General features: G+C 40.2%; 6 protein-coding genes and 1 long non-coding RNA gene across 7 annotated transcripts in view; 5 read left to right on the plus strand and 2 right to left on the minus strand.

The window, feature by feature from the left end:
- LOC105918781 overlaps positions 1–800 on the plus strand; it is a 4,736-nt gene extending 3,936 nt beyond the window's left edge. Inside the window, exon 9 of the mRNA XM_036128163.1 lies at positions 1–800. This exon is cut by the window's left edge and continues 203 nt beyond it. The gene's annotated coding sequence lies outside the window, so the exon portion shown is untranslated.
- A 23,714-nt stretch (positions 801–24,514) lies between these two features.
- On the plus strand, positions 24,515–27,422 carry LOC118557766. The gene is made up of 3 exons (XR_004927983.1): positions 24,515–24,635; positions 25,612–26,044; positions 27,063–27,422. It is a non-coding gene; the product is annotated as an uncharacterized LOC118557766 (long non-coding RNA).
- Positions 27,423–29,892: 2,470 nt separating this feature from the next.
- Positions 29,893–86,090, plus strand: LOC118557953. Its single transcript, XM_036128480.1, has 9 exons — positions 29,893–29,906; positions 31,909–32,172; positions 83,186–83,440; positions 83,515–83,760; positions 83,864–84,121; positions 84,204–84,503; positions 84,580–84,849; positions 85,024–85,107; positions 85,816–86,090. The coding sequence occupies exons 1-9, from the start codon at positions 29,893–29,895 to the stop codon at positions 85,880–85,882; spliced, it is 1,758 nt and encodes a 585-aa protein (XP_035984373.1). The 3' UTR covers positions 85,883–86,090.
- Positions 58,127–60,802, plus strand: LOC118557764. The gene is made up of 2 exons (XM_036128064.1): positions 58,127–58,971; positions 60,232–60,802. Exons 1-2 carry the CDS (start codon positions 58,135–58,137, stop codon positions 60,556–60,558), a joined length of 1,164 nt encoding a protein of 387 aa, XP_035983957.1. The 5' UTR covers positions 58,127–58,134; the 3' UTR covers positions 60,559–60,802.
- LOC118557763 lies at positions 61,715–66,312 on the minus strand. The gene is made up of 4 exons (XM_036128063.1): positions 66,153–66,312; positions 63,646–64,584; positions 63,281–63,394; positions 61,715–62,895 (listed from the first exon to the last, which is right to left on the minus strand). The coding sequence occupies exons 1-4, from the start codon at positions 66,228–66,230 to the stop codon at positions 61,810–61,812; spliced, it is 2,217 nt and encodes a 738-aa protein (XP_035983956.1). The 5' UTR covers positions 66,231–66,312; the 3' UTR covers positions 61,715–61,809.
- A 36,208-nt stretch (positions 86,091–122,298) lies between the features above and the next one.
- LOC118557765 (F-box only protein 3-like) lies at positions 122,299–129,892 on the plus strand. Its single transcript, XM_036128065.1, has 8 exons — positions 122,299–122,448; positions 123,970–124,059; positions 124,146–124,309; positions 126,525–126,639; positions 126,727–126,907; positions 129,065–129,133; positions 129,425–129,496; positions 129,676–129,892. The coding sequence occupies exons 1-7, from the start codon at positions 122,357–122,359 to the stop codon at positions 129,494–129,496; spliced, it is 783 nt and encodes a 260-aa protein (XP_035983958.1). The 5' UTR covers positions 122,299–122,356; the 3' UTR covers positions 129,676–129,892.
- A 13,499-nt stretch (positions 129,893–143,391) lies between these two features.
- LOC118557954 overlaps positions 143,392–144,179 on the minus strand; it is a 3,602-nt gene continuing 2,814 nt past the window's right edge. Inside the window, exons 2-4 of the mRNA XM_036128481.1 lie at positions 143,778–143,893; positions 143,690–143,708; positions 143,392–143,616 (exon numbers count right to left, since the gene is read on the minus strand). Coding sequence (XP_035984374.1) covers positions 143,392–143,616; positions 143,690–143,708; positions 143,778–143,893 — 360 coding nt within the window. The remainder of the gene's footprint in view (positions 143,617–143,689; positions 143,709–143,777; positions 143,894–144,179) is intronic.

Below are 144,179 nucleotides of genomic sequence, written 5' to 3' on the forward strand. Positions count from 1 at the left end.
TTTTTCTTCTGGTTTCAATATTTCAGTCCAGAAATCTCAGAGGAACCATGCAGTAACTGAAGGATCAGGAAGAAAACTAGTTTGGTACTTTAACTGGGCCTAACTGTGTGGAAATGGAAACATGGGAATCATTTTAGTTCAGATTTAATGTCATGAAAGAGGTGGTGGCCATTTTCTCTGCTGCTTCTTTAGTTTAGATTAAGATTTCTGAAATGATACACAAATAAAATTATGCTTTACTGTAAACTGCAGAGAAACTTCATTTTCCATCACATCCAGTTTAAAGGCTTTGTTTTAACCAGTTGACATGTTCCACTAAACTCTGATCTCAGAGCAGTTTTCTGTAACATCCATCCTTGTATCTGGAGGTAAAGAGCTGTTTTACACATCTCTCTCTCTCTCTCTCTCTCTCTCTCTTTCTCTCTCTCTCTCTGTTTATTTACTGAAGAAATAAATTTGGATTTTGTTTATTGTAAAGAAATTTAAATTCAGCTCTAAATCCCTAAATATTTCTTTTCATCATAGTTAATATTTTTTCCTGATTATTTTAGTGGGGTACTTGACACCATGTTTTATGTTCTAACTTTATCCTTCTTTTGAATTTAAAGTAATGTATTTGGACTTTGGGAGCTATATCAAGGTTCTGTACTGTGGGGCTTTTTTGGAATTCAGACCTCAAAGAAACAACAGGGTAATTAAGATGTACCTGATTGGTTAAGTTTGGTTAAGTTTTTTTTCATATTTAATACAATTTTAGGTTTTTGGGTGCTTAATGAGCCAATAAAGTTTTTAATAAGGCTGTTGTTTTGTATTTATTCAACTGTATTCAGATATTGTAAATAGCCCTACACCTTTATTTTAATACTCTATGAAGGTTAGTTTATTGTTTTCAGATTAACAAAAAAAATTGGTCTGGAACAGCTTCTATTTAATTTTTTATGCTTTCAGAAAAATAATACTGACAATTATTAAGCTTAAACAACATTTTATTTTAAATAGAAACATCCAGTTTGTCAGGGTTCAGTCTTTACCTGTCTCACCTTGGACAGTTCCAGCGCTTTTCCATCTCATGCAGCCCAGGTCTCATCAGTTCCACCTGCCGTTCCTAATCAGGCCCAGACTCAGTTCACCTGCCATCCTCCCTACTTAAGCTCCCTTCAGTCTGCTCTCTGCTGCTGGATCGTCTTCATCTAAACCATGTCCTGCCAAGTGCTACCTACATCTGCCAGTCAGAACGTCCATGTCTTAGTTTTATATTCAATTAAAATGTAAAGTGATGGGGTTATGGGTTTTTATGACAAAAGCAAAATTTTCTTTTTTCTTTTTTTTTTGTTAAATACACAAGTCATTTAAATAACTACTGTAGCTAACAATATTGTTTGTAATGGTTTTTCTTACATTTTTTTGGACTAATTAACACTGCAATGAAGATGGAAAGATGGCCAATGTTTTAAATTGGATAATATATCATAATAGCTTGATTTTGCAAAGATACTTGGCCATTTTTCTGCCTCCTCCATGGAGAATATGTTAAAGGGAGCAGTTTGCTAAAGAGACAAAGGACAGATAATGAGTTTACGACAACTGCTCTTCATTAGAAGCATGGACACGTGGGTGGTGAAAGAGCAACAATTAACATCAGGGAGGAATTCCACTCCCTGCTATAAAAAATGAGTCCAGCACAACACACCTCAGTGGTCATTCCAGATTTCTTATTAGGAAAATATTAAAAAGGGGGGAAGACAGTTTAGAAAATGTAAACCTTTAAGGACGAAGAAGACGAAATCTTTTTCTGTCATTGCAAACATATATTTCAGCAAGGTTTGTCTTCTGTATTTCACACATGCCTTGGGAGCAGTCGACAGCTATTACGCTGCCTGGGGAGTGATCTGGGGCTAGGGGTCTTGCTCAGGTAATAGATCTGTATGATTTTGTCCAAAACTGCGATGTATTTCAACCATAATTGTGATTGGGATTTATATGTGACTTTTCTCTACATTAACAACAAGCAACAAAATGGACAGTGGATAAAGAAGTTTGTAAACAGGGACTATTTAAAACAAGAAACTTGACTGTTTTTATTAATAAGATTATTATTCTAGAGAATTTCTTTGTGAGTTGGACATTAATCGTTGTTGAAAATATAGTGTCAGGTGCAACCAACAAACACGTTTACATATTAAACAGTTTGACCAGTACTTAATGCCGTGCTGAAATTCCTGCAAGTTTATGGTCCAAATGCATTGATTATATAAACTCTAAAACAAATAATAAAACTAGATTATCTCACTGCTGCAAATCTCTTCCCTTCCATTTGGAGGCAAACCCCTTTAAACATATTACTGGTACCTAAATTGTAACCATTAATTGTTACATAAGCAGGGTTTCCTGGCTCAGTTTGGCTGAGAGCAGTTTCCCAGAGCCTGTAATGTTTTTATTACTTTTTTAGAAAAGTGATGTTTTCTCTCATTGCAGAAGGTTCAACCTGCCTTTAATGTCTCCTAGTGTGACTATTGATTGATAACATTGGATGGATGGTTTATCTATGAAGCAAAGTTGCACGTAGGAGGCCTTCGTGTGGTTTGTGAGAGTAGGTGAATTTGACTTTAATTAATATGTAGGCTTAGATTACCTAATGTAATGTACATTAAAATAATGTGTGTAGGAATCTAAAACAGTCGTTACTTAATTAGTTGAACCAAAAGTTGTAGATAAAGGCTGAAACTGTGATCTTGTTTGATGAGACTGATTCATGAAGCTTTCATGACTTAAATTTTATGTTACTATTAGGTTTAAAAATGTTCTTTTATTTGTGTGATTATTCCACAATCAAAGGGCGGACTATGATGGAAAATTTTCTAGTTTACTTTCATATTTAAACCTTGTCAAAAACATGTTGTTACCTTTAATAGAATGGTGTGTATAGTCTACAGTCTGTGTTTGGGGAGATGTAAGACTAATCAAAGTTCAGTTTCTCAATGTGTGCTTATGTAAAGCATTCTTAGAACTTTATTGCTCCTTTTTGTGTGTCAAAGTGTTGTGGGTGAGGATAATTTAGAGTGGGAGAGTGGGTTAGAGTACATACAACAAAAAACATGCAATAAACAATGTGTACATATTTTTTGCACATTTCATGCAAACATAAAGAAGATAAAAAAGGTTTGTGTCAGAGTTTGAGGGCTTTGATATCAGTCCCTTTGCAAGTGTTGCATAGAATAGTCGACATTCATGAATCAAAGTAATGAGGTACTTTTGTGCAATGAGGCCTTGAGGCTTAATTAACAGAAACGTGCAATATTATATTCCTGAGAGAAGTGTGTAAATAGACAATAGAAGTACGGTGATTGTAACATGATGGAATTTAACATATTCCACATATGAAGGACATTAACATATGATAGTAACGTGTTGAACAAATTGATGGACAACCACTCAGCAGGGGCGTCTTTCGCCCTCTGCTGAGAGACCCCGACAATAACAGTGGACTGATTAAAAAATTATAGTGGAAAAAAAATTATATTATTTATTATTCTATAATCAAAGGGCAGACTATGATGGAAAATGTTCTACTCTACTTCTAAATTTAAACCTTATGCAAAACTAGGGCTGGGCAACGATTAAAATATTTAATCGCGATTAATCGCCCTGATTAATCGCGATTAATCGCGATTAATCGCATTGTATTTACAAACTCCAAGAATGAATTCAAAAGTTGTGTAAAGAGCACTTTTATTTTAATGTTCTGCTGCCATATGAACAAAAGTGTTGTAACATTTGTAGCACTTATCAGTAACACATATTTAGTGTAAAGCTCAACTTAAACATGTAAAACAAAAAATAGCAATAATAATAAATTAAAGCTTATTGCCACTGACAGGGAATTCTCTTTATGGGGAAAAAATCTACCAAAAACAGGCAATTTCTGAGGTAACAGCAGGGAGCAGCATTACCATTTTATGTTCAATACCAAAGTTTAACTTGGCAGTGGTTACAACTAACTTGTTTCTGTCATATTCGATGCTGGAAGAACTTTAAACTGAAATGCTTGCTAACTCGATATGCTTGCGTTGCTTGCGTTTATTTGACGTTGAAACGCGGTTTTTTATTGTTGCTTTTTCGCGTGCATATAGTGAATGGCAGGGAAAAACAGGCAAAAAAACACATGGATACTTTGAAGAGAGAAGCGACTTCACCGACGGCGTCGATGCAGACCCCGCTCCGTTCCGCACAAAACTTGTTCCGGCCGCCAACTCACCGCCTCGCCTGCGGGAAACACCGCCTTCCGCATGTCGGCTTTGTTTTTTTCTGGCCAGCACCTTTCTTACTCTGAATCCGAGGTTTGGCTGACAGCGAGGTTATTGGCGCATTATCGCCACCTACTGTTCTGATTCAAACCCCTACACCGCAGCAACAGACCTTCACAAAATAAAAGCATGTGAGCAACATGCGTTAACGCGCGTCAAAGAAAATATCGACGTTAATAGTCTAATGAGTTAACGCGAAATTAACGCGTTAACTTGCCCAGCCCTATGCAAAACGTATCACATTTAACAGAATAGCATGTATAGTCTACAGCATGTGTTTGCAGAGATGTAAGGTTAATCAGAGTTCAATTTCTCAGTGTGCGCTTACATGGTCATAGAGCATTCTTAGAACTTTATTATCTTGTGTGTGTCAAAGTGTGGGCGATGGTGGTAATATAGAGTGGGAGAGGGCAGCTGGGTCTTCCCCAGGTTGCAGGAGAGGTTAAAGGTCAGGAGCCAAGATGGAGCTGTAATACATCAAATCAGGCTCTTTGTGTCATAGTTTGGGTTTTGTTTAGTTTTAGTTTCTGACTTTTCTTCATTTAGCCTGTCACCCCTCTGTCACCAGCCACTACCCAATCAGTTGAGTCCACTTCCAGCCACCACTCTCCTCTAGATCAGCTCTACTTGTTGCAGTTAATTAGTTTTCAACTCCAGTCACCTTTTCATCCCCTTACTTATACCCGCCTTTGTCTACTCTCCTCTGCCAGATCATTACAAACCTCCGGTGAGTCATATCTAGCGTTTTCTGTCTTCCTCCCTGTGATCCAATCCGTTTTCTGTCTCCTGTTTTTCTGAGCTTGCCTTGCCCTTGTCGGATCTGATTGCCTACCGGTTAACGGACCTGTTTCTGCGCTGTGACTCTGCACCCGGATTCTTCTCTGGACAATCCCTGCACTTCTCATCTCCTGGCTTGACTTTGGACTGTTTTTTGACTACAGACTCTGATTACCCTTTCTGCCATTCTGCTTGTCATTCCAGTTCCGACCCTTTACCTGTCTTGAGAATAAACTGCCTTTAAACGTCACCTACTCGTCTGGCTGAGTTCTGGGTCCTTCATTTCTGTTTCATGACACTTTGTTCATCACAGAGGCTCCTCCTGTTTGTGTACATTTGTTCCCTATAAAGACACAGGGTTTATCTTACTAGGTGTGCATTTGGGGAAGAATGCACCTTGAACGCTGTTTGCCTTAAATAAAAAGTGTCTTGTTACTTGATCATTTTTTCCATGACACGAATGATAGACCACAGTCTCTCAGCAGGGGAAATTAATATATGGAAATTATTATTCATCATATTTAGATTTAATGCTTATAATAATAAAGGGAAGAGGTCACTTGGTGCAGCTGCAGGACAAGAAGCTGACGGTGCTCCTCTGGCTGGGGGAGTTGTTCAGTCTCCCTGTTCTTTGGAGAGTTGAAGTGTGTAAAAAAGCTACTTAAGGTGTCAGGGAGAGCCAGATCGTTGCTGAGTCAATGGACAAAAAAATGCAAAAACAATTGATATGATTTCAAGAGGAGAAGCACAGGAATGTAGCTGGTAATACAGTAAGACTGTTGGTGTTCACTGAAGCGAACACTAAACCTGCCAATTGCTCAGATGTGACCACAGAGTTGATTGATGTGAGTGCTTGGTCTTTGAACACTCAGATTTTCTGCTTTACTGTAAGGCTTTTCAGAGGGTCAGACTTGGTCCAAAAGTATTTAATACTGATTTATTAATTCAGCAAACTGGCATTTTGATAGTTCTGCAATGCTCCCGGTAGATGGCGCCACATCTGTTTCTGCTCATCATGCCCGGTGCTGCAGTAGGTTCTAACTAGCCCCAAAACGACACAATCAAGATAGCTTGGTGTATATGATTTTATTTTATCATTATCAAATGTTTTTTTGGTGGTTTTTATAAGCATATACCATAGCTATTAACTTTTATGGTCCCAAAAACATTTACAGCGTAAGTAAGTTTGGTGTTTTGCCTGCAGTGCACATCACCTGTAACTTTACAATAAATACTTTCATAAAAGCAATCTCTGTCCACTCAGTGTGCCAATCACAAAGTCAACAAGTGTTATCAACAGCAAAATGATGTCTGAGGAAGTCTTTGGAAGGAGAAACACCTGAGAAAACATTGAAGTGGAGCTTCTTAGCTTTTGGTGGAATGGGAAGTTTGAAATAATTTGGTATGATATTTTTCAGGAAGGCATAGCTAAGCCCCCAAAACAGAAGGTTGTGACTGGCATTTGAGAGGTTTAAAGTATCCGTTGTTATATTCAAAGGAACAGTTCTCCTTTGAATATAACATAAACGCTACTGATTTGTTACCAGAGGCATACCAAGCTCGAATTATAGTTTAAAGCACATCGATTGCCTTGAGCAGTTGTAAAAGCTTCAACCAAAGCAACATTTTATGGCAAATCTTTTGGAAACACTGTAAAATGTTTGTGACTATTTTACTTTAATTTTGTTTGGACTCATCGACACTACACAGATAAAAGGATGGACAATATTTATATTAGAAAATGTGATATGGCGAAGACTTACTTTGGCAAAGATGCTGATAGATCGCATTCTGCTTTCAGAGACAAGAACTGAAAGCCGAATGTTTCCTCTCCACTGTCGCTTCATGCATGCTCAGTATGAGTGATTGCTGCAAAGCCATCAACAATGCAGACGGCTGTCCACTGTGGCTCTACGCTCTTTCAGGAGGAGTGAATGCTGCTTGGAGAGACTTGATGCAACCTGCTGGGTTTCCTTAGAGAGGAAACTTTCTGACCAACCTGGAGGATCTGATGGAATCTGACTTTGGAAAGAGCCTTGAGATGATATGTGCTCTATAAATAAAATTGAATTGAATTAATTGAGTGATCACAATTGCAACTATAAATGAAGGTTATTAACATTTTCATTTTGTGGGTATAATTTGCTTTGGGCAATGGAAATATTTTGGGAGGACTTGCAGTCAGTTCAGCGGTTTTTGAGTTAAACTATTGATGTCGTCATTTCATCACTAATCATTGGTTCATAGCAGTTATTGAGGCAATTTGACACAATCATGTACTGACCATTTAACACACGCATTTTCCTGACTGCACATGTACACTTGGCATTCTTCACACAAAAAACTAACAAAGCCAATATGGTTGGCGGATGATCCGTTCACAGCACTGTCCATTCAGAGGTCAGTCTAAACCCCGCCGTCTGCGAAGCTTTTTCAGCTTCTTTCTAAGCTCAGTAAGTCCTGCTGCAGTTCATGTTAACAGATCATATGCACAATGAATTTCAATTTGTTGTCAAACACAGTTCCCAAGTATTTGTAGTCCTTGATGATTTGCACTTTTTCACAATTTATTGCACTGGCTTTATGCTGGTTACCTAAAGTCTACAGCAAGTCTATTTAGGTATTAATTCAAAATAATCTAGTCTGGAAATTAGTTGTTTGTCGCATGAATTTGGAGGAGTGAACATAATATTGTAAACAATAAAAAGTTTACATAAAAGCTCTGGTTTACTGAAGTCACCTTTTTGACTTTCAAAAAACACATCCTTATTTGTTCAACTGATTTTCAGTTCTTCAAAGAAAAAAAATTGTCATAACAGCTAAAAATATTCTTGTACAACAATCCCAAAGCAGACCACTTACAATTTATTCATGATCTATGCAGAAAATACACATGGGGTCTATTTCTATTTGAAAATGGTTTAAGTGGAAGGCAATTACAAATATTTTAAACCACATTTCTAATAATTATTTATCAGGTATTGTTGGAGTTAGACATTTTCCAGTTCCTATTATAAAAAAAACGTTGAACAACAAAATGGTGAAAAGAACATTTCTAATGAAGAGCAGCAGGAACAGGTAGACACAGACTGCAGCAGGACAGTTGGTGCGATTACTTTCCATCTATGTGATCTCTGCTCTGTTTCTCAATAAAAGTGCTGGAACTTCATCACTCCACCGTTTCCTTATTCAATAACTCTCAGAAGTCAGTTATTGTTTAAAATTCCTTCCACACCTTTAACATAGGACTCTACCAGCTCCTCATCAGACTCATACTTGGCTTGGCTCAATGGGTTTGTGTCGCTCACTCTGCCTCAAACAGCACAACCAACCTCATCTATAAGTGTTCAGTCGGGTTAAAGTCAGAAGACCAGGCCTCTCCTGTCCCAGGATCTGAAGGCAGTCTGTGAACTAAAACCAGAGATTTATGAGTGCATCCGCTCACAGAGCTCATCTTTATCTCTCTCGTCGTTGAGGCTTTTCCTGCAGTCATGACCAAACCTGTTTTTATTGCTGGCAGAAAGCTGGCTGGCTTTAGCTCAGAGGATTCAGCAGGTTTCTCTGCAGCCCACATCCTAGGCTCTGCTGCTCTGCCCACAAATGCATTTCTTCTTCCAAACGTGGCAAAATGAGATGTGCTGCCAAGAAGCACTGTTGCTCCATTAAACAGAGGTTTTTTTGTGGTTATTATATTTGGGTTAGTTAATAAATTAGGATAATCCTGTCAAAAACAGGCAGATTTCATGCAAATACATCAGGTTCATTTTTCAGTCTATAGCTCGCTGGCCACACCCCTCCATCACATCCAGAGCACAGGCCATTTTAGAACAGGGCCGGTGACGAAACCAATGATTTATAAATGTAATTCTTATAAATTCTCCAGTCATTTGTTTTTTCTAATGTTTTTTTTTTCTAATTTCTAAAACATCCTGTCTTCTATTCACCTCTTATGTCCTGGACGTCTAAGAACCCGAATCATGGAAATCCAAATGAAAGGTCGGACGATGCAGCTGTGAGGCACACGGTCGCGCCGGTAAGATTTTAAAAAGATTTTAATCTCTATGATTATTATGTTCTTTTCTTTCTACAAGTCACAAAGAAGTAGAAAAAGTTTAACGTAGATTACCGAGAACAAGGAAAATCGTTCAGGATGAAGGAGCGCAGCTTGAAATTAGATGGGTTGTTATTTGATTACTCAGCTGGTTTGTATGATCGCATTTTAATCAGCAGGAGTTTCCCAAAGTGGAGGTCTGGACCCACCTATGGGTTCACAAAATAAAAAAAATAAAAAAATGCATATCATTATTTTACTCTGTTTATTTCATGGCTCCCATGCTGCAGTGTTATCATGACAATGACATTTTTATATTTGATTTCATAATTTAAAAGGTTTATTTAATCATGTCATGGGACATTTTCGGCAGATTACCAGGTAAATGAATCTGTCCACAAGAATATCCACAGCTGTCCAAGGCTGCAATTGAGGTCGCTAATCATGCCTTTTGTTAGCACATACCTGTGAAAAAATACTGACATACATTAAAAACAACATTTAACTATTATTATTATTACATTAAAAACAACCAAAGAGGATGATCTCCAACGGCCCATCTGCAAAGTTAAACCATGAAAAACACGGCCGTGCCCAACTCATATTTCTCATCCGCCTTAATAGGATGGAGAGATTAACGCTGAAATAATAAATGTACCACCATAACAGTGCTGATATGTGATGCAGTGGTTAAGTAAGATATTGTCACGCGGATATGGAATTGAAATGGTCTTATAGGTTTAATTTAATGTGTTCAGTTGCATTCAGATTGTTTTAACTGCTCTGTTTTCTGTCAGTATTCCCAGGGCTTTCATTATTTCTTGTAACTCCCTGCTCCCCCGGTTCAGAAAGCTCAGTTAGTGGATATCCAGTGTAATGTCTGGGCTAAATTCCTGCATAACCTGGCTTTTCCATTCCAGAAAGCCCAGAAGCCTGAGTCACATTATTACAATTACTCTGTGAAACAACCTTGCTCAGTAGCAGAGTTGTTTGGGCAAACTCTGAGGTTTTCCTACTTTTTAGCCGAGATCTGCGCAAGGAAGTGTTTGAAAAGGCCTGTCCTGTTCTGGAGGAGCCTGTAGAAGCTGGAGCCCAAATACTCTATAACATCTCTGTCAGAAGAGGCTGATCATACCACGATTAATTGTCTTATCCTTTCTGGATTCATATATTTTCAAGCATCATCTTTCGCTGCTGTCAATGATTTATCTTGATATTTTCAGCCCACACATCGCTTTTATAACACAGCGAGGGGACTCTGAGTTCTGAACACTTTCGTTGTACTGCTCTTTGTTTTTATGCAAACGGAAGCAAAAAATCTTTCAAAGCCGCTGTATGTCTCGTTCTCAGAAATGTTAGTGTTGCACTGCTCCGTAGACCCACAAGATTAATAAAATAACTACCAATGCAATAATTTATTCTCTATCAAATTTTGAGTCTTCCAGCTCTAATGTTGCTTTCATATATTTTAGGTTTAATTTGCTGCAAGGCACTCACATTCCTTCCTTTGCATGTTTTTAAGGATTTACCCCAAACACTGTCAGGGCCACGCCCTTTCTTTAAATAACGGCACCTTTAACTTAAAATCTAAATTTAGCATACATATATGATATAGTTAAAATAAAGTGAGGTTGGCACAAATTATACCCCTACAAGAAAATCAGTGTCAGGTAGTTTTTTTAGGATGGGTGAAGCCAATCACTCACACCATCCCATCATTAAATCCAAATGTTGACTATATCCAACAATGCTTTAGTTGGTTAAGGTTAAACATAAGAATAACTTATTGTTTAGAAGTAATTGTTTAGGGCTAATCATGGCCAGCAAACAAGATGGTGTATCAGGATACAGGAAGGATGACACGAGGCTTCTACTTTGTGAACGGATGAGGTCATTCAGTTTAATATAAATGTAATGCTCAGTGTTCCCAGCATAAACAAATAAATCTAATTATAAGTTACATCTAAACATCAGAGCCGGTGGCATGGGCATCAGGGGCTGTACCCGCCCTGGACTGGAAGTTGGGTTTTGTTTATTACCTGGAGAGGCAACTTTTCATTATTCATATCTTTGATTTTTCCATCATACAATTAAACCAATCACATCAACAACTGAAGGCAATATGCCAACCAATCACAATTAGACAGGGGCGGCTCACTGAGTCATACATTCGTAGTCTACAGGAGCGCCTGTCCTCGCCGTCACTAGTGCAGCGTTTTATAGTGTCCTGTCTGCCATTAACAATTGTCTTAATGCCAAAAACAGCACAACAGATTTTGCTTTCACAAGTAGAGCCGTACCGCTTTCGCCATATTGCTCCGCTTTATTTATACATGTAAATGGCTTTATTCTAATCTATGCAGGGAGTATTTCATGTTATATGGACACTACAATAAGAAAGTAGAAGAGAGAAAGGAAAGGTGAAAGACTTTGTCATGGTTCCTAGTCTTTTGACCCACATGCAGAATACACAGCAAGCAGAAGGACGGTATATAAAGTTTATTAAATTAAACAGAAAACGATCGCGGGAGATCCTTTGGACCCGGCGAACAGGCAGGGACACACTGAGGTTCTGGAACAGAGGGAGAAAGAATTAATTGTGGAAGACGAACCGCCGGGAAGAGTGAGCGGACACTGCGGGGCTCTGGGGCCGGAGGCTGCTGGTGAGAGCAGCGGGGCAGGCGGCTGTTGCTCCTGAGACTGCTGACAGGTGGAGGGCTGGCAGGGTTCCGGTGATCGGACTGCGGATCGGTGCAGACGGCTGGCTGCTGGACACCGCGCCGGTTAGATGCAGGCGGCGGCGAGATCTTTGGTTTACCTTTCGGCAGGAGAGCGGATCTGGACGAGGGGATGTCGGCTCGATTTCAGGACTGGACAGTTCCCTGTGAAACGTGATTCGGAGCTGTCCACCTGAGACACAAAACACTCGCTTTAGTCGAGAGACTTGACGTTAGAAAAACGCTGGCCGTGAGTTCCTACCACAAATGGGTAATACTCTGGCGAAGAGGTGCAGTCAGCCGCTTCCTTTTAAAGCCGTCTCCGCAGTCGCGCTGATGTTGAACACCTGCGCTCAGCACCGCCCAGTCGTCAGCCGCCTGTGAGAGGGAGAGAGCCGCCGCAGCAACCTGACAGACTTTTAACAGAAGTTGGTAGCAGAATTCGTATTAGCTGGAAATCTGCCATTCTCCTGAGTTTCCTCCAACATTTTGTGAAACGTTGGTGCCAGAATATTCCAGAACTCTTTATAAAACTGAGCAGGGAATCCATCTGGACCTGGAGCCTTTTTATTGGGCATGTTTTTTGGAGCTTCCTGAATTTAAGCGGTTGTCAGCCTTGAATCCAGGGTCATTGTTTGACTATCTGATCATTTAGGAAGTGTTATTTTATCCAGAAACTGCTTGATGTCATTATCTGATGGATCTAATTGTTTTTATTCAACATGTGTGATTAATGATGGTATGGTGTGAGTTATTGAAATAACTGATATGTTCATCTTTATTGCCAGCATTGTTCACCCATCCTTCTAAAAAAATAATAGTTGACACTGCATAAAAATGTAGAGCAGCAGAGAGAAATTGTTCTGAACTGAGAGCGTTCTTTCATGTTACAAAAGTGATGTGAGAGCTCAGAATATTGAAATAAATCATCCGACGACTCCAACTTTCAGTCTAAAGTCTCAGACATCATTGAGTGCATTGCTCCAGTTAAAGATAAAGTTTTTTCCTGGGAAGAAAAAATCTCCTTGGAGAAATGCTCCAGCAGTTAGAGGTGAAAGAAGGGAGAGTCGAAAAGCTGAACGCAGGTGGAGAAAGAACAGACTGCAGGTTCACTATGACATCTATAAAGAGAGACTTTACAGATATAACTTTCAACTGAAAAATGCAAGAGAATCTCTCTTCTCTGAGATCATCAAGAAAAACATTAATAATGCTCGTGTCTTATTTGCCACAGTCGACAGGTTAACAAATCCTCCTGTGTCAGTGGCTTCAGAACTCCACTCCACCAGGGCCTGCAATGAATTTGCTAACTTCTTTACTAAGAAAATCCTAAAAATTAGAGGATCAGTTTGTACATCCACACCAAGTCCAGAACCAAAGCGGTACTCAGCTGGAACTTATCCTGACAAAATGTCCCAATTCAGCCAAATAAACCACAAAAGCTTAGAGCAGATCATTCAGCAGCTAAGTTCCTCTTCATGCTGTCTTGATGTTCTCCCCACAGCTTTCTTTAAAAAAGTTTTACCTGTCATAGCGTCTGATTTGACTCAGATAATAAACGCGTCCCTTCTGTCAGGTGTTTTCCCCCAGTCCCTAAAAACAGCAATTATCAAACCACTGCTGAAAAAGAACAATTTAGACAAACTTCTACTCCAGAACTACAGGCCCATCTCAAACCTCCCCTTTATCAGTAAGATTATTGAAAAAGTTGTGTTTCAGCAATTAAACACCTTCTTAACAACGACCAGCCGATTTGATGTTTTCCAGTCAGGTTTCCGTGCTCACCACAGTACAGAGACCGCCCTTATCAAGGTGTTTAATGACATCCATATAAATACAGACTGTTGAAGAACCACCGTGCTGGTTCTATTGGATCTCAGTGCAGCATTTGATACCATCGATCACTCCATTCTGTTAGAACGCCTGGAGAACTGGGTCGGCCTCTCTGGTACAGCTCTCCACTGGTTTAAATCCTACTTAAAGGACAGGGAGTTTTTTGTATCAGTAGGTATAACTTTATAAATATAGAGTTGTGATTAATATAAATGGTAGTTTGATCAAAGCATGGAGCAGAGGGTCCTGACTTTGAGGTAGAAATGTCAGAAGTTTCAAAGCACCACAGAGAATTGCATCATAAACCAACAGCGTATTATTTGGTTGGACCAGGAAACTGAAAAAGTGACAAAAGTGTTTGATAAGAAATTACCTTTGGATTTAACAACTGATTAGATATATTCCCTATTCAAACCATTTTCTGTTAAAATGTGTCTTTTTTTCAATTTTATTCAATTTATTCAAAGGAAATAAGAAGCCTGGAAGTGGCATTTCCCGCTAGTGAAAATACAAATCTTTAATGAAGGCATATGGAGAATATTAACGATAAGAAACGATGCTGTTGCTGTGGAAAAAAAGGGAGTTGGCGGCAGAGAATAACTGAAAAAGTCAATGCATAAGTGATATGAGAGTTATTTGACAGAGAATTAAACCTGTTTTCTCACACTTCACTCATTCAACGTGGTCCAATGGTTCCCAGCAGGAGCGTCTCCACCAGCTCTTCTTCCTGGAGGCCGTCTAGACTCACTGCTCATTAGTCCGGCTTCATGTTCTCTCATCGGCTTCATGAGGCCTGCTAGCATCATCGCTTGGTTCTGGTGTCAGTTCTGTGCTTTCAGTGGACGTTAACATGTAATTACTCGGTTTTCAGCCTAAATCCTGCATCTTTGAAATTAACTAGTCATAAATTTCTGAGAAGTCTGGATCATTTTAACAATGTTCTGTTATCTGATGTTCTGGAGATAATTTGGGAGAATCTAATAAATATCTATTGTTTCAACATGTACCCCATCTTCACCGTTTTGATAACTTCTGGGTAAAGAAACAAACATTAATCTGTTGTTCTATTTGTTCTAAAATATTTATTTTAATATATATATTATTTATTATTAATATTTAACAGTGATCAGAGAAACAAAGAGTAGAAAATATGTTATCCTGCTATAACATCAGGACAGGAACAAAATACAGAAAGCTGCTCTCAGATCAGTTAGATGCCAAACTTTCCACCTGCTGGGTCCAACAATCAGACTTTTTGTTCAGGCTGATGACGTCACTCCTGTTGACGCTTTCCTGCCAAACTCTGGGACTGGATGGATCAGAGCGCGCAGAGAGCCAGGGCCAGGCCTACCTGCAGCAAGTGGCCCCTGTCAGCGTAGCCTTTGACAAAGAGCCAGTACAGAGTGGTGGACCAGCTGGGCCCCGGCAGATCAGCGACGCTCTTCAGCTTCCCCGCCTGCTCACCGGCCGCCTGCACCTTCAGGTTCCTCCTGGTCCAGAGCGCAGCGGAGGCTCCGGGCCGGAGCGCTGCCAGTGTCCGGGTGGAGAGCGCAGGGAGGCGGAGAGGCCAGGCTGCAGCTGCCCGGCAGCCCATAGCGCAGGCCGGCAGGAGCGACTGTGTCTGGAGGACTGAGTTACCGGCTGATGGTGCAGCGCTTTAATACAGATGGAGCTTTATGTGGCGCCCCCTGCAGGCCGCAACCCTGGCTGCGCCACACAATGCAGGTTCTGTACAGATGAATGAAACCTTTTCACCACAATGTGTTGCAAAACTTTAGACAGCGACTTTATGATGCGATCAGATCCTGCTGGTGGATCATCGCATTAATGAAGCTGTAGACATCATAAGGAGATTCACATCATTCAGACAAGATATTTCTGGAAACTATAAAAGTCTCTCTGCCTGGACGGAAAATACAAGAATAAAATGCTGAAATCTTTTGATATTTTTTTCCTTCTGATCTTGGTAATAAATACAAGAATAGATAAATAAAGACAAAGCATCAAAGTGTTCCTATGTGACCTTTGACATTGATATTACATGTGAATTAATGTTTGGTCTGTTGTATAATTTAAACTGCATGTAGATCGATATCTGCGTCACATGTAGATTCTTCATTTAGGATTATAAGTGGAAATGAAAGGTTAAAAAACAAAACAAAACCTGCTAAAAACCAGGTTTGGTGACATAAAAAATAGATTATACGTAATTTTAAATCTTTCACTTGTGTGACTGATAACATAACAACAACAACAATACTTAGACGTTTTTTACATATTAAAAAATAACTAACTAAATAAATGTTATAAATAATTGTACAACCTCATTGAACAACCGATTGAAACGTTTTAATGTGAAAAAAAAATCCAGATTAAATCAAAAACAAAACTGGATTAACAGGAACCATTTTGCTGTGGTCTGTTTATAAAGGAGTAGCCTAACACAGTCACAGTTCATCTCATTTAATTGCAGGTATTCAGCTCGTTACAGGTGCGTTTTTCCTGCGTGAGTCAATCAATCAAGCATAGGCCTACTATTGGGTCTGTCTGTGGGGTTTCTTGTGCAATGCCGCCATCTAGTGGATACTACAGGGATCACATGGAAAATAATACATGTACAGGCGGAGTTTCAGCATTCCGATGAGGAAATGTCGGACCGAACGACAAAGCTGTGAGACACGAGGTCATACAGGTAGGATTTAAGAAGATTTTAATGATTATTTTCAGGTAAAATGTTTCTATCTCTTCTGAAAAAGAAACACAATAGACTTGTTCTTTTGTTTCTACAAGTCACAAAGACGTAGGCAGACTTTAAAGTAAACTACCCAGAACGAGGGTCGATATCCCGGTTGAAAAAGGATAAGTGCTCCTAGAATTCAGGAAGGCATAGTTGTTATAAAAAAAAAAAAAAAAACTGGATGGTTTTCATTGTTTAGAGATCCTGCAACAGGAGAAACATTGAACCTTAAAGAGAAAATAAAGGAGACAAATGGGAATCTTTGGATGGACACGGAAACAGAAAGTAACGGACTTTGAATTAGTCATCCGGAAACAAATATGGGGTTCCGTTAGTGCTTAGAATTTGTTTATGTGCCTATATAATGTAACTTGTCTAAGTGTATATGAGCGTATCACAATTATGGGAGGGTGTGGTGATTTGTAATTTTATTCATTTATTTAAAAAGGGACACGCTTATTAATGAACACAATATAAATATGCAACCTTGTAGTCAGTGCTAATTTATGTCAGTGGGGAAATCGTGCTACTCCCTGTTCTAGATAACTGCAGAAGAAATTGGTCATTTGACGACACATTTAAAAGGTATATGGCCACGTTATGCTTATAAAAGAGACCACAAAATGTTTATCATGATAAAAGAAAATTATATACACCAAGCCTCCATCCTGATGATGTTTTGAATAAATATAGCCCCAATGCTGGGCTCGATGACCAGATATAAACAGACATGGCACCATCTACCGGCAGTATCGCACAACTATCATAATGCAGGGTTGCTAAATTAAAAAACAGTATTTAACTTGATTTCGAGTTCGGATCAAGCAGACAGGTGCGTATTTAGAGCTATTTTTAGATATGGGTGAAACACGGTGATGTTTTTTTTCTCCCACATGCCTTTCTAAAACATATTGCAAAATTATTTTTTCACAAATACTATTTCTACAGTAGTGTAAACAAACAAAATGAGATTCAAATGTCTACCTGTCTACCTGCCAAATGTCTGCCATGACTGGCTGTCGGATTCTGCAGGAAATATGCAAAAGCACGCAGCCGTTTTTTCTCCCGCATCCTCATGGCTGTTTTTGTTGGAAACTAGAGGCTCTTACCTTTCCATCAGGGGGGTCGTGGGTTATTGTCTGATCATTTCTGGTGACGCAATTTTCGTGCATAATACAGGCATGCTCTGTGCGTAAAATCTGTAGAATGGATGCATTGAACTCATATTGTTTACGCGCGGCCCCAACACTGATCTGTATTTATTCACTGGATTGCTAATTGGCCGTCGGTAGTACACGTCGCTGTGAGGCCACCAGCCGCCATATTGGTACTCCCTATTTTCCTCCAGTAACTAGGGAATGTGTGCACTACAGCATCGAACAATGATGATTTTTTTTATTCAGGGGGGGCTTAAGACTTTTAAAATCTCAAATGCCATATACTTTTACGCTGTGTCTGTGCATTAGCCTTAACAGCTGACATAGATTTACAATAGAGCTAAATTAATGATTCAATTTAAACACTCCACAGAGCTTCAGTTTCTACACTTGGAAAATCACATAAATTAGCAAAATACACACTAAAGTGTACATGTATATCTATACATTACATACACAGCGTGTGTATGCACACACCCATTTCTGCATTATAATAATAATATTAATAATAATAACAATATTGAAAGTAAACAAATTACCAACAAATATCTTCAATGATGTAATATATACATATTTGCTGTTCTAGTTGAGAATTTGCATATACTATACATACAAATATGTATGCACCCATTGCACACTTCTCACATTCTGCACCCATTGTTTCATCCATACAGCATCACTATAATCAATATACATGTGTGTATATTGATTTATGTTTATTGAGATATATTTACAGGGGTTGGACAATGAAACTGAAACACCTAGTTTTAGACCACAATAATTTATTAGTATGGTGTAGGGCCTCCTTTTGCGGCCAATACAGCATCAATTTGTCTTGGGAATGACATATACAAGTCCTGCACAGTGGTCAGAGGGATTTTAAGCCATTCTTCTTGCAGGATAGTGGCCAGGTCACGACGTGATGCTGGTGGAGGAAAATGTTTCCTGACTCGCTCCTCCAAAACACTAACCTGACGCCGCCAGATAGATTTGCTTCGCATATCCATCTGGAAACCTTCCGTTGAAGTAATTTTGGGAAGGGGCGAAAATACTGGTTAGCTGATTGGCCTATGTTGGTGATAGACGGGCCAAATAAACCAATCAGATCAACGAAGCATATGACGTACTCGTCAACATGCTTCGTTGATCTGATGCACGAGCGACGACGAAAACACAACCACAAGCCAAGCTACTCTTGCTGCTGCAGGTAAACCTCGTTAGCTCAGCAAAGAAATACTCTGTAATTCCGATAAAACTTGCTCGATAGCCAGGCTAACGCTAGTTTCATCGGCTGAAGCCGCCATGTTCTTTAGACTGAACTGTTGCGCTTATCGTTGCGTCACACCTCAACCCGCCTCAAAGCCAACGCTGATTCGACGTTCGTTTGGTGAACGGCTCCAAATTTTCTTTAACGGAGAGTAGCCAGACTGATCTGCGAGTGAAACCTTGAAAGCTCGCGAGATCAGGATGGTCTCACGAGGCTACCAAAACACCCCAAAGTGGCTCAATAATATTTAGATCTGGTGACTGTGCAGGCCATGGGAGATGTTCAACTTCACTTTCATGTTCATCAAACCAATCTTTCAACAGTCTTGCTGTATGTATTGGTGCAATGTCATCCTGATACACAGCACCTCCTTCAGGATACAATGTTTGAACCATTGGATGCACATGGTCCTCCAGAATGGTTCGGTAGTCCTTGGCAGTGACGCGCCCATCTAGCACAAGTATGGGGCCAAGGGAATGCCATGATATGGCAGCCCAAACCATCTCTGATCCACCCCCATGCTTCACTCTGGGCATGCAACAGTCTGGGTGGTACGCTTCTTTGGGGCTTCTCCACACGGTAACTCTCCCAGATGTGGGGAAAACAGTAAAGGTGGACTCATCAGAGAACAATACATGTTTTTGTCCACAGCCCAAGATTTGCGCTCCTTGCACCATTGAAACCGACGTTTGTCATTGGCACGAGTGACCAAAGGTTTGGCCATAGCAGCCCTACCGTGGATATTGACCCTGTGGAGCTCCCGAAGGACAGTTTTGGTGGAAACAGGAGAGTTGAGGTGCACATTTAATTCTGCCGTGATTTGGGGAGCCGTGGTTTTATGATTTTTGGATACAATCCGGGTTAGCACGCGAACATGAAACCTCCCACACTAAAATTTCAGTTTCATTGTCCAACCCCTGTGTGTGTGTGTGTGTGTGTGTGTGTGTGTGTGTGTGTGTGTGTGTGTGTGTGTGTGTGTGTGTGTGTGTGTGTGTATATATATATATATATATATATATATATATATATATATATATATATATATATATATATATATATATATATATATATTAGGGCTGGGCAACGATTAAAATATTTAATCGCGATTAATCGCCCTGATTAATCGCGATTAATCGCATTGTATTTACAAACTCCAAGAATGAATTCAAAAGTAGTGTAAAGAGCACTTTTATTTTAATGTTCTGCTGCCATATGAACAAAAGTGTTGTAACATTTGTAGCACTTATTTTATACTGGATATTTTCAACCCATCTATTGAATTTAGTGCACTAGCTGATCTTTTCTTCATAAGAGAACAGCAAGCACTGCAGCCAAAATATGGCCTTTTTTGACCTGCTGTATATTAGCCAGTCCCTAAGCTTGATGTATCATGAAACTGTTGACCTTTTGGGTTTTGTGGTTTTTATTTTATTATTACAATTAAATAATAATAATAATAACAATAATGTTATGTTCAGTGTTTTTTTCGCTAATCCACCTCTTATATATTTCAATCCTTATGTAATTTTGTCTGTGTTGTGTGCACCTGCCTGTTGCTTTATTCCTATAAATTTCCCCGTCGTGGGATAAAAAAAGGATTAGCTAATGTTATCTTATCTTAAATAACACTTTTTAATATATGTACTGGGTTCTTTCAAGGTCTTAATTACATGTTATGTGTGGGCTCCAGTAACATCCATCCATCCATCCATCCATCCATCCATCCATCCATCCATCCATCCATCCATCCATCCACTGATCTACCTGGATGTTCCCTGGAGGACTGAAACGCCTCAGTCAGAGACGTCTGTGGGTCTGTCGGGGCAATGAGAGAAGTTTCGTCTCCTCTCTCCGTTTCTGGGGCTCGACGTTTTCATGTTTTTTCACGTGCTTAGATAAATTTGTTGTGTTTCCACTGAAATGAACCGGCTTTTTACAAAACATACAGCTTGATTTCATTTACGGTATTAAAATAAAGCCAAACGGTGCTACTTCCCCTGTTCATGTTTTTTCGCTGCTGCAGTCTCTCTCAGCTGTTTATGTATTAAGTTTGTGTGAGAGCTGAGTGGGCGGGCCAGGCTGAGCCTGCGTGCTGATTGGCTGGCGCCGCTGAGCCATGTACGAGAGGGGAGGGGGAGCGGGAGAGTGCTGCCGTGACAGACCGTTAATAGTCTAATGAATTAACGCGAAATTAACGCGTTAACTTGCCCAGCCCTAATATATATATATATATATATATACACTCACCGGCCACTTTATTAGGTACACCTGTCCAACTGCTCGTTAACACTTAATTTCTAAGCAGCCAATCACATGGCGGCAACTCAGTGCATTTAGGCATGTAGACATGGTCAAGAGAATCTCCTGCAGTTCAAACCGAGCATCAGTATGGGGAAGAAAGGTGATTTGAGTGACTTTGAACGTGGCATGATTGTTGGTGCCAGAAGGGCTGGTTCTGAGTATTTCAGAAACTGCTAATCTACTGGGATTTTCACGCACAACCATCTCTAGGGTTTACAGAGAATGGTCCGAAAAAGAAAAAACATCCAGTGAGCGGCAGTTCTGTGGGCGGAAATGCCTTGTTGATGCCAGAGGTCAGAGGAGAATGGCCAGACTGGTTCGAGCTGATAGAAGGGCAACAGTGACTCAAATAACCACCCGTTACAACCAAGGTGGGCAGAAGAGCATCTCTGAACGCACAGTACGTCGAACTTTGAGGCAGATGGGCCACAGCAGCAGAAGACCACATCGGGTGCCACTCCTTTCAGCTAAGAACAGGAAATTGAGGCTACAATTTGCACAAGCTCATCGAAATTGGACAATAGAAGATTGGAAAAACGTTGCCTGGTCTGATGAGTCTTAATTTCTGCTGCGACAGTCGGATGGTAGGGTCAGAATTTGGCGTCTACAACATGAAAGCATGGATCAATCCTGCCTTGTATCAACGGTTCAGGCTGGTGGTGGTGGTGTCATGGTGTGGGAAATATTTTCTTGGCACTCTTTGGGCCCCTTGGTACCAATTGAGCATCGTTGCAATGCCACAGCCTACCTGAGTATTGTTGCTGACCATGTCCATCCCTTTATGACCACAATGTACCCAACTTCTGATGGCTACTTTCAGCAGGATAATGCGCCATGTCATAAAGCTGGAATCATCTCAGACTGGTTTCTTGAACATGACAATGAGTTCGCTGTACTCAAATGGCCTCCACAGTCACCTGATCTCAATCCAATAGAGCATTTTTGGGATGTGGTGGAACGGGAGATTCGCATCATGGATGTGCAGCCGACAAATCTGCGGCAACTGTGTGATGCCATCATGTCAATATGGACCAAACTCCCTGAGGAATGCTTCCAGCACCTTGTTGAATCTATGCCACGAAGAATTGAGGCAGTTCTGAAGGCAAAAGGGGGTCCAACCCGTTACTAGCATGGGGTACCTAATAAAGTGGCCGGTGAGTGTATATGTATTAGGGCTGGGCAAGTTAACGCGTTAATTTCGCGTTAATTCATTAGACTATTAACGGCGATATTTATTTTATCGTGCATTAACGCATGTTGCTCACATGCTTTCAGTCAGTGTCAGTCAGCACGCGCGCTGCCTGCAGCGCGCTGTCACGGCAGCACTCTGGTGCTCCCCCTCCCCTCTGATACATGGCTCAGCGGCGCCAGCCAATCAGCACGCAGGCTCAGCCTGGCCCGCCCACTCAGCTCTCACACAAACTTAACACACAAACAGCTGACAGAGACCGCAGCAGCGGAAAAACATGAACAGGGGAAGTAGCACCGTTTGGCTTTATTTTAATACCGTAAATGAAATCAAGCTGTATGTTTTGTAAAAAGCCGGTTCATTTCAGTGGAAACACAACAAATTTATCTAAGCACGTGAAAAAACATGAAAACGTCGAGCCACAGAAATGGAGAGAGGAGACGAAACTTCTGTCATTGCCCCGACAGACCCACAGACGTCTCTGACTGAGGCGTTTCAGTCCTCTATGGAACATCCAGGTAGATCAGTGGTCATCTTCAGCAGCAGTTCATGTTAACTTTCAAAGTAGATATTATCTATCATATGTTAGTGGAGCCCACACAGAAAATGTAATTAAGACCTTGAAAGAACCCAGTACATATATTAAAAAGTGTTATTTAAGATAAGATAACATTAGCTAATCCTTTTTTTATCCCACGACGGGGAAATTTATAGGATTAAAGCAACAGGCAGGTGCACACAACACAGACAAAATTACATAAGGATTGAAATATATAAGAGGTGGATTAGCGAAAAAACACTGAACATAACATTATTGTTATTATTATTATTATTTAATTGTAATAATAAAATAAAAACCACAAAACCCAAAAGGTCAACAGTTTCATGATACATCAAGCTTAGGGACTGGCTAATATACAGCAGGTCAAAAAAGGCCATATTTTGGCTGCAGTGCTTGCTGTTCTCTTATGAAGAAAAGATCAACTAGTGCACTAAATTCAATAGATGGGTTGAAAATATCCAGTATAAAATAAGACAAGTGCTACAAATGTTACAACACTTTTGTTCATATGGCAGCAGAACATTAAAATAAAAGTGCTCTTTACACTACTTTTGAATTCATTCTTGGAGTTTGCGCATACAATGCGATTAATCATGATTAATCGGGGCAAATTATGCGATTAACTGGATTAAAAATTTTAATCGTTGCCCAGCCCTAATGTGTATATATATATATATATATATATATATATATATATATATATATATGTGTATATATATATATATATATATATATATATATATATATATATATATATATATATATATATATATATATATATATATGTACTCTGTATCTATATGTATAATCTATATGTATAATTATGTGTCTATATATATATATATATCTGTATGTGTATATATATATATATATGTATATGTATGTGTTACTATATATATGTATTATGTATGTGTATTATATATATATTATGTATCTATCTTTTATGTATGTATATATATCTAATATATGTATATGTATGTGCATTATATATATATATATATATATATATATATATATATATAAAAATATGCAAAATATTTCAGCACACCTGACACCTGCCACCCTAGGGGAAGTGGTGGCCCCAGTGGTTAGAGCAGTTGCAGCCTTGCGCTCTTGAGAAGGTCTGCAAGTTACACGGTTCGCTCCCACAGCCTGCACTCTGGGATCCCTGAGCAAGACCCTAACCCCAGATTGCTCCCCAGGCGCCCCACAGTGGCAGCCCACCGCTCCCCAAGGGGATGGGTTAAGATGCAGAAGTGAATTTCTCCATAGTGAGATTAAAAACGTTTTATTACCTTATTAATATTATTACTTTCTCAGTACTTGATACTGTTAGTACATCCACTCACTGTAAAATTACATGTGAAACGTTTTCCCACAGCCAGAAAGCTGCTTGTTGTTGCAACCAAATCCTATGGGGTTCTGTGAAAGTAGGGAGTAGCAAGATGGCGGCCAGTGACTTCATTTTTTCGGGCCAATCAGCACTCCAGTGAATAAATAGAGATCAGTGGGCCCCAAGCGCAGATTGCTACATTTGGTTGAGAATCTTTTTGGTGTTGTTTCTTTTCTCTTATAATCATCAAATATAATAATGGCACAGAAGAAGAAAATAACTATTTGGGAAGCTTTGGAGGAAATTTGGCGGACAAGTGATGGAGAAGTCGAAGAATCTTCAGACAGCAGCTTGGATTTGGAAGTTGAAGAAGATGAAGAAGTGCCTCTGAGAGACCCAGTTCACGAGTAAGTTGCACTGTAACTTTATTTCCAGCATCTTAACATTACGCGTGTGCTATTGCAGAAAGAGGCCACATGATACAGTAGGAAATACTGCTGATCTTGTAATCAGAAAATCTTAAAATGCATTCCCGCATATACCGGGGGTATAATGCAAATACCGGGGGTATATTCCTCACCGGTATATGGTTTTTATTCATGGTGAGAGCAGAAAACCCTTATTTACATAGGTAAGTGTAGGTGAAGGGGATCAGGACTCTCATGGCATTGGCGAACACATGGGGAAATTTGCTCCTGACACTCAACCAGAATCGCGTAATAGGCATTTGCACCAGTCTCTGTTTTAAGTCCACATCTTACTATAATTATACAGACAACCCACAGTTCTATATCACAATGTCACCAGAAGACTATGAACCCATTTAAGCGCTGGGTAAATGCATAGAAGAAATTAATGCATGAATCACCTTATGTCTGTTACCTTACAGCCTGTGTTAATTACCTTGCGTTTGCAATATGTAACCTTTTTAAGGGCAGGTGTCCAAGTGTCTTTTATACAGGTAACACGTTCAAACAGGTGTCATTAATACAGGTAGCGGGTGGGAGGGGGAAGAGCTTCTTAAAGAAGAGGTTACAGGTCTCTGAACCTCAGAGAAACAGCCACTGTCCTTGAAATAAGATTTAAAGTCCATCACAGGGCACATTTTTCAAAATAATGTCTGAAACTTTTATGACACTGCTGCTCTGTTGGGCTCTTCACCTTTTCAAAGACTTGCTGTGACTGAAGTTATCCATGATCTCAGAAGATAAGAAATGTTGCTTTTACTTGGTGGGATGTACCATAAGAAGGGTTCACTCAGTTGTTCTTGTAGCATTCAAAGGTGCACAAGTCTATAACGACATTCAGTCTTCAATATATTGGCCTGTGTTCATGTGTGTTGTCTTCCAAAACTACTCTTTAAACTGTTGTTTTGTCTTTCAGATCAGTGAATCGGGGTTTGTCTGAAAACAGACATCTGAAGTCATGGCTTGTACATCACAATCTTCCTTGGAGTATCTGAGGAATGCCAGAGTTCAGCTTGTTGGAGGATTAAGGAATCTCTCCATAATTCTTGAGAACTTGTATAAGCAAGGAGTCCTCCATGATGAAGAGGTCAGCAAAATAAAGGTAGAGAAAGATGACTATGATAGAACCAGAGCAATGCTGCGTTCAGTAACTAGAAAAGGTGAAGCAGCCTGCTATCAGTTACTGAAGATTATTTACCAAACGAGGAAAAGAACCTTGGAGAGGCCCGATCCTGTCTTCAAGAACAGTCATGAAGCTTCAGCTGAGACTAAAAAGTTTGACCTGAACCACTGGATCAGCTGCTTTTCTTTCACAGAAGATGTAGAAATGGATGCAAATTACATGCAAGGTATTTATATGTAAACTTTTTTGAAAATATATATAGCCCTAATTATATTTATTAGGGTGGTAAAAAAATCAAAAACTGTATAGACCTTTGTCAGCAGGCAAGGTAATGAACAGGATAAATCTGATGCATAGTTGTGTTGAACTGCACTGTCTGTTTATGCAGTTAGTGAACATGCCAGCAGGGGTTACTGCAGTTTTAGACATTGTTTGAAATAGTGATTTTTCGCAGCTCTAGTGGCTCGCTTTTTTGACAGTAGACTGACAGGAAGGGGGGTGGAAGAGGGGGAGAGACATGCGGCATAGGACCGCGGGTCGGGTTCGAACCCAGGTTGGCCACGTCGAGGACTAAGGCCTCCGTACATGGGTCGCACTACCCAAATGGCGCTGATATTAATTTATTCATGTGTTTATGGTCATTTAGTATCACTGGCTGGTGTTAGCATTAAAATGGATCCATAGGTTAAGGTCTGAGGTTTTGTCATTAATGCAATGAAAAAAGAAAGACCCAGTGGTTGTGTTCAGAGGGATAAATTGAGGTTTACCCAATTTCAGTTTTTATATATTTTGGGAGGATTTATTTTTAAAAGTAAGGTTTGGTTTGGCAAAACTGAATCTAATTTGTGTTAAGTGAATATGATACAACCTGTTTATTATTCTGGAAAAGATTGGAGAAAATACAATTTTTTAAATTTTATCCTTGTAATAAATGAGGGAGTGTTGTTATCTGTTTTATAATTTGGACTCACATGCTGCTGTTAAATTGAGTTTTGAATGTTTAAGCATTAGAAAACTAAGGTAAGAATCTACTAAGGGAAGTTATATGATATAGTTGAACTGAAGGCACGATCATGGTTGGAAAGATTATTGGAAGCACTACATATATTTTTATGAGGTATAATCTTGAACTTTCCTTTATGTTCGTATTTTAGTGTGTTTATGTCAAAAATATTTATTCTGAGAGCTACAACACAAATGTTAGTTTATTTTGATAAATGTACCTTTTGTTACTTCCATCTTAGGGCCAAGACCGTGCCACAGATATCAATCAAAGTTGAAATCAAAAGGAAAAAAAATATCAAAGGAGTTTTGGAGGGCCAGCAGGAATCTATTTATGGATAATAAGAGTCCTGATCTATCGTACACTTCACTTGTGTTGGACACACAAGAGAAAAGCTCTCCATCCAAAATAAAGAAATTAAAAAGCAGGAAAAGCAAACTGAGTCGCCCTAAAAAGTTCAGGACTTACCTTCCAGAGGACAAACCAAAACTATCCCCCATTGATCTTCTGAAAACAGATAAAAATATTCTCCTGGTTGGGAAACCTGGAATTGGAAAGACAGCACTGAGCCATGAAATATTGAGACTGTGGACAGAAAGAGACAACACGGATCTGGATTACATGTTTTACTTTGACATGAGGGAAATAACCAGAATCCCACCAACCATGGGGCTAGAGGATCTTCTTTTTAATGGGTACAGTGAACCAGATGAGGACAAGGATGAGGTCTTACAGGATATGAAGAGCCACTCTGATAAAGTTACAGTGATTTTTGACCGAGTCACTGAACTTTCTTCATTGGTGGTACAGAAATTTGTGAAGAAAGATCTGCTACCTGATGCAAAAATCATCATTACCTGCAGACCAGATGATGAGGAAGACCTCTGTCCTGAAGACTGGCTCAGAGTGGAGGTGAAAGGGTTCAGTGAGGAGACAATAAAAACATATTTGTCTACAACTGTGGGTGAAGATCACAGGGAGGTTCTGAGTAACGTGGAGCTGATGACTCTTTGTCATGTTCCAATGTATGCACTGATGGTGGCTGCCAGCTTTTCATCAGGAGACTCTCTGCAGCCCAGAACTGTAACTGAAATATGCATCAATATTGTTCGGATTTGTCTGAAGATGAACAGCAACAAAACCAGGATCAAGAATCTCAATCAGTTCATCAAAACCAAGGCAAATGAAATCCTGTCTCTGGCTGAAGCTGCTTTTTATGCAACTCAAAGAAAAACTGTGAACCTGGAAGAACTTTCCTGTGACGACAGCTGCGTCCTTTCCTTCCTGAAACAACTTGATATAAAAGTGGCTCCCACTGAAACCAAAACTGTCTATGCTTTTCTCCATTACACCATGCAGGAGTTTTTTGCAGCTCTGTGGCTGTTGAAGAATCCTGATAAGATCAGGGAGGTTTTCCAGCAGTGCCTCACCGAGGAGATGAAACACATGAAGCATCTGATCCCTTTCATGTGTCGTTTGTTGATTGAGAAGAGTCCATGTTTGATGAGCTGTCTGACTCCAGCTGAGGAGCTCCAGGAAACACGTAATTGGTTCATGGAAGAGATGATTGACACATTTTTCCCCAAAGCTGATAACAACGAGCTTTATGTTGACACGTTGTTCCTTTGCCAGTGTTTGTATGAGTCCCAGAGCTCTGAAGTCTGTCTTTACTTTCTGAACAAACTGGACTTCTATCTGGACCTGAGTGGAGAGGATCTGGACCCTCTTTCTTGCTGTGCTGTGGCCTATGTGGTCACTCAGTCAAAGGAAAGGAAAATAAATCTGAACCTTGAAGATGTGACTGTATCTGAACAAGGAATGAAACGGTTCTTTGGATGCCTTCAAAATGTTGAATGGTATGACCTAACATGTTTTGTTTTATATTCACTCCCTATAATTAAGAATTTACTCAAAATGAAATTAGTTTTTTTAATACAATGGTAAAATTATATTATTTCCTATAGTTACTTTTTTCATTTTTATTACAGGTATGACAGTCTGCCTCTGCAGTTGTGGATGGTTGTCCTTCTCAGTGAAGTGGAGAAAGAACATATTGTAACATTACTGCATCTGTGTAAAAACCACCTGCATCTTCCAGTTGTCGGTAAAAAACAGCTTTTTGAAAGAGCTGTGAAAGTCACACAGAGGGCAGCAAAGGTCAATGTCTGTGTCTACTGGGCTCAAGGAGGTACGGTCTGCAGCAGTCTGTATGAATTCCTGTTCCAGGCACTGCCAAACCTCAGTAATCTCAGGTAAGAGAAACATTTCTCTGTATTTTTATCTGTCAAAACCTGTGGATCCAAGTGCAGGAATGTGGAATGAGTACAGTGATGTTTTCTAAAAAAATAAAATAAAAATTAAATGAAGTAAATCACAGGATGAAAACCAGCAGTGCATGGAAGCATGAAGGAAAGTAACAGGTACATAGAAGTTGAATTGAAGGATCTGACAGTAAATTGAAAACAAGAACCTAAATAGCAGGTAAAACATGACTGATATTTGTGTGATAGGAAGATAAAGGTGGGCTGAATGACTTCAAATATAGTAATCATAAATGACTATAGGAAATAGGAAAATAGAAGGAGAGACACTAACATGAAGTTGAACACAGATATACAAAAAAAAACAACAACTTAGAGATCAAGAGAGAACCCACCCCCATCCACCAAAGGTCCGATACCAAACGGCCTCAAAGAGACCACAAAAAACAAAAGAACAACTCCAACTGGGTGGGATGCGGCAGAGCTCAGAAGAAAGGCAAGGACCTGAAAAACCAAACTACATCAGAGTTAAGACAACGTAGAGGTCGTCCTGAGGTGCGCAGAGTTAAGGTGGACGTTGGATCCAAAAAAAAGAATGTTTGAGACCTTTGCTTGAGGGTGTGGCTGTAGGTAGAGGAGCCCTGTAAGGTAGGAACCTTGAACACCTAGAACCTTGAAGACCTGCATTGGTAAAGGAGGTCTGAAGGCAAGCCAGGGTACTGAGAGAATGTACAAAGAACCCTGCCTCGAGGTTCAGCTGGGACCACGGAGTACCAAAGGACAACCTCAGCAGGGGGCCTGGCAGGAGACATGCACGGACCATGGTGAGGCTCTGAATACTGGTCCATCTGACATTGGGTTCCACAAAGTAGCTAAAAAGAAAAAAATGTTGGAAATGAGGCATTTTGCACCTGGTCTATGTAGAGACCAGGTGCAAAATGCCCAGAAAAATAATATAATTTGTAAGTTCCATGGATCTTGTAGTTCAAGCTTTTTCCAGAAATTTGTTAAGCATCACAAGTCTTGAAAAAAAATCTCAGCTCCACAAAAAATTAGCATGAGAGGTCTGTTGAAAAACGTTAAGATCTTAAACTATATTTAGCAGACAAATCTAATCCTCCTTTAATACTGATTTTCGCTTGACATCACCCAAGGCTTCTGTGTGTATTTTAAGATTTTCCACAGTCCTTTGCACTTTCATGATATCGAGAAGTTTCTCAGAGGTATGAGACACCAGGTTATTCATAAATCATCACTTCTGTGTTCTTCTTGTTACAGAAGTATTTAATCCCCTTTACAGCTGCATTGCATAATAATAACATTTGTGGACTTGTGGCTCATCGCACGTCATTGTTGTTTCCCTTTCTCTGGGAAAGTGGGGGGCACTTCTCTGTAATATCAACCAGTTCTCTTTATCTAGTTGTGGAATTCTTTCTTGATCGTTTGACAGCTATTTTTTGCATAAGCTTGTCAAAGTTTTCTGAGGTGAAGGGAGGCATCTTGTGCTGATTAGCTGATATTTGCTGGTCAAAGGGGAAAAAATAAAAATAAAACAGGTACATCTTTGAGTCACTAATTTAAAGTAGTTTGTCCAAAATGTCTGTATTTGTGGCTAGAGAATAAAAAGATAAAGCAAGAAAAAATGCAAGTAAACAAGCAAGGAGCACAAGAAAAAAGCATCCATGTACATGGAGAACAGAAGTCCCTTTGTGCTGGTCTTTCACATATGACTCCAATAAAATAGCTATGTTTATGGTTGTAATGTTACAAAATATGGAAAAGTCCAACGAGTATAAATACTTTTGCAACCCACCTATGTGGACAACAAGACAGGATCGGAAACTTCAACATGAAAACATTTAAACAGAATTAACCCAGCTCAGATGTCGAACCAAGAAACTAACGTGGAAACTGAAAGATTTCTCCCTTGATACGATGAAAACACAATAAAACTAACAAGCAGTGTTTGTTTTCATTGATTTGGACTCAAAGTCATGTAAAATAAATGAAATACAAAAAGCCATAATTTCTCCCAAATTGGCATAGAAAATGATTAACAGCAGGATGTCCAGGTAGCTGTCTTGTGGCTTCATGCAGACGGGCCAATGTCTGGATGTTCAATGATGAAATGGCTGACTAATCATTTCTATGTTTCATTAGGTCTCATGTAAACAAGATCATTTTCTTTCCATTAAAAGAAGCTGAAATAGAGGCTACAGGCTGGTTTTATTAGTATAAGAAGCAATATGTGGTTGCTTTTATGCAGCTCAGACCAAATCATCACTAAATGTTTCCTTCTTGTTGTTCTAGGTTTTATCCTCAGAGATCAGGTCTTCCTGAACAAACCAGGTTCTTAGTGAATCTGTTCTGTGCAGCAGCAGAGAGACAACAGCAGACAGGAGAGAAGATGCTGCAGCTGTTAGCATCAGTCTGCAGATATGAACCATTCCTTTTAGATTCTAGTAGAAAATATCGTCTTGACTTCCTGCTGGATCTGTACTCCCAGATGAAGGACCGTGAGACTAAAACAGGTCTGAGTCTCCTTCCATCATTACAGTCAGTTTTCCAGTCAGCTCCTGCAGACTGGACCATAAACCTCTCAGAGAGAAAGACCTCCATCCTCCTGGAAGTGCTGAGACTCCAACCAGAGAAGAAACCAGTGATGCTGACAGGCTGCTCACAGGAAGAGAGTGAAGTGAGGAGATTCCTACAGTGTCTGCCTTATATCTCACAGCTCTGGTACAGTATTGTTTTATTTAACATTATTATTTAATACAGTTTTTTTTTACATATGTGTGATATGTCATTTGTTTCTCTGTCTCTCAGCTGTGCTCCAGGGTTCTTCCAGAGTGTCTGTTCCTCCATATCAGTGAGATCCAGAGAGGAGGTCCACCAGCTGGTGTCTCTGCTGCAGCTCCTGGACTTCAACCTGCTGCTAACAGGAGAGTTACGCAGGAAAACCTGCAGATCTGTGAGCAGAGTTCTCCGACTGTGTGGATCTAAAGTGATTCTGGTCCTCAAAGCCAACAAGATGTCTGCCAGAGGAGCGTCGGTCCTCTTTGGCTCTACAACACACCTCCACAGTCTCAGGCAGGAACCTCCTTTTCACCACTAATCTGCAGTCGTGTTGAACCATCAGTTCTTGATCGTATTAAGATTCTGTGTCTGTTTCCTATTCCATTTCACCACGGCCCGTCTCACCCGCTCCGAGGATTTGGTCGCAAAGGAAGAAACAATTTTCAAACACTAAACACTTATAACATACTTATAACATGTATATTTATTTCATTTTGGAATTCCAAAAAGGGAGACAGCACTTACGAACTTTACCATCGACCTCATGTAGCCTATTACCCCCCGAAGTGTCCTTTGCACGGTTTTAAGTAGTGATGGGTCCAGCAACACCGATGCGTCGGCGCATGCGTCGAGCTCGTAGAGCAAAACCCGTGTCAATGTCTATGGCGCGTATTGCTATGGGAAAGTCATGTGACTGATACAGGAACTGTTTTGAACTGACTGACGCGCCAAACTGTTTCTGTTCCCTCTAAACTTCGCGCGTGTGCATTTGCGCACAGCATCTGGATTCAGCGCACACAGCAAAGCTCTGCTGCGCAGAAAATAATATCCAAGCTGAACTGTAAACAAAATAATAATAAACCAAATTTTTTTTAACCATTTTGCAACTCTGGTGTGATGGTGTACAACGGCCCCGCTCAGTGAGCGCAAGGTGCTGATCGGAGCGCACCACTGATGGATGGGTTCTGCAACGCCTTTATGGTTGGGCGGGTTGCTCTGTGCGTCTTTGTTCTGAGCGTCGTTTCAAACGGCTGATCTACACTGAGTAGAAAGCTGCTACTCTGAGCAGTTCTTCCTCCCTTTGTCATACTCAGCATATCCGATTTCAGAACAGATATTAGTCAGGTAACTAAACACAGCGCCTGATCAACCATTGAACGTGAGCATGAGCATGAAAAAAAGCCCGATCACTGGAACTCAAAAAACGTGATTCACCATGGCAATGACAGGAAATAAGCTTGGAAGTGCAAATGTCCTGCGAGTAGAATTAGAAATATTTAAAGGGGGGCCCCGCCCCCGTCGCGGGGGCGGGGCGCCCCTGAGGCCTCTGGCCCTCAGGGCCCATGGCCGGGACCACTTCAGCGGGGCTAGCTGCCGGCGGAGCCCACGGGCTCGTCCCCGCGGCTCTTGAGGGCGTCGGCATTGCGGTGGCTGGGGGATTTCCTCGGGGTCGTCTCTGCTCCTTCCCTGGGGGGGGGGGGTTGCAGATATCCTGTGTCGGCCCCTCCTGGGCGACCTGCTTTAGGGACCCCTTTGGGAGTCCGGGGTTACGGGTCCCCTGACGCCTGCCTCTGTGCTCGGGGAAGGTGGGTCTTCGGTTCTCCACAATCACTATCAAGCTATTTCTGGATAATCTTCACCTAAACTAGTGCACTCTCACATCTCCCACAGGTGCTGGGTCCCAGGTATTAAGTGTTCACTTATATACAGTAATCTTATAATTTATTTATTTATTTATTAGGCACCCGCCTATGCATTGAAAATGCATGGCGGAGGCCTTATGTTATGCACCCAATAAGGATTTCTTTATTAGGCGCCCGCCTATGCATTGAAAATGCATGGCGGAGGCCTTATGTTATGCACCCAATAAGGATTTCTTTATTATTATTAGGCGCCCGCCTATGCATTGAAAATGCATGGCGGAGGCCTTATGCTATGCACCTAATAAGGGTTTCTTTATTATTAGGCGCCCGCCTATGCATTGAAAATGCATGGCGGAGGCCTTATGCTATGCACCTAATAAGGGTTTCTTTATTATTATTAGGCGCCCGCCTATGCATTGAAAATGCATGGCGGAGGCCTTATGTTATGCACCTAATAAGGATTTCTTTATTATTAGGCGCCCGCCTATGCATTGAAAATGCATGGCGGAGGCCTTATGCTATGCACCTAATAAGAGTTTCTTTATTATTATTATTATTAGGCGCCCGCCTATGCATTGAAAATGCATGGCGGAGGCCTTATGCTATGCACCTAATAAGGATTTCTTTATTATTAGGCGCCCGCCTATGCATTGAAAATGCATGGCGGAGGCCTTATGTTATGCACCTAATAAGGATTTCTTTATTATTATTGTTTATTAATATTCCGTCACCGTTAATACAGCCCGAACCGTAGGCTGTACCCCCACAAACTATATATCAAAACGTGCGTCTCGACGCCGCGATCAGGGCTTTTTGTACTTGACGCCGTTTCGACTTACAGTTGGAACAGAATTCGCAAAAAACACTTCTTAACACAATTGACCTCTCAATAATGCTCGGCTGAGCACGACACTGGTGTTTTGGTCGAGTGGGTTAGGTGTCGGGCTGCGAAGCAGAAGATTGAAAGTTCGAATCCAAGATGTGCCAATTTTAGAGAATTACATTTTCACCCAATATTTCATTTCCCTTTGGCTTTAAAAAACGATTTTTCAATTTAAATCAATACAGTTCACCTCATGCCTTTAACTTCTTTATTCACATATTTTATTTTTTCATGCTACATGCTACATTGAAGTATTTAATCATGTTTTAATAACACCAATTTTCCATGCTGCTTCGATGCAGACCTTCTCCTGTTGGCTGTTGGCTCATTAGCAGCCTCATTTGTTGTGGTCTGTTGTCATTCACACAGAACAATAAACCGTGCCAGCCGACACGAGTTTTACAAACAGCAAAGCTTTGTCTTAAGCAGAAACGTGCCTCTACTCCGCGCTGCGTTCTCAGACCAGTGTGATGCATTCCCGAGCGTCAGAAAGCTATGGTGCATTCAGGAACATGGGACATTTCTAATTTACAATAATGTTTTTTTTACAAGTAACAATTAAATAACTTGAACAACTGGTATAAATGAATGATGATAAAGGAATTTATTTAACATGTTTTGGGACAGTTTGTATTCAGACGTTTTAAGAAAACATTAAAGTATTTTATGTATTGTTTAATAATGTATTTTATTAATACTTAATCTCCTCCTTTTCCTGTCAAATCCTTCCTTCAAGCATTTCGCTGACTCTCCCTATTATTGTAAACTTTGTAATGTAACGAGAGTTCGGGGACATCCTACAATCAGGCTTAGGCTACTGGAGGACATCAGGGCCAGTTTTTCTCACTCTACTGATTTCTACTGTTCTACAGTTTTGCATTGCATTGCATTGAAATGAAAGTCACATTTCCTGCCACAGTTGTTTGCTGCTTCTCCACCGAAGCCAGGCCTGCAAGCTCTCCACCATCAGCCATCACTTATCAGTTACCCTCCTTCACTGCCTCGAATTTTAGTCATACTCAAAAACTTCTAGCTGAAAGAATAATTAATTTCATTATTATTCTGTTTAAATATCCAGTCATATTCACTGAATTAGAACATCTTTTTAGAATGTTTTTTAGTCTGAAAATGACTAGTACCTTTTGAAATTAACCTTAATGCAGGTACCAAACTTGTCCTTAAACCACAATAATTGTATTTATTTTACTACTATAATGTACTATTTTAATCTTAAATCTTATTTTCATTAGTTGGGATGGCTGCCAGCACAACACTGCATTATGTCCTCGTGACAGAAATCATCGCTAGAAAAATGCATTATCATCATTCAACAATGATTACTGAAAAAGACGTACTTCGTTCCTGCAGTTCCTATACTGTCCACGAGTGGCGCTGTGTGAGCAGACAACATGCAGTACTCTTTGAGTTCCGGGTCAGAGGTGAACTCCTCCGTCTTGTGGCTGCTATTGCTTGCTGTGCTGTGCTGTGCTGCCGTTTTTCCTAAATTACTGAAGGATATTGTTGAATCAAGTCCAATTTACCCAGACGAAGGGTGTTCCATTGGGTGTTTTCCTTGCAACTACGTGACGGTGAGTCGTTTATTTAATGTCGGTTTTATATTATGGTAGAAATGCGGTGGCAAGGCTACACGGCACTGAGGGATGGAAGAGCTGCGTGAAGCTGACACCCCACCCACAGAAAAAACTCCGTTAAATAGACGGAATGGTTAGTGCTTCGCTTGTGCAGGTTTGTGCCGTTAAAATTACCGTTTGTGCTGTTTTGGTTTTGAAGATATTAAAGAATATTTGTTAAGGTCATCCAGAATTCACCATCTCCCCATTTTGCTTCGAATCCGATCAAACTGGGCTACTTTTTTAGTGCTTCGTTTGTGCAGGTTTGTGCCGTTAAAATTATTGTTTGTGCTGCTTTGGTTTCGGAGATATTATGAATTTTAATTTCAACCGATGACGTCATCCCAGCCCGCCGCTTCAAAATAAAGTGCTACGGTAAATCATATGTTATTGCCATCACTGGAAAAAACGTAAGTCTTTTTAATATATTTCTACTGATAAATCAGTAACATTACTATGAAGTTGTGTCATCTACCAAGCCCCCCCCCCCTACAGCATTCTTATAAAATGATTTATATATTCCTGCTTATTGGCAAAGATCTCTTGGGACACATGTTTTTGTTTGTTTTTTTAGTTTCCTGACTGAGGGGAGAGGCTGGAACAGTCTCTGTGCAGGATGGCTGGCGTCCTTAATGATGTTCTTCATTTGTGTAAAAAGATGTGGTCAGATCTACCGTTTGGTCTCAACACTTTTCTCAAGAAAGCAGTTATTAATTTTATATTTTTCTTTTATCATGCAAGTTGTTTTAGCTGCTATTGTAAAATGTGTGTTATATTGTTTTGTACTTTATTCCTGAATAAATATTGCGATTTATTTTGTCTCATTTAAAGAACTTTACTTTAGATAGCAATGTCAAGTGACATTGCCAAAAAAGGCATTTCATTTATTAGAATGTTCAACTGTTTTCATAAAGTCTATTTTTCCTAATCAGAAGTGTTTATTCTTCTTCGAGAGTATAATGTTTATAACATTTTCAAACAATAACTTGGTTATAGTTGATCTTAGTAGTCATAGTTCATTACTCCTCTGAATTAATTAGAATAGCAAACCTTTATTGCTCTACAATAGGGAGATTTGGGGGTGTCTGCACCTAACAAAAGGGCAATTAAAGTATACAGGCTTATATAACGCAGAAAACATACCCAAACTAAAATCAATAACAGAAAAACTGCAAAAAATAAATCACACTGGTCAGCCTATAAAGTATAACAACATTAAAATTCATAATATCTCCGAAACCATAGTAGCACAAACGTTAATTTTAACGGCACAAAGATGCACAAACACAGCACTAAAGAAGTTGACCACTCTGGTTTGCTTTGGCTCCAGCTCAGCACCAGCAAAGGAATAACAATGTAGCGCTTTATTTTGCAGCGGCGACCTGTGGTGACGTCACCGGCCGGAATTAAAACTTATATTATCTGCGAAACCAAAGCAGCATAAACGCTAATTTTAACGCCACAAACCTGCACAAACGAAGCACTAAAGAAGTTGACCAGCTTGGTTGGATTCAAAGCAAAATGATGGGATGGTGAACTCTAGATGAACTTAACAAATATTCTTTAATATCTTCAAAACCAAAACAGCACAAACGCTAATTTTAACGGCACAAATGTGCACAAACCAAGCACTAACCATTCCGTCTATTTAACTGAGTTTTTTCTGTGAGTGGGGTGTCAGCATCTGACACATGGCCTTTGGTGAGCTTTGGTGACATTAAGTATTGGCACCCTTTTTGAGGAACTTCCCAGTACAGGATTTGGACCAAACTAACAGAGTACAATCACCCGGTGATACTGGACACAACCATAGACATATATAAAGAGTAGACCCCGCATCGACCGCTCTCGCCTATAGGCGCTGACGAGATTTAGGGGCGCCATCTTGGGGCGGTCGACAACTCCGCTCAGTCTAATGTGTTAACCAGGTGCAGAATCAATTTTAATCAACTATAACTCGTTTAATGTTGAACTAATTTTCACATTTGTTTAGCTTAAAACTTTAAAACTATAGCTATTATAACAAATGGTCCAGTGCGTTTAAATAATCTTAGTGGGGTTAAAAGTAATAGAATATTCTGACATGATGTATGTATGTTTCAAAACACAGCCACGCACACATTGTTTATAATTTTTTTATTGCTATATAAACAAACACATTTGTACATGTACATATGTACATATACTTCCCAAAAAGAACCCGTGATGGGCGAAATCTGTAAAGTAGTAACCTTTATTTTTTTACAATTATTATATACAATTAAATACACTATAGCAGGGGTCACTAATTAAAAATCAGCGGGGTCCGAATAACAAAAATCAACAACCAGTAAAGGTCCGGACACATTTTTAATTACAATCCGTTACTTCAAACAGTATTTAACACTAAAATAAAATGTTTATGCATCCACCTTGTACATTGACTTTTTAAACAAAAAAAAACCAACATAAAAATAGAACGTTTTTCTATTTTAAAATCCAAAGTGCTTTTTGATTTAGCTTTTTTTTTCCTAAAAAGTAGCCAGCAGCAACAACCCTAACTGACAAAGCTCTTTGGCTAATTTGTATCACGTGCATCCTGGTGCTTGACGCTCAGGAGGGCTTTGCCATATTAACAAGAGAAGCGCGCAAGTGAAGTTAGCACAGGGGTTGAAACAAAAATAATGTTTGACTGAAAGATTTTTCTCGCCAACCCATATATTCCCGGGGCCGTGGACCTCATGCTGCATTAGTTGGCTCACTTGCTTAGTGTGCAAAGTCAACCAAATCTGGTACTTTTAAAATATCCATTGAAAATTCCTGTATCTCTGCCACCTTTCAGCTTTAGAGCCTTTGTGTCATCCTGGACAGCCTCTCCATCACTTTCCACATCCACATCATCATCTGGGTTACTTTCATCTATGCAGCATCAAGTTCTTCCTTCACACTTTTGACAAACTGGTCCACGGTCCACTTTACAATCCCAGCTCCCTTTCCTCCCTGTCTTCCGGAAAACCTCCATAAACTGCAACTGGTTCAGTGGACAGCAGCTTCATCATTACATCATCTCCTTAACACCTGTACATCAACTCCACTGGCTCCCTGTCACATTCAATATATAAACCAATATTATGATCATACAAGGCCAAACACAGCCTTAGAAATGCAGGACACATCATCAACACTATCATGATACAATACATTTTAATTTGACACAGATTGCAGTGGACAATAATAAGTCTCTGCTTTGCCCGTTATGCTCACCAATTAATCATTACAGTTTATAAAAAGGCATGATTTAACTTTTTTGAAGTTTAATAAAATGGTTATATTTTAGCCCAGTGACTGGAGACCTGTCCAGGATGAACCCTGTGTCCGCGCTCCACTTTAACTTCATAACAAAAACTCTCTGAGAATCGCCTTTCTCTGGCCTCACCCAGTTAGAACCCGTTCTCCAGTCCATGTTGTAGCTGCAGTTTATTTGTTTTATCTTTTTGATGTAGTTTTCTTAACAATTCTGTAAGCACCAAAATCCTTGTCACTTTATTTAGTGTTCTGGAGCGCAGCTGCTCCTCAGGTGATCACTGCTGCATACTGACAGCAGATGCAGCTCTGCCTTCTTTGTTTCTGAACAGCGCAGGGTTTTTTTTTTCTTCTTTTACTTTTTCCGAATCAAACCCAGTCAAATGCGGGACATTGTTTCACTTTCCGACTCTTCTTCTTCAAGGGTCATGCTAAATTAGCCTGAGCTAGCGCGTTACTCTTCTTTGTGTTTTAAATAAAACATAATAGCGAATCACGAGGAGATGCCTGGTTGGTCGCCGCGTTTATCAGCGAGGGAATAAACGCTGACAGGCGACGTGGCCACAGGTGGAAATAACTCATTGATTGACTGCAGGAGCAGCGACAGAAACACTTACCGAGGGAAGTTGTTGTCAGCTGCTGAACTTTCTGACCTGCTGGTCAGAAAGTTGCATTAATCCAAAGAAAACCTTTGACCACCGCTACTCTCATTCATACCATCTGTGGCCAGTTTAAAACGCTCTCCCAAAAGTTAAAATGATTGAACACCGATAAACCTCAGACTGGCAATGTTCGCTTTGCAAAGACCCGCCCTACTCTCTTTCTGATTGGCTAATGTCCCGGCTCTGCCAGGTTTAATTGGTTGATAGCAGCTTCAGATTAAAACCTTGAATAAAAAGTCTAGACGGGACTTTTTGCGCTCAATTTCCAAATGACGGAAATCCGTCGCAGCGACGGAGAACTTATACCCCTGAGTTAGACACTGTCGTTGGACATGCAGTAATATATAAATGTTTTAAATCAGGTTGGGTCCGGATTAGCCAGCAGGTGGGTCCGGATCCGGACCCCGGTCCGCTAATCCGTGACCTCTGCACTATAGTATATTGAAACCATAGAACAAAACCTTTTTACCGGCCCAAGCATTTGTTTAACAAATGAAAGTACTATATAAACGTTTTTTTTATTATTATTTACAAATAAGCTGTAAAATAATAATTTTAATCAATACGAACTGAAGGCTTCAAATTGCGGAGATCAGCGTGGCCCACCGCGACCCGAGTCATTGGATTAGAACGGGAGAAAATTAAAAATTATTATAAAAAAAATACAAAGTACAGTAGGACAAATAGTGACTCGTGTGTATTTCACTGCTCTTTTGACTGAGGCGCTGCATCCGTGACTCCGCTCTGTAGCGTTTTTTTCTTCTAAAGCCCGCGGTGCAGGTGAGTTGTTTTTTTTTTTGGGAGAAGAACACATTTTTATTGGTAGTTGTCACTCTTTTTTTCAAAAAAGATTCTTATAAACCGACACGCCACCTGATGAGAACTGTAATGAACGGCTCATCAATGCAAATCCGTGAAGCAGCGAGACCGTGAAAGGTGAACCGCAATATAGCGAGGGTTCACTATATATATATATATATATATATATATATATATATATATATATATATATATATATATATATATATATGGTGTTTATTCACTAATGTCTAACAACAACTTTGTATCTCCTAGTATTAGAAAACTTACATTCTGATCAAAAATATAAACAATGTCTTTTCATCTTGCTTGTGAAAAGTTATCCCTCGAGCCCTGACATAAATAATCCATCGATTTAAACAAAAATGAGCCGCACAGTGCTGAGGCATCATTAGTGTGTCAGCTTGTATCAGCAGGATTAGGTATCAAGTCGACCGCCCCAAGGTGGCGCCCGTAATTCCTGCGCAGCGACAGTCAATGCGGGGTCTACTCTTATATTATGTCTATGGACACAACCATGTTAGCGGCTAACGCTTAGCATGTTGCTTACCGGAAGTAGCTCTAGGAAGGTCTCACCAACTTCTGCTTCACAGAGTTTGTACTTCCTTTAGTAGTTTGTAATGCCTTTAACATTTTTATTCACATATTTCATTTTTTCATGTTACTTTGAAGTATTTAATCATGTTTTAATAACACCAATTTTCCATGCTGCTTGGATGCAGACCTTCTCCTGTCGACTGTTTTTTTTGGGGAGGCTTAGTTGCTAAAGGAGGCCGATCTGACACATGGCCTTTGGTGAGCTTTGGTGACATTAAGTATTGGCACCCTTTTTGAGGAACTTCCCAGTACAGGATTTGGACCAAACTAACAGAGTACAATCACCCGGTGATACTGGACACAACCATGTTAGCAGCTAACGCTTAACATGTTGCTAACCGGAAGTAGCTCTAGGAAGGTCTCACCAACTTCTGCTTCACAGAGTTTGTACTTCCTTTAGTAGTTTGTAATGCCTTTATCATTTTTATTCACATATTTCATTTTTTCATGCTACATTGAAGTATTTAATCATGTTTTAATAACACCAATTTTCCATGCTGCTTGGATGCAGACCTTCTCCTGTCGGCTGGTTTTGACGAAGACAAATCCTTTTCACACTCAGAAGATTTGATTTAAAATCCCCAAGTGATAAAAGCCTACGACCAAGGAACTCGGAAGCTTTGCCTTTGACGGTTACGCGCACCACCAGGCGGGCGCCTTCTTCAACTTCTTCAGAAGTTGAACGTTTCTAGTTATTATTATTATTATTAGGCGCCCGCCTATGCATTGAAAATGCATGGCGGAGGCCTTATGCTATGCACCTAATAAGGGTTTCTTTATTATTATTATTAGGCGCCCGCCTATGCATTGAAAATGCATGGCGGAGGCCTTATGTTATGCACCCAATAAGGATTTCTTTATTATTAGGCGCCCGCCTATGCATTGAAAATGCATGGCGGAGGCCTTATGTTATGCACCTAATAAGGGTTTCTTTATTATTATTATTATTATTATTAGGCGCCCGCCTATGCATTGAAAATGCATGGCGGAGGCCTTATGTTATGCACCTAATAAGGGTTTCTTTATTATTATTATTATTATTATTATAGTACCGTTAATACAGCCCGAACCGTAGGGTCTACCCCCACAAACTATATATCAAAACGTGCGTCTCGACGCCGCGATCAGGGCTTTTTGTACTTGATGCCGTTTCGACTTGCAGTTGGAACAAAATTCGCAAAAAACACTTCTTAACACAATTGACCTCTCAATAATGCTCGGCTGAGCACGACACTGGTGTTTTGGTCGAGTGGGTTAGGTGTCGGGCTGCAAAGCAGAAGATCGAAAGTTCAAATCCAAGCTGTGCCAATTTTAGAGAATTACATTTTCACCCAATATTTCATTTCCCTTTGGCTTTAAAAAACGATTTTTCAATTTAAATCAATACAGTTCACCTCATGCCTTTAACTTTTTTATTCACATATTTTATTTTTTCATGCTACATTGAAGTATTTAATCATGTTTTAATAACACCAATTTTCCATGCTGCTTCGATGCAGACCTTCTCTTGTTGGCTGTTGGCTCATTAGCAGCCTCATTTGTTGTGGTCTGTTGTCATTCACAGAACAATAAACCGTGCCAGCCGACATGAGTTTTACAAACGGCAAAGCTTTGTCTTAAGCAGAAACGTGCCTCTACTCCGCGCTGCGTTCTCAGACCAGTGTGATGCGTTCGCGAGCGTCAGAAAGCTATGTTGCATTCAGGAGCATGGGACATTTCTAATTTACAATATTTTTTTTTTTTTACAAGTAACACTTAAATAACTTGAACAACTGGTATAAATGAATGATGATAAAGGAATTTATTTAACATGTTTTGGGACAATTTGTATTCAGACGTTTTAAGAAAACATTAAAGTATTTTATGTATTGTTTATTAATTAATTTCATATTAATACTTAATCTCCTCCTTTTCCTGTCAAATCCTGCCTCAAGCATTTCGCTGTCTCTCCTTATTATTGTAAACTTTGTAATGTAACGAGAGTTCAGTGACATCCTACAATCAGGCTTAGGCTACTGGAGGATATCAGTGCCAGTTTTTCTCACTCTACTGATTTCTACTGTTGTCCAGTTTGAATTAGAACATCTTTTTAGAATGTTTTTTAGTCTGAAAATGACAAGTACCTTTTGAAATTAACCCTAATGCAGGAACCAAACTTGTCCTTAAACCACAATAATTGTATTTATTTTACTACTATAATGTACTATTTTAATCTTAAATCTTATTTTTATTAGTTGGGATGGCTGCCAGCACAACACTGCATTATGTCCTCGTGACAGAAATCATCGCTAGAAAAATGCATTATCATCATTCAACAATGATTACTGAAAAACACTTACTTCGTTCCTGCAGTTCCTATACTGTCCACGAGTGGCGCTGTGTGAGACAACAAGCAGTACTCTTTGAGTTCCGGGTCAGAGGTGAACTCCTCCGTCTTGTGGCTGCTATTGCTTGCTGTGCTGCCGTTTTTCCTAAATTACTGAAGGATATTGTTGAATCAAGTCCAATTTACCCAGACGAAGGGTGTTCCATTGGGTGTTTTCCTTGCAACTACGTGATGGTGAGTCGTTTATTTAATGTCGGTTTTATATTTTGGTAGAAATGCGGTGGCTAGGCTACGCCACTGAGCTATATGCTACACGTATTGGCATCTTAAAAATGGTCTTATAAGCTTAAAAGATCATTCTACTATTGTTGACTTTGTGGCCGAATACAAGATATGTTCTCAAAGCGTTAAATAAGCCCTTTGATTTTTCAACATTTTGTCTTTTAGGATAATTTTAAGTTACTTTTCATTAAATTTGTCAATGGCCTATGGAAGTCTGGAGGGATGGCAGTAAAAGCCTAACAGCAGCGCGATCTCTCCTCGGCTGTAGCGCCGGTAAAGAGCTGCGTGAAGCTGACACCCCACCCACAGAAAAAACTCAGTTAAATAGACGGAATGGTTAGTGCTTCGTTTGTGCCGTTAAAATTAGCGTTTCTGCTGTTTTGGTTTTGAAGATATTAAAGAATATTTGTTAAGGTCATCCAGAGTTCACCATCTCCCCATTTTGCTTCGAATCCGATTAAACTGGGCTACTTTTTTAGTGCTTCGTTTGTGCCGTTAAAATTAACATTTGTGCTACTTTGGTTTCGGAGATATTATGAATTTTAATTTCAGCCGATGACGTCATTTCAGACCGCCGCTTCAAAATGTGCTACGTTTTTCTTTCTTTGCTGGTGCTGAGCTGGATCCGAAGCAAACCACAGTGGACTACTTTTTCAACACGCAGTGACCATTTCGAAGAAGAATGTTTTGAACATGACATGAGAGTGAGGATTTTCGGTAAGTTGATTTCTCCTCCGCTGCAGCGCCGGTGTAGGTACCAGATTGACTCGGGGCGGGGTCTGCGCTTCTCGAAGACGTCAATATATGGCAACTCATCTCAAACACACTACATTGCGCCCGCAGTCTCCATTTACAAATCAATTTTATTTTGTTAATTTATGGTTATTTATTTTCCCGTAAATTAGTCAAGGCATAAAAACTTTTAACATCATTTTGCAAGGTAATTTTGCAGGATCAAAGTTACAACCTTAGAGAGATTTCATTCCTCCAATTTTTTTTAAGTTGTGAATGGAAACTAAACCATAAACTCATTTCATTTTTAATAAAAGTCAGCAGCCAAATTAAATTTTATCACGGCATTCATCACTTTAAAATCAAAACGTTCATTCCTCCTTTTTGTACTGATGTTGTTCTTTCTGATCACGTTTTTTTTTTATTATTCCAGATGAGATTGTGATGAATTTGATTATTTTTTTTATTGTGGTATTTGGTACATTGTTCAAGCTTTTGAGAAAAAAGAAACCGCTAAATTAACTTAACAAAATTGATTCGTTACAAATGCAGACCGCGGGCTCAATGTAGTTTGTTTGAGTGGCGTTGCCATAAGGTGACGTCATCGGGAGGCGCAAGGCCCACGGAGAATCTGGTGACGTCATCGGCAGGCGCATGGACAATGGCGAATTTCTTCGTAAAATTGTCCATTTACAAACGCAATCCCGCTCTCGAATAAAACCTACACCCCGCTATAATTACTTTAGTAAGTTGTCCAGACCAATTTCAATATTTTGCGCAATTGAGCAAACGTTAAACCAACTATGTATAGTGACGTCATCAGAAGGGGCAGGACCCGAGTCAATCTGGTAGCCCGAGTCAATCTGGTACCTACACCGGTAAAGCCGTGCTGCAGCGGAGCGCGCGCACACACACATACGCACACACACACACACACACACACACGCGCGTATACATATAAACTGTAGGACCCGACAGAGTTTGCCCTGGAAATAAGTACGGCTGGATTCCGTCAAAAGTCCGGTTTCTGTCAAGAAACTCTTCTAAAAAAATCCATATCGCTATCAGATGATGATAGCTCCACGCAAGGACGTGAAGAGACTGTTGGAGGGGCAGGTGCTCAAAGTTAAAAGAGGGAACATGGGGCACGGATTTAAAACACGATACAGAAACATACCTTGCTATACAACCGGCTAAACTGTACCAACCCTTACTATAAAGAATGTAACATGGAATCAAGGGCGTAGGTTTGATTTGAACTTTGGTAGGGACACTATTGGTCCAAAGCTTCATTGGTCCTACACAATATGCATGCTCCTATTTTTTGATGCTTGATTTGAGCATTAGGATGCGTTTTGCCTGTCTAAAAAGAAAAGGCAGCATTATTTGCTACATTTATACAAATTTTATAAGCACGACACGCACTATATGCTGTTTGTTTATCTTTAAAGCATCACAGGATCTGATCAATGTCGAATTGGGACTTTTTCCCACTTTGAAAAAGTTTGCTTTGAACTTACCAGCAACAGAGACAGATGGTAAATACGTGCCTATTAAACCAAATATATTCAAAATATGTCTGTTGTCTAGATATATCCTGTATTTTATTTTGAAGATATAGAAATGTGCAGAGATAAACCCCACCCTTATTCTTCTTTTAAATCTAAGAAACTCTGTCAGCATCATAAAACACAGCAAAATTATACATTCAAGGGACTGCAAATAAATGTATTGTATTTACTTTGCACTGGAAGTAGAAGTGTCACTGACACTGACAGCATTTCAAATTTTAAATTCAAACTTCAACAAATGTACAACTGCACTGTAGTTACTCTTTTTAGCCCATTTCATGTAATTTATCTTAACATTCCAAACACATTTCTTACATCATATATCTGAAGTGTAGATAACAGCTTCTCCTTACCTACATCCTCTCAGACAACTAATTATTTCCCTAACAATAGTGAGATTTCAATGTTTAAATGTGCAGTAAATCTTAATACATAAGGAGCATGGAGGACCCAATACTGTACTTTAAGTAAGATTAGTGACACCAAGACTGAGTTGTCACATGAGTGGTTGTCCATTTCATTATTGAAATGAGAACATATTAATATACTATTGGGATATACTAGTAAGACTATTAAAGAACAGCAGATTAATCTTTAAGATATGTAAAGGCCTATATTAAATTAATTTTGCAACCACATCAATAGATTAAATAATTTTTTCTTTTTGTCTTATTAAAATTGGTGGGGGTGTCGGCGACGTTGCAGCGTAAACAGGGGCGTAATGCAGCCGCTGTCGGGTGAACATTATTGCACACTGATAGCGCAAAGAAAACTCAAATGATGCGGCGTGCTGCTGCTGCAGCACATTGACTCTGCTTCTCCCGGCACCGTCTAGCGATCACCACCTCCCCTCCGCCGCTATTTAAGTAGAACAATGACCAGTGCAAAATTAAGTTCTATTTACCGAAGATGAAGTGTAGACTGCACATTCTGTAGTATGATGGCTCCCACAGTCCATTGAGATTGTCTGCCTGCATCCTTTTCATGGATATTATTAATTTCTTTCTTCTTTCCTCGTCCTTTGGTAAATGACAGAAACGTACATCCGACGATTTGGAATGCCTCTGTGTGCAACCGGGAGCACAACAAGTCGTAGACATTGTTTAGATTCCAAAAATAAACTAACTAAAAGTACGCTCTAAACACCGGTTTTAGTAGACGGGAACAGTTCTGCTTTTGCCTACCCGCGGGACCCGGATGTAGCGCGGACGTCACGCATGACGTCACACGTGAACTGGTCTATAGTGCATCGTGACAAACAGAGCGTTGGGACTTGCTCAACAGCGGGTCCGCTGAGTGACATCACAAAATGGGAGGTGACGTTCCAGAATAGTACTAAGATGGGTTCCTCCACATAAACATGATTAAAAGAAAATTATTCTTAACTAAAAAAAACATATAATTTATTGCACAGTATGTAGTAGTTTTATATTTAAAGTACTTTCAGCAGTTTGATTTCTGATTTTGACCGGACTTCTCCTTTAAGCAGAAACGTGCCTCTCATCAGCGCTGGTTCTCAGACCAGTGTGATGCGTTCGCGAGCGTCAGAAAGCTATGGTGCATTCAGGAGAATAAGACATTTCTAATTTACAAGGAAAGGCACATAAAACCAAACACAGCCCGAACCGTAGGGTCTACCCCCACAAACTATATATCAAAACGTGCGTCTCGATGCCGTGAAGTGTGCTATTTGTACTTCACTCCATTTCCAGTTACCATGGCAACGAAATTAGCGAAAAACCACTATTGCCTGTTTAAAGTTTGTTCTGTTTTTTTCAGTTAATAAATATGTTTATGTCAATGTCAGAAGTGCCTTTTTGGGGCTAAAGACAAAATAACCAAAGCTGTTGATCTGTGATCGACAGTACTCCATTGCAAAAAGTTATATATTACAATATACATGCTAAATTATGGGAAAACCACAAGGAAAGCAACTTAAAAAATCCAAATAAACAACAAATGTAACAAAACAGAAAAAGCAGTGCAAGCCTCTAAGTAAACTAGGAGTTTATTTCACAAGTGCACAATGATAGAAAAAGGCTTCTTTTAAAAATGTTGCCAACTTTGGAACAGTGCTTGTAATGGTTTCATTCTAGGGCCCCACAATTCCTAGCAATGCAAGGGAGAACCACCCATGCAGATAAAGACAGCAAACATTGAAAATGGAAACATAAGCTTGTTGTTGCTAAGTATCTGGTTGCTACAACTTCCAGAAGGTGTAGGTTTTGTTTGTGTCACATTAACATATTTAAATATTATGTTGAGCACACCTTTTTGTTATGTTACCCATAAACACATTGAATCTGGTACAGAAATGTCCAGTGCTGAAATGGCTGCAGACTTTCCGGGCTGGGCTCTATAGTCACCACAGGTGCTGTCCAGTGCCTAATCCAATGAGACTCTGAGTGCTAATGGAGGTAAGGCCCTGTCTTAAGTTTTGACCCGTGGCAAAAGGTTAAATACTAAAATATTGGAAAATCTTGGGGTATTTGTCTTACCTTCCACAGTGTCAGCACACTGATTCAATTGGTTTTAGTGTCTTCCCTGTGTTGTTTTCTGATGTTTCTTTAATGACAACAGTTTACATAGAAGACAGACATTTTGCCTTCCTGCACACAAATCTTTTTTCAAACACTTGTATCAAACCTCTGCTTAAGAAGAACCTCTAAAAACATTTGATTTAAAATCCCCAAGCAATAAAAGCCTACAACCAAGGATAATTTTTAAACAACCAAAGATATTTGAAATAAGCAGCATCCGATCTGAACAGCTTACAATTTCCTTTCCACCACATACAGAGAGAGGCACATTTATAATTCTTACAAGCTCTTAACAGATATACCTTACACCCTACAAAAGCTCAGCCTAACCAACACTCAGAAGCTTTGCCTTTAACGGTTACGCACACCACCAGGCGGGCGCCTTCTTCAACTTCTTCAGAAGTTGAACGTTTCTAGTTATTATTATTATTATTATAGTACCGTTAATACAGCCCGAACCGTAGGCTGTACCCCCACAAACTATATATCAAAACGTGCGTCTCGACGCCGCGATCAGGGCTTTTTGTACTTGACGCCGTTTTGACTTACAGTTGGAACAGAATTTGCAAAAAACACTTCTTAACACAATTGACCTCTCAATAATGCTCGGCTGAGCACGACACTGGTGTTTTGGTCGAGTGGGTTAGGTGTCGGGCTGCAAAGCAGAAGATCGTAGGTTCGACTCCAAGCTGTGCCAATTTCAGAGAATTACATTTTCACCCAATATTTCATTTCCCTTTGGCTTTAAAAAACAATTTTTTCATTTAAATCATTAGCCAGATTAATTTATTCAGCATATATCTTAAATATACCAAATACAATATTTAATTTCCCTTTGGCTTTAAAAAACGATTTTTTCATTTAAATCAATAGCCAGATTAATTTAACCAGCATATATCTTAAATATACCAAATACAATATTTCATTTCCCTTTGGCTTTAAAAAACGATTTTTTTCATTTAAATCAATAGCCAGATTAATTTATCCAGCATATATCTTAAATATACCAAATAGTACAATAAAACAATCAAATTCATCACAATCTCTTTAATCTTACATATGAAAAGTTATCCCTCGAGCCCTGACGTCAATAGTCCGTCGATTTAAACAAAAATACGCCGCACAGTGCTGGGGTATCGTTAGTGTGTTCAGCTTGAATCAGCAGGTTAGGGTAGCAGGTCGACCGCCCCAAGATGGCGGCCGTATTCAAATTCATCACAATCTCTTTAATCTTACATATGAAAAGTTATCCCTCGAGCCCTGACGTCAATAGTCCGTCGATTTAAACAAAAATACGCCGCACAGTGCTGGGGTATCGTTAGTGTGTTCAGCTTGAATCAGCAGGTTAGGGTAGCAGGTCGACCGCCCCAAGATGGCGGCCGTATTCAAATTCATCACAATCTCTTTAATCTTACATATGAAAAGTTATCCCTCGAGCCCTGACGTCAATAGTCCGTCGATTTAAACAAAAATACGCCGCACAGTGCCGGGGTATGGTTAGTGTGTTCAGCTTGAATCAGCAGGTTAGGGTAGCAGGTGGACCGCCCCAAGATGGCGGCCGTAATTCGAGGGGCGCTGTGTATTATTCAGAGCAGACAAGCAGTACTCTTTGAGTTCCGGGTCAGAGGTGAACTCCTCCATCTTGTGGCTTGCTGTGCTGTGCTGTGCTGTGCTGCCGTTTTTCCTAAATTACTGAAGGATATTGTTGAATGAAGTCCAATTTACCCAGACGAAGGGTGTTCCATTGGGTGTTTTCCTTGCAACTACGTGACGGTGAGTCGTTTATTTAATGTCGGTTTTATATTATGGTAGAAATGCGGTGGCTAGGCTACACGGCACTGAGGGATGGAAGAGCTGCATGAAGCTGACACCCCACCCACAGAAAAAACTCCGTTAAATAGACGGAATGGTTAGTGCTTCGCTTGTGCAGGTTTGTGCTGTTTTGGTTTTGAAGATATTAAAGAATATTTGTTAAGGTCATCCAGAATTCACCATCTCCCCATTTTGCTTCGAATCCGATCAAACTGGGCTACTTTTTTTAGTGCTTCGTTTGTGCAGGTTTGTGCCGTTAAAATTATCGTTTGTGCTGCTTTGGTTTCGGAGATATTATGAATTTTAATTTCAACCGATGACGTCATCCCAGCCCGCCGCTTCAAAATAAAGTGCTACGGTAAATCATATGTTATTGCCGTCACTGGAAAAAACGTAAGTCTTTTTAATATATTTCTACTGATAAATCAGTAACATTACTATGAAGTTGTGTCATCTACCGAGCCTCCCCCCCCCCCGCCCCCCTACAGCATTCTTATACAATGATTTATATATTCCTGCTTATTGGCAAAAATCTCTTGGGACACATATTTTTGTTTGTTTTTTTTAGTTTCCTGACTGAGGGGAGAGGCTGGAACAGTCTCTGTGCAGGATGGCTGGCGTCCTTAATGATGTTCCTCATTTGTGTAAAAAGATGTGGTCAGATCTACCGTTTGGTCTCAACACTTTTCTCAAGAAAGCAGTTATTAATTTTATATTTTTCTTTTATCATGCAAGTTGTTTTAGCTGCTATTGTAAAATGAGTGTTATATTGTTTTGTACTTTATTCCTGAATAAATATTGCGATTTATTTTGTCTCATTTAAAGAACTTTACTTTAGATAGCAATGTCAAGTGACATTGCCAAAAAAGGCATTTCATTTATTAGAATGTTCAACTGTTTTCATAAAGTCTATTTTTCCTAATCAGAAGGGTTTATTCTTCTTCGAGAGTATAATGTTTATAACATTTTCAAACAATAACTTGGTTATAGTTGATCTTCATTACTCCTCTGAATTAATTAGAATAGCAAACCTTTATTGCTCTACAATAGGGAGATTTGGGGGTGTCTGCACCTAACAAAAGGGCAATTAAAGTATACAGGCTTATATAACGCAGAAAACATACCCAAACTAAAATCAATAACAGAAAAACTGCAAAAAATAAATCACACTGGTCAGCCTATAAAGTATAACAACACTGTAAGGAACGATCTCCTAAAACGTTCCTTTGTCCACCTAAGCTAAACCTTTAATTAGGCTGAAGGACCATTCCACTTTTTATTGGCTTTATGCATGAAGTGGGAAATATTGTTCAACTATGAATATATTGACTGAGATCAGCGTGGCCCACCGCGACCCGAGTCATTGGATTAGAACGGGAGAAAATTAAAAATTATTATAAAAAAAATACAAAGTACAGTAGGACAAATAGTGACTCGTGTGTATTTCACTGCTCTTTTGACTGAGGCGCTGCATCCGTGACTCCGCTCTGTAGCATTTTTTTCTTCTAAAGCCCGCGGTGCAGGTGAGTTTTTTTTTTCGGGAGAAGAACACATTTTTATCGGTAGTTGTCACTCTTTTTTTCCAAAAAGATTCTTATAAACCGACACGCCACCTGATGAGAACTGTAATGAACGGCTCATCAATGCAAATCCGTGAAGCAGCGAGACCGTGAAAGGTGAACCGCAATATAGCGAGGGTTCACTATATATATATATATATATATATATATATATATATATATATATATATATATATATATATATATATATATATATATATATATATATATGGTGTTTATTCACTAATGTCTAACAACAACTTTGTATCTCCTAGTATTAGAAAACTTACATTCTGATCAAAAATATAAACAATGTCTTTTCATCTTGCTTGTGAAAAGTTATCCCTCGAGCCCTGACATAAATAATCCCTCGATTTAAACAAAAATGAGCCGCACAGTGCTGAGGCATCATTAGTGTGTCAGCTTGAATCAGCAGGATTAGGTATCAAGTCGACCGCCCCAAGGTGGCGCCCGTAATTCCTGCGCAGCGACAGTCAATGCGGGGTCTACTCTTATATTATGTCTATAGACACAACCATGTTAGCGGCTAACGCTTAGCATGTTGCTAACCGGAAGTAGCTCTAGGAAGGTCTCACCAACTTCTGCTTCACAGAGTTTGTACTTCCTTTAGTAGTTTGTAATGCCTTTAACATTTTTATTCACATATTTCATTTTTTCATGTTACATTGAAGTATTTAATCATGTTTTTATAACACCAATTTTCCATGCTGCTTGGATGCAGACCTTCTCCTGTCGACTGTTTTTTTTGGGGAGGCTTAGTTGCTAAAGGAGGCCGATCTGACACATGGCCTTTGGTGAGCTTTGGTGACATTAAGTATTGGCACCCTTTTTGAGGAACTTCCCAGTACAGGATTTGGACCAAACTAACAGAGTACAATCACCCGGTGATACTGGACACAACCATGTTAGCAGCTAACGCTTAGCATGTTGCTAACCGGAAGTAGCTCTAGGAAGGTCTCACCAACTTCTGCTTCACAGAGTTTGTACTTCCTTTAGTAGTTTGTAATGCCTTTAACATTTTTATTCACATATTTCATTTTTTCATGTTACATTGAAGTATTTAATCATGTTTTAATAACACCAATTTTCCATGCTGCTTGGATGCAGACCTTCTCCTGTCGGCTGGTTTCTTTGGTGAGGCTTAGTTACTAAAGGAGGCCGATCTGACACATGGCCTTTGGTGAGCTTTGGTGACATTAAGTATTGGCACCCTTTTTTTAGGAACTTCACAGTACAGGATTTGGACCAAACTAACAGAGTACAATCACCCGGTAATACTGGACACAACCATGTTAGCGGCTAACACTTAGCATGTTGCTCACCGGAAGTAGCTCTAGGAAGGTCTCACCAACTTCTGCTTCACAGAGTTTGTACTTCCTTTAGTAGTTTGTAATGCCTTTAACATTTTTATTCACATATTTAATTTTTTAATGCTACATTGAAGTATTTAATCATGTTTTAATAACACCAATTTTCCATGCTGCTTGGATGCAGACCTTCTCCTGTTGGCTGTTGGCTCATTAGCAGCCTCATTTGTTGACAAGACAAATCCTTTTCACACTCAGAAGATTTGATTTAAAATCCCCAAGTGATAAAAGCCTACGACCAAGGAACTCGGAAGCGTTGCCTTTGACGGTATCGCGCACCACCAGGCGGGCGCCTTCTTCAACTTCTTCAGAAGTTGAACGTTTCTAGTTAGGCGCCCGCCTATGCATTGAAAATGCATGGCGGAGGCCTTATGTTATGCACCTAATAAGGGTTTCTTTATTATTATTATTAGGCGCCCGCCTATGCATTGAAAATGCATGGCGGAGGCCTTATGTTATGCACCTAATAAGGGTTTCTTTATTATTATTATTATTATTATTATAGTACCGTTAATACAGCCCAAACCGTAGGCTGTACCCCCACAAACCATATATCAAAACGTGCGTCTCGACGCCGCGATCAGGGCTTTTTGTACTTGACGCCGTTTTGACTTACAGTTGGAAGAGAATTCGCAAAAAACACTTCTTAACACAATTGACCTCTCAATAATGCTCGGCTGAGCACGACACTGGTGTTTTGGTCGAGTGGGTTAGGTGTCGGGCTGCAAATCAGAAGATCGTAGGTTCGACTCCAAGCTGTGCCAATTTCAGAGAATTACATTTTCACCCAATATTTCATTTCCCTTTGGCTTTAAAAAACGATTTTTTCATTTAAATCATTAGCCAGATTAATTTATTCAGCATATATCTTAAATATACCAAATACAATATTTCATTTCCCTTTGGCTTTAAAAAACGATTTTTTCATTTAAATCATTAGCCAGATTCATTTATCCAGCATATATCTTAAATATACCAAATACAATATTTCATTTCCCTTTGGCTTTAAAAAACGATTTTTTTCATTTAAATCAATAGCCAGATTAATTTATCCAGCATATATCTTAAATATACCAAATAGTACAATAAAACAATCAAATTCATCACAATCTCTTTAATCTTACATATGAAAAGTTATCCCTCGAGCCCTGACGTCAAAAATACGCCGCACAGTGCTGGGGTATCGTTAGTGTGTTCAGCTTGAATCAGCAGGTTAGGGTAGCAGGTCGACCGCCCCAAGATGGCGGCCGTATTCAAATTCATCACAATCTCTTTAATCTTACATATGAAAAGTTATCCCTCGAGCCCTGACGTCAATAGTCCGTCGATTTAAACAAAAATACGCCGCACAGTGCCGGGGTATGGTTAGTGTGCTCAGTTTGAATCAGCAGGTTAGGGTAGCAGGTGGACCGCCCCAAGATGGCGGCCGTAATTCGAGGGGCGCTGTGTATTATTCAGAGCAGACAAGCAGTACTCTTTGAGTTCCGGGTCAGAGGTGAACTCCTCCATCTTGTGGCTTGCTGTGCTGTGCTGTGCTGTGCTGCCGTTTTTCCTAAATTACTGAAGGATATTGTTGAATGAAGTCCAATTTACCCAGACGAAGGGTGTTCCATTGGGTGTTTTCCTTGCAACTACGTGACGGTGAGTCGTTTATTTAATGTCGGTTTTATATTATGGTAGAAATGCGGTGGCTAGGCTACACGGCACTGAGGGATGGAAGAGCTGCATGAAGCTGACACCCCACCCACAGAAAAAACTCCGTTAAATAGACGGAATGGTTAGTGCTTCGCTTGTGCAGGTTTGTGCCGTTAAAATTAGCGTTTGTGCTGTTTTGGTTTTGAAGATATTAAAGAATATTTGTTAAGGTCATCCAGAATTCACCATCTCCCCATATTGCTTCGAATCCGATCAAACTGGGCTACTTTTTTTAGTGCTTCGTTTGTGCAGGTTTGTGCCGTTAAAATTATCGTTTGTGCTGCTTTTGGTTTCGGAGATATTATGAATTTTAATTTCAACCGATAACGTCATCCCAGCCCGCCGCTTCAAAATAAAGTGCTACGGTAAATCATATGTTATTGCCGTCACTGGAAAAAACGTAAGTCTTTTTAATATATTTCTACTGATAAATCAGTAACATTACTATGAAGTTGTGTCATCTACCGAGCCCCCCCCCACAGCATTCTTATAAAATGATTTATATATTCCTGCTTATTGGCAAAGATCTCTGGGGACACATGTTTTTGTTTGTTTTTTTAGTTTCCTGACTGAGGGGAGAGGCTGGAACAGTCTCTGTGCAGGATGGCTGGCGTCCTTAATGATGTTCCTCATTTGTGTAAAAAGATGTGGTCAGATCTACCGTTTGGTCTCAACACTTAACACTCAAGAAAGCAGTTATTAATTTTATATTTTTCTTTTATCATGCAAGTTGTTTTAGCTGCTATTGTAAAATGTGTGTTATATTGTTTTGTACTTTATTCCTGAATAAATATTGCGATTTATTTTGTCTCATTTAAAGAACTTTACTTTAGATAGCAATGTCAAGTGACATTGCCAAAAAAGGCATTTCATTTATTAGAATGTTCAACTGTTTTCATAAAGTCTATTTTTCCTAATCAGAAGGGTTTATTCTTCTTCGAGAGTATAATGTTTATAACATTTTCAAACAATAACTTGGTTATAGTTGATCTTAGTAGTCATAGTTCATTACTCCTCTGAATTAATTAGAATAGCAAACCTTTATTGCTTTACAATAGGGAGATTTGGGGGTGTCTGCACCTAACAAAAGGGCAATTAAAGTATACAGGCTTATATAACGCAGAAAACATACCCAAACTAAAATCAATAACAGAAAAACTGCAAAAAATAAATCACACTGGTCAGCCTATAAAGTATAACAACATTAAAATTCATAATATCTCCGAAACCATAGTAGCACAAACGTTAATTTTAACGGCACAAAGATGCACAAACACAGCACTAAAGAAGTTGACCACTCTGGTTTGCTTTGGCTCCAGCTCAGCACCAGCAAAGGATTAACAATGTAGCGCTTTATTTTGCAGCGGCGACCTGTGGTGACGTCACCGGCCGGAATTAAAACTTATATTATCTGCGAAACCAAAGCAGCATAAACGCTAATTTTAACGGCACAAATTTGCACAAACGAAGCACTAAAGAAGTTGACCAGCTTGGTTGGATTCAAAGCAAAATGATGGGATGGTGAACTCTAGATGAACTTAACAAATATTCTTTAATATCTTCAAAACCAAAACAGCACAAACGCTAATTTTAACGGCACAAATGTGCACAAACCAAGCACTAACCATTCCGTCTATTTAACTGAGTTTTTTTCTGTGAGTGGGGTGTCAGCATCTGACACATGGCCTCTGGTGAGCTTTGGTGACATTAAGTATTGGCACCCTTTTTGAGGAACTTCCCAGTACAGGATTTGGACCAAACTAACAGAGTACAATCACCCGGTGATACTGGACACAACCATAGACATATATAAAGAGTAGACCCCGCATCGACCGCTCTCGCCTATAGGCGCTGACGAGATTTAGGGGCGCCATCTTGGGGCGGTCGACAACTCCGCTCAGTCTAATGTGTTAACCAGGTGCAGAATCAATTTTAATCAACTATAACTCGTTTAATGTTGAACTAATTTTCACATTTGTTTAGCTTAAAACTTTAAAACTATAGCTATTATAACAAATGGTCCAGTGCGTTTAAATAATCTTAGTGGGGTTAAAAGTAATAGAATATTCTGACATGATGTATGTATGTTTCAAAACACAGCCACGCACACATTTTTTATAATTTTTTTATTGCTATATAAACAAACACATTTGTACATGTTACGGAGCCCCTAAGGGGACATGGAGAAAAAAATAAAAGGAAAGAAATCCCTACTTATTATCGCGAGATCCCGAGAAACTAAGTCGAGATCTCGAGATCCCGACTTATTATCGCGAGATCCCGACTTATTATCGCGAGATCCCGACTTATTATCGCGAGATCCCGACTTATTATCTCGAGATCCCGACTTATTATCGCGAGATCCCGACTTATTATCGCGAGATCCCGACTTATTATCGCGAGATCCCGACATATTATCGCGAGATCCCGACATCAGTACATAACGACCTTTTTTTTTTTTTTTTTTTTTTAGAACATAATGACCTAATCACAGTGATGGAGGACACCCACCCAAAAAAAAATAAAAAAAATAAAAGGAAAGAAATCCCGACTTATTATCGCGAGATCCCGAGAAACTAAGTCGAGATCTCGAGATCCCGACTTATTATCGCGAGATCCCGACTTATTATCGCGAGATCCCGACTTATTATCGCGAGATCCCGACTTATTATCTCGAGATCCCGACTTATTATCGCGAGATCCCGACTTATTATCGCGAGATCCCGACTTATTATCGCGAGATCCCGACATATTATCGCGAGATCCCGACATCAGTACATAACGACCTTTTTTTTTTTTTTTTTTTTTTAGAACATAATGACCTAATCACAGTGATGGAGGACACCCACCCATGGGGTAGATATATAGATTTTTATTTCGAGCTTGGGCTTGAGTATAAACACATTAAATCAGTGCTTGACAGCAGACATGGATTTAGTATTAGTGAGAGACATCTGAAGAGAGTTTTCAGAGCGCGGGGACTCATTCGGCGCAAGTCCTTTTCCGACTTGGCAGTTTTGGTAGAATTCATTAATAACCAGCTACAGTCCTCTGGACAGCTTCACGGTTACCGATGGATGTACGCTAAATGCAGAGAGCATGGACTTCGTGTGAGAAAAGAAGATGTGCGCTTTGTGTTGAAGGAATTGGATCCCCAAGGGGTGGCACTGAGGCAGGCAAGACGTCTCAGACGGAGAAATTACTTTTCAAAGGGACCAAACTTCATCTGGCACATGGACTCCTACGACAAACTTAAACCATATGGAATATGCATCAACGCAAGTATTGATGGGTTTTCAAGAAAAATAATCTGGCTTAATGCTTACACAACAAGTAGTAATCCAAAGGTGATCGGGGGGTATTACATCGAAGCGGTGCAGCGTTTAAATGGCTGCCCTAGAGTTGTACGTGGTGATCTTGGAACCGAAAATGGCCATGTGAGAAGTTTCCAGCGTTTCCTTGTACCAACGGAACCAAACGAGACCCTTGACAGTTACCTGGAAGGAGCAAGTACAGCTAATCAAAGAATTGAATATTGGTGGCGTTTCCTTCGTAACCAGTGTGTGGAGTTCTGGTTGTCCCTTTTTGGAGACATCAGAGACAACGGTTACTTTGATGGTGGATTTTTAGACAAAAACCTTCTTCAGTTTTGCTGCATGGGGATCATACAGGTGAGTTAATCTTAATAATTTATTTATGTTTGGATAATAATAGCAAACTGAGATCCTAGAGGGATTACTTGTTTTTAAACACAGCGGATGCTGCGCAACTTAACTGCAGCAAGAGCCGGTGGCCGGTGCTCGCACACGCATCCGCTGTGTTTCCAAACAAATAGTCCCAACGTAGTTCATTTGACATTCAGATCAAATAATAAAGTCATACCAGAACTCTGGAGAACTCAACAGAATAGCGAGATCAGTCTACTTTGGACCGAGGACACATTATGGGTTCCAAAGTGTGGTTATATTCTACAAAAAAAGACTAGGACCCAAACAAAGCTTGAATCACAATAAAGGGAACAAATCCTTCCAACGTCCCAAATTAACACACATCATGAAAATGACTATTGAATGTAAAGTGTTTGACATGTTGCTTAGCCGTGATCCTCAGGGAGGTCTGAGGGTCCCTGGGGGAGGAATGGACTCTGGCTCTTCTGCCAGGCAAGTTTAGATGCTTCCATATCAAGGTTATTGTTTTAATATCAGCTCTGTACTGTATGAATAGTCTCAATCTCAGTTATATGTACAGTCATATTCAATAAATTAGAATTTGGGATGAGTACTGTCAAATTAAAAGCACTTTAAAATAACCTTAAAGCAGGAGTTTAGTGTTTTTATTGGTGTGATGTAATATTCTAATCTAAAATGTTATATTTTCCTTAGCTGTAAGCAAGACATCATTTTCATTAACACATAAATGCTATGTGTTAAGTCCACTAGTTTAAGCAGTGGACTAAATAAATCAGTATGACCATGATTTGATCTTGCATACTTGAATTTGCTTAGCTTTCTCAGATGTTTAAATAACAATACACATATAATAATGCGTTTAACCATAGCTGGAGACACTGTAAGTCTTGAAAGATTTTTCCTGAGATGTGAAACATGCAAAATTGTGTTCGCAAACATTGTTGATGTGCAAAAAGTTGAATTTCATGTTAAAATTGTAGTCTAACTGCAGGATTCTTCTTTTTTAAGCCACTTTCAGTTTTGTTTGAATTGAATACAACATGGTGCAAATTTTAAATTAAGGACTTTATTCTCTAACTCATTGAGAATTGATGAAAATAAAATCAATAATTAATAATCATAATGAAATTGGTATTGCAAAGTTTTTAGGAATTCCTATCCCTATTTATGACTCTTATAATTTACTAATTTTAAAACAGATGAGTGTGTATGATTCTCATATTCATGTGTTCTTTGTGACAGGATGAGCTGGATGATACTGCCCAGGTTTGGAATGCACACTCCATCAGGCCATCAAACAACAGAAATGTCCCCAGTGGTCGACCCAATGTGATGTATGCATTACCTGAGCTCTACAGGACAAGAGACTTTCTTTGCCTTGTTGAAGAGGAACATGTTGAAGTATGCAAAAATGAGTGCATTTCTCGACTGACCAAACCATGTGATCCAGATGTCTTTGACCTCTGCAACATCCTTATGGCAGAGTCCCATCTGACCTTACCCACAGACGCTTACCAGGCTTTGAACTTGTATATGCATCTAAGAGAGGCAATCATTGCATCACTTTAAAATGTGCTGACTGCAAGCAAGAACATTTTTCAGCACCTTTACAAGCCCACTTAGAATGGCATGCAGATGTAAACAAACTGTTTCTTTTCTTTCAAAAGTATTTCATTATGTTCTCTAGAAGGGACAATGAAGAAATGTATTGTTCATTTGAGTTTCATGAACTGCCAGTTTATTCAACTGCTTCTAACCATTTTGTAAATATGCAATATCTGTTTCAGATCAAAATAAACTCTGTGAAAGCAAATACTTACTTGTCAAACAAAGATAAACATAAAAGGAAAATAAGGGTATTTAGTATAAATAATATTTATCTGAAAATGTAATTCTGTGATCAAAACAAAATGCTTCTTTTAAGTGATAAACTCTGTCCTGCCATTCTATTTTTAAAATAAATGTTGCATTAATTAACTTTTTAAAATTTGAAATGCTATAAAGAAAGGAAAAGTATTTGAAACAATCAAGATGATACAAAGCAAAATGCATATTTCTTGCCTCTGAAGTTAAGGGTTGTAAACACAATTATGAACTTTTTAAAAAATCTGTAAAAACATCTAAAAGCTTAAACAGTAAACCTTACTGAAAGAACAAACTCTGCTTAAAGCAACATTGCACAGAGGCTACATCAACAGATCTGTCTTGTAGTACAGCATCTTGAAAGAAATGAGAACACATTTCTGTTTAATTACAAAAAAAGGGGTTAGAATATGATAAAATCAAAGGAGCACTTCTTCATACATTGAAAAACAAAATCTTAACAAGTAATTCTGGTCTAGTTTCTAGTGAAAATATCCTATTACACTTAAAATAACACAAATTAACTTAAAAGTAACTTTTCAGCAACACATAGCGTTTTAAGTAAGTAATTCTTTAATATTGATGAGAAAGTACTTGCTCTATTGGCAGATAAATTAACTTATAGGAAAAATATCTTGTTATAAGTTAAATAATCTTCCAATATAAACAGTACTTTTTAATCAATATTAAGGAATTATTTACTTAAAACAAGATCTTAAAATCTTGCGGAAAAGTAATTTTTACATTAATTTGTATTATTCACAAGGTATCTTTGAAAATAAATACAATTGAAATGTAAAGTAACAAAAACATACAGCCAAACCATGAAAACATAAAATCAATTGCTATATGACTGAATGCATTAAATATTTAAATATGAAATTTAGAAGAAAAAAAAAACTGCATTCAAAATTTCCAACCAAAACAAAAAGGTGCTGTAAATACCTCCCATCAACTTCAAATTATGTCCATTTCAAAGTAATTACTGGAGAGGATGTTGTCGAACTCTGTGCGAAAGTCTGGGTAAGAACTATAAGTGCAAGGAAGTTCTAGGGTAGCTCCACAGGTGTGAGCAACAGGCCTTCTATTAAGCCCAGTTTCAGTGTTGAAACAAATGAGAATTTTGTCAACACAGATTACAGAAGAGCCGGTGCAGAAACGCAGTATTTTTTCAGCCTTGTCTTCATCAGCATTTTTTACAAAACGTTGAAGGTGGTTAAAGGTTGTCTGTTCTCTCTGGGACAGCGTCACATTTGCTGATTCAAACAGCTGTAACAGTCTTTTACCTGAGGCCTTCTTTTTTTCATACAAAGACAACAGACTTTTCTTGTCAGCAAGTTCCACTTGTACACATGCCATGGATGTGGAGAAGCAATCCAATATATACTTTGGCTCTTGAAGAATTGCCTTGTGAGCCATGGTTTCAATGGCCTGCTGAATGTTCTCATTGGGAGGCAGGAAGTGGGACCCCATCCTTGTGAAGAGGTCTAGCAAGTCCTCTTCATCACCTTGATCCATGGTGCCCTGTAGAGCCTTCTCAACAGCTGATCTCTCTACTAGAGGGAGGTAGTTGAGAAATGATGGGATCAATACATCATCATCCACTGATTCAATTCCATGGACACAAGCTAAAATGAAAGCTTTCGATAGCCTCACTGGAATGACTCCATGGTCTAGAAATCCTTTGACCCAAATGTGTCCAATGGCTTGCCATTCAGACTCACAAAAGTCAGGCCTCAACCTGGGAACTCGCTCTGTTTCACCCTCACACTGTTCCAAAAACTGCTCCCAAAATGCAGTGTAAACCTCCCTTGATACCCCAGCATCATCGATTGCTCTTTCATTCACAAACTCCATTTTTAAAGTCTGATTCCAAAGGTTGTTTTCCATAAACACAGCCAAAAGATCTTCCACAACCTTGATCCTGCGAATTGACACATGTAGATGGTTTGCTAGATTTTCTGAGTTACCAGCTGAAACAGATTGGGGCAGTAGACCGCTTGAACTTGGGTGAGAATCTTCGGGTGGAATCAAGCCAGAGTCCTGGGTAAAAGATAAAGCAATAACCATTATTAACAACACAGATACAAATATGAGATTTCTACAAACAGATTGGACATTTGTTTGTTAATATTCTCTTCATTACTATGTTATGATTACCAAGCTAATTTGTAGAACTTTGGAAGATCTGGTGGAACACTAACCCTTCTGCTTAATCCATACTTTAATACTTTCATATGATTTTTTTTAATTAAATAGAAAATACCAATTCAATTAAATGAAAAATATATATTCAATTCAATAAAAAAATATGTATTCAATTCAAAAGATGTAATAATTGCATGACCTTTAAAAAAAAGGTGGTACTGAGTTGTTCATTACAGAGGAGAAAATGAGCTCTGGGTTGTATTGACTGTGTCCATTTCACCTGGCCAGTTTGTCCTGCCTCCATATTACTGGTTTGCATTTGTGATGAGAAGAGACTCCTGGCTGAAGGCAACAGTATCGGGGAACCGTGTCCAAAGGGACTGCTGAGATCGTCCTGAATGACAAAGTTGTACAGTATTGTAATATATAAAGTTATGTTTGATTACAGCACACAACACAAGTGTTAAACTATTCATACCTTTGCCTTAAGATAGATATTTATTTCACAGTTGATTAAAAATACATCACAAAAAAACTATGTAAATTCTACCAATTAATATGTTACTATTTTACCTCAATTCAAATGTCACATATCACTTCTATAAGTATCTAAATCGTATCACGCCAAAGTGTTTCTGATCTTACCTGTACAACTTCTTCAGTGTTGTCATAATTTAGTGTTACAACGACTATGTCACTGTCATCATCCAATCCAATTAGGTCCTCTTCAGGATTCCATACAACCGTGTCTCCCTCATCCATGTGTGGAACAGATCCAGAATTTTCAGAGCTGAAGGGCTGGGGCTGCCGAGGTGTGGATCCAGAATGAGGTGGATCTGTAAAATCAACAACTCCAGAATGGTTGTAGGAAGAGTCTAGGTGATTCAAAGTTTGATCATCACAATCCTCCATTTCACCAAAAGATCCTTTTCTAGCTGTTGGGGTTGAGTCCATGTCATTTGGTTGTTCAGGACTTTGACAATCTTCTTCAGATGAAAACTGAACTGTTTCTTCTTTCTTTGTGCACATGTAAAACCGTAGAAGCTTCAGCTTGGTTTTTTCATAAAGACTTCCGACTGTTTCATCTAAAGAAATCCGATTTTTTTGGAAGTCACAAACTTCAAAAAGAAAGTCTTCAATTACCCCTTTGGTGGAGGTCCCATCTGGAAAAAAAAGCTCCTTTCCCATTTCAAGAATTTGAGAAACAGTTGTAGTTTTATCCACTGTTGCATGCCTCGTTCCTCCACCATTTCTTGTTCTCACTTGTTGGTATTCATCAATGTGAAAATGAAGCCACCCAATTTCAATTTTTCTCGAACTCCTCCCTGCTGCCTTACTTCTTCCTCTTGCCATCTCCACCCCTTGCATTTGGAACAAACCAGATGTGCTACAAACAGCTCTTTTGGTCCTAGATCTCATTTTCCGTGCTCCAATTTTATCTCTTAAGTTCTGGAGAAGAGTATCTTTTTCTGCAATAAGTGTACTTTGCTGACAAAAAGACAGAACTGCTATTCTGTCACCATATGAAGTGATGTAATTGGTCATCTGTTCATCTGTCATTATAGACAGCACAGCCTTGTCCACCTGGAGACATAAAAAATAAAAAAATAATTAGAATAAAGACATCCACATCTTTTTATATATATATATATATATATATATATATATATATATATATATATATATATATATATATATATATATAGTAATAGTTGTATTTCAGAAAGCCATGCGAAGACTTCTTGTGTAGCACTATCGCTGCTAGTTATGGGTCGCATAATTTGTTGTGCCGTTGCCATAGTAACCCCCTTTTTTGAAGACAAATTGTAGAATGTGTGGTCAAACTTTAACAGATAAAACAAGTTTTTCTTGATAAAATACAAAGCGGTTCTTACCTAAGGCCAGACCTCTCAACTTTTATCAAAAGTTAGGAGGGAGATTATGCTAATTTGGGGGCGGGGCTTGTTTGGGGGCGGGGCTAACCGGACCCTGGAAGAGCCGGTGGAGTCAACTCCATCTCATTTTTATCCCACCAGACAATGAAGTAGACATGTATTACTTGTGTTAAAAAGAGAAAGAGACATATTAATACTTAATAATAATAATACTTAATTGTTCAGTTAATGGATTAAAACATAAATAATACACAATTGTTCAAATAATACTGAATAAAATTAAGTAGATTTTAATTATTAACCGATTTATTATACTGTTACACATTCATCTATGGGTTGTTTATCATTGTAAATCTATAACCTGATTGGTGAATCAGGCTGAGTTTCATCAAGCCTTTATGATCCCCTCAGCAGCAACACTGAAGCACACAGAGGTTCCCGCTGCGTCTTTACGCACGATCCAGCTGCTGATGTCTCCCTCTTTTCAGCTCAATGCACTTCTAGACTGTTACAGTTTATAACCATTATCACCTTTCACAGCGACAGGTTTCTCAGTCAGTCGCCGCGCTGACCAGACAAATCTCTATTGCTCTCGTCAGTGCTTTCTGGGCGCACTGACGCCCAGAAAGCACCTGCTCCGAGGGAAAGGAGGGGGGAGAGGAGCAAGCGCGGAGGCACAGAAATACGGTGCATGTAGTTACAAAATGCAGAATTAATAAAAACGAAACTTATAAACTGACCAAGTGGCGTTTTAAACTGCATCTGGTTAGCAGAACTGTTTTTATGATCAGCGTGCAGCCATGACTGGTTCTGAATGAACCGGTCATCTTGCAGCAGCTCCACCCCCCCCCCCCCCCCCTCCCCTCCTGTGTACGCGGTACAGGACCTTACCGGCTCACTTTCACCACTGTTAAGACTAAAATTATTCATAACTCTGATCACTCTTCCTGCTGCTCTGTTAACATGAACTGCAGCAGGAATTACTGATGGCCACAAGCTGTGAAAGAAGCTGAAACATCTCAGCAGAAGGCGGAGTTTTTATCGTCCGCTGCCCAGATGGGCTTTGTGATTTTTATGCGTGAGAAATGCCATGTTTGCGTGTGAAATGTCATGTGTTGCGTGTGAGCGTGTGAAGTTAGTGAAATGCGTGTGTCACACGGTCAATGCGTGAGAGCTGAGAGCTATGCTAAGGCTATCAAACGTAGTTTTTCACTGAGCGGATATTTATCAAACAATGTTTTATGCGATTATATTTACCTTGTCTCTTTGCATGTGCATGATATCCTCCTCTGGGACATCTCTGGACCGCAGAAAATGATATAAGTCGTCCTCCATAATCAATGTAGACACACTCCCCCACGTTTACCGCATAAAAACATGCCTTTCCCCCCCAAAAAAGTAACTCGCGATTTTTCAGAAATGTCACGGGATCTCGCGATAATAAGTCGGGATCTCGCGATAATAAGTCGGGATCTCGCGATAATAAGTTGGGATCTCGAGATAATAAGTCGGGATCTCGCGATAATAAGTCGGGATCTCGCGATAATAAGTCGGGATCTCGCGATAATAAGTCGGGATCTCGCGATAATAAGTTGGGATCTCGAGATAATAAGTCGGGATCTCGCGATAATAAGTCGGGATTTCTTTCCTTTTTTTTTTTTCTCCATGTCCCCTTAGGGGCTCCGTAACATGTACATATGTACATATACTTCCCAAAAAGAACCCGTGATGGGCGAAATCTGTAAAGTAGTAACCTTTATTTTTTTTACAATTATTATATACAATTAAATACACTATAGTATATTGAAACCATAGAACAAAACCTTTTTACCGGCCCAAGCATTTGTTTAACAAATGAAAGTACTATATAAACGTTTTTTTTATTATTATTTACAAATAAGCTGTAAACTAATAATTTTAATCAATACGAACTGAAGGCTTCAAATTGCGGAGATCAGCGTGGCCCACCGCGACCCGAGTCATTGGATTAGAACGGGAGAAAATTAAAAATTATTATAAAAAAAAATACAAAGTACAGTAGGACAAATAGTGACTCGTGTGTATTTCACTGCTCTTTTGACTGAGGCGCTGCATCCGTGACTCCGGTCTGTAGCGTTTTTTTCTTCTAAAGCCCGCGGTGCAGGTGAGTTTTTTTTTTTCGAGAAAAGAACACATTTTTATCGGTAGTTGTCACTCTTTTTTTCAAAAAAGATTCTTATAAACCGACACGCCACCTGATGAGAACTGTAATGAACGGCTCATCAATGCAAATCCGTGAAGCAGCGAGACCGTGAAAGGTGAACCGCAATATAGCGAGGGTTCACTATATATATATATATATATATATATATATATATATATATATATATATATATATATATATATATATATATATATGCTGTTTATTCACTAATGTCTAACAACAACTTTGTATCTCCTAGTATTAGAAAACTTACATTCTGATCAAAAATATAAACAATGTCTTTTCATCTTGCTTGTGAAAAGTTATCCCTCGAGCCCTGACATAAATAATCCCTCGATTTAAACAAAAATGAGCCGCACAGTGCTGAGGCATCATTAGTGTGAGCTTGAATCAGCAGGATTAGGTATCAAGTCGACCGCCCCAAGGTGGCGCCCGTAATTCCTGCGCAGCGACAGTCAATGCGGGGTCTACTCTTATATTATGTCTATGGACACAACCATGTTAGCGGCTAACGCTTAGCATGTTGCTAACCGGAAGTAGCTCTAGGAAGGTCTCACCAACTTCTGCTTCACAGAGTTTGTACTTCCTTTAGTAGTTTGTAATGCCTTTAACATTTTTATTCACATATTTCATTTTTTCATGTTACATTGAAGTATTTAATCATGTTTTAATAACACCAATTTTCCATGCTGCTTGGATGCAGACCCCCTGTCGACTGTTTTTTTATGGGGAGGCTTAGTTGCTAAAGGAGGCCGATCTGACACATGGCCTTTGGTGAGCTTTGGTGACATTAAGTATTGCCACCCTTTTTGAGGAACTTCCCAGTACAGGATTTGGACCAAACTAACAGAGTACAATCACCCGGTGATACTGGACACAACCATGTTAGCAGCTAACGCTTAACATGTTGCTAACCGGAAGTAGCTCTAGGAAGGTCTCACCAACTTCTGCTTCACAGAGTTTGTACTTCCTTTAGTAGTTTGTAATGCCTTTATCATTTTTATTCACATATTTCATTTTTTCATGCTACATTGAAGTATTTAATCATGTTTTAATAACACCAATTTTCCATGCTGCTTGGATGCAGACCTTCTCCTGTCGGCTGGTTTTGACGAAGACAAATCCTTTTCACACTCAGAAGATTTGATTTAAAATCCCCAAGTGATAAAAGCCTACGACCAAGGAACTCGGAAGCTTTGCCTTTGACGGTTACGCGCACCACCAGGCGGGCGCCTTCTTCAACTTCTTCAGAAGTTGAACGTTTCTAGTTAGGCGCCCGCCTATGCATTGAAAATGCATGGCGGAGGCCTTATGCTATGCACCTAATAAGGGTTTCTTTATTATTATTATTATAGTACCGTTAATACAGCCCGAACCGTAGGGTCTACCCCCACATACCATATATCGAAACGTTGGTCTTGACGCCGTGATCAGGGCTTTTTGTACTTGACGCCGTTTCGACTTACATTTGGAACAAAATTCGCAAAAAACACTTCTTAACACAATTGACCTCTCAATAAAGCTCGGCTGAGCACGACACTGGTGTTTTGGTCGAGTGGGTTAGGTGTCGGGCTGCAAAGCAGAAGATCGAAAGTTCGAATCCAAGCTGTGCCAATTTTAGCGAATTACATTTTCACCCAATATTTCATTTCCCTTTGGCTTTAAAAAACGATTTTTCAATTTAAATCAATACAGTTCACCTCATGCCTTTAACTTTTTTATTCACATATTTTATTTTTTCATGCTACATTGAAGTATTTAATCATGTTTTAATAACACCAATTTTCCATGCTGCTTCGATGCAGACCTTCTCCTGTTGGCTGTTGGCTCATTAGCAGCCTCATTTGTTGTGGTCTCTTGTCATTCACACAGAACAATAAACCGTGCCAGCCGACATGAGTTTTACAAACGGCAAAGCTTTGTCTTAAGCAGTAACGTGCCTCGACTACGCGCTGCGTTCTCAGACCAGTGTGATGCGTTCCCGAGCGTCTGAAAGCTGCATTCAGGAGCATGGGACATTTCTAATTTACAATAATATATTTTTTTTTTACAAGTAACAATTAAATAACTTGAACAATTGGTATAAATGAATGATGATAAAGGAATTTATTTAACATGTTTTGGGACAGTTTGTATTCAGACGTTTTAAGAAAACATTAAAGTATTTTATGTATTGTTTATTAATTTATTTTATATTATACTTAATCTCCTCCTTTTCCTGTATAATCCTGCCTCAAGCATTTCGCTGGCTCTCCTTATTATTGTAAACTTTGTAATGTAACGAGAGTTCAGGGACATCCTACAATCAGGCTTAGGCTACTGGAGGACATCAGGGCCAGTTTTTCTCACTCTACTGATTTCTACTGTTCTCCAGTTTTGCATTGCATTGCATTGAAATGAAAGTCACATTTCCTGCCACAGTTGTTTGCTGCTTCTCCACCGAAGCCAGGCCTGCAAGCTCTCCACCATCAGCCATCACTTATCAGTTACCCTCCTTCACTGCCTTGAATTTTAGTCATACTCAAAAACTGCTAGTTGAAAGAATAGTTAATTTCATTATTATTTTCTGTTTAAATATCCAGTCATATTCACTGAATTAGAACATCTTTTTAGAATGTTTTTTAGTCTGAAAATGACAAGTACCTTTTGAAATTAACCTTAATGCAGGTACCAAACTTGTCCTTAAACCACAATAATTGTATTTATTTTACTACTATAATGTACTATTTTAATCTTAAATCTTATTTTTATTAGTTGGGATGGCTGCCAGCACAACACTGCATTATGTCCTCGTGACAGAAATCATCGCTAGAAAAATGCATTATCATCATTCAACAATGATTACTGAAAAAGACGTACTTCGTTCCTGCAGTTCCTATACTGTCCACGAGTGGCGCTGTGTGAGCAGACAACAAGCAGTACTCTTTGAGTTCCGGGTCAGAGGTTAACTCCTCCGTCTTGTGGCTGCTATTGCTTGCTGTGCTGTGCTGTGCTGCCGTTTTTCCTAAATTACTGAAGGATATTGTTGAATCAAGTCCAATTTACCCAGACGAAGGGTGTTCCATTGGGTGTTTTCCTTGCAACTACGTGACGGTGAGTCGTTTATTTAATGTCGGTTTTATATTATGGTAGAAATGCGGTGGCAAGGCTACATGGCACTGAGGGATGGAAGAGCTGCATGAAGCTAACATCCCACCCACAGAAAAAACTCTGTTAAATAGACGGAATGGTTAGTGCTTCGCTTGTGCAGGTTTGTGCCGTTAAAATTAGCGTTTGTGCTGTTTTGGTTTTGAAGATATTAAAGAATATTTGTTAAGGTCATCCAGAATTCACCATCTCCCCATTTTGCTTCGAATCCGATCAAACTGGGCTACTTTTTTTAGTGCTTCGTTTGTGCAGGTTTGTGCCGTTAAAATTATCGTTTGTGCTGCTTTGGTTTCGGAGATATTATGAATTTTAATTTCAACCGATGACGTCATCCCAGCCCGCCGCTTCAAAATAAAGTGCTACGGTAAATCATATGTTATTGCCGTCACTGGAAAAAACGTAAGTCTTTTTAATATATTTCTACTGATAAATCAGTAACATTACTATGAAGTTGTGTCATCTACCGAGCCTCCCCCCCCCGCCCCCCTACAGCATTCTTATACAATGATTTATATATTCCTGCTTATTGGCAAAAATCTCTTGGGACACATATTTTTGTTTGTTTTTTTTAGTTTCCTGACTGAGGGGAGAGGCTGGAACAGTCTCTGTGCAGGATGGCTGGCGTCCTTAATGATGTTCCTCATTTGTGTAAAAAGATGTGGTCAGATCTACCGTTTGGTCTCAACACTTTTCTCAAGAAAGCAGTTATTAATTTTATATTTTTCTTTTATCATGCAAGTTGTTTTAGCTGCTATTGTAAAATGAGTGTTATATTGTTTTGTACTTTATTCCTGAATAAATATTGCGATTTATTTTGTCTCATTTAAAGAACTTTACTTTAGATAGCAATGTCAAGTGACATTGCCAAAAAAGGCATTTCATTTATTAGAATGTTCAACTGTTTTCATAAAGTCTATTTTTCCTAATCAGAAGGGTTTATTCTTCTTCGAGAGTATAATGTTTATAACATTTTCAAACAATAACTTGGTTATAGTTGATCTTAGTAGTCATAGTTCATTACTCCTCTGAATTAATTAGAATAGCAAACCTTTATTGCTCTACAATAGGGAGATTTGGGGGTGTCTGCACCTAACAAAAGGGCAATTAAAGTATACAGGCTTATATAACGCAGAAAACATACCCAAACTAAAATCAATAACAGAAAAACTGCAAAAAATAAATCACACTGGTCAGCCTATAAAGTATAACAATATTAAAATTCATAATATCTCCGAAACCATAGTAGCACAAACGTTAATTTTAACGGCACAAAGATGCACAAACACAGCACTAAAGAAGTTGACCACTCTGGTTTGCTTTGGCTCCAGCTCAGCACCAGCAAAGGAATAACAATGTAGCGCTTTATTTTGCAGCGGCGACCTGTGGTGACGTCACCGGCCGGAATTAAAACTTATATTATCTGCGAAACCAAAGCAGCATAAACGCTAATTTTAACGGCACAAATTTGCACAAACGAAGCACTAAAGAAGTTGACCAGCTTGGTTGGATTCAAAGCAAAATGATGGGATGGTGAACTCTAGATGAACTTAACAAATATTCTTTAATATCTTCAAAACCAAAACAGCACAAACGCTAATTTTAACGGCACAAATGTGCACAAACCAAGCACTAACCATTCCGTCTATTTAACTGAGTTTTTTCTGTGAGTGGGGTGTCAGCATCTGACACATGGCCTTTGGTGAGCTTTGGTGACATTAAGTATTGGCACCCTTTTTGAGGAACTTCCCAGTACAGGATTTGGACCAAACTAACAGAGTACAATCACCCGGTGATACTGGACACAACCATAGACATATATAAAGAGTAGACCCCGCATCGACCGCTCTCGCCTATAGGCGCTGACGAGATTTAGGGGCGCCATCTTGGGGCGGTCGACAACTCCGCTCAGTCTAATATGTTAACCAGGTGCAGAATCAATTTTAATCAACTATAACTCGTTTAATGTTGAACTAATTTTCACATTTGTTTAGCTTAAAACTTTAAAACTATAGCTATTATAACAAATGGTCCAGTGCGTTTAAATAATCTTAGTGGGGTTAAAAGTAATAGAATATTCTGACATGATGTATGTATGTTTCAAAACACAGCCACGCACACATTTTTTATAATTTTTTTATTGCTATATAAACAAACACATTTGTACATGTACATATGTACATATACTTCCCAAAAAGAACCCGTGATGGGCGAAATCTGTAAAGTAGTAACCTTTATTTTTTTTACAATTATTATATACAATTAAATACACTATAGTATATTGAAACCATAGAACAAAACCTTTTTACCGGCCCAAGCATTTGTTTAACAAATGAAAGTACTATATAAACTTTTTTTTTTTATTATTATTTACAAATAAGCTGTAAAATAATAATTTTAATCAATACGAACTGAAGACTTCAAATTGCGGAGATCAGCGTGGCCCACCGCGACCCGAGTCATTGGATTAGAACGGGAGAAAATTAAAAATTATTATAAAAAAAATACAAAGTACAGTAGGACAAATAGTGACTCGTGTGTATTTCACTGCTCTTTTGACTGAGGCGCTGCATCCGTGACTCCGGTCTGTAGCGTTTTTTTCTTCTAAAGCCCGCGGTGCAGGTGAGTTTTTTTTTTCGGGAGAAGAACACATTTTTATCGGTAGTTGTCACTCTTTTTTTCAAAAAGATTCTTATAAACCGACACGCCACCTGATGAGAACTGTAATGAACGGCTCATCAATGCAAATCCGTGAAGCAGCGAGACCGTGAAAGGTGAACCGCAATATAGCGAGGGTTCACTATATATATATATATATATATATATATATATATATATATATATATATATATATATATATATATATATGCTGTTTATTCACTAATGTCTAACAACAACTTTGTATCTCCTAGTATTAGAAAACTTACATTCTGATCAAAAATATAAACAATGTCTTTTCATCTTGCTTGTGAAAAGTTATCCCTCGAGCCCTGACATAAATAATCCCTCGATTTAAACAAAAATGAGCCGCACAGTGCTGAGGCATCATTAGTGTGTCAGCTTGAATCAGCAGGATTAGGTATCAAGTCGACCGCCCCAAGGTGGCGCCCGTAATTCCTGCGCAGCGACAGTCAATGCGGGGTCTACTCTTATATTATGTCTATGGACACAACCATGTTAGCGGCTAACGCTTAGCATGTTGCTAACCGGAAGTAGCTCTAGGAAGGTCTCACCAACTTCTGCTTCACAGAGTTTGTACTTCCTTTAGTAGTTTGTAATGCCTTTAACATTTTTATTCACATATTTCATTTTTTCATGTTACATTGAAGTATTTAATCATGTTTTAATAACACCAATTTTCCATGCTGCTTGGATGCAGACCTTCTCCTGTCGACTGTTTTTTTTGAGGAGGCTTAGTTGCTAAAGGAGGCCGATCTGACACATGGCCTTTGGTGAGCTTTGGTGACATTAAGTATTGGCACCCTTTTTGAGGAACTTCCCAGTACAGGATTTGGACCAAACTAACAGAGTACAATCACCCGGTGATACTGGACACAACCATGTTAGCAGCTAACGCTTAACATGTTGCTAACCGGAAGTAGCTCTAGGAAGGTCTCACCAACTTCTGCTTCACAGAGTTTGTACTTCCTTTAGTAGTTTGTAATGCCTTTAACATTTTTATTCACATATTTCATTTTTTCATGCTACATTGAAGTATTTAATCATGTTTTAATAACACCAATTTTCCATGCTGCTTGGATGCAGACCATCTCCTATCGGCTGGTTTTGACAAAGACAAATCCTTTTCACACTCAGAAGATTTCATTTAAAATCCCCAAGTGATAAAAGCCTACGACCAAGGAACTCGGAAGCTTTGCCTTTGACGGTTACGCGCACCACCAGGCGGGCGCCTTCTTCAACTTCTTCAGAAGTTGAACGTTTCTAGTTATTGTTTATTAATCTTCCGTCACCGCTAATACAGCCCGAACCGTAGCGTCTACCCCCACATACTATATATCGAAACGTTCGTCTCGACGCCGCGATCAGGGCTTTTTGTACTTGATGCCATTTCGACTTACGGTTGGAACAAAATTCGCAAAAAACCACCGAAAAATGGTCATTTTCAACACTCTTCTGTGTCGTCATGCTTTCACCTACGAACATCGTTTAACTTCCAGTTTGTAGATATATCTTTGAACTATTCAGAAGTTAAAACGGAATGTGCATATCTTTTATCGTTTTCTCATCACGCCATTTTCAGTTACCATGGTGACAAAATTCTCCAAAAAACACCGAACTACTCGCTCAATTTTCACTCTACGTGCACAAATTATACATCAACACGTAGGTATTTCTGTCTGGATTCAGGAAATGAAACCCTCATTGGTGTAGGTCTTTTAGATTTCTTGCAAATCACCTCAGACTGGCAACAACCCCAAAGTGAAACTTATGCGAAAAAGACCGAACAACTTCAGCCTACTCGCTCAATTTTCACTCTACGTAGACAAATTATACATCAAAACGTAGGTCTTTTTGTCTGGATTCAGAAAATGTAAACCTCATTGGTGTAGGACTTATAGATTTTTTTCATCACGCCATTTTAACCTACCCTGGTGACAAAATTGTCTAAAAAACAACAAACAACTTTAGCCTACTCGCTCAATTTTCAATCTACGTGCACAAATTATACATCAAAACGTAGGTATTTCTGTCTGGATTCAGGAAATGTAACCCTCATTGGTGTACGACTTATAGATTTTTCGCAAATCACCTCAGACCGGCAACAACCCCAAAGTCAAAGTTATGTAAAAAAGACCGAACAACTTCAGCCTACTCGCTCAATTTTCACTCTACGTAGACAAAGTATACATCAAAATGTAGGTCTTTTTGTCTGGATTCAGGAAATGTAACCCTCATTGGTGTGCGATTTATAGATTTTTCGCAAATCACCTCAGACCGGCAACAACCCCAAACCCTCCCCAAATTGAGCTGTAGTTGTTGGGATTTTTCCATGCAGCAGAGAGCCAGCCAGGGCCGGTCAAAGCCATAGGCGTACTAAGGGGCCGCTTGGGCCCTCTGGTGCAATGGGGGGGGGCCCTCAAATTTTCCTTTTTTTTTTAACAAGTAACAATTAAATAACTTGAACAATTGATATAAATGAATGATGATAAAGGAATTTGTTTAATTTATTTTGTATTCAGAAGTTTTAAGAAAAAATTTAATTGTTTCATGTGTTGTTTATTAATTTATTTTATATTAATTACTCTATTTATATGTATGTATGTATTCATGTATGTATGTATTCATGTATGTATGTATATATATATATATATATATATATATATATATATATATATATATATATATATATATATATATATATATATATATATGTGTAACAGTAAATATCTATACATATATGGAAGAGTAAATATGTTTCACCTCACTAGACAGATTAAAAAAGAAACAGCGGATCCATCCCTCTGGAAACGTGGATTTGGTCGACAACTAAGAAGACAGTTTCCTGTTAATATTTTTGCATGTGGTGTTTGTTGCTTCTGCTGTTTATAAAAAAGCTTCTGTGTTTGTTATAGGGCATTCTTGGATTTAATGCTGGGAGGATTATTGATGTCATGTCCCTGGTCTCTGTGTGCATATTGTCACTGCTTTTTCCAGATAGGGGACATATACTGGAAGCCATGGCTCTGTAAGCCACCGTGGCTCTTGATACATCACAAAGACTTGCTGTCTTGGTCACAGATGCGCCAGCAAGACGTGCACCAACAATTTGTCCTCTTTTGAACTGTGGTATGTCACCCATAATGTTGTGTGCATTGCAATATTTTGAGCAAAACTGTGCTCTTACCCTGCTAATTGGACCTTCACACTCTGCTCTTACTAGTTCAATGTGCAATTAATGAAGATTGGCCACCAGCCTGCTCCAATTTAGCCATGAAACCTCCCACACTAAAATGAGAGGTGTTTCAGTTTCATTGTCCAACCCCTGTATATAGTGTATTTCACTTACTGAATTGAGTTACTGAAATAATTGTCTATACTTTTATTTATTAAGATTTAATTCTAGTGTTTATGTAAGGCAGAGGTGAACTGGGGTGATGTGCTCTACTTTCTTGGTATTAGTGAGGACGCAGGCAGCAGCGTTCTGGATCAGCTGCAGCTGTCTGATCCACTTTTTAGGCAGACCTGTGAAAACACCGTTGCAGTAATCAATTCTACTAAAAATAAACGCATGGATTAGTCTTTCCAGATCCTTTTGAGACATTAGTCCTTTAATCCTGGAAATGTTCCTCAGGTGATAGAAAGCCGACCTTGTAACTGTCTTTAAATGCTTTTGGAGGTTCAGGTCTGAGTCCATCACTACACCAAGGTTTCGAGCCTGATCAGTGGTTTCTAGCTGAAGCGACTGAAGCTGTGTGCTAACTTTTGATCTCTCCTCTATTGGTCCAAATATTATTACTTCAGTTTTGTTTTTATTCAATTGAAGAAAGTTTTGACACATCCAGCAATAGCATTGATACCCAGTGTGGCACTATGAAAGAGTGAAATACATTAAAATGGTAGCCCCCAATTTTATTTTAAGGTCTAAGGACAACTTATACAGTGTTAGTGAAAAGTTTGATATAAGTGTCGCCAGCAGAGGGCGCTCGGTGCCGCTTGTACCAGTAGCGCACGCTCTGACCAGCAGAAGAAGTTGGCCAGCGCAAGAGAAGACAGAGGACGCACTGAGCAGCTCTGTAACCTGCGGTATTTCTCTGTTTTGCAGGTAAGCTGGGTGGGAAATATATGGACTTAAAATAACAGTCATACCATAAGTGTTTTGGTAAGAAGATTAATAGTTAAAGAAGGAAAACTCGGGCGAAAAGTGTCGTGCTGTAGCATTCCTAATGTTGCTGCTGGTTGCGTGAGACAGTCACAGGGCTGAGCTGCAGACCCCCTTTACATGAGGGTTATAAGCTAAAGAACAAGCTTAGAGAGGCGAGTACTACCAGTAAAACACGAGGTGGTGATTGTAACCTGCATTAAGTGAATATGTAATATGAGCTTGTGAAGGATAAAACTGGAGAGCTACATGGGCAGCTAAAGTTAGCATCGGGCTATGATAGCCCGTGATTCCAGCTGGCATCCCCAACGTTGGTATTTTGAGTTATAGCTGTAATGTATCTGCCCTGTATGTTTTCTGAGTGAAAGAAGTTATGAAATATATGTTCTTTGGATTTCATTAAACTGAGATGATAGGAATATGTTAAAAGATATTTGTGTAAAATGGATTGCAGTTAAAATACAATTGATAAGTGACTTAAAAAGGGTTCAGAACTTTCAAAAGTACTATAAAGGAGTAATCAGTACTCATGACGGTACTAGTTTATGTAATAAGATACCTTTTGGATAAACTGAGTTATTGAGAATGATATATGTGATATAAAGTTACATAAATGTATGGATTGCAAGTTGAGTTGTGGTGCCAAGAACTGTTTCACGATTGTGAATTTCATGGTAAAGTTGTATTGTATGGCTGCAACTGAGCAGAAGAAGTTGGCCAGCGCAAGAGAAAACTGTTTAGAGAACGCACTGAGCAGGGGTCTGTATACTTTGTATTCGTAGTATTTTTTTTGTAATATTACAAGTTTATTTTCGTATCCCTTTAGCTTCATTCTCCTGAAGTTATTCTCCTAAAGAATAAAAATATTTAAAATAATCTAACCTGGTCCTATTACTCCAGGAGTAAAATAATTCTGCAAACTTTGATTATTATGGAAATGTTCCCCCTTAATTCTCATAATATGATGTTTTTATCATAACATTATCACTTTTGTGTTTGTTTGTTTATTTTTACTTTATTGACCTAGGACTTTTTTTCTCATATTAACAATTTTACCTCTTTAATACTCCCCCCAAAAGTCTGTTCCTAAAGGTTCACATGTGAACCTGCGCCCTATGACGCGTCTGCGTATATATGTCTGTGTCGATGGCTACTGTAAACATTACCGGAGAGAAACGCGCTGCTTTGGCAATATGTGCAATTTTGTGTGCAGAAAGCCCTAAAAAGAAAAGGCGACGACGTATTTGGAGAAAGACATGGCTGAGGAAACATGACTACTACGGTCTGTCAGTTTTACAAAAAGAACTTGAGGTAAGCTGGCGACCGTGCACATTTAACACCCCAGCCTTTTGCTCTTTGTTTATCAACAACAGGATATGTCGATTTTAAAAACAGAACAATGTATTAGGAGTTTAAAAAAATCTATTTCATTTTATTAGAATGTGATGTTTAAAAATAGTTAGACTTCACAAAGCTGGAGGTTAAAAGTTTTATTGATTTCAAACACTCTCCTGATGCAGGGGATACAAATTCTGCCGGGGATAAGTCGTTTGGCTGTGCTATCCTAGCGCAGCAGGTCTTGGTGATATCACAGCAAAATGAGCAAAAGTCTGGGCTATTTCTGCCCTGTGATGGACTGCCGACCTGTCTAGGGTCTACCCCGCCTCTCGCCCATTGACAGCTGGAGATCGGCACCGGTCCGAACCCAGCAGTGATAAACGTGTTGGAAAATGGATGATGGATGGTCTGGGCTATTTCTTTTTCCTTGCCATCAAGATCTTTGCCAACTGGCGCCAGAAAATGCTATTATTGGGCTTTCTTCGTCTGGAAACAAATGTTTACAACACCTTACACATTGAACGCACTCAGCTGACAATACAGCGATCTGATTGGCTGAGCAGCAAAAATCGAATCACGTGACCTCTCGGCCCAGAGCGCAACAGTTTAGATTTTTTATCAGCAATAACTTATTAATGTGCAAGTGAAAACGTGGGAACATTGGTGTTTTGAGATCACTGCTATGTGTAGCAACTTTTCCCGGTGCAAGAAAGTTGCCGTCTGACAGTTCATACGAAACTTCTTAAGGAGACATCCCACAGATTCTGGCCCACGGACTAAGACTCGTTTTGAGGAAACTACGGTTGTAGCTCAGGGTCTGCCTTGCGGTGGTTGCGGAGGGGTGTCTGTTTTGTAGAATAAATCATCCACCGATGAGTTATTGATCTGGAAAGCCGAATCTGAAACCACCGAAAAACATTTCAGATCCCAAATGTACAGCGTTCTAATTCTTCCAGTCTATTAGCAGCTTCCCGTAAGAGGTCGGACACTGAACGTCTGACTGCTGAGTTTGACATTATTAAACAATGCTTCATGTCGGGGAAAAGCCATGCAGATTCACCGATGCAGTAAAAATGCTAACCAACCAATTGGAAGAAGTTGAGCCCTTAAGACACAGCCCCTCCTCATTTGCATAATGAGGCAGAAATGCATACAGAAATGTAAAAAGGAGAGACAGAAATGTAAAAACGAGAAACAGAAATGTAAAAAGGACAAACAGAAATGTAAAAAGGACAGGCAGAAATAAATAGCATCGGAGAAATAAATAGGGCAAAAAAATAGAAAGAAAGAATAAAAAACAGACAAAAATATTATAACATGCACATAAATAAATACTTAAAAAAATAAGTAATTAACAAATAAAGTGGCTAATTAAGGGAAATATATACATTTTGTCTCACTGTATAATTCATTTTCTATCTACATTTATTTGTGCATTGTATTTTTGGTGGCACATAATTGTATGCATATTTATTTATTGAGCATTTATTTATTTCTGTATTTATTTTTAAATATGGAAGACTTGGTCCTCCATACTCCAGGGCTCAACAAGAGTTCATCTAAAGATGTTTTAGAACTGATTGGTGACCTATAGTTTATATTTCAGAAAGTTAGTTATAAGTAGAGTTATGTGGTTTTATGTTTTATGGATACAATCCAGGTTAGCACCTGAACATCCCTTTCAGACAGCTTCCTCGTGCGTCCACAGTTAATGCTGTTGGATGTGGTTCGTCCACATTACCCTGGACACCGTGGCTCTTGATACATCCAGTGTTTCCCGCAGGAATTTGCTTATGCGAGGCGGGGGGGGGGGGGGGGGACGGACCGACTCGCGGAGCGGGGGGGGGGGGGGGGGCGGGCGGGGTGGACGACACGTTTTCCGCGGACAGACTCGCGGAGCGGGGGGGGGGATGGACGACACGTTTTCCGCGGTATCCATGTGTTTTTTCCATGCCATTCACGCACGCGCGAAAGCGCGTGTTAACGTCACTTTTTTTTTTTTTTTTTTTTTTTTTTTTTTTGTTGGAATGTTGGCGTGGCGGTAGCGTGACTTTGACACGCCAACATAGCGCTGCGGGAAACACTGCCATCACAAACACTTGCTGTCTTGGTCACAGATGCAAGGCAAGGCAAGGGAAATTTATTTATATAGCACAATTCAGTACAGAGACAATACAAAGTGCTTTACATGATTAAAATATAGCAAAATAAACGCAAGTAGGAATAAAATGTAGATAGAAAATAGAATAAAAGCAAGTAGAGATAGAATGTAGAAACAAAGAAGAACATTAAAAACAGTAAAACAGTTTAACTAGAACAGTCAAAGGCAATTTTAAACAAATGTGTTTTTAATCTTGATTTAAAGGAACTCAGGCTTTCTGCACTTTTACAGTTTTCTGGAAGTTTGTTCCAGATAAGTGGAGCATAGGAACTAAATGCTGCTTCTCCTTGTTTAGTTCTGGTTCTAGGTATGCAGGCTGGAGCCAGAAGACCTTAGTGGTCTGGAAGGTTGATACACTGATAACAAGTCTGTGATGTATTTGGGTGCTAAGCCATTTAGTGATTTATAAACTAACAGAAGTCTATTCTCTGAGATACAGGGAGCCAGTGTAAGGACTTTAGAACTGGGGTTATGTGCTCTACTTTCTTAGTCTTAGTGAGGACGCGGGCAGCAGCGTTCTGGATCAGCTGCAGCTGTCTGATCCACTTTTTAGGCAGACCTGTGAAAACACCGTTGCAGTAATCAATTCTACTAAATATAAACACATGGATTAGTTTTTCCTGATCCTGCTGAGACATTAGTCCTTTAATCCTGGAAATGTTCCTCAGGTGATAGAAAGCCGACCTTGTCACTGTCTGTAAATGCTTTTGGAGGTTCAGGTCTGAGTCCATCACTACAACCAGATTTCGGACTTGATCAGTGGTTTCTAGCTGAAGCGACTGAAGCTGTGTACTAACTTTTGATTTCTCCTCTATTGGTCCAAATATTATTACTTCAGTTTTGTTTTTATTCAATTGAAGAAAGTTTTGACACATCCAGCAAGATGTGCACCAACAATTTGTCCTCTTTTGAACTCTGTTATATCACCCATAATGTTGTGTGCATTGCAATATTTTGAGCAAAACTGTGCTCTTACCCTGCTAATTGGACCTTCACACTCTGCTCTTATTGGTTCAATGTGCAATTAATGAAGATTGGCCACCAGGCTGGTCCAATTTAGCCATGAAACCTCCCACATCAAAATGAGAGGTGTTTCAGTTTCATTATCCAACTCCTGTATATATTGTATTTCACTTACTGAATTGAGTTACTGAAATAATTGTCTATACTTTTATTTATTAAGATTTAATTCTAGTGTTTATGTAAGGCAGAGGTTACAAATGTAAACATTACGACCTTTTGTTTGGACCGTTTTTGCCTTTTCTTCTTTCTATTAAAAACGGCTCTACGAAAAGAAGTGGAAACGACGCCCCCAAAATGACGCTTGTGGCCAAAAAGTGTATTATGTCAGTAGTGGTTTAGGACTACCGTAGCAAATGAATGGGAAACGTTGACTGTCGGCTGTCGCCAATTAGCTCATTAGCTGCGTCTCAGATCGAAATACGCAGTTTGCAGCTCTGCAGACGCAAAGTTTTCCCGGTCGGCAGGTTTTGATGAAGACAAATCCTTTTCACTCAGAAGGTTTGATTTAAAATCCCCAAGCGATGAGAGCCTACGACCAAGGAACTCGGAAGCTTTGCCTTTGACGGTCATGCCCACCACCAGGCGGGCGCCTTCTTCAACTTCTCCAGAAGTTGAACGATTCTAGTTTATTTATGTTCTTTCACTTTCTTTTTTCAAATATCACATTACACATGTCAGCTTACATAATAATATATATGATTTAGCAATGGCATCTAGGTGTTATTCGAGTATATCTGTTGCTTTATGTCTGTTGGTTGTGCTGTTCTTTTTGTGTCTCTTTCCAGGTGATGGAACACCTCTCCCTTTTATCTCCTCTTTCTTTCACCTCTACCCTTTTTTTTCTTTCACTTTTTGTTCTTCCTTTACTCTCCCATTGTCATGTCCATATAATTTGAAATTCTCTTTGCAGGAATCATAATAAAGCTATTTACAAGCATAAATCAAGTGGAGCACTATGGCGAAAGCTGTTCGCTCCACTTGTAAAAGCAAAATCTGTCGAGCTCTATCTGGCATTGAGACATCAATTCCTATTGCCATATTGCTAGTCAGGACACTGGGAAAAAAAAAAAAAAAAAAAAAGAAATATTTAAAGAACGCAAATGGACAATATTAAACCATAAGAAACAATGCCGTTGCTGCTGAAAACCGCAAGAGAAAATTGTTGAAAAAGTCAATGCATGCTCAATATGAAAGTTATGTGATGGAGAATTAAAGCTGTTTTCTCATACGTCAATCATTCAACACAAAAGGGGGAGTGTGTGTGGGTGGGGGGTGGGGGGGGGGCATTGAAAGGACATGGCAGCAAAAAATTTGTAAAAAAAAATAAAGAACCGTGAGAAAGATTTCAAACTATTCTGCAAAATCCCTCATAAATAACTCTCATACTGGTCTGGACCTGGAGCCTTACTGGAGCTTGAATGAAGTCATTGTTTTTCAAATAGTCTGCAAAACTCTCCATCCCAAGTCACTGTTTAATGATCAAAAGTCGGGTAACTTTAAAAATACAGTACACTATTATCATAAAAACGACTATATATTCTACATAACAATCTCCGTCATGTCTGTTTCTCTGATTTCAGACTTTCCAGCAGCGTGGCCTTGTTCCTGTCTCTGTGGGTGAGAAGAGGCAGGGTGGCCTCTCCTCTGGTTGTTGAAGAGCTTTTTGTGGTCTCCACAGAGGCTCGACCTTCACAGAGAGTCTTTCTGAAGCTCTGCAGCAGTTTGGCGTCTCTGCTGAGGTTCTGGACCGTCAGACGGTTGGACCTGACTGAGTCCTGCCTCCCTGCTCAGAGTCTCTTCAGTCTGCTGCTTCATGATGCTCCTCTCACTGTCAGGTAAAGGTCTCTCCTCTCCTCCATCAGCTGAACTCATTTATCTTCATTAAAGATTTAATTTGTGAACTCCTCAGACTGGGTGAGGAGAGTCTCCAGCAGCTGGTGGTCCTCCTCCATGAGGTCCAGGACCAGGAGTTGACGTTGTCCTCCCTCAATAAGCTTGGTGGAGACCTGAGCTCCTGCAGGCTGAGCTGGGAGGTCCTTCACTATCTGCTGCAGCAGCCGTCAGCTCAGACCATCACTGTGAACCTGAAGAAGAACCGCTTTCAGAACAGAGCTGCACAGCTGCTGCCCTTCCTGCACAGGCTGCTGCTTCAGAGGTGCAGGTTTAGTCTTTTTCTCATAAATAATTGGTCTGATCTTCCATCTGCAGCCTCTGGTTCCTGTAACTAAACAAAGTGTCTCTCCTCTGCCTGCCTTCAGGCCCAGCCCCAGCTTTGTGAGGACGTCCATCAGAGAGATCTACAGAGGTCGCAGCAGTCACGTGATCCCCGGTCTGCTGAGGTCACTGGGTCATGTGATCAACCTGAGCTGCACGGAGCTGAACTCAGAGGACGCTGCTGCTCTGCTCTTCGTCCTCAGGCACGGTGATGGAGTGAAGCTGAAGCTGCTGTGGAGCTCCATCCCTGCAGAGGGAACACAGTCCATCCTCAGGATGCTGCGCACAGTTTCTGATCTCAGGTCAGATATTAGAGCTCCTTCCCCTGATAAAACGTTCCCTCCTGTTCATTAACTGGTTGGTTCTCCTCTCTGTCCCCACCAGCATGGACAGGAAGCAGCTGCTGAGCTTCATCCGCTGCTGCGCTGCCTCTGACAGCCAGCAGGAGGCGTCAGACCTGCTGAGGACTCTGCAGCACTGCTTGGACCTGTCCCTCTCCTCCTGCGTGGAGGTACCAGAGGAGGCTAAGCCTGAGCCTCTGAGGGTGACGGCTGCCGACTGCAGGGACGTCTCCAGCATCCTGAGACGCAGCAGCAAGGACACACAGCTCCACCTGAGGGACTGCGAGGTGGAGGACAGCGGGCTGGACCTGCTGTTTCCTGTCCTGGACAGGGTCCGTCTCAGGTGAGGAAGAGCGCCGCTGAAGATGAAGCAGAAGCTTCTTCACCTTGATGATCTTTGCTCTGTTCCTCCTGTTCAGAGTCAGTAAGACGGTCCTGGTCCAGCTGCTGTCCCTGCTTCCTGTGGACAGTGAGAGGGAGACAGTGAGACGGGCCGTGTCCCTGTGCAGAGCCCTGGGAGGAGAGCTGGACCTGAGTCACGTCCCGCTGGATCAGAGGCTCTGTGGATCTCTGGTCCTGATGCTGGACCACTCTGAAGGTCTAACAGAGCTGGACCTCAGTCACTGCCAGCTGACAGACCAGCTGCTGCTCCAACTCATCGCACATCTGCACAAAGTCCAGGTCCTGGAGTAAGTGTCCCAGACCGTCCCCTCTGTGGGAGACAAACACAAACACTTCCTCAGTTCTGATCCAAAGTGAAGCAGCTGGTCATCTGGAGCCTGCTGCTCTTCTCTGTGGTTCTGAATGCTTGCTTGTTCCCAGCAGAACTGGACATAATGCAGAATGTTGTGTTTGTGTTCCAGTCTGAGTCACAATCAGCTCACCGATGCTTCCATTGCTCCGTTATTCCAGCTGGTTTCCATCAACCCCTCCAGCGGTCTTGTGAGGTGAGCAAACATTCATTAGTTCATCTTGAAATATTTAGTTGGCCAAGGTTTAAATTTTTTTCAAAATTGAAACCTTGGCTAATAGGCCACGCCCACCTAGAGCATTTATCACCACACTGAGCCACTAACGACTGTTTTTGATGGACCCACACTAAGGTTTCTGTGCAACATAAACCTCTCATTATAGCTCTCCTGACGTTGGGTGTTTTGAAACAATTAAAATTTCAACTGGGTTATTCTTACCATAGAGACCCCGAGTCAATGTTTTAGCTAGCAAGCAGTAAAAGCTAAACACCCATGTGATGTAAAATCATCCAAATTGTATCTGTAACCAAGGACTCACTAGTTATTACCCAAAAATGTGCTGTATCTGATTACACACCCACCCTATAGGCAGACACAGATAATAGTTTATTAATTATAATAAATATTTAGGCTGTTGTACCATTCTGTAAAAAAAACTTCTTAAACTCTGCAGTTTCAGTTTTACTTTCAGTTGTTCAGAGACAGGTTCGAGTTTTTTTTTTCTGATCCAAAGACGATGTTTGGAGATCTAAAGCATCCTGGAACAACAGTCTGCTGAAGATGAACTCTGGTACCTGATCTCCATCATCTCTCTCAGAGGAATCCTGGCTGACCTCCCAGCAGCTCAAGCAATGTTGTCATGTCCGAATGAGTCACATCTGCTCTGATTTGTTCTGTTTCTAGACTCTTCAGCAACAACATCTTCAACAAAACTCCTTACAAGGTCAACAGGACGTTTGAAGTCTGGTGAAGCAGCTTTCAGTCAGCTGGTCATTTGACCAACAGGAAGTGCCTGTCTCCTGGTTTATCAAGAACGTCTCCTCAGGATCATCAAATAGTTGTATTGGTTGAAAACACTGTGAGGTGGTCAGCAGTCTATTTGATCTGTTTTTCTTCTGGTTTCAATATTTCAGTCCAGAAATCTCAGAGGAACCATGCAGTAACTGAAGGATCGGGAACAAAACCAGTTTGGTACTTTAACTGGGCCTAACTGTGTGGAAATGGAAACATGGGAATCATTTTAGTTCAGATTTAATGTCATGAAAGAGGTGGTGGCCATTTTCTCTGCTGCTTCCTCCTTAAGTTTAAATTACATTTTCTGAAATGTTACACAAATAAAATTATGCTTTACTGTAAACTGCAGAGAAACTTAATTTTCCATTGCCTCCATTAGAGGCTTTGTTTAAACCAGTTGACAGCTGGATGTTCCACTAAACCTCAGTTCTCACAGCAGTTTTCTGTAACATCCATCCTTGTATCTGGAGGTAAAGAGCTGTTTAACATATTTCTCTTTCTCTCTCTCTCTCTCTCTCTCTCTCTCTCTCTCTCTCTCTCTCTTTCTCTCTCTCTCTCTCTTTCTCTCTCTCTCTTAGTTTATTTTCTGAAGAAATACATTTGGATTTTGTTTGTTCTAAAGAAATTTAAATTCAGCCCTAAATCTCAACAAAAAATGTTCACCATTAATATTTTTTCTGCTTATTTTAGTGGGGTACTTAACACCATATTTTATGTTCTAACTTTAAGCTTCCTTTGAATTTAAAGTACTTTATTGGGACTTCCTTCCTGTTAATGGGGAATTTTTTTTCCCACTGTCGCTTTATGCATGCTCAGTATGAGGGATTGCTGCAAAGTCATGGACAATGCAGACGACTCTCCCTGTGGCTCTACGCTTCTCCAGGAGTGAATGCTGCTTGTCAGGACTTTGATGCAATCAACTGGATCCCTTATATAGGAAATTATTTTGACCAATCTGTATAATCGGATGGATTTTGACTTTGTAAAGTGCATTGAGATGACATGTTTCATGAATTGGTGCTATATAAATAAAATTGAATTGAATTGAATTTACTTGGGGAGGTATATCAAGGTTCTGTACTGTGGGGCTTTTTTTAAATTCAGTCCTCAAAGAAACAACAGGGTAATTTAGATGTACCTGATTTGTTGATTGAGTTTTTTTGAGTTTCAAATAAAATGTACGTTTTTGGGTGCTCAATGAGCCAATAAAGATTTTAATAATGCTCTTTGTTTTGTTTTTTTATATTCAGTCAACTGTATACAAATATTGTAAATAGACCTACACTTTTATTTTAATACTCTATGAAGGTTATCTTATTGTTTTCAGATTAACAAAAAAACTTGGTTTGTAACAGGTTCTGATTTTTTTTATACTTTCAAAACAAGAATATTGACAATTATCCTCCAATATTATTAAGCTTAAATAAAATTTTAGCATAAATAGAAACATCTTATGTTATTTATAGCACAGCAGCTAGCTTTTTTGTAGCGTCTTATTGAAATGGGACATTATTGCGCCATTCAGAGGCTAATTGTATTTAAAATAAACAAAAACAAACCATTAACTTTACGAGGCTTGTTGTTTTTCCTTCAGCTGCTGAGCTCAGCTGCTTCTGGTGACAATATTTTTGGTAGCACTGGTATTATATTTTGAAAGAACAAACAAGAGGTGTATTTATTCTAGGTCATCTAGCTTTATATTAGCTGCAGTTACCACTTAAGAGGGGACAGCAACACCGTTTCACTACCCGATTTGTACTGGTAGCACTATTCATATGAACTCCTTTGCTTATGCACAAACAAAGCAACTTCCAGGTCGCCGTTGAATGAACTTCATTAGTTTAAAAAAGAATAGAAAAACTGTGGTGGGGCAGTGATTGATGCACATGACCCTTGTATGGAGGCGTTGGCCCTTGACGTGGCTGACGCAGGGTTGACTCTGACCTGTTGTCCTTTGCCGCATGTCTCTCCCCCTCTCTCATACCCCTGTTCCTTTCAGCCTACTGTACAAAAAATGTGCCACTAGTGCAGTAAAAACCTCAAAAACACGTGTTCAGTAGAACACTGAACGATGTGTTGTGATAGCTGTTTAGGTTTTGGAGCTAAAAATTATAATAAAAAAGTGTGAAAATCAGTTTCATATTCAGTAAGTTATGTAAGGGATAATATCCGACGAACTGTCCATCACCCCCCTAGGGCCAAAACCAGATTTTTCAGAGCGGGCAGGCGTAACGCGACCCTCCAGGGCATACGGCCCCAATGCCAAGGGATGCGCGGCGGCGGGCGGAGGCTCGCCTCGCCTGGGCCCCTTAAAAATCGCTGAGCGTGCCGGCCGGGGGCCGCGCGGAGCCCCGCCGCCATCCCGCTGCCGCGCTCGGACCCCCAAATTGGAGCCCCTCTCCGCTCGCAGCGCTCGCTCCATCCACAGTGTGCCCCCCTTTGGGAAGGGTCGCGAGGGGAGGGCCGTACGGCCTACGGTGGGCGGGAGGGGAAAAACGGGAAAGGTTCACGCATTGGCCGAGCCCGCGACGTGACATCTTCTGATTAGCAAAATCAGCGATACTGGCTGTATGCTGCTCTGATGGCATATAAACCAAACAGAATAAAGACTTCAGATGACAAACAACTTCCATATCACATAAGCATCTTAATTTTTCCGATGACAAGAGTCTGTCTAACTTATAAACCATGGAATCGTTAAGCGGAAATAAAGTTTAGATGTTTTAAATCACCCATATTGTTCAGTAAATAATCAGCTGAAATTATGGTTCCAGCAGCAAAATACAGACCAATACATGGGAATTGCCCACTATTTTAAGTGCAAGAGTTGTTTTGAAGGCTAACACAGTTAAGTAATTTTTTATTGTTCAAGAAGAGCTATGCAAGATAAAATCTGAATGCAACAGCTCTTTATAAAGGAGTTTGTTGAAAAATAGCTTAACAAAACAGCTCACATACATGTATCTGTGATTCCAACCTCCAACAATTGCCACTTTGAATACAGGTAGCTGTGACTTATGAGATTATCTGAATGTAGTTATGACAAATTAGTCTTTTTACCTTGTTTTTGTGCTTATTTATAGTGTTCCATATTTTAGTAGCCCTCTTGATAAAGAGTCTTAACTTTTGAATGTTTAGTATACTTAAATGTATATTTTGTCTTTCTAGGAGCTATAAGAAAGAATCCCTCGTCAGCAAGTGCAGCAGATACTAAAATAGACAGTTTTGCTATCCGCTGGTTCAACCTTGCTGGTGACCGTGAAGGTGGTCACAAAGAACACCAAAAATCCAAAGCTTCAACTTAAAGCTTGATTGGAAATGAAGCTACTCAGGTATAAGAACACTTCAAGTTTCCATTGAATTTGATGGTTGTTATTCTGTGTTTGTTTGTTTGGACTGTTTTGTTAAATTTCAGGACTATTGAGAAATGGTTGATATTGACACTAAAACATTTTTTTCAAATATTCATAGATCTTGTTTGAGTAAAAAATTAACAATCACTTTAATGTTATTTTTACATTTATACGTTTCATATTGTGTCAGTTATTTAAATAAACACGGTCAAATGATATAGTCTCATAATAAATCATTTATTTAAAAAAAAAGCTGTTATGTTCCTTTTTTTAAATAGATACTTTTAAAATGCTAAACTGTTTTTATTCTTTTAATTTTACTTGTCTGTTGCGCTGTTCTTTCTAAAAATCATTATATTTGAAGAACACTAATCATTTTTGAAATTAATATGAAACATTTAGGGGGTTTAATGAAATGAATAAGGTAAGGGCAGCAGTGTGAACATAGCCTAAGACTCCTTATCCGGTACAAGTCTGGTGCAGTATCAGAAGATTGGAGGCACATTTGGCCCAAATCCGGAGCAGATCAGAGAATACAGAAAAATCATCTGGTATGGATCCGAACCGTAGCTTGCCCTCATCAGTAAAATGGATCCGTAACGGTATTGGCCCATTGTGCTAAAAGACACCAGCCCAGATCCGTTGTACGGATTTGGTCCAGATGTTATGATAAATCTGGACCGGATCCGGGCCAAATTCATTTTCTTATCTGGGTGCTGTCCACTTACACCTTAAGGACAAAGGACACTCTTTTGAGGACCAAAAAGTTCTATTTTGGACAAAGAAGACAGATGGTTTGAAAGGGGTGTGAAGGAAGCCATCTACTTTAAGAGAGAAAAACCAACCTTAAACAGAGGAGGAGGCGTTAGGTTCCAACTCTCAAAAACGTACAACACAGCTATAGGATTAATTCTGGCCAATCGTCACCTTGTCAGGGTTCTCTGTGCTTTCCTGCTCTAACTCTACTTCTCAGGTGTGTCTAGTTGGCTGAGGAGGCGTGGCCCACACCTGCGGCTCGTTGCAGGCGGCTTCCTCTGGCTTCTTAAGCAGAGCGCTGACAGATGGAAGACGCCAGAGCCTTAACCAGTCGTGGTACGACGTGGCCTCTGTCCCAACTCTTGGAAACCAGCTTGTGAGTTTTTTCGCTCTTTTGACTTTGACTAATTTTGGTTCTCCCTGTTTTTTGTCTCAGTTTTTGGTGCTTGGATGCACTCACCTGTCTTGACGTCTAGTCCGAAGAAACAGACCTGCAGAATCCGTCTGCTCAGATTTTGCTCTGGCGCTCCCCTCATACTTCCTGGATGTTACCCAGCGAGGCCTGAGATCCCCTCTCCCGGATTCTGCTGGTTCTGCTCTCACTCTGGTCAATCCATCTGTCATGATTGCCGAGGAGGCTCGCTCAGGATCCCTCGCCAGTAACATCTGCCGTCCTCAGCCACTAGCCGCCTATTATCAGCAGAGTAGAATCACAGAGTTCCCTCGACGCTACTTCTTCCCGGTTAGGTCCGCCCAGCCCAATGGTAAGCAGAGCAGCTTCTAGCAGTTCTCCTGGTTCTCCTTTCAGAGTCACTTACTCCTTCTCTCTTGCAGACTCTCCAGCCGTGACGTTCTGACCCTGCCGAATCGCCTGTAGTTCCGTCCGTAGATCTGCCTGTTTCCAAAATAAACATCTTAAAACTGTGCTTTGCTTCCCGATCGTATCTGCATGTGGGCTCGTCATCTGAAAACCATGACACACCTTAACTCTCATCCTCATTCAGGCGATCAAAACATTGTTCCTTTAAGCCAAGCCAATAACAACCCTAACGACTCGTTACAGAGGAGTGGACCAGTTTCGGTCCAATCTGCTGGCTTAATGGCTTTAACAACCGCCCATTACTAAGGGGTGGACCCGTTACAGTTGAATTTGCATGTTATCTAAGACATTACAAGGCCTTTGTTTGGTAATGGTATAAAGCTTGTTACTCCACATTACTCCAGACTTTTTGAATTGTGAAAGCTTCCTGGAGAGGAAGCAAAACATATTCAACTACAGAAAACAAGTCCAGTTGCTTTGTTTTTTACTTTTTATTGGAAGAACACTTTATATGTACGTCACCTCCCACGATATGTACACTTTATATGTACGTCACTCCCACGATATGTACACTTTATATGTATGTCACTCCCATGATATGTAGACTTTATATGTACGTCAATCCCACGATATGTACACTTTATATGTACGTCACTCCCACGATATGTACAATTTATATGTACGTCAATCCCATGATATGTACGTCACTCCCACGATATGTACACGTTATATGTACGTCAATCCCATGATATGTACACTTTATATGTACGTCACTCCCACGATATGTACAATTTATATGTACGTCAATCCCACGATATGTACACTTTATATGTACGTCAATCCCACGATATGTACACTTTATATGTACGTCACTCCCATGATATGTACACTTTATATGTACGTGACCTACCGCGATATGTACATTTACTAAAAAAATGCCACTTTTTATAATATAATGGTATTATTATTGAAATCATTAGCAAATATTGCTTCCAGACTCCTAATGTGAAATTAGAAAAATAAAAATTCCATCTCCCACCACCAGGCTGGGAGGGGGGGGGACTGGTCAGAGACCTCTCCCAAGGAAGAGTGCCTCTTGCTGGGTAAGAGTGCTGCAATGATGCCCCCCCCCCCCTGCTGGAGCTCTGACAAACAATGGCTAAGGCTCTCTTCGCTCCAGAGACTAAGTGTCCGTGCCTATGGTATGGCTGGGGCTCTTTTCACTCCAGAGACTAAGTGTCCGTGCCTGTGGTAAGGCTGAGTAGAGCTACTCCTGTTGATTTCCTATCCACCCCATGCTGGAGACAACACTAAAAAAATGCCACTTATTATAATATAATGTTAAATTTATTATTAAAACCGTTTGCAAATATAGCTTCCAGACTCCTAATGTGAAATTAGAAAAAAACTTTCAATCTCCCACCTCCAGGCTGGGGGGGTCTCAGTCAGAGACCTCTCCCTAGGTGGAGGGCAATGTTGCAGATAGGGGGCAGATAGCCGTTTTATACTTCAATGTTGCCTGTACAGCCTTCCTCCTGCCGTAGACCTTGGCACCTCCTAAACGCCCATATTGAAATGAGCCACAGTCTCGACCAATAGCAAAACCCACTTTTCCCCTCCCGCCCGTAGTTGCGTTCGTGCAGTGAACTTTCCGACAAGTTGGTGGCGCTATGCTGGGTGGGCTTATAAGCCATTGTAAAGCAATGGAACCAGTCCCGTACAGCATCCCTCCTTCCGTACACCTTGGCACCTCCTAAACGCGCATAATTAAATGAGCCACGGTCTCGACCAATAGCAAAAGCTTCCCCACTTTTCCCCTCCCGCCCGTAGTTGCGTTCGTGCAGTGTACTTTCCAACACGTTGGTGGCGCTATCCTGGGTGGGGTAATAAGCCATTGTAACCAGGCCCGTACAACGATCCTTCCTTTTGTACACGCCCCCCCTCCGATCCCCCCCGATTTGCTAAATCAAGAAGAGAGTGTCATCACATAGTGCACGGAAGGCATCACGCCCGTACGAAAGGTCGACTTGGACCAAGCGGGTGAATTGTAGGAATTTGTATTGTGTACGTACGCCCGCTTCCCAGTAACGGACACACGCAACCAGTTTGTATGTCTCGTTCCGTACGTACATTATTCAAAAGCATTGCAGCCGTACAGAGAAAGGCTGTGTTTTGTACGATTTTCCCTGAACATTATCAGAAACTAATGGACAATGCGGAGGCATGAATTGTTCAATGTGAAGCAGAGGACGGTTTCCTCCACAAAGTCCAATTGTTTTTCATAATGGACGCCTCGAAAGGCATTATCCCACTTACAGCATGGTCATTTACGAAATAAATAAATACATATTAAATCAAATATTAAAACTTTACAGGGTTTTTTACCATTAAAATCGTAAGATTTTCACAAGAAATGTCTGAGAGAACTATTTAACATCTCTTGCGTTGGTTGCGAAAGTAATCAGCGTCAACTGTCTTGCCATTACCAAATAATGTTTGATATAGCAAAATAATTCAGAACAATCAGGTTATTTGACTCAAACTTTTATTTTATTTTTTATTTTATTTTAACATATTAACATTAACAACAAGGTTTGTCTTCTGTATTTCACCCATGCCTTGGGAGCAGTGGGCAGCTATTACGCTGCTCACTGCTATATTGCTATATTTCAACCATAATTGTGATTGGATTTATATGTGACTTTTCTCTGCATTAACAACAAGCAACAAAAATTTACTGTGGATAAAGATGTTTGTAAACAGGGACTATTTAGAACAAGAAATTTGACTGCTTTTATTATTCAGATTATTATTCAAGAGAATTGCTTTGTAAGTGGACATAAATCGTTGTTGAAAATATAGTGTCAGGTGCAACCAACAAACACGTTTACGTATTAAACAGTTTGACCAGTACTTAATGCCGTACTGAGATTCCTGCAAGTTTCTGGTCCAGATGCATTTATTATGTAAACTCTTGAACAAATAATAAAACTAGATTATCTCACTGCTGCAAATCTCTTCAAAGTTCAGTTTCTCAGTGTTTGCTTATGTGGTTGTAAAGCATTATTAGAACTTTATTACTCCTTTTTGTGTGCCAAAGTGTGGGATTGAGGGTTATTTAGTGTCAGGTTTAAACACCTAAAACATTAATTAAACAACAAAAAGAGAGAGACAATAGGGTTAATTATTGCAAGGAGAGCAGCAGAGAGATGAATTCCTTTACATCACTCCTCTGTTCTGAAATTCACTCTGCCGCTTCCTTTCTTTTATTATCTTAAAGATGGAGGGCCCTAGTTACATTTGCAGAGCTTAAAGAAGGGGGAAACATATTTTGGTGTGACCTTTGACATCATAAACTAGCAGTTTCAGGTATACAGAACAACCTTCACAATTGACCATACAGTGACCAGGAAAAGGAGGATATCCAGATGGCTGGGTGAAATTAATCACAGATAAGATAGAGCTTTACAATAACAATCGACATTTATGGTGAGGCTGTTTCTTGCACCAGGCCTTACTCTGTAACATAGGAGAGAGATATCGGCCCTCTGAAAAACACTCAAACTCAAACCTTAAAACCGTTTTAAAAGTAATGAGTAAATACATGATAAAACATATGACATTTTTAGCACCTCACTGGCGACATGTCACGTGCCAGCCTGCTTCAAATCCTCCATCATTATCCCTGTTCCCAAGAAGCCAAGGACCACAGGACTTAGTGACTTTAGACCCGTCGCTCTGACCTCTGTGGTTATGAAGTCCTTTGAGCGCCTTGTGCTTTCACACCTAAAATAAATCACCGATTCCCTCCTGGACCCCTACAGTTTGCCTACAGAGCCAACAGTTCTGCAGACGACGCTGTCAACCTGGCCCTTCACCACATCCTCCAGCACCTGGACTCTGCAGGAACCTACGCCAGGATCCTGTTTGTGGATTTCAGCTCTGCCTTCAATACAATCATCCCAGCTCTGCTTCAGGAGAGGCTCTCCCAGCTGAATGTGCCCAACTCCACCTGCAGGTGGATCACAGACTTCCTGTCTGACAGGAAGCAGCACGTGAAGCTGGGAAAACATGACTCTGACTCACAGCTCACCAGCACTGGTTCCCCCAGGGCTGTGTTCTTTCTCCTCTGCTGTTCTCCCTGTACACCAACAGCTGCACCTCCAGTCATCAGTCTGTCAAACTCCTGAAGTTCGCGGACGACACCACTCTCATTGGACTTATCTCTGATGGTGACGAGTCTGCCTACAGGTGGGAGACTGACCATCTGGTGACCTGGTGCAGGGAGAACAACCTGGAGCTCAACGCTGTAAAAACAGTGGGGATGGTTGTGGACTTCAGGAAGAACTCAGCCCCAGCTACCCCCATCACACTCTGTGACTCTGCCATTGAAAATGTGGAGTCTTTCCGCTTCCTGGGAACTATCATTTCCCAGGACCTAAAGTGAGAGCTGAACATCAACTCCCTCACCAAAAACGCCCAGCAGAGGATGTACTTTCTACGGCAGCTGAAGAAATTTAACCTACCAAGGACAATGATGGTGCAGTTCTACTCCTCCATCAATGAGTCCATCCTCACCTCGTCCATCACCTTTTGGTATTCTGGTGCCACCGCCAAGGACCGGGGCAGACTGCAGCGTGTCATCCGGTCTGCAGAGAAGGTGATTGCCTGCAATCTTCCATCTCTCCAGGACCTGTACACCACAAGAACATTTTTTCCCATCTGCTACCAGCCTCATGAACAAGGCCAAGAGCCGCCTGTGACACTGGACACTGTCTCTCCCCCGTTCAGGACTTACAAGCTTCTGCGTTACATTAACGCACAGTTTACTAAATATATATTGCTTCTGTATATATATCCTTTTTACTTTTTATTTTACTGTATTTTTATTTTTTGTCTGCACCATCAACACCAAGAGTGCTCCAATCCAAGCAAGCCAGAATACCACTGAAATAAAGATCAAATTATTATGCAAAACACATCCATTATCCTGACATTTCTTGTAATCAAGGTCTTAAGAATGTTGAACTTATAAGACCACTTCAGTGATAACAATTTTCTTTTTTTTCTTCAATATGTTCAATTGTTCATGATGTCTTCTTCTCCCAAAACATTTTCTTCTTTTCCTGCTGCCTCTCCAGAGTGGTGTCTGAGCTTTGTGCTACCCTGTTACTGGCCTGGTACAGGTGGGCGGTCGTTGGAAGCCCCTGTAGGCAGGGGCTAGCAGATGCCCCTGGCTCTGCTAGGCCCTGGTGGTCCAGCAGAACCAGGGGCTGATCCATAGAAGTTGATGCCCAGCTAAGGTGCTCCGTTGCTGGGTAAAAAAGCTCCATGGATGCCCCCTGATTTTCCAGGAACCTGGTGTTTCTGGAGAACCAGGGGCTGTTCCATGGAAGTTAATGCCCAGCTAAGGGGCTCCGTTCCTGGGTAAAAAATCTCCATGGATGCCCTCTGATTTTCCAGGAACCTGGTGTTTCTGGAGAACCAGGGGCTGCTCCATGGAAGTTGATGCCAGGCTAGGGTGCTCCGTTCCTGGGTAAAAAAGCTCCATGGATGCCCCCTGATTTTTCAGGAACCTGGTGTTTCTGGAGAACCAGGGGCTGCTCCATGGAAGTTGATGCCCAGCTAGGGTGCTCTGTTCCTTGGTAGAGAAGGATCATGTATGCCCCTGGTTCTCTGGGGGTCTAGTGTGGGGGTCCAGTCTAAGTCCATGGACCCTCCTGGACCCTGGCTGGAACACCTCTATAACCTGCACAAACAGCCGAACCGTGGTACCCGCTCTTAAGCACCCCCCCCCCCCCCCCCCACAATCAGAAACAGATCAAAAAAGCAGAGTTCTCGAGCCCCTGGTATGGTGGAATACCAGTCCCTCTCACCCAGGAAGAGCCTCCATCCCTGGCCTAATCTCCACCAACACCCAGCCTCCTGAACCTCCAGCCTGGAGTTCCAGACCACCAGGGCCCTACCTGGTCCCTCTCCCCCAAGCAGAGGCTCCATCCCAGGCCTTCTCTTGGACATATCTCCAACTGTAGTTTTCGTGAGACTCAGTTCCTATAAATCTGTGAAAGGGTTTTTAGCATAAGGCCCCAGGATCCCTCCAGACCCATGTATCTTCCTGGGCTACCCCTGTTAAATCCCTATCCATACCATACTGGGGCCCTGTTAAGGCATATGGAAATTCCACCCGAATGTCACACGTGGCTCCCATTTGTCACATGTTGAACCCTAACCAAGTCTCATAATGTGTATAAGTATGTTGCTCCCATTTGTAACAGATTCCACCCTATTGGACCCTAACCAGGTCTACCCAGTATATTTCAATGGCTTTTTCCCATTTGTCACAGATTGAAACCATTTGGGTAGACCTTATTAGGATACAGTGTAAATCCATGGCTTTTTCCCATTTGTCACAGATTCCACTCAATTGGACCCTAACATGGTCTACCCAATGTAAATCGATGTATTTTCCCATTTGTCACAGATTGCACTCGTTTGTACCCTAACTGGGTCTACCCATTGTAAATCAATGTATTTTTCCCATTTGTTACAGATTGCATCCATTTATACCATAACTGGGTCTTCCCATTGTATTTCAGTGTATTTTTCCCATTTGTCACCGATTGCACCTGATTGTACCCTAACTGGGTCTACCCAGTGTATTTGGGTATATGCTTCCCATTTGTCACCGATTGCACCTGATTGTACCTTAACCGGTTCTACCCAGTGTAATTCAGTGTATTTATCCCATTTGTCACTGATTCCACCCGTTTGTACCCTAACTGGGCCTCACCGTGTGTATTTCTCTCATTTACCACACTATAATATCCCCGGGGTGTTACAGGACCCATGTTTCCCATTTGTCACAGATTACACCATAACCAGGATGTCACAGGGCCTATTCTTTCCAAATGTCACAGATTCCACCCTCTGGGCTTTATTCACCCCAAATGTCACCGATTACACCCTCTGGGAGCTATTCTTTCCACATGTCAAGATTCCACCCTCTGGGATGTCATGATGCCATCTGGTTGCCAATATGTCAATTACAGCCCTAACCAACCCTATTGTGACAAACGGGAGCAATTACATGAGTTGTTTTTTTTACTTTGCTCTCTTTGGTGGGCTTTCACGGAGTCATGGTGGGTCCTAAAAATCAGGGACATCTGGCATCTGGTTGACAAGGGATGGGGCTATTATTCTACTTATGGCTGACTGACCACAAACAACTCACATTCTCCTTTAGGCCCTCCTGGTCCTCCTTCCATGACCTCTGGAATTCCGGTGCTGGCCCACACTGGCTCCACTGGAACCACCTCTCAGCTCCTCCTTTCAACCTTAGGGCACACTCAGTCAGTGTCTGGGGATGGTGCACCTACTTCACATTGCTTGGGATCTTCTTGTCCACTGGTTTATGCTTTCAAGACAGTCTGTAACTAAAAGACAATCTTTATATGTCAAATTTTGCAAGTTACCTGTGAATCCCGGTGGTTGGTGTTCGAGTCCCAAAAAATCCGAGTCTCCAACCTGCAGTGGAATTAACAGAAACCCATGATTGACATCACAGCAAAAAGCAAAACATTAACATAACATAATTTAGTCTGTGCACAGAATTTATCCAATTGTTTTTTTTTAGTTCTTAATTCATTCTTTCCACCTTCCCCTGGGACTAGTAGGATGCATCATACCAAACCTGTTTGAGTCCTAAACTGGACTCCACTCATTCCTCATTCTGTCAGGAAACCTATGCCTAAAAATGTAATATGTAATGAGACAGTTTATCACAGTTATGCTGTCCTCTTTTTCCGCAGGTTTCTGGTCAGCCTGTAAAAGCATCCACAAGCAAACACGAACAAATACTTAAAAACCTCTGAAAGGGATCACCATGTCTGTGCAATCAAGAAAAATTTCATCCGGGTCTGCAATCAAAGTACATTTTTCCTGTAACAATGTCAGAGGGTTCTTTGGATTAAAGTGACCACACATCGTACCACTTTTCACAAAATATTTCACCATATCCAACATAATTAGATGCCATCCCTCCTTCAAGTTTTCCAACATCTGCTCAAACCCACATGTCCTACTCCATGTGTTTCAGAAAAAGTTCCTGTTTTAATCCTGGAGGAAACACCATCCTCCATCAGGTCATTTCACAGCACCCCTCCTGCTCTCACACTCCTCTGAGGCTGCACTGTTCTATAGTGTTATGGAAGTTCTAGATGGAATTCTAAACAATAGTAACTGAGTTCCCATCTTTACTAAATAAGGAAACGGCGGTGATAAAGTTCCAGCACTTTTATTGAGAAACAGAGCAGAGATCACATAGATGGAAAGTAATCGCACCCCACAGGTTGCGCTGTGGTCGTCGCTTTCTGGCTTTCCCTAATACTACACAGTGGCCTTGGCTTGAGACATAACAAAGACAGTCTATCATAGACAATAATCATTCTATGCAGCATTCAGCCTTGCACTTGGCAAACAGTGGAACTTATACACAGCCATCAGGTCTGCAGGCCTGCCACGTTCGAGTGGTGTGAGGCCATAGTGACTTCAGAATAATATTTCTTATAACATTCCTCTCTTTTTTAATGATGGGGTTGTCGGCAGGATCTGTATGATCCACACAAAACCAGATGACCCAACACAAGAAAATGTGAACAAAACTCAAGGGGCCCATTTCTGTAAACTCGTAAAGTGGGGCCCAAAAGGAACCTGTGCTGGAACCGGGCAGTGCTGGAACTTTTAGTACAGATCAACATAAATGCTTCATAGAGTTTTATCACACAAGATCAAAGGTTTAGCTTTTATCTACAAATTAGGGTTCATCTAATTAAGTAAGGCCTGTTTTAGGTCCCTGTGCGCACAATATTTTAAATTTACATTAGCCTAGGTAAGCTAAACCTGTTCGGTAACCAAGGTCGAATCCATCTACTCTACCCTCACCCTGTCAAACCCCACTTGGTTCTCAATTCCCCATTCCCATGGACAATCATCCATCACTTTCATACCTTACAAATCCAGGAGTACCAGTGTGGGGCATCAGAGGGCAGGCCGGGCCTTCACTCACGTGAAAACCTCATCCTTTCTAAAAGACGATAAAAACTGATGTGACCCCAGGTGACATCCCGCTCTCGGCCAATCTGAGCAAGAAGTACCTCTATTAAAACTAGGAGTTACCATTACCAGCTAATATTAAATCTTAAGAACCAATCAGATCCTGGTTCTTCCCATATCAAATCAAAAAGTGCATAAACCATAGATCTTTGTGTGTCTGAATCAACCAGTTTCCATTTTTTTTACCATAAAACCATATTGATCAACTTGATGCAACATCACAGTGTACCTGTCATAACACCAACAATCAAACATGTGAGTCAGTGGAACAGAGCAGTTAAACAAACAGTAACACAATATGAGAAGAGTCCGAAACGTCAAAAACACAAAGTTAAGAAAGCCTTTAGGTCATTCAGGGCACAAGGCAGAAATTAATCTAATCGCACTTAAGGTTCTTCAGGCAACTCCTCCCGTTGAAGAAAAAGTAATCAGAGCTCTCTTGCTTCTTCATCTCCAGTCCTCTCCTTGTTTCCCCCTCACAGCCTGACGGTTGAGCTGGATGGTAATGAATGTTCAGTTCTTAATTGGGCCATTAGCATTTTATTTTGTATTTGTCTCTAATAAAACCCTTTGTGAAGATGGTCAGCAGACATGAGCCCTTGTTTCTATGGGGGAACAGAAACAAGGTGTAATTAGTGTTCTTATCAAAAACCCTACTCATGTGTCATTTATTAAAAACACCCTCCAAGCACTTTCACATTTTTGCCTGGTTACATATTTGCAGTAGTTTCGTAGTAATTCTTAACAGAATGATTTCAATGTGTCTTTACTTTTATTGTAACAGTTGAAGTTCTCTGCAACATAATTTCATCAAAATATTTGTTTCATGTGATTCCCTGTTTTATTTTTACAAACCCAGCTGAGAAAAAGGAAACCTTTCCATGTGGAAGCCTTTTCCAACTTCAGCTTGCCTGGCATCAAACCTTTTCCCCTCTCTCTCTCTCTCTCTCTTTTTTTTTTAAGAGAAGTACAAGTGCACAGCAAAGACAAAATATTTATACCATGCTGGTCGGTTCAACAATGCCAAGGTTCTACACAACAAAGCAGTGAGCAGGAGAGGTAGAGAACAGGAGTTCTCTTGAGAACGTTCAAACATTGTTAAACACCCAAGGCCGCTTAAGCAAGTCAGAATCAGTTCCGAATTTAATCCTAAAATAAAGTAAACCTTACATTGTGTACATCGTTATTATTTGCCTTTTCCCTTTTTTAACTGAGGATTAAGGACTTTGATTAAGGAGGTCTTGAATGAACTTGCCTCTGCATTCCTATTTCTCTAGGCCTCGGTAATCTGATGTATGTGTTCTGAGTGCCTGGTCAGGAAAGGTTAAAGGTTCTCTGAAGCTTTCTGTTTTCAGCAACCTTGAAAACCCAGAACCCTTTAAAGTCAGTGTTAGGTGTCAGGTAACCTGTGGGACCACGTCGTCATCTCTCTGATTCCACCAGCTGTGTCAAGGTTACAACAGCTCCAACCCACAGCAGCTTGTCCATGGGTGCTGTGCCCCAGGGGTCTCCACACCCCCATGTGTGTGTGGAACGTCTCTGGCTGCAAGGATCTCACCTTATGTCCCGTTCAAGATGTTCTTTGCCCAACAGGAGTTCCAATGTTGGGTGTCATTGCTGCTTTAATGTTCGTCAGAGAAAACTTCCATTCATTGATATCACCTTTAAGCTGTTATCGTTTTATCATCACAGCCCCCCAGCAATCCTGACCAGATCCAAAATATCCCCATAATTTAATCTAATTAAATTAATCTTACTTATTTTCTGTATGTAGGAGGATAACAATTAATTTATCCTGATCTAAAAGCCCTCTAGGTTAAAGGTTAGCTAAACTCAGTGTTATGTGTTTTTCCCCCAGGATGTTTTAACTGTTTAGAAGAACTATTGAGTTATATGTGTTCCAGTTGAAAGATATTAAATCTCCATAAATATTGTAACAATTTTACAATAACAATTGTACACTGGTGCTTTATTCCTAAACGTACCCATGTTAGTTAGTAGAATGTGTCATTATGCTAATTTTGTTGCAACCTTATCCATTTTAGCCAGTAACCTTTTCTTTGCGTTTTATTGATGCCTGCAAGAGTGGCAGAAATCAGCTTACTCTAAGATGTTCATTAAATGAAATGCTATTTAAAAGATTCAGATTCTTCTACTTATATAGTGAAAACTAATTAATTAATTTATTTATTCAACTGTTGATATAATACCCACTTAAGTTATTAATTTGCTTTATGATTCCAGTTGCTTCTTTAAAAGTTTTCGCCTTTACATAATCCTAATGTGTTTCGTAATGTGTGTTTTGTTTTAATAGGGTAGTTCACGTGTGACGTCACGGGTGACGTCAGCGCTACATCCGGGTCCCGCGGGTAGGCAAAAAACAGTACTGCTCTCGTCTACTACATGACAAAATGGGTGATTTAGAGCGTGCTTTTAGTTAGTTTACTTTTGGAATCTAAACAATGCCTACGAGTTGTTGTGCTCCCAGTTGCACACAGAGGCATTCCAAATCGTTGGATGTACGTTTCTGTCGTTTACCGAAGGAGGAAGGACAAAGAAAGAAATGGATATTTTCAATGAAAAGAGCGCAGGCAGACACTCCCAATGGACTGGGGGAGTCATCATACTACGACAGAATTTGCAGTCTACACTTCATCTCTGGTAAATACAACTTAATTCTGCTCTAGTCATTGTTCTCCTTAAATAGCGGCGGAGGGGAGGTGGCGATCGCTACACGGGCCGGAGAAGCGGCAGCAGCAGCAGCCGCCGCTGTCTGAAGCAGCAGCAGTTGCTGCTGCCTCAGACAGCGACGGAGCAGTGGCGGAGCAGACAGCGGGCTCATGGGCTGCGGCTGCTGCGTAAACACTACACGGGCCGCTTCTCCGGCCCGTGTAGCGATCACCACCTCCCCTCTGCCCGTTCACGGGCGCTAGTACGTCTGTGTTTACGCTGCAACGTCGCCGACACCCCCACCCATTTTAACAAGACAAAAACACCAAAATAATCCGTAGTAAACAATGTTTTTTTTTAACCTACTGGGCGGGTCTTCCTTTCTGCTGAGACGCGGTCTGTGTCCGATGCCGCTTTGTGCTGTTACATAAACATGTCTGAACATCCATCCATTTTCTGACCGCTTAATCCCTCATGGCGTCGCGGGGGTTGCTGGAGCCTTTTTCCCCGATATAAAATAAGTGTAGCCGTCCAGTGGTTTCAGGGGCTTTCGTGCTCTCTCGTCTGTACTGGCCTGCCGTGTTTATAAGGCAGCTGTATGTTGCGGTACTGAACACTTGGCCAGCATTTCATAGACTCGCTCCGTCCCTTCAGGCTTTTGCTGTGTGGATCTGGCAACCTGATACCATCAACCATAAACTTACTCTTAAAACGATCTTGTGATACGTTATCTAAAGAAAAAAAATACGTCGAGAACTCGTCAGTTTCTCTGTTTGCGTCCGCCATTGTGTTCGCCTTTTGCCTACCAGTCCGGCGCGCATGCGCGAAAAAAACGCATCAAAACAATAACAATGAACTATCCTATAGTGTACAAAAAAATCTGAAGTGAAATGCATGAATTCGTGTCTGCCGAACTCATCTGTGTTTTTGTCGAAGGTTGTCCGATTTCTCAGTCATAGTCCTTTATTGTCCATTTTCAGTCCAATGTCTGAGTTCAGCAGCACAACATTCTCCATCCCTTTAAGAGTCCATACAGCAGTCCTCACGCCTGCAAACAGAATGAATTCTGCCAGCATTTTTTGCCAAAAAAACGCTCCATAGGTTGAAAAGAAAATACAGCAAAGTAATCACAAACATTTAAACCACAGTGTTCCCTCTAAAACGACAAAAATAAAAGAAATAAATAAAAAAATGAAAAAGAAGTAAAACTAAAATAATGAATTTTTTAACTAAAAAAGGAATAAATAAATAAATCAAACTTTCCCTCTGCCAAAATAAAACTCAAAACTGAATCCGGCTGAGGTCAATGACATCACCTTTTCTCTTTGTCCCAAAGATAAGCCCAGTGTGCGATTTGCAAAAACACCAGAGGGGGGATCATTTCAAAAGTTTTATTAATGAATTAATGTTTTATTAATAAGGATTAGCTAGCAGATGCTCTTTCAGTTAGCTAGCTAGATCCAGAAGGTTAGACTATTGTTTTTAAACTTGCGGCATCTACTGTCGGGACTCGGAAGTGGGTATTAGTTTACTTTAACCGCTTTGAGCAGAAAACGTAATAATACTCTTTAAAAACAAACAAAAAAAATAATTTGCAAATGTGAAGGACACAAGACATGTATTAATATCAACTTTGAAAAATCAATAATATTCAGGGGTTAAAGCAAAAATAATCAATTTGACTGAAAACATTTTCTAGTCAGCCCATATATTCCGGGGGCCGTGGACGTCATGCCACCTTAGTAACCTCATTTGCTTATTGTGCAAAGTCCACTTTAACCAAATCTGGTAGTTCCATTGACAATTCCTGTATGTCTCCCACCTTCCAGCTTCAGAGCCTTGGTGTCATCCTGGACAGCCCTCTCCATAATCTCCTTCACTTTCCACATCCATAACATCACCTGGTTAACTTTCATATTTGCAGCATCAAGCAAGTTCTTCCTTCGCACTTTTGCAAAACTGGTCCACAGTCCACTCACCTTTCCACTTTACAATTTCAAATCCTTCCATTGTCATGTTTTTTAGCGCTTTAGCCCACATGCAGAAAGTATTAGGGAGACCAGCACTCAGTTTAAGAGTCTTTATTAAAGGAACAGAGCAAGTACACGGAGCTATGACTGGACGCCGGGATCAAGGCCTGAACGTCTGGGCGGGGTTGACTGTAAAGGAAGGAGACCAAATAAGAAGATGAGGAGAACAGCGAATTGTGGATAATGCGCGGCTTACCCTTAGTCGGTGAGTGTTGGACTGGGGAGGTTATGGTCAAGGTACTACTGTCTACTCTGATGTGTAGGTGGTGATTGCAGGGCGGCAGACGGAGTCTGGCGAGGAACCCGAGGCAACTACCGCAGGTTGAAGAGACAGATGGAGTGACCAGAGGGCTGAGCAGGCGAGCGTCTGTGGGTATCCGGGAAGGGGGTCTCACCCCGGCTGGGTATTTGCCAACTAGTTTGAGGATGAGAGCCAGCGCGAAAAACTGAGCAAAGGAATCCACGGATCACTCTTCACAAAAATCTCCGGAACAGGTATGTGCATCCAAGCATGCAAAACTGTAGCAAAAAACAGGAAAAAAACAGAAGTAAATCCAATGTAGCGAGAAAACCAGAACAGACTCACGAATAGGTATCCAGGACTTGGTCGGCCTTGTCGTACCACGACTGGTTAAGGCTCCGGCGTCTTCCATCTGTCACAGCTCTGCTTAAGAAGGCTGCAGATTCTGCTCCCGATGAGCCGCAGGTGTGGGGCACGCCCCCACAATCACCAACACCACCTGTGAGAAAGACTCCGTACCAGAGCAGTCAGACAGCACCCTGACATCCATAAACTGCAGCTTATTCAAAAGACAGCAGCTTGCATCATTACATCATCTACTTCACACCTGTACATTAACTCCACTGTAACATTCAATATAAATCAATCCTATTTACTCTGTGTCCCCACCTCTCGCTCATTGACTGCTGGAGATGGTCAACAGCCCCCCCTCCACGACCTTCTTTGTTACAGAAAAGCACAGGTGGAATAATATTTATGATTTTTTTTTACTTTTTCCGAATCAGACCCAGTCAAACCGGGACATCGTTTCACATTCCAACCCTCCTTCTTCTTAAAAAAAAAAAGTGCGTCATGCTAAATTAGCCGAGCTAGAGCGTTACTCTTTCAGTTTTAAATAAAACATAACAGCGACAGACACACTTACCGAGGGAAGTTGTTGTCAGCTGTTCTATCCGCTGAACTTTCTGACCTGCTGGTTTGCATAAATCCAAAGAAAACCTTTGACCACCACTACTTTCATTCATGCATCTGCGGTCAGTTTGAGATGTTCTTCCAAAAGTTAAAATGATTGAACACCGATAAACCTCAAACTGGTAGATTTCCGCTTTGCAAAGACTCACCCTACTCTCCTTCTGATTGGCTAATGTCCTAGCTCTGCCAGATTTCATTGGTACAGCGCAGCTTCTGTTTAAAATCTTGAATAAAAAGTGTACACGGAACATTTTGCGCTCATTTTCCAAATGACGAAAGTCCCTCACAGCGACGGAGAACATTAAAACCCCTGATAATATTACTTATTCAGATCAGAAGGGGGAGGAATGTATCCCCCCAGGGATAAAACATGAATGACCAGAGGGGGGGACATCACAACCCCCCCCCCCCCCCATCCCCCCCATCAAATCGCACCCAGGATAAGCCCCCATGTCCATGCAACATCGTTTTGGTATACTCTCGCATCTGAGAATGTCTAAAAAGAGTCTAGAATCTCTCTGTTAGCACATTTCAATTATATTGACCAGTTTTCTTTGCAAAGGAAAAGAAGCAGAAAGATAGAACTGTTAATAGCAGAAATCAACAAACATTTTTAAGACACCACCTTTCTCTGCTGGAAGATCTCCTGGCATAACTTGGTTAAAACTTAGCAGAATTTAGTGTCCAAATCTGATTATGACTCCTTACCGTACTGCTAGAACTGTCTTCTCAGAATCTTCTGTTGGCAGAAAGGTGGCGTCTCCTTTAATCTGAAAGCAATAACTCAGAGAAAACAAGAGTGTTAGTGGCATGTAGTTAAAACCTGGTCCCCTTAGTGTCACTTTAACGTGATGTTGTTTGCTGATCCTGGGAAATTAGATCTATTCCTCACTTTCATTTGAAACTGTTCAAAACATCTCTAAAAGAAAAGAAACAATTGTCTCTTATGAGCACAATTATGTCTTTTCCAATATGTCATACATTATTAACTTATTACAACTTTTGAGTTCTCTCTGGTTCTTTGACCATGTGTATTCACTGTTAGTTATACTTTTATATATATATATATATATATATATATATATATATATATATATATATATATATATATATAAAACTTTTCAATCTCAATTGGTCAAGGGTGAAACTTTAAAGCAATGATTTTCTATTTTAGTTTTTCTGAGCTTCTAGTGTTTTCTATAAATGATAAGAATTTTCACCGTAATTCAGCACATTGAAAAGGCTACCCAAAAAAAAAGAAGATTAGAATTAGAGTTTAACCCATCAGAAGCTCCCTTTTTATTTATTTATTTATTTATTTATTTATTGGGCGACTGTGGCTTGATGGGTTGAGTAGTTGTCTTGCAATCAGAAGGTTGTGGGTTCAATTCCAGCTTCCCCTTGCCACATGTCAATGTGCCCCTGGGCAAGGCACTTAACCCCAAGTTGCCTACCGAGCCTGCGTCTCGGTGTATAAATGTGTGTGTGTTAGTGAGAGCGACTGGGTGAATGTGGCTATAGTGTACAGCGCTTTGGGTGGTCAGCATGACTGGAAAAGCGCTATATAAGTTCAGTCCATTTACCATTTATTTTTTGCCGATACACTTTTCATGCCCCCCAGGCCAGAACCCACTGGCCCAGCCTTGGCATAAACATTCAGATGTTTACATCATGGTCAGAGTTGTTCATCATAACTTTTGTCCCTCGAAGGTTTGCCTCAGCTCAGCATAACTGGATCATTTTCAGATGATTTTGTAATCAATGACACGTTTAATGTGGCCTTCCTGATATTCTGATGCTTTTCAAAATTTCTCTTTGGTGGCATTCCAATTCCAAGTAAGAAATAAATAAAATAAATGAATAGAAAACCCTTAGAAAAGCAACCATATTTAGTTCTATACAGTTTGTTCAAAGCCAAACCGCAGTTTTTTTTTTGCATCTATTTAAATCAAAGATCATGTATTTCTAAACTTCTTTCAAATGGACTGGTTTGTGATGAATCATTATTGTTACAGGCAATAAGATTTCAGTGATTTTATATTACTTTAGGGCTAAAACACAAGTGATAGGATCCGTGCCTAAATGTTGTAAAACAGTAAACTTAACAAGCTTTATGTAAAGCTTATCAACAGTTCCAATTTTCTAACAAAGCTGAAATATTTTCGTTAAAGCCATGTTAATCTCTCCTTGTATCTATTTAATTTGGGTCGGATATTTAATGTGGGAAAAACTTTATGTTATTGAAGTCTCTCTTTTCCTTTCTTTAGCTTTTAGTTAACATAGTTCATGCTTAAAAATGTAATTTAAATTAGGGAGCAATCTCCATAAACAAATGAAAATTTTTGAAACCATGATATTTATAGTTTGAATTGAATTAATTCACACTGACAAAGGTTTAGTTACATACGATACATACATACAGTTACATAGAAATAATGACATTCAGACAAACAAACACACGCAGGCCTGTTTTTTTCACTTACACAGATCTGTGTTTTTTGTAATTTTTAAATGTCTATGGCAACGCCGAAAGATGTATTTTCAACGTGTGAAGTTCCCGCTTAGTATAAAAAGTGGAGAGCGTGCGCTGGCTACGACCCCCGAATGTTTCGTCCACACATGGTTTTACGCTTCAGTCCCGCAAGGATACAACTCTTTGTCTCGCAGAAACCTGGACGCTTACCCATTTTTGAAAGTTATACATCGCTATTAGCAGTTCAGAACATTTTTATCCATAACGGAAGTGTCTCTTGTCAGTCCCCCTGTAATAGGGATGGGAATCGAAAACCGGTTCCTGTTCAGAACCGGTTCTGTGTGTTCCAATTCCATGGCACCGTTTGGCAGCTCGCTTAATGCGTCTCTTTTCGATTCCGTCGTGCTGCGACTCTGAGCAGCACAATGGTAGCAAGTTACACAAGTTACGTGACATTTTTTACGCAAGTTACGCACACGGCATTCAGTAAGCAAGTAGGCTACGACGTGACCAGGCGAAAAACAAAACAAAAAAAATGCCGCCCGGTAAAGCTGTCGAAAGTTTGGCTTCATTTTAAGAAAGAGAAAGATGGCAACGAGGCACTTTGCAATCATTGCAAAGTGACATTTATATCCGCGGGAGGAAATACATCCAACAGGCAGAAACACCTGCGCACACAACATGGCAATTTAACGAATCCCGTGTTTTTGATTCTTACCGGACAGAAGCTAAAGTTACGACCAGCATGGAAAGCAACTCTGGTAAGTACCTAGTTTTATATCACTGGCTGTGCTTAATGTGGTGCCAAGTAAATCATAAGCCATTTCTGGAAATAAACCAATTTCCTACCTCTCTTTAGGGTTATTAAGGGAGTGTGCCTTTCTCGTTAATCCAGCCCTTCATTGGTAGCATGTTTAATTACAAGTACAGGTAGCTGGAATTCTTACATGATTCTAGCTATTGCAGTGGATGTAATGAAACATGCTACGAAGTTGCTCCGCAGTTCAGGGAGCGAGAGAAAGGTGATGCTATTGCCATTTTGTATGCACAGAGTGCATACAGAACGAAATTTCGTTTTTCATACAGCTCAGAAGGATTGCAGTAACTCTACAGGATACCTTGCAGTGAAGTTACAGTACAGGATAAGAAAAATGCAGTGGTAAATCGCAGTCAGTTACAGGATAACTTTCAATTGACTTCCGGATAAAGTGCAGCAGTGAACAGTAAGCAGTTGAAATGTAAAACAATGTAAACAGTGTAAACAAATATGCAGTAAGGTGCAGCAGTGATTTAACAGTAGACAGTTGCATTGTAAACAGTTTTGCAGTACGTTTCCGGATAAAGTGCAGCAGCGATATTGAAGGATACGATACCAATGTGCAAATCAGCGAGTCGAGTGTGGTACACAGTCCGTTTTTATACTTCAGCTGTTCAACAGTCTGATGGCAGCAGGGAAAAAGCTTTTGCAGAACCTGGTGGACCTGCAACGGATGCTGCGGAACCTCTTCCCAGAGGGCAGCAGGGAGAACAGTCCATTGTGGGGGTGTGAGGGGTCCCTGATGATGTTACGGGCTCGGGACACAGAGAGCTGAGATGAAATGTCTTTTATGGAGGGAAGAGGAGCCCCGATGATCCATTCTGCTGTCCTCACCACTCTCCTCACGTTCTTCCAGTCGGAGGCACTGCAGCCTCCACACCACACAGAGAGACAGCTGGTCAGAATACTCTCTATGGTGCTTCTGTAGAAGGTCGTGAGGATGGGCGGGGGCAGGCGGGCTCTCCTCATCCTCCGCAGAAAGTACAGTCGCTTCTGTGCCCTCTTCACCAGTGACATGGTGTTCACAGTCCAGCTGAGGTTGTCCGTGATGTGCACCCCCAGGAACTTGGTGCTGCTGACCACCTCCACAGCTGAGCTATTGATGAGCAGTGGAGCGTGGTGAGGCCGGTTCTTCCTGAAGTCGACGATGATCTCCTTCGTCTTCTTCATGTTCAGGATCAGACTGTCGTCTCTGATCAGGCCCACCACCATTGTGTCGTCTGCAAACTTCACGATGTGATTGGTGGTGAACCTGGGGACGCAGTCGTGTGTCATCAGAGTGAACAGCAGGGGGCTCAGGACTCAGCCCTGAGGGGAGCCCGTGCTGAGGGTGATGACATCAGAGGTGTTCTGTCCGACCCGGACTGACTGAGGTCTGTTGGTGAGGAAGTCTAGCAGCCAGTTTCGTAGGGGTGTGTTGAAGCCCAGATGCTCCAGTTTTCCCACCAGATGTTGTGGGATGATGGTGTTGAACGCTGAACTGAAGTCCAGGAACAGCATCCGCACGTGCGTGTTCTTCTCCTCCAGGTGTGCCAGGCTCAGGTGAAGAGCAGAGGAGATGGCGTCCTCAGTGGAGCGGTTCCGTCGGTAGGCAAACTGGAACGGGTCGAGTGTTGGGGGGAGACTGGAGACGATGTGTTCCTTTATCAGCCTTCCAAAGCACTTCATCATGATGGGAGTCAGTGCAACAGGCCGGTAGTCGTTGAAACAGGTGACTTGAGGTTTCTTTGGCACCGGAATGATGGAGGCAGACTTGAAGCATGCTGGCACTGTGGCTTGGTCCAGCGAGGTGTTAAAAATGTTTGTGAGGACACCAGCCAGCTGACCTGCACACTCCTTGAGCACCCGCCCAGGTATGTTGTCGGGACCTGGGGCCTTCCGCGGGTTGACTCTCCTTAGAGTCTTCCACGCGTCAGCAGTGTCAAGGCAGAGGACCTCCTCTTCCTGATGGGAACCAGCTTTCACTGCTGGAGTGCTGTTTAGTGCCTCAAACCTCCCAAAGAAGTTATTTAGTCCATTGAGGAAGTCAGCATCAACTTCGCCCACCGGGGGGGAGGGCGTGTTGTATTCAGTGATCGCCCGGATGCCTTTCCACATGCTCCTGGTGTTGCTGGCGTCGTGAAAAAACTCCTGGATTTTCTGGCTGTGGTTCCGCTTTGCAAGCCTGATGGCACGGTTCAGGTTGGCTCTCGCTGTCCTCAGGGCCTCTTTGTCACCAGACTTGAAGGCTAAGTTCCGTGCTTTTAGCGCTTGACGGACCTCCGCAGTAATCCAGGGTCGTTGGTTGGCTCGGGTGATGATGGTCTTGGTGATGCTGACGTCCTCAATGCATTTGTTGATGTAGGCTGACACAGTCATGGCGTACTCATCAATGTTGATCTTGTCCTCATAAGTTGCTGCAGCTTTGAACATGTTCCAGTCAGAGCACTCAAAACAGTCCTGGAGTGCCTCCATTGCTCCCTCAGTCCATACCCTCACCTGTCTCGCTGTTGGTTTTGCTCTGATCAGCAGGGGCCTGTATGCAGGAATTAGCATCACAGAAAGGTGGTCTGAAGAGCCCAGGTGGGGGCGGGGGGCTGCTCTGAATGCTCCTTTTATGTTTGTGTAAACTAGGTCTAGAGTGTTCTCTCCCTGAGTTGCAAAATCCACGTGTTGGTAAAAATGAGGGAGAACAGTTTTCATATTTGCCTGGTTAAAATCCCCAGCAATGATGAAAACACCCTCTGTGTGTGTAGATTGCAGCTCAGAGATAGTCCGATAGAGAACACCCATAGAATCTTTAGTATTAGCGCTGGGAGGGACGTAAACCGCTGCGATGATTACAACAGTGAACTCTCTAGGCAGATAAAAAGGTCTGCAGCTAATAATCATAAGCTCAATGTCCGGAGAGCAGAAACTTGTGACTAATCTAGCATTTTTACACCAGATAAGTTAATAAGCAACTGTCACAACAAACTTACATTCTCTTGTATTCTAAACAACTCATCTACTGTTTTTAAGTTTGTTCTTATATTCCTTTTTGTATTTAAACAAAGATAAATGATGCTTCAGTTGTACATTTGCTGTGGACATCTTGACCTTGTTAGTTTGTAAGATCGTGTGATAGTTAAGTAAACAAACTTGATGCTCATCATCAAACTGTTTGTTCTCCTTTTTCCCCTAAATTGGAATCGAAAAAAGAGAATCGAATCGTTTCACGGAATCGATAAGGGAATCGGAATCGTGAAGATCTTTTCAATTCCCAACCCTACCCTATTAACGCTTCCCCGGTGCAACGCCCTTTTAGTTCCGTTTCCGTTTCTTTTTTATATTCAATTTTCACTTATCTTTTTTTCCTCTTAATTTCTCAATAATCTGCATGTTTAATCCAATCATTTATGCATGTCATGCTTCCGGGCCCCTGCTTTTCCAGCATGAAATCGAACATCTCACCCTGAGGCAAGGCTTGACCCAGGGAACTGACTTTAACCCATTATACTGACTATCCTGCTTTCAGACTCTTTTTAAAAAAAAAATAATAATTATTTGTCCTCCGCGAGATCGACCAACTAAAATGAAAGGCCTCACATCTGATGATCGTTTGAGTATAATAATCAAGATCTCCTTTCAAATCTGCGAACGTCTTCACAGAAGTCAGGAAATTAAGCATTCCTGCCGCTTTCACCCACTACTCAAGTGGGCAGCCTCTGTAGAAACTGGACAGAAAGACTTCCATTGACCAGCTGCAAATCGCTCAGCCCGGTCTTGTTCCCCAGGTGAAAATCATTCTGCTCCTCCTTCTCCCAGCATGAGAGTCCATATTTCAGCTGAAAACGTATTTTAGTTTAATGTTAAAACCCTAGTCACTGTTCTGTATTGCGAATCCTGTTTTATTTGCCTCAAAGGTTAAATATAATTCATTATTTATACCGGCTTCTATTTTTACTACCTTTTAGGTTTACAGTTTTTAAATTTTACAATTTCTTGAGGTATTCTTTAAATGGGGTTTAAATTTTAAAAGCTTGCAAGCATTTTTGAGCAATTGCGTTTGTTTTTTAAAGAGCTGGAAAATAATCCCCTTACCGTCTCATGAAAGAAAGGTTCGGATCTTCGCGCCGACGCCCCAGAGACGCACTGAGACCAGGAGCTCCTCCACGTCCCTTGAAAATCCATTCGGGGTACCAGAGGCCGGATAACCTCTCCGGCCAGGCCAAAGCAGCTCCTGTCCCTGGACTCCCTGGCTCGTCGGTCGGAGATCTTGTTCGTTGACGCCAAATGTTATGGGATTTCTAGATGGAATTCTAAACAATAGTAACTGAGTTCCCATCTTTACTAAATGAGGAGACGGCAGTGATAAAGTTCCAGCACTTTTATTGAGAAACAGAGCAGAGATCACATTGATGGAAAGTAATCGCACCCCACGGTTCCGCTGCGGTCTGCGTCTGCACTGTCTTTGCCTCTCTCACTTTCTGGCTCTCCCTAATACTGCACAGTGGCCTTGGCTTGAGACATAACAAAGACAGTCTATCATAGACAATAATCATTCTACGCAGCATTCAGCCTTGCAATTAGCAAACAGTGGATCTTATACACAGACATCAGGTCTGCAGGCCTTCCGCCTCCGAGTGGCATGAGGCCATAGTGACTTCAGAATAATATTTCTTATAACACATAGGCACCATCATCATGTCAAACATCCTGCACTCTTGAACATCAAAGTGAAACTTTGTGAATTTATATAAGCCACCACACTATGAGTTGTCAAACCATATAAAGTATATATATCCCGTGACAAACAAAGCAGTCTTTTTTAATCAGTCTGGCTATTTCTGCTGCATGTTGTAAGCATTGTGGTGATATTTTTCTGTGTTATCCAACATTACTGATATGTAACACTATTCTTACTCCCCCTGTTCTGAAACAAAACTGCATTTACTGCTAGTTTTGTTACAGAAACATCAATGAAAAATAATAAAGAGTAGTCAGGGAGAGTCAACTCAATTGCAGATTCTAATCTTCCTTAATGTTGGACAATTGCTTTTCTCAGCTTTCTGAGTCCAAATCAAAACATTATTCAATTTTATCATACCTTGTATCATACCTGAGTGACGTTGACGTTCAAGAGCAGGCGTGGGCAGGGCCGGTTCTAGCCCTTTGGTTGCCCTAGGCGAGATTGAGTTTTGCGCCCCCCCCCCCCCCCCTCACTTTTGCCGTGCGAAATACCAGTACTGTTTTCAGCATCTGTTTAGTGCTTCATTGAGTTGTGTTTACAGTTCCACAAAGAGTGCTGTGCGGTGAATTGTGCCTACAGTTGTGCAAAGTGTGTGTTACAAAATTGCAAATTCAGTGCAAAGCAGTGTTTGTTCTTTTAGTTTTGTGAACTCAGTGAGTGGATTTGCGATAAGTATTAATAGTTTTAGAAATTGTGCTATAAGAATCAAGGGTTGTGTTTAAGCATTCAGAAAAAAATGTAACTTAGCATGGAGTGATGCATAGACAACAAATATCAGAATAGGTTTCAGAACCTTTTCTTTTTTATTATTTTAAATAATTTATTACACACTCAAAGTTAGGACTGTGCAAAAACACTTTTAACCATCTGTAAGGACACTTAGGTAAAGTATAACTAATAAACTGGATTTTGATGATTATTTGTACATCCATTTTGAATACTCAATGCAGATAATCACTACAAAATATTTTATTTATATTAGTATCCTCCACCCATTCTCAAGCTAATATAGCACATAATTCTGCTGCATATATACTGAGATAATTAGATGTCCTTTTTGAAATAATCTTTGTCAGGAATCACCACTGCTAGTTGTTTCACTTTGTCTTTTTATTTCCATGTATCTATGTCTACATGTTGTCTTTTACTTTCCTATATCTGTTTATTCACTTGTGTGTAAATGCACCCCAGCAATCAAAAAAAAATTGTTATGAGAAATTTTACCCACTGCTGCTTTTTGTTTAGATGCTGCTAGCAGAGCTGGAGAAAATAAAAACTAAGCAGGTTGATGCAGCATAAGAGCCCCCACCACTGACAAGTTCATTTGTGAAACCAACAAAAGATGATGCCATCAATCTCTCATTCAGTCGATTTTCAAAAAGACCATGAAATAATTTTATTAGTAATTGCTTATATTACATAATAACCACAACAATTTTGTTTACATGCATGTTTTAGATTTTATTCTTTTAGCTTGGGTATTTTTTTAACTGCCAACAGGTGACTTCTAAAGGTAAAGTCATCTTCATGTCCTGGGGGTGGGAAGTGAGCCCTTATCCAGCTGACTGCACACGAGGGTATCACAGCCCCGGTATCTTTGCCTAAATAGTCCCAACACCATCTCACAAATTGTCTATAGGCTATATGCTTATACTGTTGCTTGTATTGGGACCAAGCAACCTGCAATGTCCAAACATTTAGACACACCGCTTCCATGCCAGGATGGTCTGTGTCAGGGATTTCTCCATCCATATCCTCTCTGGCTTCTTCAATCTTAGCAACAATCAAGCCGATTTTCTGGGAACAGATGCACTCTCTCACAGAATCCATTATTGGCAGTGAGAACAGGAACACCTAAAAAATAAGACTGATTAATTGTATATTTGTATATGAATTACACACCATAACTGATTTACTAAATTCACTATTAATGCATTTATGGTAAGTTGGAAATTGATTTACATTTCAGGAAATATTTAGGCCTCAATATTACTCATTGTATATTTTTGATATATTATTTTTGACTTTTGTTATGCTAGTATGTAGGTAGGCTAAATATTAATGTACAGATACTGTTTTTAAAATATTGTCAAGTGATTCTTTATGATAAGTAAGCACCTCATCATTGGGCCTAACTAGGCCATGGCATAAATTCATTTTTAGTTGTGAATAAATGCTCATTCATTTTAGTGATACATTTTGTCCTTATCTCTTTATTTAAGATAAGATAAGATAAGATAGACTTTAAGGATCTCACAGTGGAGAAATTCACGTGTCACTTCGGCTCAATAAAAGTGACAAAAGTTGGAAAAAGACTTATCTTGGCGTTTAAAATAACACAATACAGCGCAAGAAGACCTCGTTTATTTATTTTTATTTTATAATTTTGTAGACAGCTGCCGATTAAACTAATGTTACAACCTTGATATGATTATATGCGTTGTTTTACCGAAAAATCAAATATAAGCGCACTATAAACGGCTGCAATGCGCGCTCCCGACAAAAGGGGGGGGGGGGGGTAGATTTTCACAGGGGAACTGAATTTAACACAACACCGGCATTTTAGTCATTAAATATCTATGGTACCTAAAAGAAAATGATGTCAACATAGGAAAAAATATTTGAACTGTGAAGTTAAAAGAAAAAACGCGTCCTACCATTCATCTCCCGACGTCCAATCTCTCATTGTCCGACTCTCTGTTGTTCGTCTGCTGCCTTCTCTTCATCTGAGACGTCTGGGTCGAACATGTGAGGCTCCAGACACAAATATTCTTCCTCCGATACATCAGAATGGTCTCCTGGGAGGAATCGCTCGGTTGAAGTCGAAATTTTGCTTTCAGATTTCTCGTTTTGGCTATCGCATGTAGTGCTGTAATCCGCCATGTTGAGATGAACGCTCCCGTTCTGACGTCACTACTTCCGGGTTGGGGGGCGCTTGAAAAGTGATCAGAATCTTTTCCGATTTTCTCTTAAATGTGAAAAAGAAAATAAAAAAATTCGGTGGTATTTTTATTTGTTCATATTTTGCTATATTATATACGTAAAGTTAAGTCAAACTGATGTACGCTTCATAACCGGTTTAATTCGCTTTTTTTCTAATTATATGATTAATGGGAAGTAAGCCTAAGGGCGACGCTAGAGGGCGCCCCCAACACATTTGTCGCCCCAGGCAATTGCCTAGCTCGCCTATAGCAATCGCCGGCCCTGGGCGTGGGCAAATGCAAAATGGCAGACACAAGTAAAGCACTGCTCAGCAAGCCCTCCCAACTGAAGTCTGACGTCTGGAACCATTTTGGATTTAAAATAACTAAAGAGAAAGTGCTGGATAAAACTAAAGTGGTTCGCAAGATCTGTCAAGCGGAGGTCAGTTATTGTAGAAACACTCCGAAATCACCTGAAAAGGTATCATGCTAAGCTAACATCCGACAACAAACCTTCAGGAGCTAAAAAATTGAAATTGAGGGACTCGGTTGCATTACCAGCAGATTCTCCGCGAGCCATTAAGGTAACAGAGGCCATCGCAACTTTTGTGTGCAAAGATTTACGCCCCTACTCTGTAGTGGAAAATGAAGGCTTCAAGCGGCTCCTTCATGTGGTCGAACCACACTACTTTATGGTGCAATGCAAACATATGGCCGAAACTGTTATCCCCATGATGTACACATGAGTGAAAGACGACATCCAAATGAAAATGCAGTTAACAGACAGAGTCTTGTGTCTTAACTTGTGACACATGGACATTGCTGTCAACTTAGTCCTACTTGACGGTGACTTCCCACTACATCGATAACGAGTGGCGCCTCGTGTCTTATGTGCTGCAGACAACTGAAGTTACTTTGAGCCACACCGCTGCAAATCTAGCCGATATGTTGACGGGGGCAATACAGAAATGGGGGCTGACCAGCAAACAACCAGCGGTTCTTACAGACAATGCTGCAAATATGGTTCGTGCAGTGGAAATAACGCAGCTGATGCATATCGGCTGCTTCTCGCACACGCTGAACTTAGCCTCACAAGCAGGTCTGAAAATACCCGCTGTGTCATGTCTGCTTGCTCGTGTGAGACATATGGCAGCATTCTTTCACTGAAGTACAACGGCAAGCTACTTACTGAAAGAAAAACAGAAGCTGCTTCAACTACCAGCGCACAAACTAACACCTGACGTGGTGACAAGATGGAACAGTGCACTGGACATGCTGCAGCGCTTTTTTGGAGCAACAACCAGCCCTCTCTGCTACTCTCCTTTCTCAAGACGTGGGCAGGAATGAAAAGGATTTGTGCACTCTAACAGAGGAAGATGCAATAACTGGAGGATTTGGTCCGGGTGTTGAAACCGATGAAAGAAGCTACGTTGGCAATGTCGGAGGACAAGCAGCCAACTCTGTCCGTCATCACCCCACTGCTCACCCTGCTTCAGGATGCCTTCACCCCCAGCCTTGAAGACAGCGCTGTAGTCAGGGATTTAAAGGCTGCTGTAAAGAATAACTTGGGAACAAGGTATCTATGCATTTTTTTGCCTTTATGTGCATATTTTTAGTTGTAGCAGTCAGTGACTCATATTCCATCATGTACTTATCCTCACTCAAACTGTTACAACATGTTTTTTCCAAGATATGATGGACAAAAGGTCACCTTGTATGCAGCGTCCGCGCTGGATCCTCGCATTAAGGCCCTTCCATTCCTGTCTGCTTCAGAACAAAAGGACACCTTCTCCAGGCTGCAGGCTGCCACTGCTGCACGTGATGTAAGTGTTTAGTAATGTTTTGATTTAATAAGAATGTTTTCACAGATGATTAAAAGATTGGATTAGAAAGAACATTACTTAATTTAAGAGTTAAATTATGCTCAATCTTATTTTTCTTCTGTCCAATTCAACGGAAGATGATGGCAATGAAACTGATAAAGAAGCTTAGGATACTTTGCCCAAGAAGCCAGAGAAATCCAGCACCTTGGAGTCTCTCCTTGGGACAGTCTATTTACCAACAGTAAAAGATCAGGGACTGAAAACTCCAGCAATAAGGGCTGAAGACGAAGTTAGAAGATACAAAGCTGAAAATCCTGCTGGGCTGAAAGAGAATCCTTTGATCTGGTGGAAGTTAAATGAAAGGGAGAATCCACTGTTGGTTCGCCTTGCAAAGCATTATCTTTGTGTTCCATGACCAGAATTGCATCGGAGAGGGTATTTTCAACAGCTGGTGACATTGTCACTGCAAAAAGGAGCTGCATAAGCACAGATCATGTCAATGAACTTATTTTTCTTAACAAGAATCTCACAATTAATGAGAAGTGAAAACAAAGATAATAATTTGACTTCGCAGTTTAATTTATTTTATTTTGTATTTATTTGCCAGTATTTTTTGGCCCCTTAAAAGAGAAAATGCCTTTATGCAAATTGCAGTGTTGTAGTTAAAGTGAAATACTTTTATTTATACAAATTTGCACTTTTGAGACAGTTTTGTTTGCATACCAAGTTTAAACTGTCTTGTTTACAGGTCTGCACTTTGTGTTTAATGTGAAGTGAAAAAATAAAATACATGTGTATTTCGCAACACAGTTGAGCCCGTTTCATTTTAAGAGCAGGTCGAATCAAACTTAATCGAAATTAATTGATTCAGAGCTGTATGAATCGAAATCAAATCGATTCAGGACTTTGGTCAAAATACCCAGCCCTAGTTATTTCCCGACTCTTCTGCCTCCTCTGACTTGAAATGAACATTTTCTCTGTTAGTGTGAATTAGAAGCAGCTCCACAGGCTTAAAAACAGCCCCACAGACACTCAGAGATGCTGATGTTAAGGTTCAACTCCAGCAGAAAGCTGAAATAAAGCTCTACAACTCTGCTTCAAATGCTGTCATGTTGAGATTTCCCCTTTAAATGTAGGACAATATTGATGAAATGTTAAACTATCCTGGAAACGGACAGAATCATAGACATAATATAAGAGTAGACGCGTCGTTGGGCGGGTTCTGCCTATGCTGCGATGCGTCAGTGCGTCCGCCATCTTAAATGTGGCAAATCTGCAGTTACTCAGTCACTTAAACAGTATCAGAGGGACTTTAATCTCTGAATATACTTTGTATTCGTAGTATTTTTTTTGTAATATTACAAGTTTATTTTCGTATCCCTTTAGCTTAATTCTCCTGAATTTATTCTCGTAAAGAATAAAAATATTTAAAATAATCTAACCTGGCCCTATTACTCCAGGAGTGAAATAATTCTGCAAACTGTGACTATTCTGGAAATGTTCCCCCTTAATTCTCATAATATGATGTTTTTATCATAACATTATCACTTTTGTGTTTGTTTGTTTATTTTTACTTTATTCACCTAGGACTTTTTTTCCTCATGTTATTAATTTTACCTCTTTAATACTCACCCAAAAGTCTGTTCCTAAAGGTTCACATGTGACATGGTTTTATGAAATAATGAAGACCACAATTTTATATTTAACAAATTGATCCTTATATTCATAACACATACACACAAATATATATATATATATATATATATATATATATATATATATATATATATATATATATATATATATATATATATATATATATATGTGTGTGTGTGTGTGTGTGTGTGTGTGTGTGTGTGTGTGTGTATTTATTGCAGCACAGGAATGAGGCATCTTCTCTGATCCACGTTCACAATAACAGAACTCAACTTTTTTCTGCCACATACAAAATGGCGGTGACGTTGACGTGCGAACTTGCGCCCAATGACGCGTCTACTCTTATATTATGTCTATGGACAGAATAATGTTGAAGTTTCAGCTGCGGAGACACAAACTAAACCGTTATTGCCCTCTACTGGACCCAGAAGGTAATTACAGCTCTTTACTAAAGGTAGTTTTTAGATATATTCACCTTAAAGCAATTATTTCACATTAAAGCAATACAAACGAATCAATATGGTTCACTGGTATTAAAATAAAATATGTTTTCTTAAAATTAAATTTCATTGAATGTGGAGCTAGTGTAATCATGAATGGAGACCAGAAAGTTCTCAGTGCAGTTGTTTTTTTTTTTATATGTCAAATCACATTTGAGAGGGAGGTTAACTCTACACAGATCTGCAAATATTTTACTTCAGACGTGAAGCAATAAAAATGACCTAAGGCTGTCAAATCCAATAGTTTTCAATCCTTCCTCTTTAAACTGTTTGATTAATTTACTTAATGTAGTGTGATTTTGGCTTCCCTTTTTTGTTTCAAAAGCTGACGGTAGGGCAGAACTATATAGAAAATAAGCTTATCCATAAAATAGAAATCATTAACTTATATTGATAATTATCAAAAAATTCTAAACGTAAATGGTAAATGCAGTCCTGGCCATTTTAGGCTGATGCTTAATTATCTATTTTCAGTTAAATAACACTGAATGAACACTCAACCATTTATTCAACCATCTTTATACCAAAAAATAAATAAATAACAATAATAGTGATAAAATGTTCTCTGGACTCTCCTGTGTCTGCGTTGTGATTGGTTGGGAGGATTTAATGACTGCGATATTAACGTACATGGATAGAATGCAAAAGGAAACAAAACTGTTATTCTATTGAACTTTTTACTAATCTTTTTTCTGTTGAACCACACATTTATGACTTTTTTAAAAGTATTTCTTCATTTATTTATTGATTGGTTTATTTTGCTTCCACATAAAGTCAAAATTTATTTGATTAATAGATTTGACTGCTGATGGGTATAACTAATACAGGACAGACGAGTCTGGAAATGATTTCTATTCTGCTGAGAAATATTCCTCCCAGAAGATATAAATTTCACTGCTTCAATTTGTTTTATTTAAGGAAACTGAAAATACAACATGTTGTATTTACACAATTATAAATAAAGTCCATCTGCTGCTACTCTGTTTGCCAGAATAAGGTTACGGGCCCAAAAAGCTTCAGCAAGGGCCGCACTTTGTACACCTTTGCTCCAGATAATGATCCTGACTCGTTTTTTTAAATAACATTAGAATATTCTTTATAACATAAAAAGAGAACTAGTATAAAATCAAATGTAAATAAATGCAATGAACAGTGAACAATTGCCAGGGGTTTGAACAAAAAAAATAAAATAATAGTAATAGCAATAAAGTAAAGGTACACGTAACAGTAGCCATTGAGACAATATAAATATTTTTAATTTAGAACATAAAGATACATAAAGATAAAGTTTTAGTAACTTTTTCGTTACTGGAGGGAAAGTAAGTTGTCGCTTCCTTTAAAAAAAGAGACACATGAGGGTTTAATCATAACCGTCTTACGTCTGTGGACATAAAACTTGGCCAACAGTAGCAAAAGATTACATAAAATGATCCTGATAAATAATTAGGTTAATAAAAAGTAGATCAATGACGTCACAGCCCTCCCAGCGGTCTTACCGCGGTGGTAGAAAGCTGCAGCTCCCCGCCGGCGGGGGGCGCTGCAGCGGCGCCGCGTCCAGGCAGAACCAGCGCTAACAATGGCAGCCGCCTCGGAGCTCCAGCTGGACCTGCTGCCCTCAGACCCGCTGCTCCACGTCCTGTCCTACCTGAGCTTCAGAGACCTGCTCCGGTAGGTACCGGACGGCACGCGGACATCGAGCAGGAGGCAGCCATTGCTTCCGGAAGCCCGCCGGACCGCCGGGTTCTAGCGGCTAACCCGCGGCTCGTTAGCCCGACACGTAAAAGCTGGTTTTGCCTCTATTTTTCTGCTCAAATATGAGCCTAAACAGGACTGTCAGCGGCTCACAGCCGATAGTTACAGATTAAAGATGAAAACCGAGCAGCTCATGTGACGCTGAGGTGATAAGATTACGTTAAAAGGGAAGATAAAGATCTTGTTTACAGTTAGCTTCATGCTAACAGCTGCAGTTTGTTTACGTCTATTAGTGACCTGATCTGAGCTAAACGAAGGAATAAAACACACCAGAGATATGATGGAATATCTAACGTGACCAAATAAATAATGTTCCTGGCTTTAATGCGTTAGAAATGCGACTGATTGTGATCATTTATTGGAGTTTGAGTCAGTAAATATTAATCAGAGCAATAATAACACTTCCTGCTGCAGGAGTATCTCCATGTTGGAATGAAGCTGATGTTTTATTTAACAGATTCAACACAGACTCATCAGGAAAAAAACACATCTTTAAACTGTCTCTGCCTCACAAAAAATAATCCAGCTTCACTCAATTCAGTTCAGTTTATTTATATAGTGCCAAACATGAAGGCTCGTTACAAACTCAATTTAATTAAATCATACAGACAGAATGGTCCAAACATTTCCTACCTGCTTAATTTTACCTAATAAATCATAAAGGAACTAAGATCTACATAAAATCACGTAGCTAAAAGTACACAGTGATGTAGGGTGGAGCCTTTATTGTATCGTTTTATCGTTATCAGAAGAAAAAAAAGACTCCTTATCATGATAAGAATTTAGTTAAAATAAAACCCAGCGATAGAATCCAATTAATGTCTGAAACCTCCCCAAAAAAACTGCAGGTCTAGTCAGGATTGTTATTTGAGACATTTTCTCCACTGTAGGTTCCTTTGGAGCATCGATAAATTAAAAAATATATTTAAATGTTGTTACTTTGTGCTGTTTAGTGATTTTAAAAAATCTAATTTCTTTATGACCCATACTATGAGTTTTGTTTTAATTTATGTTAAATTAATTAAAATGTGTTTTTTTTACATACAGTAATTTTATTTATGGGGCCTGTTACCTACAAAAGACTATAAGAAGCTGGTAATAGTCTTTTATCTTAATTTTTATCGTTATAACGATATATTGTGATAAAATGTAAAGTCCACCGGAAAAAAAAACAAAACACTGTATCATCCTGCAAATTTACTTTATTCTGAAATCCACTGCAATTCACTGAAATTCTCAAGCTGTATGCAAACAAAATTTTGTCTAATTCTAAGTCTCCCACAGTGGTGTTGTTTGGTCCCTTAGATGTAATAAAGTTATGCTGTTTATTCCAGCTGTCATTGTTTTATAATAAAAAGGACCATGAAGTGTTGGTTTTGTGTAGTTTACGTATCAAATTTTTAGTATTTCTGCCTTTTCTGTGTATTTTCTGTGTAGCTGCAGCTACGTGAGCAAGAGGCTGAACGAGCTGAGCAAGCACAACCCACTGTGGAAGCGACACTGCTGCAAACACTGGCTGCTGACAGAGTGAGCTCCCTTTAAATCCTTTTGCAGCGTTTTTAAGCCGGCGGCAGTCTGAGGCGGACCGTGTGTGTCTTTGTTGGTGTGTGCAGCGCCGACCGGTCGCAGCGGGGCCTGTCCTGGTACGGCCTCTTCAGACACTACTACTCTGACCTGGGTCGCTACATCCAGCACTACGCGGCGCTGAAGAAGGCCTGGGAGCAGCTGAAGGGCTTCCTGCAGCAGAGATGTCCTCGGATGATCGTTTCGCTCAAAGGTAACGGAAACAGGGAGGAAAAGCTCCTGGTTGGGTTGTTGCTCTGGGCAGCAGCACATCCATTGGGGGGGGGGAGGGCTTTGATCCGTTGTTCTTGGAGGCAAAGAACACGTTTTGTAAATGGAAATGAGAAAAACAAATGTATCCGGAAATTAAACTTTGAAACTTCTTAATTAAAAAAGATTTTGAGAGTAACTTTGCCGTTTTCTCATATAGATTTTTTTAATTAGATCTTTTTTTTATTAATTTAATTTTTTCAAACCACGTTTTTCAGATTTTATTTTTGAAAATGTAAGTGTCAGGATATTTTTCTGGGATGAACCCGGACACAGCACGCACACACAGAGTCAGTTCTTATGGGTGAGTTTATTGAAGAGTGTAGCAGGTGAATGACGTGGAACCAGAGTCTTACAGCTGACGAGGGTGTAGAGCACAGAAGCTGGCCGGCAGGAGGCGTGTAACGTAACTGTCCGGGAGGAACATCGGAGGCGTTGAGCTTGAGACCAGAACTTGAGCGGCGTGGACTTGAAAGCAGAACATCGGCGGCGTGGAACTGAGACCAGAACATCAGTGGCGTGGAACTGAGACCAGAACATCAGCGGCGTGGGCTTGAAAACAGAACATCAGCGGTGTGGAACTGAGACCAGAACCACAGCGGCGTGGGCTTGAGAGCTGAGCTGGAGCTGGGCAGTGACTGAAACAAAACACAGTTGGAAAGAAAAACCTCTGACAGGAACTGAACGGGAGTGAACGCTATGGACCGGCGACGGGAACAGAAAGAGGTGAGTCTTATAAAGCGGTGGAACCAGGTGGAAGCAATTGTGGGTTAATTGCAGCCTGTCAGGTGGAACCGATCAGGCTGCGCAGGAACGAGAGAGAAGGAGAGAGGCTCAGCATGCAGCCTTCAAGCTGCATCCTGACAGTAAGTTTCAATTATTTTCACAGATTTATTTTAAAATTTAAAATTTCTCAAATTTAAAGTTTTTCACATTTTATTTTTTTAAACCAAGTTTTACAGATTTTATATTTTCAGATTTTATTGTTTAAAAACAATTTAGATTTATTTTAAAATTTTAGTTTTTCAATCAGTTTTACAGATTCTGTATTGTCAAATAAAAAAATTTCAAGTTGGATTTTTTTTGAAAATTGTTTTTTTTCCAAACAAAGTATAATTTGTTTTAAAATTTAAATGTTTATTTCAAGCAGTTTTACAGATTTAATATTCTCAGATTTTATTGTTTCAAAAAACATTTTTACAGATTTTATTTTTGAAAATGTTATTGTTTCAATTATTTTTACAGATTTATTTTAAAATTTCTCAAATTTTAATTTGTCAGGTTTTATTTTTTGAAACCAAGTTTTACAGATTTTAAATTTTCAGATTTTATAGTTTAAAAACAATTTCGATTTATTTTCAAATTTTAGTTTTTCAAGCAGTTTTACAAATTGTCAAATTTTAATGTTTCATGTTTTATTATTTTTATTTTTACTGACTTTTATGTGTTGCATTCTTTTCAAACTGCACGTTACAGATCACGTTCGCTGCCCTGGGGGCGGGCTTCCTCCGCAGAAAGACCCATTTAAGATAAGAAAATTCACATGTTACATCGGCTCAGTAATCAGTAGTCATAGGAAGAAGGAGTCAAGTAGGATGAGGTGCATCAAATATATACAGTGTGTACTCGTTATACCATGGATCAAAAGGAGTAGGTAAGAAAAGGAAAACAACAAAAATACAAAAGGAATAAGGATGTCTTCTGTATATTCACTGTGGCTTATACGCGTTGCTAATTTCTGTTGGTCATTAGCAACGTTTTTAGTGGTCAGTGTGCACGTCAAGCAAGATGTGATCTGTAAAACGCAACTGAAGAAGAATGCAATTTGTAAACCTTAATCTGGAAAGGAGAAATTAAAATATAAAATCTGTAGAAAATGCTTTTTTGAAAAAATGAAATCTGAGAAAACAGCAAAGATTTTATTAAGAAGTTTTTCAAAGTGTAATTTCTGGGTTGCATTGTGTTCAGATTTCCGTTTATAAAACATGTTCTTTTCTTCCAGCTAACTTCACTCTGTACCCGTCCTGCGCTGTCGTGTCGCTTTAGCCAAAGACGTCTTTGATTTTATTAAGTTTTTCAAAGTGTAATTTCTGGGTTGCATTGTATTCAGATTTCAGATGTCGCTTTAGCCAAAGACGTCTTCTCTGTTTGACCTGCAGATGGCGCCACCGAGCAGGAGCTGGACGATGTGGAGGCTCAGATCGGGTGCAAACTTCCGGACGATTACCGCTGCTCCTTCCGCATCCACAACGGCCAGAAGCTGGTCATCCCAGGGTGGGTGCGCGGCCGGTGTCTCTACCCCCCCCCCCCCCACCCCTTGATCGACCGGCCCGGTCTAACCGTGTGTCTCTGGGTCCTCAGGCTGATGGGCAGCATGTCTCTCTCCAACCACTACCGCTCTGAAGTGGGGGGCTTCCAGCACAGGAAGGGAACGAGGCGTTCGCTGCCGCTCACCTTCTGCTTCCATACCGGGCTCAGCCAGTATGTGGCGCTGGAGGACGCCGAGGGACGCAAGACGGGGGAGAGCTTCTACCCGTGTCCTGTCAGTACTCCTCCTGTCCGCTCCTTTTTTAGGAAGACCGTATTTTTCAGACTATATGTCGCACTCTTATTCAGAGTTTGGCCGATCCTGCAACTTATTTATCAAAAACGGTAATTCATCTTGAAGGGCACGAATCAAAGAGTATAATAAAAAAATATATACTGTCTATAGTATATATATATTAATTGTACCATGATGGAGGAAAAAAGCGCAACAAGAGTTAATTACCCGGTCCTGCCGCTGTCCCAACGTAGCAGAAGAGCTGAATGGGGTACCGCGTGCGAGCTATTTTTTGGAAACACAACGTCACGATGACGTCACATCACGTGGTACGCAGTGGGGCAAACTCCGGAAACCTGCCGCTGTTTCGCTGTAAAAGAGACGTGCGTTAGCCTAGGTTTTACTCGGTAAACGACTGCTTTTTACAAATCTAAGACCATGATTTTTAAACATTGTTGCTATGGAACGTGCAACAGCGACTCGAGGTACGCTGGTCGGCCGCATATGAAGGATGTTTTCTTCAAGACTGCCAAGGAGAAATGTGTGCGCTGGATACACCGGGGCGGTCGGCCTACACAACAGTTCAACCCGGAAAAAGTTACCAAATTCAAGTACATATGTAGCAAGCATTTTGTCGGAGGAAAGGGCACAACCGAAGAACATCCTGACCCAATTCCAGCGACATCAAGTCAAGGTAAGAGTATTTTGGTGGCCGACATGTTAATAAAGTAGCGCCTGCTACCATGACAGCATATAGGCTATCATGGTAGCAGGCGCTAACATGATAGCCTGCTACCAGGATAGCTTACTCAAAAACATTTCAAATGAGACAAACATTAAACATATACCCATTCCTGGACGGTGATTGCAAACAACAAAAAAAAAAACGGCCGACGCTTCCATGATCGCCGCGCAGGAAAAAAAACCAAAGCTTACCGTTCATCAACTCGGCCAGTTTTCCAGTCTTTTTAAGCCCTCGACACTCAATCCATCGTTTGAGCTGAAGGTTGGTGTGTTCTTCGACAGTTCGACCAGTAATCCGTGTGCCTGGGACATCGTCTTGGGAAAGTTTAACGGCTATAAACTCGGTCATATCGCTGTTTCTGTTGCGCTTGTAATAGCTGGGTTATCCGTGCTTTCTCTCCTGTATGCCCTACCTAAGCGGCAAAAGGGGCGTTGCTCTTGAGACGGTGACGTCACGTGCGCGGTACCGCATTGCCTAGGGTGACAAATGTGTTGGGGGCGCCCTCTAGCGTCGCCCTTAGGCTTACTTCCCATTATTCATAGAATTACAAAAAAGAGCGAATTAAAACATGTTTATTAAATATATGATCATCCTATGGCGCCCCACAGCCACACGTTTACTTGTCAACCTCATTATTACATTGAATTGATGATTATTATTGCCGATCATTTGATAATTTCCTAATTGTGGGGTGGGGGGGGGGGGTCACGTTACGTTAGGGCTCACCAGGGTCCGACATTAACACTCGCCAGTCGCCAAATGCGAGTAAATTTCCCGTTTGGCGAGTGAATTTCAGAGGGCTTGCTGCCACATGGCGAGTAAATGTTTGTACCAAATAAAATAAAAAATAACATAAAAATAATGAAACCCGTATGATCCGTTCACAGCTCTGTCTATCCAGAGCTCAGTCTAGACCCGCCTTCTGCGGTGCTGGTTCAGGTTATTCACATTCAGAACCAGTCATGGCTGAACGCTGGATCAGAAAACAGATCTGCTAACCAGATACAGTCTAAAACGCCAATTAGTCTGTTTAGAAGTTTCGTTATTATTTATTCTGATTTTTTTAACTACCTGCGCTGCGGCTCTGTGCGTCACAGCTCTTACTGCGCCTCCCCCGCACCCCCTCTCGGAGCAAGGTGCTTTTATCAGCGGCCAGCCTTCAAAACGTGAATCGCTACGTTTAATGTCCTTCCACTCGTACCAAAATGTCCCAATTAAAGTCAATAGGAGAGTCAGTAACTGTTTTTCATGGGTTTTTCACTGTTTTACCGGGGCTTTTACTGCCTGAAATATCCGACTTTGTTTCCATGCTCAGTGTTTAGTGGCACCAATGGTGATAGTGGTGCTGTTCACCCTTCTGCACAGTTCAGGAATATACTAAAATGTATATGTTTTCTTGTTTTTCTTGCCAGATGCACTCAGACAATATTCGCAGAGGCCAGCACCTGCTGATCATTCATGTTCGCCTCTCTCTGAACTTTGTAAGTACACAACTATTGTTGCTGTTATTTGTATTATTATTATTATTATTATTAGCAATTATTACTTTTATAATCACATCACATTAATACTACTTATTGTAATCAGTAGTATTATTTAGCCTTCAAGCAGCCAAATAGTAATAATAGTGGTGGTGGTAGTAATTGTAATTTATCTACAAGTTACATGGTCAGATAAAATGTATTTGTACAATGCAACTATGTGGTAGGAATATAGAAATGACCAAATGCAATTGTGTAACAAACAGCATAGATGAACTCTGTGTTTACTAGCTGCAGAAGAAGGGACATCCAGTAGTACTCCAGGGACCAGTGCCACACAGGCCAACACACAGCCTGCTTTAGGTGAGATCATTTTTAATAGTATTTATTCAAGCCACATCTATACTTTAAAGTACAATAGAACATTTTTTAGCATGTATCAAAATGCAATAGCTTCTTTTCTTAAAGAAGTTTAACTACATTCATGATAATTTCACTTATTAAACCCCGCTTGTCTGGCTATACAATATGCTTGAATACAGGTGATGAAGATGAAGGGACATCCAGGACCACACCAAGCACTCTGGGCGCCAGTAAAACACAGGTGAGACCAGGGACACCCAGCCGGAAGGTAGTTAGTCCTTTGAATAACTAATTCAAGTCTACAACCATCTGACAAAATATACTAGAAATGAAAACACATGGAAATCACAATAACATTCCATCCCTATGAAAGTAATTTCATCCACAGTTTTATTGAACACCACTGATCAATGGAGGGAGGGGGGGGGGGGCGCAAAACTCAATCTCGCCTAGGGCAACCAAAGGGCTAGAACCGGCCCTGAGGGGGTGCATCAAAGGTTTGTTATGAATAGAATCAGAGAACCCGATATCAGCTAGACAGAGTTTAATTCAAAAAGGTTTATTGCAATAATGAATTGTGGAGGAAGATGCAGGCAGACAGTAATGGACAGGAGCTCAGAGGATGCAGGTTGGGGTGACTGGCAGAACCAGATTAAAACAGGTGAAGCAGGCAGTGGGAGACCAGAACCAGAGATGAAAACAGGAGATGACCAGAACAGATGATGTGGACCAAGGAACCACCAGAATGGGCTGAGCAAGCAGCTGGAACTCAGGGGGAACAAGGCAGACTTTGAGTAGCACACAGGCACTGGAAGCACACATCAGTGAGAGCTGAACAAGAGCAGGAAATAGAGACCAGTTGGCAGAGCACACAAGAAATGGTGGAAACACGGTGGAAGTGCACAGGAGGCAAGACGAGATCTTCTGTCCCAGAGGAGTTGGCTGAGGCAGGTATTTGTAGACCCGGGAACAGGTGAGCAGAGTTGTAACTGATTAATTGTAACTGGTGGAGCTGATCAGGTGGCAGGGAGAAAACAGATCTGATTGGATAATTAATAGATGCTGATAAATGGTGGAGCATGAAGTAAAATAGTCAATCCAAAAAAGTTAAAAACGAAACAAAAACCCACGACAGTGACAATGTGAGGTTACATTTGGTTGGAAACTCAGTTCATTAACTTCAGGTTAGATTCAACAGGTTGGACAAATGTGCTTTAAGATCCAACATAACACAGAGCTCAGCTGGAAGCTAACTAGAATTTTTCTTCTGTATAAAAGGCCTTGAAGTTTGTTACTTTAATCCTTAATTTATGAAACACAGGTACAAAATCAATTAAAGCTGCCAATGTTTTGTGTTTTTAACAGAAAGCGTTTATCGTGGAGGAACTCTTGAAGATCCTGGATGATTTGGCCGATCCACAGTTTGAGAGGTTTAAGTGGCTCTTAAAACAACAACGATTGGAGGACTCCCCACCAATCAAAGAGGCAGAACTGGAGAAAGCTGTCAGAGAAAAGGTTGTGGATTTGGTAGTGAGTCGCTATAAATTAGAAGGAGCTTTGGAGGTGATGGAGAGGGTTTTAAACAAAATGGGCGAGAACATTCTGGTGGAGGAAATACAGAAACTAAGATTAACTTCAAGTGGAGTAGCTCACTGCTGGTGTTTCCAGATTAAGGACTTGGACCAATATACAGTGGAAAATTTCGCACACATTGATTTTAAAAATAATATCCTACACAAGGAATCCTTTTCATCCACACAAGCCAACCAGAATATATAAAAAAAAAAAAATAATCATGTGGTCCCTCTCTATTGGGAGGGTGTAAAACAGCGATTTTTCTTTGCACCCAAGTGTATTGGAGCTGTTTGGCTTGTAAAAACAAACAAGCAAAACGCATCTGAACCACCGTAAAAATCAGCACATCACTGAGCAAATAAATTTTTCCTCCATTGAATAGCTGAGACAGTAACAATGCTCACACATGAGACTTCAGTGTTGCATTATTTGTTTCAGACTTTGATGCACGGGAACATAAAAATTCTGTTGCCCAGATACAAATACAAGGATTTGTCAAATCTCTTCTTCGGCCAGAGTTTTAAGAAATAATAATTTGTAGTGATGTGAAAATGAGTTTTTATGTTGATTTAAGGCCAAAACGCATAAAATTTAATAGTTTTCCCTGATGTCTGGCTATGTGTGGATTAGGCCTAAGATTGAACATTTTAAGAAGTTGTAAAAACATATTAAGGCTTCATGGACACTTTGGAGGATGTTTTAAGCTCTGAGGTGGAAGAACCCTGCATAGTTTATTCATAAATCTAATTTGTCATTACACCAGAGGATTTTAGGGGAAAATTATTTAAGCTGCCATAGACTGACTGTATAAGCCATTTCATATAGTTGATATAGCTGAATATGTAAATCCTCCAAAAATTGTTTTGTCAGGCCAAATGTCCATCCTCAATAAAAGGGTTGGCTGCAGTAATGATGTTCAGCTATTTTTATTTTGTTCATGTACAACCCTTTAAATCGTCTTGTTGCTGAAAAGTGCTTCATAAATAAATTTGCCTTGCCTAATTTCAGAGTTAGGGAGTTAGTTGGTTGTGATGTTTATGCTAATTAATCTAAAGCCCAGATCTCTAGAATAAGATATTTTTTTTCTTGCTGACATGGATTATTCTGGGGGGTTGCTTTGATAATTTTTATAAACTCTTTTGTTTCTTTTCAGGTTATATTTAGCAGTGAAATCTTCAAATGATGTAATGATGTAATACATTTAATAAAGCATCACTGGCCAGATACCTTGGTCATGCCGTTCTTATGTAATTATTTATTTGTTTCTAACTATTATGTAACAGCAGATCCACAGGTGAGAAATCAGACTTTTCTCCGTTAGTTTGAATTAAAAGCAGCACCACAGGGACTCAGAGGAGAGATAATGATGTTAACAGTTTCCACAAGAAGCTACAGAGAAACCAAACAGAGGAACACTTTCTTACACTTGTTAAAAACCAATTGTGAAAACAGCTTCTAAAAGTCTTTAATAAAACTAAACCTTATCTCAGGACATGTTTAACTGAAGAAGCGTTCTCTACTCTCTGCTCCACCCAGGCAGATGTTATCAAGCTTTCACTCTTTCTAAACTCTTTAACTTTCCTGGTTTACCTTTGACAGAGGTAACAAATTAGAGTTTAGATCTCAGAAAAGCTAATCAACCCCCCGGCAGTTTGACCAGTTTTGAACTATTAAAAGATTCCCCTCGTTTTAAGCTATAATTCATAAACTTAACTTTAGCTTCACTAAATCTAAGGCTCTCTATGGTCACACTGGGAAATGAACATCCAACCACTTGAGCACCAAACATGTTTTTAAACCTCTTGAGCTGCTGCTCAAAGACCAAAGTCTCACAGGTCCTCGTGTTCCCCCCCCCCCCCCCCCCCCCCAGGAATCAAACAGATGTTTGGTTTTAAGATGCTTGACCTGTAAGTCAGAGTCTGCAGAGCACACAGAGGGAACACATCTCCACCAGAACCAGAAACTTCTGATCAGTCATGGAGATTCTAGCCCACAACCTTTCATTTGGAAATTTGAACTTTAACATTTTGTCTGTTAAGATTTGAGCCTCCAAACCTAAATGTTCAAACCATTTGCTGAAATAGCAACAGGAGAGTCTGGCATTGTGAAACTTAACACTCATAACTTTGGTTTGGGGACTGGAAGTGGATTTATTTTGCTTAAAGCCTTTTTAGAGTCAGATATCTGTGAGCTGCTCAGGTAGGTTCTCCAACTTCACATTGAGATTTTACCTGCTAATCTTGTAAAATTGGTCACTCCAAGGATTTGATCCCATGAAAGCCATTAAACCTTTCAAAGTTTTTCTTTAACTCTTTGCTAAATACATGGTTGAGAGGTGAAAAATCATTCAAGTTCCCAAGAATTTTCCTCAGAACCTTCAGAACTCCAAATAGCTTTCTGAGTTGCTTATGTTGCTGTTTGAAAAAGATGCCGTCAGTTCTTTATGTTCTACTTTCCTTATGTCACTGGGAAGCTGTCATGCAAGTTTCATGAGGGTGACCGACAAAAACATTCAGCACAGATTCAAGAAGTTTGCTGGAGGGCCTTGGACCTTCTTACCACCCCAAACTACCAGCTCTTTTCAAATTTCAATTTGGAACCTGGTCTTCAGAACCCATGAAATGTTCCTGAACTTGTTCCAAGAATGTGCTGACATCATCTAAGCCCTACTCTGGGCTTAGATTAGCCCCAGCTAGAGTCGTGGAAGGCCGGCCTGACTAACACCAACCAACAAACAGCATAAAGAGTCACAATAATCAAGCTGGGATCGCCCGTTCTAAGCCTCTAGAGCTAAAATGATCGCACTTCAGATAAGAGCCTCAGTTTAAGACAGGATGGATTAACTGAGCTAGACTGCTCCTCAAAGGGGAAAGTTCAGTCAAATATAACTCCTAAATGTTTCACCAGCTACAATAAGTTCTCCAGGCTTTCCTGATCCGAATGAGAAACTCCACTTGGTCCAAACAGAAATAGTTCTGACTGAAACGGAGAAATGTTGAAGCATCCAGGCTTTGACTTCAGCGAGACACTGAAACAACGGCTTTAAAGATGCAGCACAGCTGAAGGTGGATGGGAGTGTTGTCAGCATATGAAGAAAAGGAAATGTTATATCTTTGAAAATTAAATCTAAAGGCAACGAATAAATTATAATAAATGGAGAATGGCCGCAGAATTCAGCCCTGAAGAACTCCACAAGTAATGGGGGCCATGATGGGGTGAATGACTAAATGGTAGAGTATCTGTCTTGCAATCAGAAGGTTGTGGGTTCAATGATGTGCCCCTGAGCAGGGCATTTATCGACAAGCCGTCCATTAGAAAATCCCTCACAGAAGTTGCTGCTCAGTTATTTATAGCTGTGATGCTGTTGGATGCAGAGACTGTGGAGAACCTTCCAGTCTCTGAAGCTGTCTGAACTTTCTGTGCAGCACGCTCCGTCTTCTCTGGCTTCCATTTGACTCTCCTGCCCTGATTTGTTTCTGTGTTATCTCTGGTTTTATTCTCAGAGGAGTAAATCATTCATCTGTTCATCATCTCTTAACATCCTTCACATCACTGGTCCTGCAGTCAGCTTCTTCCATCTGCCCTCTAGATGGAGCCAGAGAGCAGCTGCCCCATAGAGACTTAAAGCTTCAGTCATTTTCCATTCAATCACTTCAACATTGACAGGAGAGGCATTGAACACAGATTAAACGGTATAAATGTTTTTTTCTTGTCCTGATTTAGATCAAAGAAGGTATTTAATTTATTTCAGCTTTTCTCTCTATCTGTGCAGCTCAGATTTTAACTTTAACCATAAACTACAGGATGATTTTTGGTTGCAGTCCTTCTTTTCCCTCATGGCTGGCTTGTATTTTATGTTTAGATCGTCTTTCTTTCTTTCTCTGCAGTTCTTTAAGATCTGCCAGATCATGAAACACTGTCTGAGATCTTTTTTTATTTCTCTAGCCGTGTGCACCAGCCTCACGTCTCAGAGCATTTTAACCTGGCTCCTTCACATTTATCGTGTTCATGTTCACCTGCACATCAACAACTTCCTGCAGCATCAGGGTCGGTTGGTTTTCGGCTCTTGAAACTTCTCAGAGGTCGTGGCGCCAGACGCCTGACCTGATGACTGATAAACAGTGAAACTTTTTATCAGGTTTTCTTAGATTTTATCAACTTTTGGTCTTCCTGGAACATTTTTTTTCTAGGTTTATTTGAAGAGCTTTATAGATTTTCCCTTTTAAACTCTAGCTTCACAAAGTGCTAACAATGATCCACTTCTCTTTAGTTTTTGCTCTTATCACCTGTTGATGGTTTTTCTAAGTTGATCCAATAAACAATGCTCCATCTTCACTTTTAGGATGAGTTTGTTTTCCTCCATCTGATTTTCCATTACAGCAGATCTGTTCATTATTTGTTTCATCTGGACTTGATGAATCACTAACTGTTGGTTTCTGCATTTATTATTTACCTTAAGCCTGAGTCACTCTTTTGAAATGGTTACAGGACAGATTGTGCAAAAAAAATATTTACAATAATATTTGACATACATTTTGAAATTTTATGTAGATGCTGTAGGTTAAATAATTCTGCACACTAATTTATGCCAACCAACATCTGCTAATAAAACTATTTTTGTGAACTGATACAGAAACACTTTGTATTATTGGTTGTTAAATTTGCCTTATGACACATTTAATTTTTTTAGAATAAAATAAACAGATTATAGTGTAACGTGCAGCAATTTAAGTTGCAACCCAGGTAATTTCCCTAATGTTGCCACACAGGTGAGCAGTTCTTAACTATTTAAGAATAATTTCTAATTTAAAAGCAGACTCTGTGTTTATCCGGCAAACTACAGATCTCTTCATAAACTGGATTGGATTCTCCGGCCATAAACCTTCTCAGTGTCTGAAGCTAAAGACGTCACTCCTTGTTTCTAAAGCTGTAACTTTTCCATTTTCAGGATTAATTTTGGTTAAACGCTAAAACCTGCCAAGTCAAAATGTTGTCAATCTGAGTCATTTTATTAGTTTGGTTTATTTGGGTGTTAATTTGAAGACAACCAGTAAAGCTCTGAGGACTGTAGCCTAAAACCTCCCTTTGTTTTACATTTGTTTCACATTTTTTATTCAACATTAGTTTTACTCGTCTTATAATTAGGAAGCCACATTTTAATTGACTCGTCCTTCTTAAAGCAACAGAATATAAAGACTGTAACAAACCCCACAACCAGGAAATCCATCAGTTCTTTGGGAGGGAAGAAAGTTGTTCTGCAGCATTGCACCACAAGAATGTTTCAATAAAAAAAGTTCCCTAAAACTTTATTCGCTTTGAAATAAACAAAATCTCAGGCCCTCCACTTTATTGGACGTGTAAAGATCTCCCAGCAGTGTTGAAGTTCCTCCTTGCTGATTTCAGATCAGCGTTTCATTGATCCTGACACCAGATGATCTCCAGCTGATAGTAACGGACCACGCCCTGAACCCGAGCTTCAGATCCTCATCAGCTGTGAGGCTCTGAAGTCATTTGCTAGCTTTGTCCACCTCCCAGTTCTTCTGTTGGCAGCTTGAGGAAAGGAGTCAGAGACTTTAGTTCTCAGAAGTCAAAGTAAAGTTTTGCACTCTACATAGAAAGAGCATCATCATCAGAATACAACACATTTATCTACCATGTACATTAGGTTGGACTTAGGCATGTAACTGGCTCTATGCAAACACTGTGTTCAGGCCAGCTTCTGCACACATTCAGGGGAATAAACTAGAAAAGTGTGTGTTGGTCCCAGGCATGGATCTAACAACGGACCTACAGATGAATAGAGAAAAGACCTTGAACTACTGTTTCTCAGCTCTGAGAAGAACATTTAGTTAAAATAAAAATCATAAAACATCCAAAATGACTAACCAGTTTATAGCTAATATCCACTCCAACAGTTAATGTCTATTCATTATATGGCTAATATTAATAAATGACTAAAAACTTTAAACTCAATCACAAAAAGACAATTTTAACAAAAAAGAAATTATGTTTCTGACAAAAATGGTTCTTTAGGTTTATGAGCCATTTTCTTCTGTCCTAACCCTTCAAATAAAAACCAATCACAGCGAACACCTGACAAAAACCTTAAACGTGAGATTTATTGACAGATTCTGTTAATCTGCTGGATATCGTTCTCTTAAATTCGTTTTTGAAGTTCTAAGCAACTTATTGTTTGCTGCTTGTCTTCTTTCCTCAAGGTTTGGACCATACAGTTAACACAGATTATTTGCTACAAAAAAACGTTTTGATAGTTTTAAGAAAAAGATGCATTTAGCGTTTCAGGTCTGATTCCTCGTAAAACAGAAAAAGTAAAAGTAATGAAGTCCTGCTGCATACTGGAAACTTCCCAACTTACATGAAATTAGAGCAAACAAATAGTTAATTTTGAAATTTGTTAATGAGAAAAAAAATTTGTTGGGATTTCAAGAAACTGGTAAATAAAAATAAACCAAGGAGGTTAATCTGTCCCTCCATGATCCATTTAAAGCAGTCTGAGTTTTCCTCTTTACATCGGCACATGACTCTTAGAGGCAGGAAATAGAAAGTTTCTCCATCACAAAGCATTAGCTAGACCCTTGTTGTGGAAAGTTTACATCAACTTTACCAAAAGAGCTGTAAACCAGCAGCTGACTGCATCAGTGTCCAACAACCTGCGATGTTTTATGTCCACCTCCAAACCTTCATAGTCAGCCATGAGAGCAGAATAAAGCAGCAGCGCTCCCAGAGGAAGACACTTTCATGATGTTTTCCTTTTTTTTCTTGGCACCTTGATTCACTGCTTGCAGGTATTTAGATTTATAATTTATCCAAACTGCTTGTTTCAGTCAATAACTCATAAAAATCAAAGTGTTTCAGTCTAAGTGGGGTTAGTGGAACAGTAGAAGTTGGCCTGTCACTTAAAAAAGCCTTTTTAGCGTTTATAAGACAACACCAAGATAAGTGCCCAGTGTGAGCCGACAGGTTAGTGAGTATTTAGGCTTCTGAGCTCATCTCTGTGCTTTTCAGTTTTTAATAACTAACAAGGAAATGTTTTATAGATGAAGTAACCAGGCAGGAAGTGAACCTGCTGCCTGATCCTGAAAACCCTAAACTGAAGCTGAAGTTGCCCTGGTAAGCAAAGAATAAATCAGACCACATAGACGAAGAATATGCAATCAGACACCTGCAATTTATGGGAAAAAAATTATGAATACACTTAACCTCATTTAGTGTAGGGTGACCAGACGTCCCCGTTTTCCGGGGACTGTCCCCGTTTTGGACCACCTGTCCCCGGCTAAAGCTGTCCCCGGAAATGTCCCCGATTTTACCGAGGGGGAAAATGTGTTGCGGTAGCCGGTTGCGCTGCTGATAATATAAAGACGAGGAACAGAGCGCACCACTAGATGGCGGTAATGATCCTTTTGGATGTCAGATGCCATTAAAACACGAAGAGGAAGAAGAAGAAGACGAGCGCACCACTTTTAAAACAGAAGAAGAAGAAGTGAAAAGTCGTCAACTGGTGGCAACTGATGGGGAGCTGCTGTGTTATGGTAAGTGTGTTAATCGATTCATTTTATTTGGATCAAGCTGATCCTGTGAGAAATGTTTTTTTTTTCCAGGTTAAAAAATAATCAATAAAAAGTAAGACAAGACCACGAGTTGCTGCTCACATGAGTACAAGACACTCAGATAAAATGTAACAGAATGATTGAAAACTCTTTGTAAGGCGCTAAACTGGTACGCTGGTTCTCCAGGGATCAACAAGGGTTCATCTAAAGAGGTTTTAGAACTGATTGGTGACCTTTACTTTATATTTCAGATAGTTAGTTATTAGTAGAGTTATTACAAGTTGTTTTGCTGATTTATGGTTGTGATTTATGAGCATAGACTTCCAGGCTTAGGTTTAGCTTTTCTACTGCTCAGTTCTGATTTATGAAAGTTCCTCATGAAAAAATAGAAGTCAGTAACAGGAAAACTGAATGAGAAAATATTTACATGATCTGAGAATGATGGAGGAAGAGATAACTGCCTGTTTAAGGTTCATTTATTATGTTGTTTTTGCTTGTATCTCCTAGTATTGTGGTAATTAGCATTTTTTGTATTTAATCAGAGGAAATAATAATAATAATAATAATAATAATAATAATAATAATAATAATAATAATTGGACATTTTCATGTTGTACAATCTAATGTTTTTGGAAGTGATGTTAAATATATAATGTCTCTGTTTTAGAATAATGTAAGATTGATACAAGAGGTGAAAGGAAGAGAATAGGAAGACAGTAAGGAGATTAAATGAGAGTGGAGGAAACTAGGAATATTGATGTAAAGAATGATTGACGAGAAGGGAGAAATATTTACTTAGAGTATTAATAAAGTTCAAGTGATAAAGCTCTGACATAATATACTCAGGTTTGAGCTGAGAAGCCCAATTGTCTGAGGATATAACCTCTTTCTGAGTCTCTGCACTGAACATGAGTTTCACTGCACTTCCCTAGCTGTGGCACAATAAAGAGGCAGTTTAGTTTTTTTTTTCTTGTGTTTTAAAAATTTCAGTTCTGCACATAATATATCCTCTTCTCCTCTTATTTTATCCAGACCTTTGGATACCGGGGCTGATGGCTCTTCAGACACAAAACGCCTTGAAGAAACCAGAGATGATCTCATGTTAGCTGACTCACTGACCGGAGTTAACTCACCTTAAAGGATCAAACAATATACTCACACATCACCTACTACCATACACATACACATAATGTAGTTATACACACTTTATGTAAGTTTATACATGCTCATGCTGCACTACACACAAAATCACTTGCATTCATGTCAAGGGGTTTTCAAAGTCTGTGCCTTTGTTTTACCTCACATCACCACAATCCATTGGACAATGTCTTGTCCCAAACAGGCTCTATGCACTATGTGCTCTATGTGCTTATAGCCCATTAGTGGGAGAAATTAATCTGCTTTGTGATGCACAGAACCCTTATGTGATCAGTTGACAGTAAGAAACATATATCATCCTTTACCAGCGGGCTTGACAGCTACTTTTTGATGTTAACGCAGAAAAACCTATTTCTCATAGGTATGTAGACGTGAACAGAATGAGTATTTGTTGCACTTTTTTGAAATTTGGGGGACTCTGTCTCCACAGACAGCCACAGGCTAAATGTTTGTATTTACTGGTTTTTCTTTTCCTCATGTCACTTTCCCCTTAGGGGGTGGCAGAGCTCTTTGAGCCCCACAAAATTGAAAAACCCTGCTAACCACTCTGGACCCCTCCACTCCCACTCCCACCACTTTGCCCCAACCCAGAGACACAGTTCTAGTTTCTATTAATAACACTATTTATTGATTTTATTAATCTTAGGATGCACTAAAGGTCTGGAGAGGCACATTCCTGTCTTTTACACTTGATTTTTATTGTTTAAATATTAATAAACATGTAAAAATAAATGAAACCATTACTGTCCCCGTTTCCTAATTTCATCTTGATTAGATGTATTGATTTTTATCCACGAGCAAGAAATGTCCCCAGATTTGATTTTAGAAATCTGGTCACCTTAATTTAGTGGCATCAGCAAAATCAATCAATAAAATATAATAACAATAATAATTATTATGTTTTCCAATGGATGCTCCCACTGTGTGGTGTCCAGGTAGGCATTCTGGGTCTGAGGGTATTGAGCAGGAACCCAGAGTGGCAGTCGGTGGGATTCAAACCGGGGAACTTGAAGCCTTTCCTGAATTCAAGCGTCCTGCTCCAACCACATGGCCAACACTCTCCTAATTTGGTCAAAATCCAAATTTAATCTCTCAGATTAATCCCAATAACACATAGTCACGCAGCAACATTCAGATCGGTATTGGGTTGTTCTCCACTTCTTTAACTTTCACATTCCAGTCCTTCGGTTTGCTGGTGCGATACCGCCACCTAGTGGATGCTGCAGAGATTACACAGTCCAGGTGTAGTTTCCGCATTTCACCGAGGAAATGACGGACGATGCAGCTGTGAGGCACACGGTCGCACCGGTAAGTTTTAAAAAGATTTTAATGTTTATGATTATTATTGTTCTTTTCTTTCTACAAGTCACAAAGAAGTAGAAAAAGTTTATCGTAGATTACCGAGAACAAGGAAAATCGTTCAGGATGAAGGAGCGCAGCTTGAAATGAGAAACACACGGTTGTTATTTGATTACTCAGCTGGTTTGCATGATCGCATTTTAATCAGCAGGAGTTTCCCAAAGTGGAGGTCTGGACCCACCTATGGGTTCACAAAATGAATAAAATAAAAAAACGCATATAATTATTTCACTCTGTTTATTTCATGGCTCCCATGCTGCAGTGTTATCATGACAATGACATTTTTATATTTCATAATTTAAAAGGTATATTTAATTATGTCGCTAATCATGCCTTTTGTCAGCACATACCTGTGAAAAAATACTGATATATATTAAAAACAACATTTAACTATTATTATTATTATTATTACATTAAAAACAGACAAAGAGCACGGAGGATGATCTCCAAGGGCCCATCTGCAAAGTTAAACCGTGAAAAACACGGCTGTGCCCAACTCATATTTCTCATCCGCCTTAATAGGATGGCGAGATTAACGCTGAAATAATAAATGTACCACCACAACAGTGCTGATGTTGCAGTGGTTAAGTAAGATATTGTTACGCGGATATGGAATTGAAATGGTCTTATAGGTTTAATTTAATGTGTTCAGTTGCATTCAGGTTGTTTTGACTGCTCTGTTTTCTGTCAGGATTCCCAGAGCTTTCATTATTTCTTGTAGCTCCCTGCTCCCCCGGTTAAGAAAGCTCAGTTAGTGGATATCCAGAGTAATGTCTGGGGTAAATTCCTAAATAACCTGGCTTTTCCATTTCAGAAAGCCCAGAAGCCTGAGTCACATTATTACAATTACTCCGTGAAACAACCTTGCTCAGTAGCAGAGTTGTTTGGGCAAACTCTGAGGTTTTCCTACTTTTTAGCCAAGATCTGCACAAGGAAGTGTTTGAAAAGGCCTGTCCTGTTCTGGAGGAGCCTGTAGAGGCTGGAGCCCAAATACTCTATAACATCTCTGTCAGGAGAGGCTGATCAGACCACGATTAATTGTCTTATCCTTTCTGGATTCATATATTTTCAAGCATCATCTTTTGCCACTGTCAATGATTTATCTTGATATTTTCAGCCCGCACATCGCTCTTATAACACAGCGAGGGGACACTGAGTTCTGAACACTTTCTTTGTACTGCTCTTCGTTTTTATGCAAACGGAAGCAGAAAATCTTTCAAAGCCGCTGTATGTCTCGTTGTCAGAAATGTTAGTGTTGCACTGCTCTGTAGTCAGAGACCCATAAGATTAATAAAATAACTACCAATGCAATAATTTATTCTCTATCAAAGTTCGAGTCTTCCAGCTCTAATGTTCCTTTCATATATTTTAGGTTTAATTTGCTGCATGGCACTCACATTCCTTCATTTGCATGTTTTTGAGGATTTACCCCAAACACTGTCAGGGCCACGCCCTTTCTTTATTTAAATAAAGACACTTTACTTTAACTTAAAATATAAATTTAGCCTACATATATGATATAGTTAAAATAAAGTGAGGTTGGCACAAATTATACCCCTACAAGAAAATCAGTGTCAGGTAAATTTTTAGAAGGATGGGTGAAGCCAATCACTCACACCATCCCATCATTAAATCCAAATGTTGATTATATCCAACAATGCTTTAGTTGGTTAAGGTTAAACATAACAACTTTTTCTTATTCATATCTTTGATTTTTCCATCATACAATTAAACCAATCACATCAACAACTGAAGGCAATATGCCAACCAATCACAATTAGACAGGGGCGGCTCACTGAGTCATACATTCGCAGTCTACAGGAACGCCTGTCCTCGCCGTCACTAGTGTAGCGTTTTATAGTGTCCTGTCTGCCATTAACAATTGTCTTAATGCCAAAAACAGCACAACAGATTTTGCTTTCACAAGTAGAGCCGTACCGCTTTCGCCATATTGCTCCGCTTTATTTATACATGTTAATGGCTTTATTCTAATCTATGCAGGGAGTATTTCATGTAATGTGGACACTACAACAAGAAGGAAGAAGAGAGAAGGAAAGAAAAGGTGAAAGACTTTGTCATGGTTCCTAGTCTTTTGACCCACATGCAGAATACACAGCAGGCAGAAGGACGGTATATAAAGTTTATTAAATTAAACAGAAAACGATCGCGGGAGATCCTTTGGACCCGGCGAACAGGCAGGGACACACTGAGGTTCTGGAACAGAGGGAGAAAGAATTAATTGTGGAAGACGAACCGCCGGGAAGAGTGGGCGGACACTGCGGGGCTCTGGGGCCGGAGGCTGCTGGTGAGAGCAGCGGGGCAGGCGGTTGTTGCTCCTGAGACTGCTGACAGGTGGAGGGCTGGCGGGGTTCCGGTGATCGGACTGCGGATCGGTGCTGACGGCTGGCTGCTGGACACCGCGCCGGTTAGATGCAGGCGGCGGCGAGATCTTTGGTTTACCTTTCGGCAGGAGAGCGGATCTGGACGAAGGGATGTCGGCTCTATTTCAGGACTGGACAGTTCCCTGAGAAACGTGATTCGGAGCTGTCCACCTGAGACACAAAACAGACGCTTTAGTCGAGAGAATTGACGTTAGAAAAACGCTGGCCGTGAGTTCCTACCACAAATGGCTAATCCTCTGGCGAAGAGGTGCAGTCAGCCGCTTCCTTTTAAAGCCGTCTCCGCAGTCGCGCTGATGTTGAACACCTGCGCTCAGCACCGCCCAGTCGTCAGCCGCCTGTGAGAGGGAGAGAGCCGCCGCAGCAACCTGACAGACTTTTAACAGAATTCAGTAGCAGAATTCATATTAGCTGGAAATCTGCCATTCTCCTGAGTTTCCTGCAACATTCTGTGGAACGTTGGTGCAAGAATATTCCAGAACTCTTTTTAAAACTCAGCAGGGAATCCATCTGGACCTGGAGCCTTTTTATTGGCCATGCTCTTTATAGCTACCTGAATTTAAGCGGTTGTCAGCCTTGAATCCAGGGTCATTGTTTGACTATCTGATCATTTAGGAAGTGTTA

This window comes from Fundulus heteroclitus, chromosome 24 (assembly GCF_011125445.2).
Source record: "Fundulus heteroclitus isolate FHET01 chromosome 24, MU-UCD_Fhet_4.1, whole genome shotgun sequence".
Classification (NCBI taxonomy): Eukaryota; Metazoa; Chordata; class Actinopteri; order Cyprinodontiformes; family Fundulidae; genus Fundulus; species Fundulus heteroclitus.

What these genes read in the sequence shown, in the direction of transcription:
- LOC118557953 (XM_036128480.1), top strand. An exon ending in ACACACCTCCACAGTCTCAG is followed by an intron (nt 32,173 to 83,185) that starts GCAGGAACCTCC and finishes CTCTGATTTCAG; the next exon opens with ACTTTCCAGCAGCGTGGCCT. An exon ending in GATGCTCCTCTCACTGTCAG is followed by an intron (nt 83,441 to 83,514) that starts GTAAAGGTCTCT and finishes TGAACTCCTCAG; the next exon opens with ACTGGGTGAGGAGAGTCTCC.
- LOC118557764 (XM_036128064.1), top strand. Translation starts at nt 58,135, where the DNA reads ATGGAGGACACCCACCCATGGGGTAGATATATAGATTTTTATTTCGAG. An exon ending in GCTGCATGGGGATCATACAG is followed by an intron (nt 58,972 to 60,231) that starts GTGAGTTAATCT and finishes TCTTTGTGACAG; the next exon opens with GATGAGCTGGATGATACTGC.
- LOC118557763 (XM_036128063.1), bottom strand. Translation starts at nt 66,230, where the DNA reads ATGGAGGACGACTTATATCATTTTCTGCGGTCCAGAGATGTCCCAGAG. An exon ending in TGCACATGCAAAGAGACAAG is followed by an intron (nt 64,585 to 66,152) that starts GTAAATATAATC and finishes TTATGTCTCCAG; the next exon opens with GTGGACAAGGCTGTGCTGTC. An exon ending in AGGCAGGACAAACTGGCCAG is followed by an intron (nt 62,896 to 63,280) that starts GTGAAATGGACA and finishes TCTTTTACCCAG; the next exon opens with GACTCTGGCTTGATTCCACC.
- LOC118557765 (XM_036128065.1), top strand. Translation starts at nt 122,357, where the DNA reads ATGGCAGCCGCCTCGGAGCTCCAGCTGGACCTGCTGCCCTCAGACCCG. An exon ending in CAGAAGCTGGTCATCCCAGG is followed by an intron (nt 126,640 to 126,726) that starts GTGGGTGCGCGG and finishes CTGGGTCCTCAG; the next exon opens with GCTGATGGGCAGCATGTCTC. An exon ending in TTCGCCTCTCTCTGAACTTT is followed by an intron (nt 129,134 to 129,424) that starts GTAAGTACACAA and finishes TGTGTTTACTAG; the next exon opens with CTGCAGAAGAAGGGACATCC.